The sequence below is a fragment of the Oncorhynchus nerka genome, linkage group LG15, assembly GCF_034236695.1.
Source record: "Oncorhynchus nerka isolate Pitt River linkage group LG15, Oner_Uvic_2.0, whole genome shotgun sequence".
Classification (NCBI taxonomy): domain Eukaryota; kingdom Metazoa; phylum Chordata; class Actinopteri; order Salmoniformes; family Salmonidae; genus Oncorhynchus; species Oncorhynchus nerka.
In genome coordinates, this window is record NC_088410.1 from 84500908 (window position 1) to 84645086 (window position 144179).

Here is a 144179-nt window from a genome sequence, read left to right on the forward strand (position 1 = left end):
ACTCAGATAAGAGTATCTGCACAGAGGATTCAAGTTACCCTACATGTCTGTAGCCCCCATTGTTAGTTGGAAAATATAGTTTTAAGAGTTAGTCTACCATATCTTGTGCTTGACCAGATTTAGGGAGTTTATGGAATGGAAAATGGCTAAATGTATGGTTGACCAGCTTTAGGGAGTTTATGGAATGGAAAATGGTTAAATGTATGGTTGACCCGCTTTAGGGAGTTTATGGAATGGAAAATGGTTAAATGTATGGTTGACCAGCTTTAGGGAGTTTATGGAATGGAAAATGGCTAAATGTATGGTTGACCAGCTTTAGGGAGTTTATGGAATGGAAAATGGTTAAATGTATGGTTGACCAGCTTTAGGGAGTTTATGGAATGGAAAATGGTTAAATGTATGGTTGACCAGCTTTAGGGAGTTTATGGAATGGAAAATGGTTAAATGTATGGTTGACCAGCTTTAGGGAGTTTATGGAATGGAAAATGGCTAAATGTATGGTTGACCCGCTTTAGGGAGTTTAAGTAATGGAAAATGGCTAAATGTATGGTTGACCCGCTTTAGTGAGTTTATGGAATGGAAAATGGCTAAATGTATGGTTGACCAGCTTTAGGGAGTTTATGGAATGGAAAATGGCTAAATGTATGGTTGACCAGCTTTAGGGAGTTTATGGAATGGAAAATGGTTAAATGTATGGTTGACCAGCTTTAGGGAGTTTATGGAATGGTGTTACGGATACAGTTATCCTGTGTGTGTGTGTGTATCCTGTGTGTGTGTTTCTTTTCTCTCCTTCTCCCCTCACAGGTGAAATCATCACTCCCCAATCAGTCAACAATCAATCATCAATCAGAAGACACACCTCCTCCTACTTCCTATCCTATCACAGTTCCTTCCCCATGGTTTAAAAACCCCATCATTTGTTTGCTCTCTAGCAATCTCTAGCTCAATCTCTCTGTAAATGCCATGTCTGTAGGTCTCTGTGGTTCACTCTCGCTTTTTGTCTTAACCTCTCTTTTGTTTAAGCACCTCCATAGCACTTTGTCATCACCTGTGAGTATTGTTTTTGGTTATGGTGTTTGTGTTTGTTTGCTGGTGGGAAAAGGGGAAACCAAGACAAGTCGCCCATGGGCATACACTACCCGTAGGTGAACTTTGTTAAATACACTAGTTAGAACTGGGCGGACCACCAACTGTATTTTTGGTTAGTTAGTTAGCTGTTGTTAAAGTAGGCTAGTCTAGCTTAGGGGTGTTTTTGAATACTTATTGTTTCTTTTCTTGGGTCCAGCTCAGCCCCTTTTCCTGCTCCCCCCATTACCGTGTGTTTATAAATAAACCTAGAGTTTGACGGTAGATTTCTGTTGTCGTGGTTATTTCGTGCACACTTTTACTTTGTCACAATAATAATTTGCATGAGTTATGTTACGGGTCTCATTACCATCCCCCCTAGCCTGTCGGGCCAAAAGGGATTCGTAACAAATGGAAAATGGCTAACTGTATGGTTGACCCGCTTTAGGGAGTTTATGGAATGGAAAATGGCTAAATGTATGGTTGACCCGCTTTAGGGAGTTTATGGAATGGAAAATGGCTAAATGTATGGTTGACCCGCTTTAGGGGGTTTATGGAATGGAAAATGGCTAAATGTATGGTTGACCCGCTTTAGGGAGTTTATGGAATGGAAAATGGCTAAATGTATGGTTGACCAGAAAGTGATTACAGCACAGAAACTAATAGTAATATCATGGTATAATTATTACTGTTTCAGGGTAAAACACCAAATAGGCTACTCTGTGCTATAGGGGTTACATGAACAGTATAACAGAGACCCCCATTTTCAACCCTTATCCGAAAAATCATTTAAATTTGAGAAGTAGCCTATTGATGAGAGATAAAAACACTACGTGAGCTTCAAGCAATGAGGATGTTTGCTACCTGAAACCTCCAATGACTGATTTGGTTTTCCAGTTACAAAGACAAATACGATATGCGAACCCGTGTGCCTTCAATGAACGGGACCTGTACAATTTACAATGTATACTGCGAGAATTCAGGGCATGATGGGCATTGTTTGTTGAGAATTGTTTAATTGTATCCATTAAATGCAGCTTCTTTCTTTCCACTCCTGATTACACGCTAAATCTGTGCCTTGAAATTATGGTACAGACAGTCCTGCCACACTTGTCAATAATGTCACTATAATTACGCATAATCTGCTGAACCACGTTTATATCGCGCAAGTATTCAAAATTAACATATCTATATTTGTACTTTTGTAGGCCTATTTCTGAAAATCTACTTAAAACGGACCGCTTCAGTGAAAGCAATTCCTAGCTTGCAGCACCCAGAAGTGAACAGATGGCGACCCGGAAGGTCTGAAGTAACTCCGACTGAAGACAAGCAAAAATAACCTTTTATCAAATATAATAAAATCTACAATCGAGGTGTCAGGTTTGTATACATTTGTTTCCCGATTATATTCTGCGTGGCATTCTAAAAACGTTCGGCTGCCTCAATGCTATTTTGAAAGCAGTTATTGCTACCATTTCGTCAAAAAGTTACCAAAATAAATCATACTAGTGTATTACCAATCCATTTTTGAATATGGCAACATTCTAGTTCTATTATGAATGTAGCAAAAATAATTCGCCAGATGAAATGCAGTTATGCTTGCTACTTCGGGAATAAATTGTGGATTTGGATAGCGAACAGTTACCGTAACGCATTGCATTTTGCAATGCATGCTTTGTTGTGGGAAGTGTCTTATTTTTTTTATTCCTCGAGCCGGGCTATTCAAACCTGTACATCTAAGTAAACAATCATTCGAACACTTAATACAAATAAACGGATGACAAATTTGCATGCATGGAGTCTCGTTTTTAATTGTGTGATCTGTAAATGTGGGATCTGCAGAATATGGCGTCCCGACTTTACAAAAATAAGACAGGCTGCCATTTTTGTTTTCCTTTTGTCTGAAATGTTTTAATAAAACTGTCTGAGAATGTGGGAGAGGCATTGGAGCGAGGCACAAGCTAGGGGGATTGGAGTTGCTCTGCAGTCAAAATGCACCTTATTGGATGTTTTTATGTGTTTGCATTTTAGGTTCTAAAGGTCTTTTTTATCTGGAAATAAACGCTGATTTACCGATAGAATAAAGGACCAGTTAAGTAACTTTTGTTTTAGTCTACAAGTCTGGACCATCCTCAAGTGATGTGTCATCCCTTGTTATATTCTAATAATAGATCACTTTGTTTTGAGAAAATAATTTATAGAGCAAATAATAGCCTATATTATATTACTGCAAATGTGATGTTGGGCTAATGTTACACGATTTATTTACTAATTTGCCGCTAATTGTCAGAAGATTGATAGCCTGCAGCCTATTCTTTTTAATGTCCTTAAAAACACGACCAGCCCTATACGTTTATATAGGCAACAGTGGTCGAATAGTTCTTAGTACATCTGACTGTCTTGACAGCAATAGACAAAATGTTGAGTGCGAAACAGGAGTATTTGCGGTTTTACTGCGTCACACAACGATACATTCAGATTGATTTAATCCGTGTTGCGGGTTTATTATAGACACGTTTATTTCAGACGGCGGTTCTCAATCTCACCAGATGTTTTCAGCATGCATCCATTTCTGCTATGACTCAAATAGCTTATAAACTGATCCACCGTGGCTATTTCACTAATGCAAAATATTGTAATATTTCAATTGAAGACATTGCTTCCTCAATACAATTGAAATGTTTCAACATTGCATACTGGAAAAAATGTTTTTTGAACAACGGTGTGTATGATTAGTTATGACCCTTCTAACAAAAGAAAAAGTAATATTGCTCTATTTGTATGGCAAATGAAGCACTACGTATACATAATATAAATCAAGTGATATTTGCATGTGAAAAGGTCATGGGATACATTTGCTCCACATTTTGTTGTTCCACACTTTGATGATAGGCATATCTTCAAGTGGCTCAGACAATAACAGGAGTGAAGTGTGTTTCATTTCCCAACATTGATCCTGGGTTCCCACAGTATGGGGCTCTGGATTTGACTCCAGCTGAGTATCAATTAGAAACAGTACATCAGATTGGCAACCTACCATCTGAAAAACACTCGTAATCACCTATCCTCTCTGCAGGTTTAGTTACCTGGAATAGTTAAGATAATCAATTGGATGAAGTCTTGCTAATGCCAATTGGTTTGAACTTTAGATTGCAAACACAGTAGGTCCACAGGACATTCTAGGGACTGACTACTTTTTATAGATCTTGCATCTGGATTAGATCCAGGGCTCGGTTCTCCACCATGTCCCTGTTATCCCTGAAATAACCTCAAAGTCAGTTTAGTGTCCAATGACGTGATCAACCATCATACTGTACATAAGAGGAACTGATCTAGACAAAGTCAAGTTACAAAATATGTTGGTAATACCATGATAACAGTATACAGTCTTCAAGGGGTAGCCATGGCAAAGAAATTTTTTTCTCCAGTCTGATCAGATAGTTGAATATAGCAGTTATGCCTGTTGTAGGCTGGATGTCCATTGAGCCAATGGTTTACAAAAGAATGGCAGAGAAGAATCCCCATACAGTCACCATCAGGCAGGATGCCCTACACTTTGTGTATTTGAAATGGACAAAGGTCTCTCTACTTTAATATAGTTTGACACTACTCTCTGTCGCCGGAAGAAGATGGCTGGTTGTCATCACCAACGTCAAACATGGCATATCAAAGACTGAGCTGTCATATGGTGGAGATAATCAACTCAGGTTTATATTCAGCTGAAGCCCAGGAGACTCAGAGTAACTCCAGGAAGTGAAACGGACACCCGTCGGCATCATTAGGGAAATATTTTCTTGGTTTAGGTTCATACGCTTGGACGTATTATTTTTGTTTCTTTTGGCTCATGCAAATGGACTGTGCTACGCTGCTAAGTCAGACATCAGAATGGTGGTCTGTGCCAAATCACGCAATATGTCATGAAACAATTATAAGGCTTGAAAAACGAAGCAATGGAAAGAAAGACCCCCACAGATCTCAGACAGCTATGAGTGAGCAGCAGGCTCTACCATGGGACAAAGAGAAGCAATGCTCTTTCCCCCAAATACTTCCAAATTGGACCTTTGCATTTAGAGATATTGGAATGAAAATCAATGACATACACTCTAAATGGAACATCAGGAAGCGGGGATGAGGGATATTTTGTCCCCTGTGAAAATATCAACATTCTCATAGACACTGTAGGCTACCGAAAGACCATATCTTTTTCAAACACCTCAACTATTTATGCAATTCTATCTTCAATCACAAGATGTTATAGGAAACTGCCAAAATGCCTCTATATAGTTTTTGGACTAGCTCATAAGACTGTATGAAAAACATATTATGCAACCTGTCTGACTCCATCTAGACTCGGGCCTGCCATCACATATGCTGGCTTTCATAAAGCAAACTAATTTCTTTGGCTGACCTGTCATCATTTGAGATATCATTTATGTGCTGTTCATGATGTATTTGGAGGAGAGAGACAAAGTGCTCATCCTGTTTCCCATGAGACTAGCTGATGACCCCATGGTTTGGTTGACATAGAGGAGGATGGGCAGTAGTTCAGCTCTGAGCTGCTTACTGTCTCTGTATTTTTATAAACATTTCTGCTTTCTCAGATAGCAGCTTTCAAGTGTTCATTAACAAGCTATAGCCGATCATGTTATGTGATTGTGTTTTCTTCGGGGAGATGTCCATCATTCAGTGTGGTGGTTCAAGACCCTGCTGACGAGCTGACAGAGGGAGAATAAAGGCCTCCTGGGTAATTCCTAGGAGACGATCCCTGTGACTCACAAGCTTTCTCTTCTTTGAATAATTTCTTGCTGAATTGAATCCTCTGCAAATTTTCAGCTGTCTGTGGGCAACTTTAGAAAGTTGTGACTCAGAACAGTGTGAGGAGGAAGTTTTATCCTTAGCTACAGTGCATGTGGAAACAAACTTTTGTCATGGATATGGTGAAGGAAGAGAATGGGAGGAAGTTAGAAAGTAATTCCATTTACTTTGAAATCGGGAGGCTAGAATACAACACATTTACAAACATAAGCTCAGTATTTGGCATGTGGCTAAATGGCAAGTATTAACTATATAAGTCTATTGGAACTTATGAACTCATAAATGCTGAAAACATTTGCGTTAATTGTATGATGCTGAATAAACTGTTGTAGAGCGGCAGGTAGCTTAGCGGCAGGTAGCCTAGCGGCTGGTATCCTAACTGCAAGCTAGTGGCAGGTAGTCTAGTGACAGGAAGCTTAGCGGCAGGTAGCCTAGCTGTTAGAGCGTTGGGCCAATAACCGAAAGGTCGCTGGTTTGAATACCCGAGCCGAAAAAGTGAAAAATCTGTCGGTGCCCTTGAGCAAGGCACTTTGCCCTAATTTTTCACTGCACAATAAAAACATTTCATTTTTTGTGCAGAATATAATTTTTTATTTGGTTTGTTTTTCATAGAATGGCTGAACCTCGTTTTAATAATCCCTACTTCTGGCCTCCACCCCCCACCATGCCTGGGCAGGTGAGTACTAACTGTAGACTTTACCCTCTAACATTCAACAACAGGATTGTTAGTGTACAAGAGGATGAAGAAGATGACAGTGGGCAGTATATTGGGAAGATTTTAAATTATTATTCTAGGCAGTGTAACATTGAGACCCATGAGCAATGAGAGGTATTTTGCCTGCTTGATTGTCATGCACATTTCCATGTAAAGTACACACTATTTTTACAGATCTTGTTCTTAGGTTACATTGTTCAAGTTATTTCCCTTCGAGTCCATTGGAGGGAGCCAAAGCAACACAATTGTAAGCCCAGTCAAAGATGTTAGAGGATCTGAAGCGAAAAATCAACTTCTCTGGTTGTGAACGGCCTATGTGGCCTTAGCAGTCATAAACATCAATTATAGTCCCCAAATTGACTGACAAGCATAAGTAGGGTAACTTTGGTCACAGTCAGTATTTTCCAAAATGAGAATGTCTGAGATTTAACTGACTGTTCTCTTGTCTCTGTGTTGTCTACCTGCTATCAGATGGATAATATTGTGTTGATCAACAAGATCAAGGAACAGCTGATGGCTGAGAAGATCAGACCACCCCACCTTCCGCCTTCCACAGTTCCCTCCCCTCAGCAACGACTGGGGAATCCTACACAGACAGGAGGTGGGCAGCAAGTCCAGATGTCAGTTCAGAAACTGCAGCAGATGCAACAAGGTCTCCATGTCCACAGCTCGTCCCAGCCAGACATTGCCCTGCACACCCGGACGGCCTCCAGCTCAGTCGCAGGTACGCTGACCGCACCCACCTCACCAGGCCAGACTCCATTGTCATTGACCACCATCCCTCACTCAGTTAGTGATGTGCAAGAAATTCACCCATTCTCAGAGGTGGTTCACATCAGAATGAATCTCTACTGAATGTCATGCGATCACTCTCCCTCCCATCTTCCTCAGTCTCATCAAATGATTGGCACACATCCCATCACTTTTTGTAAATTGTATCTTGTAATTACTGTAATACTTATTTTTTTATCCTTGATGGATGGATAGATAAGGAAAATTGTTATTGAGTCTTATGAGCCAAGGCTTTATATTTCCTGTAAAAGCATTTCTGGTCAATTATGTGCATTTTCTGCACATCTCTAACAGGACGTATTCTTGGTGATGTAAATTTGAATCTGGACGATAAGACGGCTATAAAAGCAAGAGGATTGTGGGAAGACTGGCATTTGCGTCAAATCATTGACCAACCCTCTAGAACGAATCACCTATCAGGTAATGACATTGTTTTGACATTTGTGCCTCCTGGCACATACATGGAAAGAGAGGCTGACTTCCACAGCCTTTTTCCAGAATCCTGTACTATTGGCCTGTAGACTAATCCAGGCTTCTCAAAATGTGACATGACTTTTGGCTTACCGGTGTGATTTCAAACTACTTCAGCCAAGGAGTATGCACAAAGAGTATTCCTACGTTGAGCGACTAACTAAAAGGGAACATGTCAAGAAATAATTTTCTCTGAAAAAGTCTGCGTAATTAAAAAAGTATGTGGACACCTGCTGGTCAAACGTTCTAGAATCATGGGCATTAATATGGAGTTGGTCCCGCTTTGCTGCTATAAAACAGCCTCCACTCCTCTGGGAAGGCTTTCCAAATGATGTTGGAACATTTCTGCGGGGACTTGTTTCCATTCAGCCAAAAGAGCATTAGTGAGGTTGGGCACTGATGTTGGGCGATTAGGCCTGGCTCGCAGTCAGTGTTCCAATTCATCCCAAAGGTGTTCGATGGGGTTGAGGTCGGGGCTCTGTGCAGGCCAGTCAGTTTCTTCCACACCGATCTCGACAAACCATTCCTGTATGTGTAACGGATGTGAAATAGCTAGCTAGTTAGCGGTGGTGCGCGCTAAATAGCGTTTCAATCGGTGACGTCACTTACTCTGAGACCTTGAAGTAGTGTTTCCCCTTGCGGCTTTTGTGGAGCGATGGGTAACGATGCTTCGTGGGTGACTGTTGTTGATGTGTGCAGAGGGTCCCTGGTTCGCGCCCGGGTATGGGCGAGGGGACGGTCTAAAGTTATACTGTTACATATGGACCGCACTTTGTGCACGGGGGCATTGCCATGCTGAAACAAGAAAGAGCCTTCCCCAAACTGTTGCCACAAAGTTGGAAGCACAGAATCATCTAGTATGTCATTGTTTTTTTCACCTTTATGTAACCAGGATGGCCAGTTGAGAACAAGTTCTCATTTACAACTGCAACCTGGACAGGATAAAGCAAAGCAGTGCAACAAAAAACAGAGTTACACATGGAATAAACAAAAGTACAGTCTATAACACAATATACAAATCTACATACAGTGTGTGCAAATGGAGTAAGGCGGTAAGGCAATAAATAGGCCATAGTAGTGAAGTAATTTCAATTTAGCAAATTAACACTGGAGTGATAGATGTGCAAGTAGAAATACTGGTGTGTAAAAAAACAATATGGGGATGAGGTAGGTAGATTGGATGGGCTATTTACAGATGGGCTGTGTACAGTTGCAGCGATCGGTAAGCTGCTCAGATAGCTGATGCTTAAAGTTAGTGAGGGAGATAGAAGTCTCCAACTTCAGCGATTTTTGCAATTCGTTCCAGCCATTGGCAGCAGAGAACTGGAAGGAAAGGCAGCCAAAGTGGGTGTTGGCTTTGGAGATGACCAGTGAGATATACCTGCTGGAGCGTGTGCTACGGGTGGGTGTTGCTATGGTGACCAGTGAGCTGAGATAAGGCAGAGCTTTACCTCGCAAAGACTTATAGATGACCTGGAGCCAGTGGGTTTGGCGAGGGCATACAGGTCGCAGTGGTGGCTGATATGGAGCTTTGGTGACAAAACGGATGGCACTGTGATAGACTGCATCCAGTTTGCTAGGTAGAGGGTTGGAGGCTATTTTGTAAATGACATCACCGAAGTCGAGGATTGGTAGGATAGTCAGTTTTACGAGGCTGTTTGGCAGCTTGATTGAAAGAGGCTTTGTTGCGAAATAGGAAGCCGATTCTAGATTTAATTTTGGATTGGAGATGCTTAATATGAGTTTGGAAGGAGAGTTTACAGTTTAGACATACACTTAGAATATGTGGACAACTACAAATACCTAAGTCAGAACCGTCCAGAGTAGTGATTCTAGTCGGGCAGGCGGGTGAGGGCAGCGATCGGTTGAAGAGCATGCATTTAGTTTTACTAGCATTTAAGAGCAGTTGGAGGCCACGGAAGGAGTGTTGTATGGCATTGAAGCTCGTTTGGAGGTTTGTTAACAGTGTCCAAAGAAGGGCCAGATGTATACAGAATGGTGTTTGTCTGCATAGAGGTGAATCAAGGAATCACCCGCAGCAAGAGCGACATCATTGATATATATACAGAGAAAAGAGTCGGCCCGAGAATTGAACCCTGTGGCACCCCCATAGAGACTGCCAGAAGTCCGGACAACAGGCCCTCCGATTTGACACACTGAACTCTATCTGAGAAGTAGTTGGTGAACCAGGCGAGGCATTCTTTTGAGAAACCAAGGCTGTTGAGTCTGCCGATAAGAATGCAGTGATTGACAGAGTCAAAAGCCTTGGCCAGGTCGAAGAAGACTGCTGCACAGTACTGTCTTTTATCGATGGCGGTTATGATATCGTTTAGTACCTTGAGCGTGGCTGAGGTGCACCCTTGACCAGCTCGGAAACCGGATTGCACAGCGGAGAAGGTACGGTGGGATTCGAAATGGTCTGTGATCTGTTTGTTAACTTGGCCATTGTAGGCTGTCGCGTTGTTTTCCCTTCACTGGAACTAAGGGGCCTAGCTCAAACCACAAAAACAGCCCCAGACCATTATTGCTCCTCCACCTAACTTTACAGTTGGCACTTTGCATTGGGGCAGGTAGCGTTCTCCTGGCATCCACCAAACCCAGATATGTCCATCTGACTGCCAGATGGTGAAGCGTGATTCGTCACTCCAGAGAATGCATTTTCACTGCTCAAGAGTCCAATGGCGGCAAGCTTTACACCACTCCAGCCGACACTTGGCATTGAGCATTGTTGATCTTAGGTTTGTGTGCGGCTGCTCTGCCATGGAAACCCATTACATGAAGCTCCCAGGCAGTTTGGAGTGTTGGAACCGAGGACAGACAATTGTTACGCGATATGCGCTTCAGCACTCGGCAGTTCCCTTCTGTGAGCTTGTGTAGCTTACCACTTCGCGGCTGAGCTGTTGTTGCTGTTAGACGTTTCCACTTCACAATAACAGCACTTACAGTTGACAGAGGCAGCTCTAGCAGGGCAGAAGTTTGACGAACTGACTTGTTGGAAAGGTGGCATCCTATGACGGTGCCCCATTGAAAGTCACTGAGCTCTTCAGTAAGGCCAACATACTGCCAATGTTTGTCCATGGAGATAGCATGGCTGTGTGCTCGATTTTTATACACCGGTCAGCAACTGGTGTGGCTGAAATAGCCGAATATACTAATTTGAAGGGGTGTCCACATACTTGTGTATATATAGTGTATATATTCAGTCTTGCATTACAGTTCTGTTAAATCTAGTTTGTAAGTTATTTTCACCTCTTGACTTGCCAGGTCTGGCACTTTCCTCTCGAACTGGCAACCATAACACCTCCATCACTCTGACCACACCCACCTCCAACAGCCAGAGCCAGCTAGGCGGAGCCCTCTCGCCTCATCATGTCCTCTCCAGCTTGGCCAGTGGCCCTGGGATGGAGCAAATCAAAAGTAACGGGGGCCTTGCTGGACTGCTGGGGCGAGGGCGTAAGAAGATAAAAGCAGAGAACAGTGGTGGCCCTCTGTTGGTGGTGCCTTACCCAATCCTCGCTTCAGGCAACGACCAATCCTGCCACAACATCATCCCCAAAGAGGGCAAATGCTACAGGCATGAGCACACATTACACTTTTATAGACTGCTACATGTTGATTTCACTCCAAATGTCTTACTGTCATATTGATTGCTTACGGTGTGTTTCGTGTGTGTGTTTGCACAGGTGTAAATTGTGCCCACTGACCTTCTTCTCCAAGTCAGACATGCAGATGCACTCCAAGTCCCACACAGAGGTCAAGCCGCACAAGTGTCCCTACTGCTCCAAATCTTTCACCAACGCATCCTACCTAGCCCAGCACCTCCGCATTCACCTGGGTGTCAAACCTTATCACTGTTCTTACTGCGAGAAATGCTTCCGCCAGCTCTCCCACCTGCAGCAGCACACAAGGTCAAATCTTATTTTATCACGTTTGATAGTGTTTTCATGTACCCTATAAAGATCTTTATAGGTGCTCTACCAAGAACACCAAAAAGGAAAATAAGTCATATAGTGTGGTGATGATGTATCTTTCCCAGAATCCTAACGCTTGAAGGGATAGATTCTATCTACCTGACACCTGCAGTTGTTTTGGCGGTGTCGGAACTGTGTTAGAGCTGTCATGCACTGAGTCGCATGAAGATAAATCCTATGCAGTCTTGATTATAAGCTGGCACAGGAATGTGAGTTGTAATCTACACCTCTAAGGCTGATAGAAACCATTCTTTTCTTTAATGATTTTCAATTGGAACGTCATTATTTCTATATTGCCTACACTTTCTCATTCTGAACAAACGTGAGTGGGACTCACCGATTTGACAGCTCCAACACAGTTACACCTCTGATACGCCACCTCATCAGCTACGGCCGGTTAATGGCTTGATCTGATTGAATCTAGGCCTACGTTTATTTACCCTAGTGTTATTTGCCTTTATAGATTATATCAAAAAGGAAGTGAAGTATCTTAGAGAGAGGGAGAGGGGGGGAGAGAGAGAAAATAAAATATCCGGCCTGCTGCCCTATGTCGACATGTGTGCCGGATGCTGCAGCCTCATTTACTATATATACACACTATATCTTTTACAGAATTCACACTGGGGATCGGCCCTATAAATGTGCCCATCCAGGTTGTGAAAAAGCCTTCACCCAGCTCTCCAATCTGCAGGTATTTTCAGTTAAACTCATGCTCAGGTTCTACTTTTGAAGCATTGATGCTGGGTTCTTTACCACTGTGGTTGGCATAAAATGTCTCCTAAAGTGTCACATTTGTCACAATTGGTTTTACAGTAGAGGAACACATAACATATCAAATCCACAGTCAAAGACAATGCTATTCATTCCTCATATTTCACACACATGCTATTATATCTGAAATTATTGCCAACTTTTGTAAATAATTGTATTTTTACTGTAGTATGTTTTAGATTTTGAACATTACATATTCAGCATGATTTTCCTCCATTTTGGTCAGTTAATGGCCTGGTTTGACAGGTGTTTTCCCACCCTGAATGTCTAGACAAATACAGTACCAGTCAAAAGTTTGGAGACCTACTCATTCCAGGGTTTTTCTTTATTTTTACTATTTTATACATTGTAGAATAATAATGAAGACATCAAAACTATGAAATAACACAAATGGAATCATGTAGTAACCAAAAAAGTGTTAAACAAATCCAAATCTATTTTATATTTATCATGGCTCAGGTTAAGACCCAGATGCAGACACAAGAGGCAGATAAGTTCTGAGACTAGAACTATCATAAACTCAGCAAACAAAGAAACATCCCTTTTTCAGGACCCTGTCTTTCAAAGGTAATTTGTAAAAATCCAAATAACTTCACAGATCTTCAATGTAAAGGGTTTAAACACAGTTTCCCATGTTTGTTCAATGAACAGTTAATGAACATGCACCTGTGGAACTGTCGTTAAGACACAAACAACTTACAGATTGTAGGCAATTAAGATCACAGTTATGAAAACTTAGGACACTAAAGAGGCCTTTCTACCGACTCAAAAAAAACACCATAAGAAAGATGCCCAAAGTCCCTGCTCATCTGCGTGAACGTGCGGACTGTGAGGACTGTAGATGTGGCCATGGAAATAAATTGCAATGTCCGTACTGTGAGACACATAAGACAGCGCTACAGGGAGAGACAGGATGGACAGCTGATCACCACATGTCGCAACACCTGCACAGGATCAGTACATCCGAACATCACACCTGCGGGACAGGTACAGGATGGCAACAACAACTCCCTGAGTTACACCAGGAACGAACAATCCCTCCATCAGTTCTCAGACTGTCAGCAATAGGCTGAGAGAGGCGGGATTGAGGGATTGTAGGCTTGTTGTAAGGCAGGTCCTCACCAGACATCACCGGCAACAATGTCGCCTATGGACACAAACCCACCATCGCTGGACCAGACAGAACTGGCAAAAAGTACTCTTCACTGACGAGTCACGGTTTTGTCTCACCAGGGGTGATGGTCGGATTCGCGTTTATCTTCGAAGGAATGAGCGTTACACCGAGGCCTGTACTCTGGAGCGGGATCTATTTGGAGGTGGAGGGTCCGTCATGGTCTGGGGAGGTGGGTCACAGCATCATCGGACTGAGCTTGTTGTCATTGCAGGCAATCTGAATGCTGTTCGTTACAGGGAAGACATCCTCCTCCTTCATTTGGTACCCTTCCTGCAGGCTCATCCTGACATGACCTTCCAGCATGACAATGCCACCAGCCATATTGCTCATCCTGTGCGTGATTTCCTGCAAGACAGGAATGTCAGTGTTCTGCCATGGTCAGCGAAGAGCCCGGATCTCAATCCCATTGAGCACATCTGGGACCTGTTGGATCGGAGAGTGAGGGCTAGGGCCATTCCCCCTAGAAATGTCCGGGAACTTGCAGGTGTCTTGGTGGAAGAGTGGAGTAACATCTCACAGCAAGAATTAGCTAATCTGGTGCAGGCCATGAGGAGACGCACTGCAGAACTTAATGCAGCTGGTGGCCACACCAGATACTGACATTTACTTTTGAATTGACCCCCCCTTTGTTCAGGGACACATTATTCCATTTCTGTTAGTCACATGTCTGTGGAACTTGTTCAGTTTATGACTCAGTTGTTGAATCTTGTTATGTTCATACAAATATTTACACATGTTAAGTTTGCTGAAAATAAACACAGTTGACAGTGAGAGGATGTTTCTTTGTTTGCTGAGTTTAGTGCATGCAAGGTGCATGCAAAAGGTAAGTCGAGGCAGGCAAAGGGTCGTAATCCAAATCAGAGTCAGGCAGGTACAAGACGGCGGGCAAGATCAGGGTCAGAACTAGGAAGACTAAGACAAACTGACGGGACAAGATGAATTGTCAACAGACAAAACAGAAAATGCAGGTATAAATACACGGGTGATAATCAGGGGAGATGCGAGACATCTGGTGCGGCGTGGAGACAAGCACAAAGACAGGTGAAACAGATCAGGGTGTGACAATATTTGAGAGAGCCATTATTTTCCTTGATGACAGCTTTCCACATTCTTGGCATTCTCTCAACCAGCTTAGTGAGGTAGTCACATGGAATGCATTTCAATGAACAGGTATGCCTTATTAAAAGTAAATTTGTGGAATTATTTCCTTAATGCGTTTGAGCCAATCAGTTGTGTTGTGACAAGGTAGGGGTGGTATGCAGAATATAGCCCTATTTGGTAAAAGACCCATGTCCATATTATGGCACTTTGAAGAAGCTAAAATCTAAAATATACTTTGATTTGTTCAACACTTTTTTGGTTACTACATGATTGCATGTGTTATTTCATAGTTTTGATGTCTTCACTATTATTCTACAGTAAAAAATAGTAAAAAGTAAAGAAAAACCCTTGAATGAGTCGCTGTGTCCAAACTTTTGACTGGTACTGTAGGTCTGTGAATAATTGTATTAGGTAATCTCTGTGTCCGTCTCTTTCCCTGCCCCAGTCTCACCAGAGACAGCACAACAAAGACAAGCCCTACAAGTGTCCAAACTGCTACCGTGCCTACTCGGACTCAGCCTCATTGCAGATTCACTTGTCTGTGCATGCCATCAAAAACGCCAAGGCCTACTGCTGCAGCATGTGTGGCAGAGCCTACACCTCAGTGAGTAGGCTATAGTGCAGCATGAGCTGATGTTTTCACAGGATGTGAGAAACCATGCAACGCTGTTTGCAATTGACCGTTCTTTGTTTCCTCATTCTCAGGCAATAAGAGTGAGCCAATGTTGTCAGATCATCACTCAACAATGTCGCTTTAGTGAAGCATGTATACCTCTTTGTCTACTGAGCCTCGGTGTTGACTGAAACCTTCTTTGTTTGTCTTCAGGAGACCTACCTTATGAAGCACATGTCTAAACACACGGTGGTAGAGCACCTGGTGAGCCATCACTCTCCACAGAGGACAGGGTCTCCTAATATCCCCATACGGATATCCCTCATCTGAGCAATTCACCTTGACACCCTACCCCTGACCCTCATGGAGGAACCCCCTGTAAGGTCACCCCTCCACTTTAGCGTAATCAATCCTAGATATGGGCTTTTATTTGTTTGTTTTCCCCTATGCTGGTTCCAAAAATGTGCCAGACTGTATTTGTACCTTTTCAAAAGATGCCAGACTCTTTTTATTTATTTTTTGTATTTTGTGGTTGGGGAATGTTTGGGACATCCAAAAATGATTTTACAGCACTTTCAGGCCTCATGGTAGAGTAAAAACCTTTTTGGCCTATGCTAAGACAATAAAAAGCATTGCTCCAGGCAGCTAAAAACATTCACTCTAGGTGTTATAAAGCATTAAATGACCACTTTTTTATATTGTTATTCTCCCTTTACTCTTTGCAAAAGTATATTTGCATTGGGAACTTTTGTCTTCCTTTTAGTTAGGCCAAGAAGATGAATAGCTTTTTGTACCAATCCTAATGTCAATGTTGCATCATTTTGTTACTTAAAAAGAAAATGTTCTCAAGTAAGCTTTATCACATTTAAGTATGTCTTTTAGACAACAATGCACACAAAATACTTTCCAATTGGAGGGTCAATACCTATGTGTTATTGTTGTAGTTGTATTTTTCATCTTGTTATTGTCCATGGTATTTAAAAGGAAACTGTTCAAGGCTATCCTGAAGAGCACTAAAATATATATTTTGAATCTGATGCTGATATTTGTAGAACCTTCAATGTTTTGGTTTGCTGAATTGATAAGCACTGCCATGTATTGAAGAAATGAAATGGTCCATTATGGAACTGACATACAGTGCATTCGGAAATGATTCAGACCCCTAACCCCTTTTCTACATTTTGTTATGTTACAGCCGTTTCTAAAATTGATTAAATAAAATCTACACGCAATACCCCATAATGACAAAGCGGAAAAAGGCTTTTAGAAATCTTAGCAACTGTATTACAAATAAAAATTATTCAGACTATCTGCAATGAGATTCGAAATTGAGCTCAGGTGCATCCTGTTTCTATTGATCATCCTTGATGTTTCTACAACTTGATTGGAGTACACCTGTGGTAAATTCAATTGATTGGACATGATTTGGAAAGGCAGACACCTGTCTATATAAGGTGCCACAGTTGACAGTGCATGTCAAAGCAAAAACAAAGCCATGAGGTTGAAGGAATTGTCCGTAGAGCTCTGAGACAGGATTGTGTCGAGGAACAGATCTGGAAAAGGTTACCAAAAAAAGTTATGCAGCATTGAAGGTCCAAGAACACAGTGGTCTCCATCATTGTTAAATGTAAGGAGTTTGGAACCACCAAGACTCTTCCTAGAGCTGTCTGCTGGCCAAACTGAGCAATCGGAGGACAAGGGCCTTGATCAGGGAGGTGACCAAGAACCCGGTGGTCACTGACAGAGCTCCAGAGTTCCTCTGTGGAGATGGGAGAACCTTCCAGAAGGACAACCATCTCTGCAGCACTCCACCAATCAGGCCTTTATGGTAGAGTTGTCAGACAGAAGCCACTCCTCAGTAAAAGGCACATGACAGCCCGCTAAGAGTTAGAATCAGACCATGAGAAACAAGATTCTCTGTTCTACTTAAATCTTGGTTTCATTATTTGGCCTGAATGCCAAGCGTCACGTCTGGAGGAAACCTGGCAACATCCCTACAGTGAAGCATGGTGGTGGCAGCATCATGCTGTGGGAATGTTTTTCCGCGGCATGGATTGGGAGACTAGTCAGGATCAAGGGAAAGATGAACGGAACAAAGTACAGAGAGATCCTTGATGAAAACCTGCTCAGGACCTCAGACTGGGGCGAAGGTTCACCTTCCAACAGGACAACGACCCTAAGCACACATTCAAGACAACGCAGGACTGGCTTCAGGACAAGTCTCTGAATGTCCTTCAGTGCCCGGACTTGAACCCGATTGATCTTTGGAGAGACCTGAAAATAGCTGTGCAGTGACGCTTCCATCCAACCTGACAGAGCTTGAGAGGCTCTGCAGAGAAGAATGGGAGAAACTCCCCATCCACCCTGACAGAGCTTGAGGCTCTGCAGAGAAGAATGGGAGAAACTCCCCAAGTACAGGTTTGCCAAGCTTGCAGCGTCATACACAAGAAGACATGAGGCTGTAATCGCTGCCAAAGGTGCTTCAACAAAGTACTGGATAAAGAGACTTGAGTTCTTATGTAAATGTCATATTTCAGTTTTTATTTTAGTACATTTGCACACATTTCTAAACGTTTTACTTTGTCAATATGTGGTATTGTGTGTAGATTGATGGAAAAAAACAATTTCATAAATTTTAGAACAAGGCTGAAATGTAACAAAATATGGGGGGGAAATCAAGGTCTCTAAATACTTTCCGAATGCTCTGAACATATTTGTTGGTTCAAGCCATTCCAGTAACTGAGAGACTTTTAACAATATTTTAAATGAAGCAGACAAACTCATTTTAAAAATGGAAATTTACGAAGTATCTTCTATCACACATTCCATTATATGCAACATTTCAACGTGACTTGCCGAAAGAACCGCTTCACCATTTGGAATGCTGTGGTAAAGTACATGCATGAGCTCTTCCTGTGTGCTACATAGATTTGTTTACTTACATTGATGAGGGAAGGGGTATCCTCATATTTCCTTCTATTTTACCTATGAAGTAGAGATGAAAAGGCCAAATCCAAGAATGCACAGGTTTGCAACCAAATAATTGTAATCCCTAACCGTTTGAATTAGAATATATTGTCCCTGTCTGCCAGTGATGCATATGGTGTGCTATCTGGTTGAACATGGCAGAGAAATAGCAAGGCACATTACAAAATGTGATACCTCCTGGCCTTTCATAGGTTTACAAATGTGAAACTCTGTCAAGAGCAACATGTGCTGCCTCCTCACCATCTACTGTGTTGTTGCACCTCAAAAATCGCACGAGAGGATTGACACCAACCATTTGAGATTGTTCTGAAACTGTTTCTGTAGATAATAACAGATAGGATTATCATTCCTGAAACATTATTGTATTTAAATATCATTTCATCTCTGAGAAATGTAGCTAATTGATTGTACTCCAACTGGAATTTGTGGGATTCAGATAATATTCAATAAATATAGTACCCAACATCCAATTTGGACCAAACATCTTCCTACCAATGAGTAAGACATGAGGAATCCCCCCCCCCCCAAAAAAAAATGGTAAAAAGCCACCCACAGATCCCCAACACCCCATGTCAATCCCACCCCAACAACCAGTAAACAGTATAATTTTTCTTTGTATGACAGTAGTATGAAGCTGTGGCTTGGAGTATTGCTTCTCCATACTATGTAATGTGTACCTTGTATATCTGGTTATGTTTTTCTCTACCTGCTCAGAGAGATGGGTAAATAATGCAACTTCAATTACACAAAAGTACTGTGAAAGTACCATGTTTTGACCAATAGATGCCGCTGTTCTTACTATACTGCCACACACATCCATTTTGCTGGTCTCTTGTGTTTATTAAATTGGTCACAACATTTCCTTTGCAACTTTGGGTTCTTAACCAATATATTTTATGAAAATAAATTCCTCCATGAAAGCAATTCAGTTTGTCCTTCTCTTAGCAACCTAATGCTTCAACCAAACTCTCCTTGAATAGTCCAACAAGTGTCTGCTCTATTCAGAGGTCTATCTTTATGCAATTCTTATATGAAGACTTTTCCGACAACCCTAATAATTTAATGAATTGCATGGCAGTCTTATGTTTTTCAATAACATTATCAGGAAACCGCTCTGTATGTATTGTGACATTTACCATTAAACTCAACACAACCAACACCAATTGCAAACCACTACACAGTTTGTGTTTGGGACTTTGAAGACCATAACATTGACACCATGAGAACTGCTGTAGCCTAATAATTTGATTGTTCACCAGAAATGGTCTAACAGTCACTCATCCATATATTTTTGAAGGTAATGAACAACACTCAAAGAAGCCGTTTCCTGGACACAGATTAAGAAGGACAAACTGATTTGTTTTCCTAGAGGACTGGCTTGAATTGTGAGGATGACCAAAATGTATTTTCATCAAAACAAATATATTGATTTTCTACCCAAAATTGTTAAGGAAATGTTGTGATCTATTTAATAGACACAAGAGACCAGCAACATTGATAAGAGTGTGGAGGTATAGCAGGAACAGCAGCCTCTAGTAGTCAAAACCTGTTATTTTCACACTACTTTATTGTAAATAATGCAAGCGACTTCCATCAATAATTTCTCTAACATTTCACTGACATTCACAGAATAAATGACATCGTCACAGCTTCATACTACTTGTCAAATAAAGAACTGATACTGGTTGTTGGGGTGGGATTGGCATGGGGTGTTTGTGGGCGACTTTACATTTTTTATTCCTCATGTCTTACTCAATGGTAGGAAGACTTTTGGTCCAAATTGGATGTTGGGTACTATATTTACTGAAATTAAAATAGCCAATTTGGATGCTATCAATTATCTTAACTTCTCTAACAAACTAATGCTTCAGGAATGCCAATCGTATCTGTTTAACTACAGAAACAATTTTTAAAAAAAATTCAAAACAAGTCTACTGAGTGATAATTTTGTACATTTATTTTGCAGTTATGTCCTGCAGCATATTATATGCCCTTTAATGTATACATAAAAAATGAGTAAATTCCTGTTTTGGGTGTCCACATGAAATATGTGTAGATATCTTTATGTACAGAAATACCTCCTTGTATCTTGTAATCCGTTTGTTCTCATGTCTAAATATTAATGATTAACATTGTTATTTTTAAAACGCATTTAAGCCTTAACTATATTGTAATTGTATCATCACATTGTATTTGTCCCATATTGATGCTTCTCTTATGCATTTTCATTTTATAGCATGGAATAATATACTGTAAACTATATTAACCGTTAACCCCTTTTCTATAGTAAATTCTTAAATAGGTCTGGCTATTATTACAACAATAAATTCCTTTGTCCTGCAATGACTTCCCGAGTTAAATAAAGGTGAAATAAATCATTTTAAAAATGGTGGTACCATATACAAGGTTACATTGGCTGAATTACACACAGTCAAGACTAAGAGAGAATGGACTGTAAGAATGAGCAAAAAGTATGAACATTTTCCAATAGTTTTGGATCATTTTTATTGGCCAATAGGTCCTTAGATAATAATGTATAAATCGCCATCACACTGCACACTGCCCTATCCCATCTGGACAAAAGGAATACCTATGTAAGAATGCTGTTCATTAACTAAAGCTCAGCATTCAACACCATAGTACCCTCCAAGTAGAGGCTCTTGTTATCAACTGTTGTTCCTTGGCAAACACACTTATTTCAAATAGGCATATGATGATACCGTACTTTTCAGTTACCTGTGGAAAGTATTAACTGCAGTAAGGTGTGGTCACCTCATACACCTGAATGAAAAAATTCCCAAATGCCTTTTCATGACCCAAACGGACTGGTATAAAACCATTATTTGACCTTTTGATGACAATAAGAATTTGAAATTGGTCTATGATACACACCTGGCGATATTCAGCACAGCGATTTGGTATTTTTATATCTCACAATCGGGTTTTGCATGTTTATTTTTCTTTTCTGCTCTATATATATAGCATCATAACCTCGAAAGGTAATCTCGCAAATCAACGTTTATTGTCACGAGTCTTGTCCTGGAGGCAGAACTGAGCGCTATCCACTTTTGATTGGCCAGCTACAAGGTCAAAGTTGGTAATAAATGTTAATGAAAACAAAATTGCTTTTAGGTTTTTAATTACGTATTAGGGTTAGCATTGTGGTTAAGTTTAAAATGTGATTTTATAACTTTGTGGCTGTGTCGGATGGTGACCACTCTGCAGAGCTGCCCCCAGAACAAGATTAATGACGAAAAACGCTAACAGGTAAAAGGACAAACCGACGCATGATCAGATGCTGGTGTTGGGTTGATTCTCTCCGTCCATGTTTTGGGTGTAAAAAATTACCCCCTCGCAATATACAGGAAACTACTTCTCTTGAGATTAAGTGTTTTATAGACGCATCAACCGGCTAGGTGTTCTAACAAGCAAAGCAGGTAGGCTACAACATTTCCATCTACACCTGATGACATTGTTGCTGTTTTTAATTTGTGTAAACGCTGTCTAATTTATATGTTCGTGATATTAGTGCCTTACAGACAGTTTGCAGTCCATTGCATTTGATTTAATATTACCCTACTGTATTTAGGCTACTTTAGAATCGCAGATGTATGATACATTTAGGCTATTCAATTAAGCACATTTTATTACCCTAAATTCATGGAAATAATTATCTGTATGATGAGCTGTACATCATTGTCAGAATAACATCCGTTTGGTATTCACCTTAACAATGTACATTTAATTTCCTCAGCATATTCATTTCACTCAGTTTCACCATCTGAAACAGACTTTGGAACAAAAGTTCCAGGCACGCAATGAGGTATGGGTTCTGTGCTGATGCAATGTCATCAATGTTAATAGACTAATTTTTAACATAAATGAAATGACCAGTTATTTATATTTTTACTTCATTTTGGGGTATTAAAAAAAACACCTTGACTGGAACCATGCTAATCCAAACTCGTATATTAGGCCTAAATGTTAACAAACATGTTTCATGATGTTTATTATATATATATATATATTTTAAATAATAAATAAAGTCCCTCTCATAATCCATTAACTAATGTCCTGGTCTTTTATGATGTGTTATCAGGTGAAAGTGGAACTATAGGCCTTAGTGTTTGCATTAACCTCCTATCACACCTTTTGACGTAACGTTTTTGTCTATTTTCCGTCAGAGTATTGTACAAGGCAAAGCGTGTATTAACATGTGCAGGATGTGCCTCTGTGCTACTCTTCATGGCCTACTTCACACCTACATCAATAAGGTGTGTATTTTCTTAATGAAAGCACCATGATTTAATGATTCAGAGGGGTGGGTTAAATGTGAGACACATTTCAGTTGAATCATTCAGTTGTGCAGCTGACTAAGTATTTCCCTTTCCTCTGCTGTTCCCCTACGCCAATTGTTTGCTTCTTGTTGTGCAGCATATGTTTAGGAAGAAGGACCGTAGGGCTGTTCTACACTGCTCAAAAGAATAAAGGGAACACTTAAACAACACAATGTAACTCCAAGTCAATCACACTTCTGTGAAATCAAACTGTCCACTTCGGAAGCAACACTGATTGACAAAAAAATTCACATGCTGTTGTGCAAATGGAATAGACAACAGGTGGAAATTATAGGCATTTAGCAAGACACCCCCAATAAAGGAGTGGTTCTGCAGGTGGGGACCACAGACCACTTCTCAGTTCCTATGCTTCCTGGCTGATGTTTTGGTCACTTTTGAATGCTGGTGGTGCTTTCACTCTAGTGGTAGCATGAGACAGAGTCTACAACCCACACAAGTGGCTCAGGTAGTGCAGCTCATCCAGGATGGCACATCAATGCTAGCTGTGGCAAGAAGGTTTGCTGTGTCTGTCAGCGTAGTGTCCAGAGCATGGAGGCGCTACCAGGAGACAGGCCGTAGGAGGGCAACAACCCAGCAGCAGGACCGCTACCTCCACCTTTGTGCAAGGAGGAGCAGGAGGAGCACTGCCAGAGCCCTGCAAAATGACCTCCAGCACAAATGTGCATGTGTCTGCTCAAACGGTCAGAAACAGACTCCATGAGGGCGGTATGAGGGCCCTACGTCCACAGGTGGGGGTTGTGCTTACAGCCCAACACCGTTCAGGACGTTTGGCATTTGCCAGAGAACACCAAGATTTGCAAATTTGCCACTGGCGCCCTGTGCTCTTCACAGATGAAAGCAGGTTCACACTGAGCACATGTGACAGACGTGACAGAGTCTGGAGACGCCGTGGAGAACGTTCTGCTGCCTGCAACATCCTCCAGCATGACCAGTTTGGAGGTGGGTCAGTCATGGTGTGGTGTGGCATTTCTTTGGGGGGCCGCACAGCCCTCCATGTGCTCGCCAGAGGTAGCCTGTCTGCCATTAGGTACCGAGATGAGATTATCAGACCCCTTGTGAGACCATATGCTGGTGCGGTTGGCCCTCGGTTCCTCCTAATGCAAGACAATGCTAGACCTCATGTGGCTGGAGTGTATCAGCAGTTCCTGCAAGAGGAAGGCATTGATTCTAAAAAGTATTTAATAAGAATATTTCATTCATTCAGATCTAGGATGTGTTATTTTAGTGTTCCCTCTTATTTTTTTGAGCAGTGTATATGAATTCAGTCACTTGACACTATCCATACCTTTTAACATAGAAACAGAAACAGTTGTTTAAGTTTTGACCCAGCATGTTGTTGTGTTGTAGGTACTTGGAGGGCTTAATCCCCATGAACCGATGTCATCTAGCCCCTGGAGAGAAGCTGAAGCTGGGGAATAGTGTAGATGCTTCCCTGGACCTTTGGTAGGACATTTTGTTTTTATATCAATCATGTTCAGAGCATGCCATTCCTTTTATTGTGTTCATTACTTTTATTTATATTGTGTTGGAGTCTGATGAAATGAAATCTAAAGATCGTTTTAATGGCTTTTTTTTATTGGTAAAAGTATGGGGCTAAGCTCACCTCAGTTCCTCACCACAAATACTCCCTTCTACGAGGTTCCATAGAGGTCTCTAGAGACCAAAATGCCATATTAGACTGGGCATTGACATTGAGGGCTTTCACCATTTTAATGTAGTCAACTGGGCAGGACTTCCAACTTCATTGGCTGATCCCTCTTGGTGACCTTGTTGGAGTCCTGTCCAACCGGGGCATCAGGGGGAATCAACCAATCGTTAAGAAAATTGACTAAATCAAAATGGAGGTTGCCTCAATGGCGCTGCCTACCTCTTTGCAGCCACCTTATCTCCAACTGGTTTGACATTGGGAATTTTCTCAAATTCTTCAGAAAATTATCATTAACAACATTGTTCTGTAGGAATTACAGGACTTCAGCATACATTTTCCTATAGGTTTCCATTTAAAGTCATGTTATCAAATTTTTCCGAGAACATTAAGAAAAGATCCCATAAACTATATTAACTGTCAGAGAATGTTCTAAGAATTTTATTTTAAACTTATACATTCCGTTCTCAGCGTCACCAAAACACACTCTATCCTCTATCTCCCTCAAACTCAACTCTGGACCTCAAAGCCAGTTCCTTTTTTTCATTAATCCCCTCCAACCAGGGACTGATTTAGACCTGGGACACCAGGTGTCAGCAAGCGCCAGACCTCATAGTGTAAGAGTTGAATAACCCTGCGCTATCGTTGTTAATTAAGTGTGTGTGTGTTGGCCGCTCCAACTAATTGGCCCCACCTGATGTTAATGGGTTCTTGGTTTCTTTTAAATGGTATCTGTTTTAATAGACTAAAATGAACAGCTTTATATGCATACTATTTGAATTGGTATGTTCATCTTGGTGGTGCAGTGGACTAATTCCATGGATAGAGAATGGAAGATTATAGGTTCAAATCTCACTGATGCTGTGTCACAAAAAAATACATGCATGGTTAATGTCTAAATAAATAAATTTCTCTGGCTGCGTTTACACAAGAAGCCCAACTATTTTTTGTTTGTTACTAATTGGTATTTTCACCAATCAGATCAGCTCTGAAAAAGATCTGATGTGATTGTCCAAACCCTCCCCTAACCCTGACAACGCTGGGCCAATTGTGCGCCACTCTATGGGACTCCCGATCACGTCTGGTTGAGACACAGCCTGTGATCAAACCCGGATTTGTAGTGACGCCTCAAGCACTGCGATGTAGTGCCTTAGACCGCTGCGCCACTCAGGAGGCCCTCAGTGAAAGTTAAGGACAAACTTCCAAATAGCATAATTTCCGTTCTCAGAGTATTAATAAAACCTCCCAGGAAAACTATCAAATCAAATGATATTTGTCACATGTTTAGCAGATGTTATTTCGGGTGTAGCGAAATGCTTGTGTTTCTGGATTCAACAGTGCAGTAATATATAAAAAATTCACAACAATACACAAAATATACACAACCTAAAAGTAAACTAATGGAATTAAGGAATATATAAATATTAGGATAAGCTGTTCGGAGTGTCATTGATTAAATATAGTAGAATAGAATACAGAATATACAGTTGAAGTCGGAAGTTTACATCAAATTTTATTTGTCACAAACACATGGTTAGCAGATGTTAATGCGAGTGTAGCGAAATGCTTATGCTTCTATTTCCGACCAGTAATATCTAACCTAACAATATCACAACAACTACCTTATACACACAAGTGTAAAGGAATGAATAAGAACATGTACATTAAAAATATATTAATGAGCGATGGCCGAACGGCATAGGCAAGATGCAGTAGATGGTATGGAGTACAGTATATACATATGAGATGAGTAATGTAGGGTATGTAAACATTATATAAAGTGGCATTGTTTAAAGTGGCTAGTGATACATTTATTACATACATTCTTTCATTATTAAAGTGGCTAGAGATGAGTCAGTATGTTGGCAGCAGCCACTCAATGTTAGTGATGGCTGTTTAGCAGTCTGATGGCCTCTGCGATAGAAGCTGTTTTTCAGTCACTATGTCCCAGCTTTGATGCACCTGTACTGACCTCGCCTTCTGGATGATAGCGGGGTGAACAGGCAATGGCTCGGGTGGTTCATGATCTTTTTGGCCTTCCTGTGACATCGGGTGCTGTAGGTGTCATGGAGGGCAGGTAGTTTGCCCCCGGTGGTACGTTATACAGACTGCATCACCCTCTTTAGAGTCTTGGGGTTGAGGGCGGTGCAGTTGCCATACTAGGCTGTGATACAGCCCGACAGGATGCTCTCAATTGTGCATCTGTAAACGTTTGTCAGGGTTTTGGGTGACAAGACAAATTTCTTCAGCCTCCTGAGGTTGAAGAGGCACTGTTGTGCCTTCTTCACCATACTGTCTGTGTGAATGGGCCATTTCAGTTTGTCCGTGATGTGTACGCCGAGGAACTTAAATTTCCAACTTCTCCACCACTGTCCCGTGGATGGGAGGGGGGTGCTCCCTCTGCTGTTTCCTGAAGTCCACGATCATCTCCTTTTATTTTGTTGACGTTGAGTGAGAGGTTGTTTTTCCTGACACCACACTCCGAGGGCCCTCACCTACTCCCTGTAGGCCGTCTCGTCATTGTTGATAATCAAACCCACTACTGTTGTGTCGTCTGCATATTTAGGTTGCAGAGAGGTTCTGACCATTTTACTGTGGTTCCCTGAAAGTTTACCTGGGAGGTTTTATTAACATTCTGTGAACTGAAATTATAGGTTATTTGAAGGTAACTAAATAACATTCTGAGAACATTCTCTAAAAAAAAATTCTGACTGCAATTTGAATGTTATTTGGAGGTTTGTGAAAATCTTCCTTTAAATACATATATACACGTTTTTACTGAGACATTAATTGGGCAAACATGATTTTTGTGGCATGGCGTCAGTGAGATTCAAACCTATGATCTTCTGTTCGATGGAATTAGTCCACTGTGCCACCTGGAAGGAGATGGTATGTGGCATGTTTTTTTTTTAAACTCTTACAAAGCTGTTAATTTTTGTCTATTCAAACATACCCCATTTCAACGGAAACAAGCACTCATTAAGATCAGGTGTGACCAATTAGTGGGCGTTGCCAAGACACCTTAACACATTTAACAAGATCGAGCATAGAGTTCTGTTGACACAGAACGGGATGTATATTTTTAACATTCTTAGAACACACTTTGAACTTTACTAATGTTTTGTTGTTTTTATGGAAAGTTCTCAATGTTCTGAGAACATGGCTTTAAATAGAACCCTGAGGAAACCTTCAGAAAACATTATGTTGAATACTAAAATGCCCACAGAAGAACGTTGTTTCTGAACGTTCTCAGAACAATATGAGAACATGACTTTAAATAGAACAATAAGTAAAACTGTAGGAAACGTTACGCTGAAGTATTGAAATTCTCACAGAATAACCTTGTTTCTTAACATTCTCTGAACTATTTGAGAACATTCCCAATGTATGCAAAATAACCATAGGTCAACCATGCTCTCACCAAGCTCTAAGAAACATTATGTGCTAGCTGGGCTCTCTGTTCCTACCAGGTCCAGAGGGGATGTTCAGACCTGCACTGACTGGGGAGCCCCTGTGATCTGGGATGGAATGTTTGACCCAGATCATTATGACCAGGAGCACAGGAGGAACCACTCCTCTGTCGCTCTCACTGTATTCGCTGTGGGCAGGTCGGTTTTCATCTTTGTGACCAATTTTTTTTCTAGCAACTTATTCATTCTTATGAAACACTTCTGTCACTTACTGTAAGCAGCATATTTGGAGATGCTATTCTTAAACGTGAGGTTTTACTCCTTCCCATCCCAAGGTATCTAGATGCCTACCTGGAGGCATTCCTTTTGTCTGCTGAGCGTCACTTTATGGTGGCTTTACCTGTGACATACTATGTGTTCACGGATGTTCCCGAGAGGGTACCAAACATCCAGCTTGGTCCTGGGCGGAGCCTGAAAGTTGTGAGGGTGCAGAGACACTCTCGCTGGCAGGACATCTCCATGATGCGTATGAGGGCCATTGCAGACGCCATTGAGTCACAGATTCGTCGATACAGCCGCTACATCTTCTGCTTTGACGTGGACCAGGTGTTTGTGGGTCGGTTCGGCTCAGAGGCTCTGGGAGACTCTGTTGCTCTGCTCCACGCCTACTACTACCACCGACCACAGAGCCTGTACACCTACGACCGCAACCCCAGGTCCAGGGCCTACATGGAGACTGGGGACTTCTACTATCATGCTGCCGTGTTTGGAGGCTCGTGGCAGAATGTGAAAAATATGACAGAGACCTGTTACCAGACCATCATGGAGGACAAGGAGAACCAGGTGGAGGCTCTGTGGCATGATGAGAGTCACCTCAACAAGTACCTGTGGCTCCATAAGCCCAGTAGAGTGCTGTCTCCTGAGTACTGCTGGAGCAGTGACATTGGTTACCGTGGTGACATGCATGTGACCCGCCTGCTCTGGGCAAAGAAAAAATATGACACACTCCGGATTACAGAGTGAGCAATCAGAACCTGTATGCAATAATCTAATGAGCAAAAGCCCCTGAAGCTTCAAACAGTTCACAGTGGATTATGAAGTAAAATGTATTTTATAAAGTTGTATTGGGAATTGTTTTTATATATAAATAAAAACTCCTGAATAAAGAACTTGATCCAACCATGGCAACCATACTCTAAGGACTAGAACCGAGCCGTACCGCGGAAGATCCACCTTAGCGTTATTTTCATTATTTAAAGGTAATTAGATTTGGCCGTCATATGCAGCATTTACTGTGAAAAAATGATCCGTTAACTCGGGAACATTGCATTTAAATTTCAATTGTGCTATAGTCTGGATCTTTGGTGCTACGGATTGAATCTAGGCCAAACTGTTTAAAAATGTTAACATGTCAGTTTGGGGACATTGCATGTCTCCAATGCCACCATACTACCATACTATTCTGCTCTTTTAACAAGTCATTGCTGGTTTGATAAGATTTCAGAGTTTCACAGAGGAATCCTGACCGGTTCCCCTCTCTCCACTGGGATTCTCTGCCTCTAACCCTATTACAGGGGCTGAGTCACTGGCTTACTGGTGCTCTTTCATGCCGTCCCTAGGAGGGGTACGTCACTTGAGTGGGTTGAGTCACTCACGTTATCTTCCTGTCTGGGTTGGCGCCCCCCATTGGGTTGTGCCGTGGCGGAGATATTTGTGGGCTATACTCGGCCTTGTCTCAGGATGGTAAGTTGGTCGTTGAAGATATCCCTCTACTGGTGTGGGGCTGTGCTTTGGCAAAGTGGGTGGGGTTATATCCTTCCTGTTTGGCCCTGTCTGGGGGTATCATCGGATGGGGCCACAGTGTCTCCTGACCCCTCCTGTCTCAGCCTCCAGTATTTATGCTGCAGTAGTTTGTGTCGGGGGGCTAGGGTCAGTTTGTTATATCTGGAGTACTTCTCCTGTCTTATCCGGTGTCCTGTGTGAATTTAAGTATGCTCTCTCTAATTTCTTTCTCTCTCTCGGAGGACCTGAGCCCTAGCACCATGCCTCAGGACTACCTGGCATGATGACTCCTTGCTGTCCCCAGTCCACCTGGCCGTGCTGCTGCTCCAGTTTCAACTGTTCTGCCTGCGGCTATGGAATCCTGACCTGTTCACCGGACGTGCTATCTGTCCCAGACCTGCTGTTTTCAACTCTCCAGAGACAGCAGGAGTGGTAGAGATACTCTTAATGATCGGCTATGAAAAGCCAACTGACATTTACTCCTGAGGTGCTGACTTGCTGCACCCTCGACAACTACTGTGATTATTATTATTTGGCCATACTGGTCATTTTTGAACATTTGAACATCTTGGCCATGTTCTGTTATAATCTCCACCCGGCACAGCCAGAAGAGAACTGGCCACCCCTCATAGCCTGGTTCCTCTCTAGGTTTCTTCCTAGGTTTTGCTAGGGAGTTTTTCCTAGCCACCGTGTTTCAACACCTGCATTGCTTGCTGTTTTGGGGTTTTAGGCTGGGTTTCTGTACAGCACTTTGAGATATCAGCTGATGTACGAGGAGCTATATAATTTGAAGCAACGCCCGCGCCAGTTATTTGGAATTACCAGATAACATCTACTGCCGCAAATCCACATAAACCCCTAGGGTGATCCCATACCATAGTTTAGAGCAAGATAGGTCACTCTAGTAATTAAATATGAGACATCCACTAAATGCCACCCATAGGGTGTGCTAAAATGTGTCCTGCGCTCTTCTTCTTCAGGGAGGTAGCCCGCATAAGATCTACAGTGCACTGTTACACCCACAGCCAAAGAGCCACAGTTACAGATACATGATGGCGGAACACGTTCTTCCTTCAGATTCTCTAAAATTGGTTCTGCCACAGTGGTCCCCAGGTTTTCACTCTAACCATGTGTACTCACCATTGGGTGAGTACACATAAGCCTTTTCCTAACTATCTTCCAATTATCGTCAAAACCCACACGTTACAGTCCCTATTCCATCCACAGCTTCTGGATTCCCATTTGTCAAACACCCTGCCCAGATCTCCCAGTCCCTTTCGATACGTTCTTATAACCCTGATCAATTATCTCATGTCCATAAAAGAGTCCTAGGGTACAATTTAGCTGGCTCTGCTTGTCTTTTGCCCTCCTCATAAAATACAACATTCCACAGGCCTGATCTGTCTCTGCCATTGGTCTACTCATTGAACCAAACAACTCTCCCGTGGATTTGGGTTTAGACAAAATTAACACCGCAGTCCCGTTTGGGGACACTTTTCTACCTAAGTCTTGAATCAAACTTTACCCACGTGTTGACAGGGCCGGCTTCACCCACACAAACAAGTAGTGTGGATGGAGCCAACACAGTCAACCACCAACGACCACATGCTGTCGTCTTTCCTCTCTTATACCCCCTAAGAGTTTGTTTATTTACAACATAACCTTGCTGATCATGTAAAACAGTTGGTTCTTCAGGGCTTTGGTCTTGCCCTTCATCTTTTTCAAGTCTTTGGTTTCGACTCACATCTGCTTCTGCCTCTTGTTTCAGGCTGTGTCTGGCTCCATCATCTCCTGTGGGCTGAACACCTTCTGGCAGTGGGACAGGTGGTGCCAGCCGGTCCTTTCCTGAACTCTGACCGCCGTTGGTGTTGCCATGGTTACCTTGAATGGCCCCAACCATCTTCGCTGGTTCCATTTTCTCTTGTGGACCTGGATTTTGACCCAGTCTCCAACCTCCACAGGCTGGTACCTCCTCCTGAGCTTTCCTAGTGTGAGAGTGGAGAGATCTGACAATAGTAGTTAGCTCTTTCATGTACTCCGTGTTCTACTTCAGCTAGAATGAGGTCTATTTGTCTGTCAGTCATGGGTCTGTGTGCGGGAACATTCATGGGTCTTCCTGTCAACATTTCATGTGGTGTACACCCCGTGCCTTTATTAACACTACTGCACATTTTCATTAAACCTCTTAAGGCTACCCCAGAATACTGCCCCTTCTGGAGGAATTCGGCACCCATATAAACCATGATAAATTTTTGTCGAAAGTTGCTAATATATGCAATTAAAAATTGTTATCGAATAGGAAACACTCTAAAGCATATAAAACCGTTTAAATTTTGTCTCTAGCTAAAGCAGAAGTCTCAGGGCATGCATTCTCCCAAAGTCTCTCTTGTAATGGGAAAAGTTGCCATCACTTTGACGTCACTCTATACACACTTCCCAAAGAGCTATAACCATGGAAACACGTTCTATGTCTTCAGCGTGAAGCCTGCTTTCGATGAGGCCTGTAACTGTGAGAATCACGTGCTCACGAGACGTTCAGCGTGACCAAACGTCCCGGTGACGCAAAAAAAAAGTTTCACCAATGGGAGATTGGAGATTTCTCTCTCTTTCTCCCAGGACAGACTGAACAACGTGTGCTAATCTGTTCGCCCTCACGATTGCTGTAGACCTTTATAACATGCTAAGGCTTAATTATAAACATAGTTTGACAAGTTTACTCGAAATATAATGTATACTTTCGACGTTTTGGTGCGCAGCCACTTGAAATTTGCATACATTTCGACCGAAAAGTGTCTAGTTTGAGAACGGAAAGACACAGACTTGCAAACTGAACGCTAACTTGGTGAGTATTAACCCTTCCACGTCTTCTGAAGCAAGAACAGCCATGGTAAGGGAATATTTACGTCTTCATTTTGGGTTTCTGCCGACTCCATGATAGAGGAGTCAGCATGCTAAATGAGAGCGCCGACTCTCTATTATAGCCTAGTAAACGCCAAATGTAACGTTAAAAATAATTGTAACATAGCAATTGCATTTAGAAGAAGTTTATCTTGCCATACATATGTAAAACATGCATATTTAGTCAAAGTTTATGATGTGTATTCCTTGTTAGCTGACGTTATCTGCCGGAGCTATTTATTTCTCCTGACATTGCAGTAGCATTTTTTGAACGATGCATAATTGTAAACAGAGATTTATGGATATATATTGCATATTATTGAAAAAAAAATGAATGTACTGTGTAACATGTTATATTACTGTCATCTGATGAAGATTTCAAAAGGTTAGTGAAATTATTTTTCTTTTAATCCTGCGTTTGTTGATTGCATATTTTTTCCTACTTGGCTAAGCTAATGAGGTATGTATGCAGTGGTGGTTGGACATAAATATGTGCTATGTTTTCGCCGTAAAACATTTTAGAAATCTGACTTGCTGGGTAGATAAATAACTTCTTTATCTTTCATTTGAGCCATTTTTCAAGCGATTCTGTGGAGGTTAAATATTTTTAGGATTATTTCTTGCGTTCCCTGCGCCACATTACAGCTCAGGGAGGGTGGGGTGAGTTCCCAAAGGGGAACTAGTAGCTCTAACAGGTTTTAACACCGGTGGTAAACAATTCCCCCAAGATTTCTTGGTGGAGTGGCATGCCTTAGCGAACCCTTGTTTAATGGATTGGTTAGCTCTCTCTAACCCCATTACTCTGAGGGTGGTAGATGTTCAAACTTCTGGTCCACTCCCATCATTATGGCTACTTGCTTCACTACATCACCAGTGAAGTGGGTACCATTGTCTGCAGATAAAACCTCAGGAACACCAAATCTAGGAATGCTCTCCCTCACTAGTAGCTTTGCTACTGTCTTAGCATCACAGTGTGTTGTGGGAAATGCCTCCACCCACCTGGTGAACTTGTCAATAAGGACTAAACAGTACCTTTTCCTTTCTTTTCTTTCTGCAAGATCTATAAAATCCATGGTAAGATGGACAAATGGTCCTCTTGACGTAGGGAAATGACCTGGTTTCAGAGGTGCTCCTTTGGCAATGTTAAATTGCATGCACATAGCACATCGAAACAGAAACTGTTTCACATGCTGAGTCAAATCTGGACAAATCCAAGGAAATTGCCTCTATCATATTTGTATTTATTTGTATTTTATTTCACCTTTATTTAACCAGGTAGTTAAGTTGAGAACAAGTTCTCATCTACAATTGCAACCTGGCCAAGATAAAGCAAAGCAGTTCGACACATACAACGACACAGAGTTACACATGGAGTAAAACAAACATACAGTCAATAATACAGTAAAAAGAAGTCTATATACAATGTGAGCAAATGAGGTGAGATAAGGGAGGTAAAGGCAAAACAAAGGCCATGGTGGCGAAGTAAATACAATATAGCAAGTAAAACACTGGAATGGTAGATTTGCAGTGGAAGAATGTGCAAGGTAGAGATAGAAATAAGGGCCTACATAAATAAATAGGGGGAGAGGTAGTTGTTTGGGTTAAATTATAGATGGGCTATGTACATGTGCAGTTATCTGTGAGCTGCTCTGACAGCGGGTGCTTAACGCTGGTGAGGGAGATAAGTGTTTCCAGTTTCAGAGATTTTTGTAGTTCGTTCCAGTCATTGGCAGCAGAGAACTGGAAGGAGTGGCGGCCAAAGGAAGAATTGGTGTTGGGGGTGACCAGAGAGATATACCTGCTGGAGTGCATGCTACAGGTGGGTGCTGCTATGGTGACCAGCGAGCTGAGATAAGGGGGGTGTCGTGTCTTTACTATCATTAACTGAAGACTGATAGTTTTTATCAAATATTCTCTGTAATTAGTTACTGCGCGATCAACTGATTAATCACGTAACTAATTAACTAGGAAGTCGGGGCACCAAGGAAAAATATTCAGATTACAAAGTCATTTCCTGAAATAACTTTTCAGATATTTTATCTGATCAATTAGTCTTCAAATGAATGAATTATTTACTTTTCCTCACGTTAGTCTCATTCCAAACGCCGTAAATTGTTGGTTATCTGCACGAAACCAGTCTTCACTATGAATCATCAATTGTCTTAAATAATTGATTTATTACTAACTAAGTAATTCACAGAAATGCATAAACAAACAAACAAGGTAAATGTAATGATAGGAAAATGTGCCCTAGTGGGCTAAACCGGCATTGCGGCTTGTTAGACAAAAAGGGGAAGTGGGGGTCGACTAAGAAGTCACTACAGAGTTAATAATTATAACAATTGAAATACTAATCCTTTACACATGAACGCTCACTCATTCGGGAACAATTGCAATCAATATATATATTTACGCTCAGTGTGTCGTCTTGATCGCTGGTGAAAAGTCTGTTTCTTTTGTTGAATTGTCCATCTTTCTCCCTCTCTCTCTCGGTTGTGGTTAGAGGGGATAGTTCAGAGTGACATTCGTTATAGAATGGATGTTTCAGCGGTGGTCCACAACCTTTGTCCCTCCTCATGGAGAAAACATGGTCTGCAACCTTTAGCCATCTCGTAATTGAGGTAAGCTCGGTCTGCTGATCGAAAACCCGAGTGGGGTTTTATTCGGACGAGGGCTGTCCCAGGATGTCTGACCCTAACTGGGCTCAGGGGCGGTCCTCTGATTTAGTTCAAATCAAAAGGGAATTGTATTTTTCTTCATTAAACAGTCCACAATCATATTACACAATTATACAAACAGTATCATACTCATTCATCAAATACAACAATTAGATGTAAACCTCATATCTGAGGCTATTATATAAACAGCGTTAAGGTAATGTGGCCACACCGTCTCCCATGAGCTTCCCAAGTTGTGACAAACAGACCAGTTCGTAGCTGGATTCTTCACCGATCTTTTAGACTTTCTCCGGTACATGAAATTTGTTCGTACCTCAAGTTCTGTGAGGTGGAAGGATTTAATTTGTCCTCTATGAAGGTTTACCCTCTAACTGTGTGTCCATGAGGTCTTCTCATGAATTTACAACATCTGACCACAGCAACCTAGTTGAAGGAAGAAAGGGGGAGGCAGGGAGAGGGGGATGGGCTTGCTATACCCAAAGAGGCCAACGTCATGACATACCCCCTGGTGGTTTGGATATTGTTTGTCCTGCAAGTTACAAATCAACATAAAATCATGAACACGTGATGTCCTGTTTGTAGATCATCGTTGCCGTCCCCTCTGGTGGTTGAACTTGGTAGGCTTCTCTGAAAGCGGAGCTGTCCACCACAAGGATGGCAGTTGATGTCCGGTTGGTGATCGCCGTTGCGGTCCCTTCTAGTGATGTACCTTGGTAGGTTCCTGGAAGCTGCAAAGAACCCCAGGGAGGGCCAGGGGATGTCCTGGTTGGTGATCGCTGTTGCGCCCCCCTCTCTGGTGGTTTACCTTGGTAGGCTCTCTGACAGCGGGGCATGCCGCCACAAGGATGGGTCGTGGGTGTCCGGATTTGGGGTCGCTGTTCCAGACCCGTCGTCTGGTCGTCGTCCAGACTGGAATGTCTGGGCAGCAACTTAGGCAGATGTTAACAACGTACACACACTCATGAAATATATATAATTACATTCATTCCCCAAAGAGCGATGTCGTGGCACTAAGTGATGGTTGTATGGGGACTTTGTTTATGGGTCTATCACTTCCTAAGTGTCAAAGGAACTGAACCGAAAAGGAATGGAAGTATATATAAAATATAGTTCTCACACAAAAATCATCTAATTGGGCTGTATTCTATATACGTCCAATGTTCTGGCAAAATGACTATCATGGCATTGTCTCTAATGCCATATCTCGGGTTTTCCTACTTGGTGTGTTGCTTAGGCACTATGATAAGTTTACAGCTGTAAGGCACTAGTTTTGGTCAGTCTACAGGGATGACCTATGGACTTCTGGGAAGAAAACTGGTGAGTGCTGTAGAGTCAAAGGCCTCGAAGTAAATGTTCAACTTTATTTACTAAGGCTGGTATTTTGCTTGGACCCTTAAGTGATCCTAGCATAAATCCTAATTGGATGTTCCATTGTGCATGTGCGTTTATGCTTACACAAGCGCACATGTCAAGGGAAGAAAACCAAGTATCCTGGCAGATTATAACTTGTTCAGAATGAGTCTGACGTAGTCAGGTAATTTAAGTCAATGCCTGGAGGTCAGTCAGAATTGGTGTCGGGAGTCTGTAGTAGTGTTTACTACAAGTCACTGTGTCTTCCACTATTGTAGTGGCGATATGTATGAAGCCTCTTTCATAGCTGTGTTATCCACGGAGGAGCTAACCTCAAGACGGAAGTACTCTTTAAGTATTGGACCAGTCGTACGTGGTGTGATCGTGGTTAATAATTTTCCTCCTGAACAGAGGATTCTATTTATTAGTGACATGTGTGTTAACCATTGGAAGAGTGCACTGAAGATTCCCTTCCACGTGTTGCACTCTGAGTGACTCCTATGTCGCTGTTGTCAAGGGTAATTTGATTGGTTAGGTCTCTAACCTTCTTACTGATTGTAGCTAGACTGACTGTCGCTGGTATTGGTACTGGTGCTCAAAGGGACCAGTTATCCTACCGATTTATTCTGAAATATTATACTACCGGAACACATGATTGGAGCATTTTACTAGTTGTATTGTAGTTGAACCTACACATGTCAAGGAATGATTATTGTTGCCATTTGTTTTGGAGGTGGACAAGTCCATTGGACTTCCTTTACGACCAGTGTGGTACACCTCAGTACTATCTTAGATGTGTTCTAAGATAATCCCCGTCTAGGGGCCTGTCTGCTCCTCACTGTTCTCATAGGGGAGTTTACAACAAGATTTGATTTATGCTCTGGCGGCCTCGTACAGTGTTGTCCGTGGTCTCGACCCCCCCCCGCCCCCCACCGGCCTCATCATGGGTCTGGGCTACTATTCCCCCCCTTTGTGTCTCCAGACCCCCCCACCAGCGGGTGGTGTTGGTGTCCGAGGCGCAAACGAAAAGGTCGGACCCTATGTATGAGTTGTCAGCGGCCGCGTTGTTATGAGAATGGCTGTAACCTTTCAACCAAATCTCCTGGTGTTTGTGCTTCAAAACGCTCAGTGGCTGTCGAGGCATGTCAGTCACTACCACGTCCGAGTGTGGCAACCTCTTCAGTACCTGCGAACTGAGACGAGGATATCGGTCTGTGATATCGCAAAGTGTTTCACCAGTGGGAGTCATTGGGTCAGTTGCTGGACTGACGCCATTAGTGTCATTGTAAGAGGTGACAGTCTCCAACAAAGCGGAAGGTGTATCATCGGAAGCAGAGTATACTCTGCGCATCAATGTTTTTTCTTGCTGAGACGGCCACAGTGCTTGCGGAAGTGTCCGAAGGGCAAGAGGAGTTCATCTCAACTACCGTATTGCATGACTGCAAGGAGGAGGGAAGTTGCTTATTCACAGAGACAGCTGGCTCGAAATCATGAAAAGAATGGTCAATCGGGTTGGCTCATGGAATGTGTCGAGATATCGTAATATCTCCTTGGGTCGGATTCTGCCCCAAGAGGTTTTTAAACATCTTTTTCACAAGTGGTGCTTTTGACAGATACCCCTTGTGAATGACTGCGTTGCAGCTAGCGCTAGGGGAAGACCGTATGGTCGATGGAGGAGGCACGGTGGCCTGTGACCATACCTGGTTGGTTTTCCAATCCATCAATGGGAGTAACCGATCCATCAAGTCTGCTCCAAGTAGCAGGGTTACAGTTTCGAGGCTGGTAACATACACAGGGTGAACGAGCGATACGTCCTTGAAGTGTAGTTTCAGCATGACTCTCAATGTGAGAGGCGAGGTAGTCTGAGTGACCCCTCGAAGTGTAGTGTCGCATCGTTCCACTTTTAACCAATGTTTAGTTGGCTTCAAAGCCCTTTTAAGATCATGTGTTGGGTGCAGGAACGTAGCGAACAGGTCGATTGTAGCCATAGTCATGTTGATGGCGACGTACTTTACAGTTGTTTCGACCGCGGAGGTTATTGGAATCATGGTTTCGTGGTAGAAACTGTTGTTGTGCGTCATCTCTCAACGCTCCAATACCTGATAATGCACCCTCTAACTGGAGTGAGTGCTCCTGGTCAAACTTCAAAACCGAGTGGTCAGGGCTCTTAGCATTGTGAACTTTTGATGCCTCAAAAGCTGTGCTTGCAAGCTCTCTGAATTGTAAGATGGGCAAGCCAACGTGGGCGGCAAGGCCCAAGTAGGTAATGAAGGTAGGATACATGTTCGACAGGAACATTTGTTTAAAAGGTAACAAGTCTTCCATGCCTATTTCAGTGAGAAGGCCAAAGTAAGCTGAACGAAGCCTATGATAGTAAGCTTGTGGGTGTTCGTTCTAAGCTTGTTTGACGGTGTTAGCCAGTAAGCTATCATTTTTGCGAGTCGCGGAACCACTGAATTCTCATTTCAAAGCTGTGGCAAGTTTAGCGTAGTCATTTAGCACGTGTTGCTGTTGTAGACGAATGAACCTTGTCACGTGTCTATTCAACGTTCGCTTCAACAGGTAAACCTTGTCAGAAACCGTAGCGTTTGGGTAGCCATCCAACCTGTCCTCTATGTCAGCTAGGAACGTCTCAGTATCGTTTGGCTGACCTGGAACGGGGTCAAAGGTGGGGAAATTCTTGATGAGTTTGTCAAGGTATTCCGCGCCAAGCGGGTTGGAGAGGGTTGGCTTCATCCTGGGGAGAGATTGGGGCCGAAAGAGCAAGAGGAGAAGCCAAGACTTGTTGTTGTTGGCCAAGAGGTGCAATATTACTTAGTGCCGAATGGCCAATAGGAGAAGACTGAGGGACACTTAATGGAGGCAAGGTCTAAAACCTATTGTCTTTACTCCTGTGAGTACAGGGCTCCGGTTGCTTGGATTGGTATTCACACTGTAGAGCGTGACCATTCTGGACTTCCTCTAGATGGTACCTAAGGGTGGTATTCTGCTGCATTGAGCGCCTAGAGTACTGATTTTGGACACGTGAGTGTCACACTTGCTCCTTTCGGTCTCAAACTTCTCTGTCATTGTTTTGAGGTCTTGAGTATGGAGCGAGAGATTCACTTATGAGATTTCCTCCGCTTGCTTAGAAATCAATATTTCCATCTTCATCACCTGAGTTCTCTCATTCATTTGGGCAGCGACTTCAATGAGTTCTGCTGATTTGTCATCCAACTTTGTCATTGTGTTCATTAACTGATCGTCTTTGGTCTGTAGCTTTTTGAATAGAACCGTGTGTGAGTAACGTTCAACAAAACTGCATGCATGTTATCAAGTTGAGCGCTCCTGTTTGTAGATAACTCTTCAAATCTATCTAGTTTGGCGTGGACATCATCGTATTTAGTTCTGTCTAAATCGTGTTGTTCCTGTAGCATATGATTTTGTTACTGTAGAAGACGATTTTGTTGAAGAGCTTGTGCTTGTTCATCGTCGTATGTTTTTGCAATTACATTTAATTGTTCAGTTTTCAAGCACAGTTCCATAGCTAGCAGAACCTTTTCTGCATTTGTCATTGGTTTCTCGGTTCTCTCCCTCTGTCCCTTTATGTCTCCCATTACCTGCTCGTGCTTCAGCTGTGCACTGCGGTATTGGACAGATGCCAATCTCGGGTGGCAAGACATCAGGGCTAGACTGGCGAGAACCTTTACGAGGCCTGCGCCCGATGGTTGATTTTGGAAAGCGTTGTTGTCTGCTTTTCCACTAATGGCATAATTAGGGTTGGTATCGCTGCTGAGGTCAGAGATCAATCCATTTGCGGGTGGAGGTTCAGTAATTAGCGGGCGAGTGGGGACTACCCCTCTGATAGCTTGCACATTATTAGAACATTTTGAAAGGAAAAAATGTTTTTCCTAATTTTCCAGTATTGGACAGTACTGTGGAAGTTGGACGTGAATGAATTTTCCAAAGCAAATTTAATTAATCAATGATAATGATTAATCATACTTGGATAGGCTATCTGGGAATTAAAGTTTTAAGGTGTCTCATTTAACTGGATGAACCTAGAAAGGTATGTTCGACAATTTAAATAAATTGAATGAGACCCAATAATACCAAAGCAATTGAGATTCCTGGATTATCATAATGATAATGTTAGGTACATTTACCACTATGGTACACTTTCCCCTCAAGCCAAAGCCATATGGGATTCCCGCTGGGGCGGACTGATTGATTGTGCTTTGCAGAAGCAGATTTTTACTGATTGATCAAATTGAATGAATAATCAACCTGTGTAGGCTATCTGGGAATTACACTTTAAATTCACCTAGGAAGTTGGTTCATCTAGGTTACTATTGCAAAGTTTAAGGTGTCTCATTTAACTGGAAGAACCTAGAAAGGTATGTTCGACAATTTAAATAAATGGAATGAGACGATAATACCCAAGCAATTGAGATTGCTGGATTATTTTAACGTGATCCACTTCTTTTAAGAGATGTACTTGCGATTCTTCACCACCAGTGATGCTGAATGCTGAAATCAAACGGCAGTACAAAGAGCGGGAGGCGCAAGGCGACGGAAGTTAGCTTAGCCTCTCGTGCCAGCTACATCACGTTCTAAGCACGAAATAGGGTCCTCTCACCATGGAAAGGGTGGGTTTACTCGTGACGTCTCACATTAAACCTTTCGGCATACTTTGCTAGCATTATGTTGACCGGAGCAACACGGTACATAATACGGATATGCCTGTAGTCTGTCCACACTGGTGTAGTGCGGTAGGCGGACAAAAATACTTTGGCTCGGTCACCGAACGAATATCTTATAATTTCTAAGCTTTATGGCTCTAGAAGTTAATATTGACTACCAGAAATAGTACCGTTTGGCCTAACGGACTAAATCTGGAATTTATCACTCATTGCTCTAACGCTAAAAATACTACCAGAGGCGAACTGTAGCCTCTTCAAAGGGGAACACACACACAACCAATTTGAATGTATACAAAGCAGTCTGTTTGCGGTGGAATTCTTTATATCAGTTGTACAAAGTCTAATTCTATATTAGATTCCTCGCAACGGGCGTCATAAATGTACAGTGCCTTGCGAAAGTATTCGACCCCCTTGAACTTTGCGACCTTTTGCCACATTTCAGGCTTCAAACATAAAGATATAAAACTGTATTTTTTGTGAAGAATCAACAACAAGTGGGACACAATCATGAAGTGGAACGACATTTATTGGATATTTCAAACTTTTTTAACAAATCAAAAACTGAAAAATTGGGCGTGCAAAATTATTCAGCCCCCTTAAGTTAATACTATGTAGCACCACCTTTTGCTGCGATTACAGCTGTAAGTCGCTTGGGGTATGTCTCTATCAGTTTTCCACATCGAGAGACTGACATTTTTTCCCATTCCTCCTTGCAAAACAGCTCGAGCTCAGTGAGGTTGGATGGAGAGCATTTGTGAACAGCAGTTTTCGGTTCTTTCCACAGATTCTCGATTGGATTCAGGTCTGGACTTTGACTTGGCCATTCTAACACCTGGATATGTTTATTTTTGAACCATTCCATTGTAGATTTTGCTTTATGTTTTGGATCATTGTCTTGTTGGAAGACAAATCTCCGTCCCAGTCTCAGGTCTTTTGCAGACTCCATCAGGTTTTCTTCCAGAATGGTCCTGTATTTGGCTCCATCCATCTTCCCATCAATTTTAACCATCTTCCCTGTCCCTGCTGAAGAAAAGCAGGCCCAAACCATGATGCTGCCACCACCATGTTTGACAGTGGGGATGGTGTGTTCAGGGTGATGAGCTGTGTTGCTTTTATGCCAAACATAACGTTTTGCATTGTTGCCAAAAAGTTCCATTTTGGTTTCATCTGACCAGAGCACCTTCTTCCACATGTTTGGTGTGTCTCCCAGGTGGCTTGTGGCAAACTTTAAACAACACTTTTTATGGATATCTTTAAGAAATGGCTTTCTTCTTGCCACTCTTCCATAAAGGCCAGATTTGTGCAATATACGACTGATTGTTGTCCTATGGACAGAGTCTCCCACCTCAGCTGTAGATCTCTGCAGTTCATCCAGAGTGATCATGGGCCTCTTGGCTGCATCTCTGATCAGTCTTCTCCTTGTATGAGCTGAAAGTTTAGAGGGACGGCCAGGTCTTGGTAGATTTGCAGTGGTCTGATACTCCTTCCATTTCAATATTATCGCTTGCACAGTGCTCCTTGGGATGTTTAAAGCTTGGGAAATCTTTTTGTATCCAAATCCGGCTTTAAACTTCTTCACAACAGTATCTCGGACCTGCCTGGTGTGTTCCTTGTTCTTCATGATGCTCTCTGCGCTTTTAACGGACCTCTGAGACTATCACAGTGCAGGTGCATTTATACGGAGACTTGATTACACACAGGTGGATTGTATTTATCATCATTAGTCATTTAGGTCAACATTGGATCATTCAGAGATCCTCACTGAACTTCTGGAGAGAGTTTGCTGCACTGAAAGTAAAGGGGCTGAATAATTTTGCACGCCCAATTTTTCAGTTTTTGTTTTGTTAAAGTTTGAAATATCCAATAAATGTTGTTCCACTTCATGATTGTGTCCCACTTGTTGTTGATTCTTCACAAAATACAGTTTTATATCTTTGTTTGAAGCCTGAAATGTGGCAAAAGGTCGCAAAGTTCAAGGCACTGTATATTATCAAAATGACCCAAAATGTGGCCTGGTTTTTGTCCTCACAAGGGGCGCCATAAATGTCGTGTCTTTACTATCATTAACTGAAGACTGATAGTTTTTATCAAAGATTCTCTGTAATTAGTTAGTGCGCGATCAACTGATTAATCACGTAACTAATTAACGAGGAAGTCGGGGCACCAAGGAAAAATATTCAGATTACAGTTATCATTTCCTAAAATAACTTTTCAGATATTTTATCTGATCAATTAGTCTTTGAATTAATGAATTATTTACTTTACCTCACGTTAGTCTCATTCCAAAAGTCGTAAATTGTTGGTTATCTGCACGAACCCAGTCTTCACTATGAGTCATCAATTGTCTTAAATAATTGATTTATTACTAACTAAGTAATTCACAGAAATGCATAAACAAACAAACAAGGTAAATGTAATGATAGGAAAATGTGCCCTAGTGGGCTAAACCGGCATTGCGGCTTGTTAGACAAAAAGGGGAAGTGGGGGTCGACTAAGAAGTCACTACAGAGTTAATAATTATAACAATTGAAATACTAATCCTTTACACATGAACGCTCACTCATTCGGGAACAATTGCAATCAATATATATATTTACGCTCAGTGTGTCGTCTTGATCGCTGGTGAAAAGTCTGTTTCTTTTGTTGAATTGTCCATCTTTCTCCCTCTCTCTCTCGGTTGTGGTTAGAGGGGATAGTTCAGAGTGACATTCGTTATAGAATGGATGTTTCAGCGGTGGTCCACAACCTTTGTCCCTCCTCATGGAGAAAACATGGTCTGCAACCTTTAGCCATCTCGTAATTGAGGTAAGCTCGGTCTGCTGATCGAAAACCCGAGTGGGGTTTTATTCGGACGAGGGCTGTCCCAGGATGTCTGACCCTAACTGGGCTCAGGGGCGGTCCTCTGATTTAGTTCAAATCAAAAGGGAATTGTATTTTTCTTCATTAAACAGTCCACAATCATATTACACAATTATACAAACAGTATCATACTCATTCATCAAATACAACAATTAGATGTAAACCTCATATCTGAGGCTATTATATAAACAGCGTTAAGGTAATGTGGCCACACCGTCTCCCATGAGCTTCCCAAGTTGTGACAAACAGACCAGTTCGTAGCTGGATTCTTCACCGATCTTTTAGACTTTCTCCGGTACATGAAATTTGTTCGTACCTCAAGTTCTGTGAGGTGGAAGGATTTAATTTGTCCTCTATGAAGGTTTACCCTCTAACTGTGTGTCCATGAGGTCTTCTCATGAATTTACAACATCTGACCACAGCAACCTAGTTGAAGGAAGAAAGGGGAGGCAGGGAGAGGGGATGGGCTTGCTATACCCAAAGAGGCCAACGTCATGACATACCCCCCCCTGGTGGTTTGGATATTGTTTGTCCTGCAAGTTACAAATCAACATAAAATCATGAACACGTGATGTCCTGTTTGTAGATCATCGTTGCCGTCCCCTCTGGTGGTTGAACTTGGTAGGCTTCTCTGAAAGCGGAGCTGTCCACCACAAGGATGGCAGTTGATGTCCGGTTGGTGATCGCCGTTGCGGTCCCTTCTAGTGATGTACCTTGGTAGGTTCCCTGGAAGCTGCAAAGAACCCCAGGGAGGGCCAGGGGATGTCCTGGTTGGTGATCGCTGTTGCGCCCCCCCCCCCTCTCTGGTGGTTTACCTTGGTAGGCTCTCTGACAGCGGGGCATGCCGCCACAAGGATGGGTCGTGGGTGTCCGGATTTGGGGTCGCTGTTCCGGACCCGTCGTCTGGTCGTCGTCCAGACTGGAATGTCTGGGCAGCAACTTAGGCAGATGTTAACAACGTACACACACTCATGAAATATATATAATTACATTCATTCCCCAAAGAGCGATGTCGTGGCACTAAGTGATGGTTGTATGGGGACTTTGTTTATGGGTCTATCACTTCCTAAGTGTCAAAGGAACTGAACCGAAAAGGAATGGAAGTATATATAAAATATAGTTCTCACACAAAAATCATCTAATTGGGCTGTATTCTATATACGTCAATGTTCTGGCAAAATGACTATCATGGCATTGTCTCTAATGCCATATCTCGGGTTTTCCTACTTGGTGTGTTGCTTAGGCACTATGATAAGTTTACAGCTGTAAGGCACTAGTTTTGGTCAGTCTACAGGGATGACCTATGGACTTCTGGGAAGAAAACTGGTGAGTGCTGTAGAGTCAAAGGCCTCGAAGTAAATGTTCAACTTTATTTACTAAGGCTGGTATTTTGCTTGGACCCTTAAGTGATCCTAGCATAAATCCTAATTGGATGTTCCATTGTGCATGTGCGTTTATGCTTACACAAGCGCACATGTCAAGGGAAGAAAACCAAGTATCCTGGCAGATTATAACTTGTTCAGAATGAGTCTGACGTAGTCAGGTAATTTAAGTCAATGCCTGGAGGTCAGTCAGAATTGGTGTCGGGAGTCTGTAGTAGTGTTTACTACAAGTCACTGTGTCTTCCACTATTGTAGTGGCGATATGTATGAAGCCTCTTTCATAGCTGTGTTATCCACGGAGGAGCTAACCTCAAGACGGAAGTACTCTTTAAGTATTGGACCAGTCGTACGTGGTGTGATCGTGGTTAATAATTTTCCTCCTGAACAGAGGATTCTATTTATTAGTGACATGTGTGTTAACCATTGGAAGAGTGCACTGAAGATTCCCTTCCACGTGTTGCACTCTGAGTGACTCCTATGTCGCTGTTGTCAAGGGTAATTTGATTGGTTAGGTCTCTAACCTTCTTACTGATTGTAGCTAGACTGACTGTCGCTGGTATTGGTACTGGTGCTCAAAGGGACCAGTTATCCTACCGATTTATTCTGAAATATTATACTACCGGAACACATGATTGGAGCATTTTACTAGTTGTATTGTAGTTGAACCTACACATGTCAAGGAATGATTATTGTTGCCATTTGTTTTGGAGGTGGACAAGTCCATTGGACTTCCTTTACGACCAGTGTGGTACACCTCAGTACTATCTTAGATGTGTTCTAAGATAATCCCCGTCTAGGGGCCTGTCTGCTCCTCACTGTTCTCATAGGGGAGTTTACAACAAGATTTGATTTATGCTCTGGCGGCCTCGTACAGTGTTGTCCGTGGTCTCGACCCCCCCCCCCCCACCGGCCTCATCATGGGTCTGGGCTACTATTCCCCCCTTTGTGTCTCCAGACCCCCCCACCAGCGGGTGGTGTTGGTGTCCGAGGCGCAAACGAAAAGGTCGGACCCTATGTATGAGTTGTCAGCGGCCGCGTTGTTATGAGAATGGCTGTAACCTTTCAACCAAATCTCCTGGTGTTTGTGCTTCAAAACGCTCAGTGGCTGTCGAGGCATGTCAGTCACTACCACGTCCGAGTGTGGCAACCTCTTCAGTACCTGCGAACTGAGACGAGGATATCGGTCTGTGATATCGCAAAGTGTTTCACCAGTGGGAGTCATTGGGTCAGTTGCTGGACTGACGCCATTAGTGTCATTGTAAGAGGTGACAGTCTCCAACAAAGCGGAAGGTGTATCATCGGAAGCAGAGTATACTCTGCGCATCAATGTTTTTCTTGCTGAGACGGCCACAGTGCTTGCGGAAGTGTCCGAAGGGCAAGAGGAGTTCATCTCAACTACCGTATTGCATGACTGCAAGGAGGAGGGAAGTTGCTTATTCACAGAGACAGCTGGCTCGAAATCATGAAAAGAATGGTCAATCGGGTTGGCTCATGGAATGTGTCGAGATATCGTAATATCTCCTTGGGTCGGATTCTGCCCCAAGAGGTTTTTAAACATCTTTTTCACAAGTGGTGCTTTTGACAGATACCCCTTGTGAATGACTGCGTTGCAGCTAGCGCTAGGGAAGACCGTATGGTCGATGGAGGAGGCACGGTGGCCTGTGACCATACCTGGTTGGTTTTCCAATCCATCAATGGGAGTAACCGATCCATCAAGTCTGCTCCAAGTAGCAGGGTTACAGTTTCGAGGCTGGTAACATACACAGGGTGAACGAGCGATACGTCCTTGAAGTGTAGTTTCAGCATGACTCTCAATGTGAGAGGCGAGGTAGTCTGAGTGACCCCTCGAAGTGTAGTGTCGCATCGTTCCACTTTTAACCAATGTTTAGTTGGCTTCAAAGCCCTTTTAAGATCATGTGTTGGGTGCAGGAACGTAGCGAACAGGTCGATTGTAGCCATAGTCATGTTGATGGCGACGTACTTTACAGTTGTTTCGACCGCGGAGGTTATTGGAATCATGGTTTCGTGGTAGAAACTGTTGTTGTGCGTCATCTCTCAACGCTCCAATACCTGATAATGCACCCTCTAACTGGAGTGAGTGCTCCTGGTCAAACTTCAAAACCGAGTGGTCAGGGCTCTTAGCATTGTGAACTTTTGATGCCTCAAAAGCTGTGCTTGCAAGCTCTCTGAATTGTAAGATGGGCAAGCCAACGTGGGCGGCAAGGCCCAAGTAGGTAATGAAGGTAGGATACATGTTCGACAGGAACATTTGTTTAAAAGGTAACAAGTCTTCCATGCCTATTTCAGTGAGAAGGCCAAAGTAAGCTGAACGAAGCCTATGATAGTAAGCTTGTGGGTGTTCGTTCTAAGCTTGTTTGACGGTGTTAGCCAGTAAGCTATCATTTTTGCGAGTCGCGGAACCACTGAATTCTCATTTCAAAGCTGTGGCAAGTTTAGCGTAGTCATTTAGCACGTGTTGCTGTTGTAGACGAATGAACCTTGTCACGTGTCTATTCAACGTTCGCTTCAACAGGTAAACCTTGTCAGAAACCGTAGCGTTTGGGTAGCCATCCAACCTGTCCTCTATGTCAGCTAGGAACGTCTCAGTATCGTTTGGCTGACCTGGAACGGGGTCAAAGGTGGGGAAATTCTTGATGAGTTTGTCAAGGTATTCCGCGCCAAGCGGGTTGGAGAGGGTTGGCTTCATCCTGGGGAGAGATTGGGGCCGAAAGAGCAAGAGGAGAAGCCAAGACTTGTTGTTGTTGGCCAAGAGGTGCAATATTACTTAGTGCCGAATGGCCAATAGGAGAAGACTGAGGGACACTTAATGGAGGCAAGGTCTAAAACCTATTGTCTTTACTCCTGTGAGTACAGGGCTCCGGTTGCTTGGATTGGTATTCACACTGTAGAGCGTGACCATTCTGGACTTCCTCTAGATGGTACCTAAGGGTGGTATTCTGCTGCATTGAGCGCCTAGAGTACTGATTTTGGACACGTGAGTGTCACACTTGCTCCTTTCGGTCTCAAACTTCTCTGTCATTGTTTTGAGGTCTTGAGTATGGAGCGAGAGATTCACTTATGAGATTTCCTCCGCTTGCTTAGAAATCAATATTTCCATCTTCATCACCTGAGTTCTCTCATTCATTTGGGCAGCGACTTCAATGAGTTCTGCTGATTTGTCATCCAACTTTGTCATTGTGTTCATTAACTGATCGTCTTTGGTCTGTAGCTTTTTGAATAGAACCGTGTGTGAGTAACGTTCAACAAAACTGCATGCATGTTATCAAGTTGAGCGCTCCTGTTTGTAGATAACTCTTCAAATCTATCTAGTTTGGCGTGGACATCATCGTATTTAGTTCTGTCTAAATCGTGTTGTTCCTGTAGCATATGATTTTGTTACTGTAGAAGACGATTTTGTTGAAGAGCTTGTGCTTGTTCATCGTCGTATGTTTTTGCAATTACATTTAATTGTTCAGTTTTCAAGCACAGTTCCATAGCTAGCAGAACCTTTTCTGCATTTGTCATTGGTTTCTCGGTTCTCTCCCTCTGTCCCTTTATGTCTCCCATTACCTGCTCGTGCTTCAGCTGTGCACTGCGGTATTGGACAGATGCCAATCTCGGGTGGCAAGACATCAGGGCTAGACTGGCGAGAACCTTTACGAGGCCTGCGCCCGATGGTTGATTTTGGAAAGCGTTGTTGTCTGCTTTTCCACTAATGGCATAATTAGGGTTGGTATCGCTGCTGAGGTCAGAGATCAATCCATTTGCGGGTGGAGGTTCAGTAATTAGCGGGCGAGTGGGGACTACCCCTCTGATAGCTTGCACATTATTAGAACATTTTGAAAGGAAAAAATGTTTTTCCTAATTTTCCAGTATTGGACAGTACTGTGGAAGTTGGACGTGAATGAATTTTCCAAAGCAAATTTAATTAATCAATGATAATGATTAATCATACTTGGATAGGCTATCTGGGAATTAAAGTTTTAAGGTGTCTCATTTAACTGGATGAACCTAGAAAGGTATGTTCGACAATTTAAATAAATTGAATGAGACCCAATAATACCAAAGCAATTGAGATTCCTGGATTATCATAATGATAATGTTAGGTACATTTACCACTATGGTACACTTTCCCCTCAAGCCAAAGCCATATGGGATTCCCGCTGGAGGCGGACTGATTGATTGTGCTTTGCAGAAGCAGATTTTTACTGATTGATCAAATTGAATGAATAATCAACCTGTGTAGGCTATCTGGGAATTACACTTTAAATTCACCTAGGAAGTTGGTTCATCTAGGTTACTATTGCAAAGTTTAAGGTGTCTCATTTAACTGGAAGAACCTAGAAAGGTATGTTCGACAATTTAAATAAATGGAATGAGACGATAATACCCAAGCAATTGAGATTGCTGGATTATTTTAACGTGATCCACTTCTTTTAAGAGATGTACTTGCGATTCTTCACCACCAGTGATGCTGAATGCTGAAATCAAACGGCAGTACAAAGAGCGGGAGGCGCAAGGCGACGGAAGTTAGCTTAGCCTCTCGTGCCAGCTACATCACGTTCTAAGCACGAAATAGGGTCCTCTCACCATGGAAAGGGTGGGTTTACTCGTGACGTCTCACATTAAACCTTTCGGCATACTTTGCTAGCATTATGTTGACCGGAGCAACACGGTACATAATACGGATATGCCTGTAGTCTGTCCACACTGGTGTAGTGCGGTAGGCGGACAAAAATACTTTGGCTCGGTCACCGAACGAATATCTTATAATTTCTAAGCTTTATGGCTCTAGAAGTTAATATTGACTACCAGAAATAGTACCGTTTGGCCTAACGGACTAAATCTGGAATTTATCACTCATTGCTCTAACGCTAAAAATACTACCAGAGGCGAACTGTAGCCTCTTCAAAGGGGAACACACACACAACCAATTTGAATGTATACAAAGCAGTCTGTTTGCGGTGGAATTCTTTATATCAGTTGTACAAAGTCTAATTCTATATTAGATTCCTCGCAACGGGCGTCATAAATGTACAGTGCCTTGCGAAAGTATTCGACCCCTTGAACTTTGCGACCTTTTGCCACATTTCAGGCTTCAAACATAAAGATATAAAACTGTATTTTTTGTGAAGAATCAACAACAAGTGGGACACAATCATGAAGTGGAACGACATTTATTGGATATTTCAAACTTTTTTAACAAATCAAAAACTGAAAAATTGGGCGTGCAAAATTATTCAGCCCCCTTAAGTTAATACTATGTAGCACCACCTTTTGCTGCGATTACAGCTGTAAGTCGCTTGGGGTATGTCTCTATCAGTTTTCCACATCGAGAGACTGACATTTTTCCCATTCCTCCTTGCAAAACAGCTCGAGCTCAGTGAGGTTGGATGGAGAGCATTTGTGAACAGCAGTTTTCGGTTCTTTCCACAGATTCTCGATTGGATTCAGGTCTGGACTTTGACTTGGCCATTCTAACACCTGGATATGTTTATTTTTGAACCATTCCATTGTAGATTTTGCTTTATGTTTTGGATCATTGTCTTGTTGGAAGACAAATCTCCGTCCCAGTCTCAGGTCTTTTGCAGACTCCATCAGGTTTTCTTCCAGAATGGTCCTGTATTTGGCTCCATCCATCTTCCCATCAATTTTAACCATCTTCCCTGTCCCTGCTGAAGAAAAGCAGGCCCAAACCATGATGCTGCCACCACCATGTTTGACAGTGGGGATGGTGTGTTCAGGGTGATGAGCTGTGTTGCTTTTATGCCAAACATAACGTTTTGCATTGTTGCCAAAAAGTTCCATTTTGGTTTCATCTGACCAGAGCACCTTCTTCCACATGTTTGGTGTGTCTCCCAGGTGGCTTGTGGCAAACTTTAAACAACACTTTTTATGGATATCTTTAAGAAATGGCTTTCTTCTTGCCACTCTTCCATAAAGGCCAGATTTGTGCAATATACGACTGATTGTTGTCCTATGGACAGAGTCTCCCACCTCAGCTGTAGATCTCTGCAGTTCATCCAGAGTGATCATGGGCCTCTTGGCTGCATCTCTGATCAGTCTTCTCCTTGTATGAGCTGAAAGTTTAGAGGGACGGCCAGGTCTTGGTAGATTTGCAGTGGTCTGATACTCCTTCCATTTCAATATTATCGCTTGCACAGTGCTCCTTGGGATGTTTAAAGCTTGGGAAATCTTTTTGTATCCAAATCCGGCTTTAAACTTCTTCACAACAGTATCTCGGACCTGCCTGGTGTGTTCCTTGTTCTTCATGATGCTCTCTGCGCTTTTAACGGACCTCTGAGACTATCACAGTGCAGGTGCATTTATACGGAGACTTGATTACACACAGGTGGATTGTATTTATCATCATTAGTCATTTAGGTCAACATTGGATCATTCAGAGATCCTCACTGAACTTCTGGAGAGAGTTTGCTGCACTGAAAGTAAAGGGGCTGAATAATTTTGCACGCCCAATTTTTCAGTTTTTGTTTTGTTAAAGTTTGAAATATCCAATAAATGTTGTTCCACTTCATGATTGTGTCCCACTTGTTGTTGATTCTTCACAAAATACAGTTTTATATCTTTGTTTGAAGCCTGAAATGTGGCAAAAGGTCGCAAAGTTCAAGGCACTGTATATTATCAAAATGACCCAAAATGTGGCCTGGTTTTTGTCCTCACAAGGGGCGCCATAAATGTCGTGTCTTTACTATCATTAACTGAAGACTGATAGTTTTTATCAAAGATTCTCTGTAATTAGTTAGTGCGCGATCAACTGATTAATCACGTAACTAATTAACGAGGAAGTCGGGGCACCAAGGAAAAATATTCAGATTACAGTTATCATTTCCTAAAATAACTTTTCAGATATTTTATCTGATCAATTAGTCTTTGAATTAATGAATTATTTACTTTACCTCACGTTAGTCTCATTCCAAAAGTCGTAAATTGTTGGTTATCTGCACGAACCCAGTCTTCACTATGAGTCATCAATTGTCTTAAATAATTGATTTATTACTAACTAAGTAATTCACAGAAATGCATAAACAAACAAACAAGGTAAATGTAATGATAGGAAAATGTGCCTAGTGGGCTAAACCGGCATTGCGGCTTGTTAGACAAAAAGGGGAAGTGGGGGTCGACTAAGAAGTCACTACAGAGTTAATAATTATAACAATTGAAATACTAATCCTTTACACATGAACGCTCACTCATTCGGGAACAATTGCAATCAATATATATATTTACGCTCAGTGTGTCGTCTTGATCGCTGGTGAAAAGTCTGTTTCTTTTGTTGAATTGTCCATCTTTCTCCCTCTCTCTCTCGGTTGTGGTTAGAGGGGATAGTTCAGAGTGACATTCGTTATAGAATGGATGTTTCAGCGGTGGTCCACAACCTTTGTCCCTCCTCATGGAGAAAACATGGTCTGCAACCTTTAGCCATCTCGTAATTGAGGTAAGCTCGGTCTGCTGATCGAAAACCCGAGTGGGGTTTTATTCGGACGAGGGCTGTCCCAGGATGTCTGACCCTAACTGGGCTCAGGGGCGGTCCTCTGATTTAGTTCAAATCAAAAGGGAATTGTATTTTTCTTCATTAAACAGTCCACAATCATATTACACAATTATACAAACAGTATCATACTCATTCATCAAATACAACAATTAGATGTAAACCTCATATCTGAGGCTATTATATAAACAGCGTTAAGGTAATGTGGCCACACCGTCTCCCATGAGCTTCCCAAGTTGTGACAAACAGACCAGTTCGTAGCTGGATTCTTCACCGATCTTTTAGACTTTCTCCGGTACATGAAATTTGTTCGTACCTCAAGTTCTGTGAGGTGGAAGGATTTAATTTGTCCTCTATGAAGGTTTACCCTCTAACTGTGTGTCCATGAGGTCTTCTCATGAATTTACAACATCTGACCACAGCAACCTAGTTGAAGGAAGAAAGGGGGAGGCAGGGAGAGGGGGATGGGCTTGCTATACCCAAAGAGGCCAACGTCATGACATACCCCCCCCTGGTGGTTTGGATATTGTTTGTCCTGCAAGTTACAAATCAACATAAAATCATGAACACGTGATGTCCTGTTTGTAGATCATCGTTGCCGTCCCCTCTGGTGGTTGAACTTGGTAGGCTTCTCTGAAAGCGGAGCTGTCCACCACAAGGATGGCAGTTGATGTCCGGTTGGTGATCGCCGTTGCGGTCCCTTCTAGTGATGTACCTTGGTAGGTTCCCTGGAAGCTGCAAAGAACCCCAGGGAGGGCCAGGGGATGTCCTGGTTGGTGATCGCTGTTGCGCCCCCCCCCCCTCTCTGGTGGTTTACCTTGGTAGGCTCTCTGACAGCGGGGCATGCCGCCACAAGGATGGGTCGTGGGTGTCCGGATTTGGGGTCGCTGTTCCGGACCCGTCGTCTGGTCGTCGTCCAGACTGGAATGTCTGGGCAGCAACTTAGGCAGATGTTAACAACGTACACACACTCATGAAATATATATAATTACATTCATTCCCCAAAGAGCGATGTCGTGGCACTAAGTGATGGTTGTATGGGGACTTTGTTTATGGGTCTATCACTTCCTAAGTGTCAAAGGAACTGAACCGAAAAGGAATGGAAGTATATATAAAATATAGTTCTCACACAAAAATCATCTAATTGGGCTGTATTCTATATACGTCCAATGTTCTGGCAAAATGACTATCATGGCATTGTCTCTAATGCCATATCTCGGGTTTTCCTACTTGGTGTGTTGCTTAGGCACTATGATAAGTTTACAGCTGTAAGGCACTAGTTTTGGTCAGTCTACAGGGATGACCTATGGACTTCTGGGAAGAAAACTGGTGAGTGCTGTAGAGTCAAAGGCCTCGAAGTAAATGTTCAACTTTATTTACTAAGGCTGGTATTTTGCTTGGACCCTTAAGTGATCCTAGCATAAATCCTAATTGGATGTTCCATTGTGCATGTGCGTTTATGCTTACACAAGCGCACATGTCAAGGGAAGAAAACCAAGTATCCTGGCAGATTATAACTTGTTCAGAATGAGTCTGACGTAGTCAGGTAATTTAAGTCAATGCCTGGAGGTCAGTCAGAATTGGTGTCGGGAGTCTGTAGTAGTGTTTACTACAAGTCACTGTGTCTTCCACTATTGTAGTGGCGATATGTATGAAGCCTCTTTCATAGCTGTGTTATCCACGGAGGAGCTAACCTCAAGACGGAAGTACTCTTTAAGTATTGGACCAGTCGTACGTGGTGTGATCGTGGTTAATAATTTTCCTCCTGAACAGAGGATTCTATTTATTAGTGACATGTGTGTTAACCATTGGAAGAGTGCACTGAAGATTCCCTTCCACGTGTTGCACTCTGAGTGACTCCTATGTCGCTGTTGTCAAGGGTAATTTGATTGGTTAGGTCTCTAACCTTCTTACTGATTGTAGCTAGACTGACTGTCGCTGGTATTGGTACTGGTGCTCAAAGGGACCAGTTATCCTACCGATTTATTCTGAAATATTATACTACCGGAACACATGATTGGAGCATTTTACTAGTTGTATTGTAGTTGAACCTACACATGTCAAGGAATGATTATTGTTGCCATTTGTTTTGGAGGTGGACAAGTCCATTGGACTTCCTTTACGACCAGTGTGGTACACCTCAGTACTATCTTAGATGTGTTCTAAGATAATCCCCGTCTAGGGGCCTGTCTGCTCCTCACTGTTCTCATAGGGAGTTTACAACAAGATTTGATTTATGCTCTGGCGGCCTCGTACAGTGTTGTCCGTGGTCTCGACCCCCCCGCCCCCACCGGCCTCATCATGGGTCTGGGCTACTATTCCCCCCCTTTGTGTCTCCAGACCCCCCCACCAGCGGGTGGTGTTGGTGTCCGAGGCGCAAACGAAAAGGTCGGACCCTATGTATGAGTTGTCAGCGGCCGCGTTGTTATGAGAATGGCTGTAACCTTTCAACCAAATCTCCTGGTGTTTGTGCTTCAAAACGCTCAGTGGCTGTCGAGGCATGTCAGTCACTACCACGTCCGAGTGTGGCAACCTCTTCAGTACCTGCGAACTGAGATGAGGATATCGGTCTGTGATATCGCAAAGTGTTTCACCAGTGGGAGTCATTGGGTCAGTTGCTGGACTGACGCCATTAGTGTCATTGTAAGAGGTGACAGTCTCCAACAAAGCGGAAGGTGTATCATCGGAAGCAGAGTATACTCTGCGCATCAATGTTTTTCTTGCTGAGACGGCCACAGTGCTTGCGGAAGTGTCCGAAGGGCAAGAGGAGTTCATCTCAACTACCGTATTGCATGACTGCAAGGAGGAGGGAAGTTGCTTATTCACAGAGACAGCTGGCTCGAAATCATGAAAAGAATGGTCAATCGGGTTGGCTCATGGAATGTGTCGAGATATCGTAATATCTCCTTGGGTCGGATTCTGCCCCAAGAGGTTTTTAAACATCTTTTTCACAAGTGGTGCTTTTGACAGATACCCCTTGTGAATGACTGCGTTGCAGCTAGCGCTAGGGGAAGACCGTATGGTCGATGGAGGAGGCACGGTGGCCTGTGACCATACCTGGTTGGTTTTCCAATCCATCAATGGGAGTAACCGATCCATCAAGTCTGCTCCAAGTAGCAGGGTTACAGTTTCGAGGCTGGTAACATACACAGGGTGAACGAGCGATACGTCCTTGAAGTGTAGTTTCAGCATGACTCTCAATGTGAGAGGCGAGGTAGTCTGAGTGACCCCTCGAAGTGTAGTGTCGCATCGTTCCACTTTTAACCAATGTTTAGTTGGCTTCAAAGCCCTTTTAAGATCATGTGTTGGGTGCAGGAACGTAGCGAACAGGTCGATTGTAGCCATAGTCATGTTGATGGCGACGTACTTTACAGTTGTTTCGACCGCGGAGGTTATTGGAATCATGGTTTCGTGGTAGAAACTGTTGTTGTGCGTCATCTCTCAACGCTCCAATACCTGATAATGCACCCTCTAACTGGAGTGAGTGCTCCTGGTCAAACTTCAAAACCGAGTGGTCAGGGCTCTTAGCATTGTGAACTTTTGATGCCTCAAAAGCTGTGCTTGCAAGCTCTCTGAATTGTAAGATGGGCAAGCCAACGTGGGCGGCAAGGCCCAAGTAGGTAATGAAGGTAGGATACATGTTCGACAGGAACATTTGTTTAAAAGGTAACAAGTCTTCCATGCCTATTTCAGTGAGAAGGCCAAAGTAAGCTGAACGAAGCCTATGATAGTAAGCTTGTGGGTGTTCGTTCTAAGCTTGTTTGACGGTGTTAGCCAGTAAGCTATCATTTTTGCGAGTCGCGGAACCACTGAATTCTCATTTCAAAGCTGTGGCAAGTTTAGCGTAGTCATTTAGCACGTGTTGCTGTTGTAGACGAATGAACCTTGTCACGTGTCTATTCAACGTTCGCTTCAACAGGTAAACCTTGTCAGAAACCGTAGCGTTTGGGTAGCCATCCAACCTGTCCTCTATGTCAGCTAGGAACGTCTCAGTATCGTTTGGCTGACCTGGAACGGGGTCAAAGGTGGGGAAATTCTTGATGAGTTTGTCAAGGTATTCCGCGCCAAGCGGGTTGGAGAGGGTTGGCTTCATCCTGGGGAGAGATTGGGGCCGAAAGAGCAAGAGGAGAAGCCAAGACTTGTTGTTGTTGGCCAAGAGGTGCAATATTACTTAGTGCCGAATGGCCAATAGGAGAAGACTGAGGGACACTTAATGGAGGCAAGGTCTAAAACCTATTGTCTTTACTCCTGTGAGTACAGGGCTCCGGTTGCTTGGATTGGTATTCACACTGTAGAGCGTGACCATTCTGGACTTCCTCTAGATGGTACCTAAGGGTGGTATTCTGCTGCATTGAGCGCCTAGAGTACTGATTTTGGACACGTGAGTGTCACACTTGCTCCTTTCGGTCTCAAACTTCTCTGTCATTGTTTTGAGGTCTTGAGTATGGAGCGAGAGATTCACTTATGAGATTTCCTCCGCTTGCTTAGAAATCAATATTTCCATCTTCATCACCTGAGTTCTCTCATTCATTTGGGCAGCGACTTCAATGAGTTCTGCTGATTTGTCATCCAACTTTGTCATTGTGTTCATTAACTGATCGTCTTTGGTCTGTAGCTTTTTGAATAGAACCGTGTGTGAGTAACGTTCAACAAAACTGCATGCATGTTATCAAGTTGAGCGCTCCTGTTTGTAGATAACTCTTCAAATCTATCTAGTTTGGCGTGGACATCATCGTATTTAGTTCTGTCTAAATCGTGTTGTTCCTGTAGCATATGATTTTGTTACTGTAGAAGACGATTTTGTTGAAGAGCTTGTGCTTGTTCATCGTCGTATGTTTTTGCAATTACATTTAATTGTTCAGTTTTCAAGCACAGTTCCATAGCTAGCAGAACCTTTTCTGCATTTGTCATTGGTTTCTCGGTTCTCTCCCTCTGTCCCTTTATGTCTCCCATTACCTGCTCGTGCTTCAGCTGTGCACTGCGGTATTGGACAGATGCCAATCTCGGGTGGCAAGACATCAGGGCTAGACTGGCGAGAACCTTTACGAGGCCTGCGCCCGATGGTTGATTTTGGAAAGCGTTGTTGTCTGCTTTTCCACTAATGGCATAATTAGGGTTGGTATCGCTGCTGAGGTCAGAGATCAATCCATTTGCGGGTGGAGGTTCAGTAATTAGCGGGCGAGTGGGGACTACCCCCTCTGATAGCTTGCACATTATTAGAACATTTTGAAAGGAAAAAATGTTTTTCCTAATTTTCCAGTATTGGACAGTACTGTGGAAGTTGGACGTGAATGAATTTTCCAAAGCAAATTTAATTAATCAATGATAATGATTAATCATACTTGGATAGGCTATCTGGGAATTAAAGTTTTAAGGTGTCTCATTTAACTGGATGAACCTAGAAAGGTATGTTCGACAATTTAAATAAATTGAATGAGACCCAATAATACCAAAGCAATTGAGATTCCTGGATTATCATAATGATAATGTTAGGTACATTTACCACTATGGTACACTTTCCCCTCAAGCCAAAGCCATATGGGATTCCCGCTGGAGGCGGGACTGATTGATTGTGCTTTGCAGAAGCAGATTTTTACTGATTGATCAAATTGAATGAATAATCAACCTGTGTAGGCTATCTGGGAATTACACTTTAAATTCACCTAGGAAGTTGGTTCATCTAGGTTACTATTGCAAAGTTTAAGGTGTCTCATTTAACTGGAAGAACCTAGAAAGGTATGTTCGACAATTTAAATAAATGGAATGAGACGATAATACCCAAGCAATTGAGATTGCTGGATTATTTTAACGTGATCCACTTCTTTTAAGAGATGTACTTGCGATTCTTCACCACCAGTGATGCTGAATGCTGAAATCAAACGGCAGTACAAAGAGCGGGAGGCGCAAGGCGACGGAAGTTAGCTTAGCCTCTCGTGCCAGCTACATCACGTTCTAAGCACGAAATAGGGTCCTCTCACCATGGAAAGGGTGGGTTTACTCGTGACGTCTCACATTAAACCTTTCGGCATACTTTGCTAGCATTATGTTGACCGGAGCAACACGGTACATAATACGGATATGCCTGTAGTCTGTCCACACTGGTGTAGTGCGGTAGGCGGACAAAAATACTTTGGCTCGGTCACCGAACGAATATCTTATAATTTCTAAGCTTTATGGCTCTAGAAGTTAATATTGACTACCAGAAATAGTACCGTTTGGCCTAACGGACTAAATCTGGAATTTATCACTCATTGCTCTAACGCTAAAAATACTACCAGAGGCGAACTGTAGCCTCTTCAAAGGGGAACACACACACAACCAATTTGAATGTATACAAAGCAGTCTGTTTGCGGTGGAATTCTTTATATCAGTTGTACAAAGTCTAATTCTATATTAGATTCCTCGCAACGGGGCGTCATAAATGTACAGTGCCTTGCGAAAGTATTCGACCCCCTTGAACTTTGCGACCTTTTGCCACATTTCAGGCTTCAAACATAAAGATATAAAACTGTATTTTTTGTGAAGAATCAACAACAAGTGGGACACAATCATGAAGTGGAACGACATTTATTGGATATTTCAAACTTTTTTAACAAATCAAAAACTGAAAAATTGGGCGTGCAAAATTATTCAGCCCCCTTAAGTTAATACTATGTAGCACCACCTTTTGCTGCGATTACAGCTGTAAGTCGCTTGGGGTATGTCTCTATCAGTTTTCCACATCGAGAGACTGACATTTTTTCCCATTCCTCCTTGCAAAACAGCTCGAGCTCAGTGAGGTTGGATGGAGAGCATTTGTGAACAGCAGTTTTCGGTTCTTTCCACAGATTCTCGATTGGATTCAGGTCTGGACTTTGACTTGGCCATTCTAACACCTGGATATGTTTATTTTTGAACCATTCCATTGTAGATTTTGCTTTATGTTTTGGATCATTGTCTTGTTGGAAGACAAATCTCCGTCCCAGTCTCAGGTCTTTTGCAGACTCCATCAGGTTTTCTTCCAGAATGGTCCTGTATTTGGCTCCATCCATCTTCCCATCAATTTTAACCATCTTCCCTGTCCCTGCTGAAGAAAAGCAGGCCCAAACCATGATGCTGCCACCACCATGTTTGACAGTGGGGATGGTGTGTTCAGGGTGATGAGCTGTGTTGCTTTTATGCCAAACATAACGTTTTGCATTGTTGCCAAAAAGTTCCATTTTGGTTTCATCTGACCAGAGCACCTTCTTCCACATGTTTGGTGTGTCTCCCAGGTGGCTTGTGGCAAACTTTAAACAACACTTTTTATGGATATCTTTAAGAAATGGCTTTCTTCTTGCCACTCTTCCATAAAGGCCAGATTTGTGCAATATACGACTGATTGTTGTCCTATGGACAGAGTCTCCCACCTCAGCTGTAGATCTCTGCAGTTCATCCAGAGTGATCATGGGCCTCTTGGCTGCATCTCTGATCAGTCTTCTCCTTGTATGAGCTGAAAGTTTAGAGGGACGGCCAGGTCTTGGTAGATTTGCAGTGGTCTGATACTCCTTCCATTTCAATATTATCGCTTGCACAGTGCTCCTTGGGATGTTTAAAGCTTGGGAAATCTTTTTGTATCCAAATCCGGCTTTAAACTTCTTCACAACAGTATCTCGGACCTGCCTGGTGTGTTCCTTGTTCTTCATGATGCTCTCTGCGCTTTTAACGGACCTCTGAGACTATCACAGTGCAGGTGCATTTATACGGAGACTTGATTACACACAGGTGGATTGTATTTATCATCATTAGTCATTTAGGTCAACATTGGATCATTCAGAGATCCTCACTGAACTTCTGGAGAGAGTTTGCTGCACTGAAAGTAAAGGGGCTGAATAATTTTGCACGCCCAATTTTTCAGTTTTTGTTTTGTTAAAGTTTGAAATATCCAATAAATGTTGTTCCACTTCATGATTGTGTCCCACTTGTTGTTGATTCTTCACAAAATACAGTTTTATATCTTTGTTTGAAGCCTGAAATGTGGCAAAAGGTCGCAAAGTTCAAGGCACTGTATATTATCAAAATGACCCAAAATGTGGCCTGGTTTTTGTCCTCACAAGGGGGCGCCATAAATGTCGTGTCTTTACTATCATTAACTGAAGACTGATAGTTTTTATCAAAGATTCTCTGTAATTAGTTAGTGCGCGATCAACTGATTAATCACGTAACTAATTAACGAGGAAGTCGGGGCACCAAGGAAAAATATTCAGATTACAGTTATCATTTCCTAAAATAACTTTTCAGATATTTTATCTGATCAATTAGTCTTTGAATTAATGAATTATTTACTTTACCTCACGTTAGTCTCATTCCAAAAGTCGTAAATTGTTGGTTATCTGCACGAACCCAGTCTTCACTATGAGTCATCAATTGTCTTAAATAATTGATTTATTACTAACTAAGTAATTCACAGAAATGCATAAACAAACAAACAAGGTAAATGTAATGATAGGAAAATGTGCCCTAGTGGGCTAAACCGGCATTGCGGCTTGTTAGACAAAAAGGGGAAGTGGGGGTCGACTAAGAAGTCACTACAGAGTTAATAATTATAACAATTGAAATACTAATCCTTTACACATGAACGCTCACTCATTCGGGAACAATTGCAATCAATATATATATTTACGCTCAGTGTGTCGTCTTGATCGCTGGTGAAAAGTCTGTTTCTTTTGTTGAATTGTCCATCTTTCTCCCTCTCTCTCTCGGTTGTGGTTAGAGGGGATAGTTCAGAGTGACATTCGTTATAGAATGGATGTTTCAGCGGTGGTCCACAACCTTTGTCCCTCCTCATGGAGAAAACATGGTCTGCAACCTTTAGCCATCTCGTAATTGAGGTAAGCTCGGTCTGCTGATCGAAAACCCGAGTGGGGTTTTATTCGGACGAGGGCTGTCCCAGGATGTCTGACCCTAACTGGGCTCAGGGGCGGTCCTCTGATTTAGTTCAAATCAAAAGGGAATTGTATTTTTCTTCATTAAACAGTCCACAATCATATTACACAATTATACAAACAGTATCATACTCATTCATCAAATACAACAATTAGATGTAAACCTCATATCTGAGGCTATTATATAAACAGCGTTAAGGTAATGTGGCCACACCGTTTCCCATGAGCTTCCCAAGTTGTGACAAACAGACCAGTTCGTAGCTGGATTCTTCACCGATCTTTTAGACTTTCTCCGGTACATGAAATTTGTTCGTACCTCAAGTTCTGTGAGGTGGAAGGATTTAATTTGTCCTCTATGAAGGTTTACCCTCTAACTGTGTGTCCATGAGGTCTTCTCATGAATTTACAACATCTGACCACAGCAACCTAGTTGAAGGAAGAAAGGGGGAGGCAGGGAGAGGGGGATGGGCTTGCAATACCCAAAGAGGCCAATGTCATAACAGAGGACTTTACCTAGCAGGGTCTTGTAGATTACCTGGAGCCAGTGGGTTTGGCGACGAGTATGAAGCGAGGACCAGCCAACGAGAGCATACAGGTCGCACTGGTGGGTAGTATATGGGGCTTTGATGACAAAACGGATGGCACTGTGATAGCCTGCATCCAATTTATTGAGTAGGGTATTGGAGGCTATTTTGTAAATGACATCGCCAAAGTCGAGGATCGGTAGGATGGTCAGTTTTACAAGGGTATGTTTGACAGCATGAGTGAAGGATGCTTTGTTGCGAAATAGGAAGCCAATTCTAGATTTAACTTTGGATTGGAGATGTTTGATGTGAGTCTGGAAGGAGAGTTTACAGTCTAACCTGACCCCTAGGTATTTGTAGTTGTCCACACATTCTAAGTCAGAACCGTCCAGAGTAGTGATGTTGGTCGGGCGGGCAGGTGCAGGCAGCGATCTGTTGAAGAGCATGCATTTAGTTTTACTTGTATTTAAGAGCAATTGGAGGCCACGGAAGGAGAGTTGTATGGCATTGAAGCTTGTCTGGAGGGTTGTTAACAGTGTCCAAAGAAGAGCCAGAAGTATACAGAATGGTGTCGTCTGCGTAGAGGTGGATCAGAGACTCACCAGCAGCAAGAGCGACATCATTGATGTATACAGATAAGAGAGTCGGCCCAAGAATTGAACCCTGAGGCACCTCCATAGAAACTGCCAGAGGCCCGGATAACAGACACACTGAACTCTATCAGAGAAGTAGTTGGTGAACCAGGCGAGGCAATCATTTGAGAAACCAAGGCTATCGAGTCTGCTGATGAGGATGTGGTGATTGACTGAGCCTTGGCCAGATCAATAAATACGGCTGCACAGTATTGTTTCTTATCGATGGCGGTTAAGATAACGTTTAGGACCTTGAGCGTGGCTGAGGTGCACCCGTGACCAGCTCTGAATGCATAGCAGAGAAGATATGGTGGGATTCAAAATGGTCGGTAATCTGTTTGTTGACTTGGCTTTTGAAGACCTTAGAGAGGCAGGGTAGGATAGATATTTGGGTCAAGTGTCCCCCCTTTGAAGAGGGGATGACCGCAGCTGCTTTCCAATCTTTGGGAATCTCAGACGACACGAGAGGTTGAACAGGCTAGTAATATGGGTTGCAACAATTTCAATAGGGGTTGCAACAATTTCTTTTTTTTCAATTTAAAGTTTTATTAAGTTTTCTTGTTTTTCAATAAACCAACAACACATTCCACATTCACAGATGTGACAGGCTTAAAAAATAAGATAAAATGTATAATAATTAATACATTAAAAAAAATACAATTAAAAATAAAAGATTAAGAAAAATAATATATATATATATATATTTTGTTTGTTTATATATTGTGCGTGTATATAGAGATATATCTATCTGTACTGTACTTACATACACATACATACAGACCCATACACACACACACACACACACACACACACACACACACACACACACACACATCCTACATACCTACACGTACTCACAAAGAATTAAAAAAACATATATAAAACTTGCAGCAGAACTATCAAGGTTCTTATTAGCTATTTCTAGCCTTCGCTGAGATGACGAGCCCATAATTAGTTTTTAGATTTTATAGCACCTTACCTAAAACAGGGAATTGTGAAAAACTGAGTTTAAATGTATATGGCTAAGGTGTATGTAAAATTCTGACTTCAACTGTTCATATGAGATGAGTAAAGCAAAAATATTTAAATATTATTAAAGTGACTAGTGTTCCATTATTGAAGTGGCCAGTGATTTCAAGTCTATGTATATGGGATAGCAGTCTCTAAGGTGCAGGATTACATAACCTACTGATGGCTATTTAACAGTCTGTTGGCCTTGAGATAGAAGCTGTTTTTCAGTCCCTCGGTCCCAGCTTTGATGCACCTGTACTGACCTCGCCTTCTTGATGATCATGGGGTGAATAGGCAGTGGCTCTGGTGGTTGTTGTCCTTGATTTTCTTTTTGGCCTTCCTGTGATATCGGGTGCTGCAGGCGTCCTGGAACGTAGGTAGTTTTCTGCTCTTTCTGCTCTTTCCTGAAGTCCACGATCAGCTCCTTTGTTTTGTCAACATTGACTGAGAGGTACCACACTCCAGGGCCCTCACCTCCCCTCTGTAGGCTGTCTCGTCATTGTTGGTTATCAGGCCTACTACTGTTGTGTCGTCTGCAAACTTGATGATTGAGTTGGAGTCATGCGTGGACACGCAGTCATGGGGGAACAGGGAGTACATTGGGGGCTGAGCACAGATCACAAAGTGTAGGTGTTGTTTCCTACTTTCGCCAGCTAGAGGCAGCCCGTCAGGAAGTTCAGGACCCAGTTGCACAGGGTGGGATTCAGACCCAGGGCCCTGAGCTTAATGATGAGCTTGGAGGGTACTATGGTGTTGAATGCTGAGCTACAGTCAATGAACAGCATTCTTACATAGGTATTCCTCTTGTCCAGATGGGATAGGGCAGCGTGAAGGCGATTGCATCGTCTGTGCCTATTGGTTTGGTAAGCAAATTGAAGTGGGTATAGGGTGTCGGGTAAGGTAGGTGTGATCCTTAACTAGCCTCTCAAAGCACTTCATGATGACAGAAGTGAAGCAGCCTTGCGAGGGTTAACAAACTTAATTGTCTTTTTTGAATTGAATCCCACAGTCCTTGGTAGCGGGCTGGCACTGTTTTTGTCCTCAAAGCGGGCGATAAAGGTGTTTAGCTTCTCCAGAAGTAGGACGTCGGTGTCCGCGACGTGGCTGGTTTTCCCTTTGTAGTCCGTTATTGTCTGTAGACCCTGCCACATACGTCTCGTGAATTGTGACTCCACTTTTTTTATCTATACTGACGTTTTGCCTTTTGATTGCCTTACGGAGGGAATAACTACACGGTTTGTTATATTCCCAGGCACCTTGCCATGGTTAAATATGGAGTTTCGCGCTTTCAGTTTTGCGTGATAGCTGCCATCTATCCACGGTTTCTGGTTAGGGTAGGTTTTAATAGTCAAAGTGGGTACAACATCTCCTGTACATTTCCTGATGAACTCAGTCACCGTATCCGTGTATTTGTCATTGTTATTCTTAGAGGCTACCTGGAACATAACCCAGTCCCCATAATCAAAACAATCTTGAAGCGAGGATTCCGATTGGTCAGACCAGCGTTGAATAGTCCTTAGCGCAGGTACTTCCTGTTTGAGTTTCTGCCTATAGGAAGGGAGGAGCAAAATGGAGTCATGATCAGAAAAGGGTGGGGGTGGGCCTTGTAGGTATTTCGAAAAGCTTGAGTAGCAGTGGTCTGTTTTGTCAGAGCGAGTGCTAGTCAATGTGTTGGTAGAATTTCGTTTAGCATTTCCTAAAATTAGCTTTGGTGAAATCTCCAGCTACAATAAATGCGTCCCCAGGATATGTTTTCAGTTTGCAAAAAGTCCATTGAAGTTCTTTGAGGGCCATCGTGGTATCAGCTTGAGGGGGAAGATACACAGCTGTGACTATAACCGAAGAGAATTCTCTTGGGAGCTAATAGGGTCGGCATTTGATTGTGAGGTATTTTAGGTCGGGTGAACAAAAGGACTTGAATTTCTGTATGTTATCACAATCACACCATGAGGGGTTAATCATGAAAACATACACCCCCGCCTTTTTTCTTCCCAGAGAGTTCTTTATTCATGTCTGTGCAATATACTGAGAAGTCAGCTGGTTGTATGGACAAAAACAGTATGTACCTAGAGACACATGTTTCCGTGAAACATAGTATGTTACAATCCCTGATGTCTCCCTGGAAGGAGATTCTCGCCCTGCCCTCGTCTACCTGATAATCCAGGGACTGAACATTAGCAAGTAATCTACTCGGAAGCGGTGGATGGTGTGCGCGCCTCCTGAGTCGGACTAGAAGCCCACTCCAAATACCTCATCTCTGCCGGCGGTGTCTTGGATCAGCCTCTGGAGTCAGTTCAATTACCCTGGGAGGTACGAACAAAGGATCCAATTCGGGGAAAGTCGAATTCCCGGTTGATAACCAAAAGTTGTTTCCGGGATTGAATGTAATGACACAAAAAATGTCCTTGGCTAATAATGTAAGAAATAACACACACAAAAAAGTATACTGCAAAGTTGCTTAGGTGCTAGAAGCAGAGCTGCCCTATCTGTCGGCGCCATCTTGACAAGGAACCAGAGTGAAACGTTCTCAGAACCTCCTTGAAACCTAAAAATGTTCTCAGAACATAATTTTTTTTGTGTTTTACCTGTCAGGAAACATATGGCTTCGTTCCCACAAACAATTGGGAAATAAAAACTTACAGTACTAGTCAAAAGTTTGGACTACTCATTCAAGGGTTTTTCTTAGTACATTTATTTATTTTCTACTTTGTCGATTATAGTGAAGACATCAAAACTATGAAATGAAACATGGAATCATGTAGTAACCAAAAAAGGGTTATTAAACAAATCCAAATATATTTTAGGCATTAGATTATTCAAAGTAGCAACCCTTAGCCTTGATGACAGCTTTGCACACACTTGGCAAACCAGTTTCACCTGGAATGCTTTTCCAACAGTCTTGAAGGAGTTCCCACACACATGTCGAGCACTTGTTGGCTGCTTTTCCTTCACTCTGCGGACCAACTCATCCCAAACCATCTTGAGGGGGGGCTCTCGAGTGGTGCAGCGGTCTATGGCCCGGTTTCGAATTCAGGCTGCATCACATCCGGCCATGATTGGGAGCCCCATAGGGAAAAATCAAATGATAGTCCCACTAAGCGCAAACCAGATGGGTTGGCATATTGCTGCAGAATGCTGTGGTAGCCATACTGGTTAAGTGAGCCTTGAATTTTAAATAAATCATTGACAATGTCACCAGCAAAACACAATCACACCCCCTCCTCCATGCTTCACAGTGGGAACCACACATGCAGAGATCCTCCGTTCACCTACTCTGCGTCTCACAAAGACACGACAGTTGATTCACACAGTCTCTGAACAGTTGATGTTGAGATGTCCGTTACTTGAACTCTGTGAAGCAATTATTTGGGTTGCAATTTCTGAGGCTGTTACTCTAATGAACTTATCCTCTGCAGCAGAGGTAATTTTGGGTCTTCCTTTCCTGTGGCGGTCCTCATGAGAGCCAGTTACATCATAGCGGTTGATAGTTTTTGCGACCTGTAGTTGAAGAAACTACTAGTTCTTGAAATTTTCCAGATTGACTGACCTTCATGTCTTAAAGTAATGATGGTGTGTCATTTCTCTTTGCTTATTTGAGCTGTTTTTGCCATAATGTAGACTTGGTCTTTTACCGAATAGGGCTATCTTCTGTATACCACCCCTGCCATGTCACAACACAACTGATTGTCTGAAACGCATTAAGAAGGATAGAAATTCCACAAATGAACTTTTAACAAGGCACACCTATTAATTGAAATGCATTCCAGGTGACTACCTCATGAAGCTGGTTGAGAGAATACCAAGCGTTTGCAAAGCTGTCATCAAGGCAAAGGCTACTTTGAAGAATCTCATAAAATATACTTTGAATTATTTAATACTTTTTTTGGTTGCTACATGATTCCATATGTGTTATTTCATAGATTTGATGGATTCAGTATTATTCTACAATTTAGATCATTTTTTTAAATAAAGAAAAACCCTGGAATGAGTAGGTGTCCAAACTTTTGACTCGTACTGTACATTCCAACCACTTCCAAGGAACCAAATGTGCTAGCTGTGATGTATGTTTTCCAGACCTGAGACTGCAAAACTAAGGACACCTGCTCTTTCCATGACATAGACTGACCAGGTGTATCCAGGTGAAAGCTGTGATCCCTTATTGATGTCACTTGCTAAATTCACTTCAATTAGTGAAGATGAAGGGGATGAGACAGGTTAAAGAAGGATTTTTAAGCCTTGAAACATGAGACATGGATTGTGTATGTGTGCCATTCAAAGGGTGAATGGGCAAGACAAAATATTTAAGTACCTTTTGAATGGGGTATGGTAGTAGGTGCCAGGCACGCCAATTTGTGTCAAAAACTGCAGCGCTGCTGGGTTTTTCACACTCAACAGTTTCCCGTGTGTCTCAAGAATGGTCTTTTATCCAATGACATCCAGCCAACTTGACGCAACTGTGGGAAGGATTTGGGTCAACATTGGCCAGCATCCCTGTGCTTGACACCTTGTCGAGTTCATGCCCCGACAAATTGAGGCTGTTTTGAGGGCACAAGGGGGTGCAACTCAATATTAGGAAGATGTTCCTAATGTCTGGTATACTCAGTGTATGTACAGTGCATTTGGGAAAGTATTCAGACCCCTTGACGTTTTCCACATTTTGTTACGTTAGTCTTATTCTAAAATTTATTAAATATTTTTCTTCAATCTACACGCAACATCCCATAATGACAGCAGAAACCGTTTTTTAAATTTATTTTTAATTGTAGCAAATTTAAAATAAAACAAATAGAATAAAGGGGTCTGAATACTTTCTGAATGCACTGTATGTAGCTCAAAGGGAGAATTAGCCAGTCAGCCAGCAGTCAAATCATTTGGTCATGCTTTGTGTATACAAGTCCAGCATTATTCAAATGCACTAAAAAGGGCCTTGAGCATTGACAGCATGTTAACCCTGCTTCATCTCTTCCACTGTCTGTAGAAAAAGGGGTTAATTACCCTATTTATTCTTATACCACCCTTTTTGTCTCCCTGAACTCTCTGATTTCATATACTACACACTTGTTTGTTCATAAACCCAGAGCTCTCCCAGCTAGCACATTTTGTTTCTTAGGTTTCCACAACTTCTAACTGGTAACACTTGTGAATGTTCTGAGAACAGAGGTGAACATCAAATTTAATTTGTCACATACACATGGTTAGCAGATGTTAATGCGAGTGTAGCAAAATGCTAGTTCCGACAGCACAGTAATATCTAACAACCACCTAATACACACAAATCTAAAGAGGTGAATGAGAATATGTACATGTAAGTATATGGATGAGTGATGGCCGAGCAGCATAGGCAAGGTGCAATAGATGGTATAACATACAATGTACATGTGATATGAGTAATGTAAGATATTTAAACATGATTAAAGTGGCATTATTTAGAGTGCATTGTATAAAGTGACTAGTGATCCATTTATTAAAGTGGCCAGTGATTGAGTCTCAATGTAGGCAGCAGCCTCTGAGTTAGTGATTGCTATTCAGCAGTCTGATGGCCTCTGCGATAGAAGCTGTTTTTCAGTCACTCTGTCTCAGCATTGATGCACCTGTACTGACCTCGCCTTCTGGATGATAGCGGTGAACAGGCAATGGCTTGGGTGGTTCATGTCCTTGATGATCTTTTTGGCCTTCCTGTGACATCGGGTGCTGTAGGTGTCATGGAGGGCAGGTTGTTTGCCCCGGTGGTACGTTATACAGACTGCATCACCCTCTTTAGAGTCTTTGGGTTGAGGGCGGTGCAGTTGCCGTACTAGGCTGGGATACAGCCCGACAGGATGCTCTCGATTGTGCATCTGTAAACGTTTGTCAGGGTTTTGGGTGACAAGACACCTTTCTTCAGCCTCCTGAGGTTGAAGAGGCACTGTTGGGTTGGCACCCCCTCTTGGGTTGTGCCGTGGCGGAGATATTTGTGGGCTATACTCGGCCTTGTCTCAGGATGGACGTGCTATCTGTCCCAGACCTGCTGTTTTCAACTCTCCAGAGACAGCAGGAGTGGTAGAGATACTCTTAATGATCGGCTATGAAAAGCCAACTGACATTTACTCCTGAGGTGCTGACTTGCTGCACCCTCGACAACTACTGTGATTATTATTATTTGGCCAAACTGGTCATTTTTGAACATTTGAACATCTTGGCCATGTTCTGTTATAATCTCCACCTGGCACAGCCAGAAGAGAACTGGCCACCCCTCATAGCCTGGTTCCTCTCTAGGTTTCTTCCTAGGTTTTGGCCTTTCTAGGGAGTTTTTCCTAGCCACCATGCTTCAACACCTGAATTGCTTGCTGTTTGGGGTTTTAGGCTGGGTTTCTGAACAGCACTTTGAGATATCAGCTGATGTACGAAGAGCTATATAAATACATTTGATTTGATTTGAAGCAACGCCCGCGCCAGTTATTTGGAATTACCAGAACATCTACTGCCGCAAATCCACATAAACCCCTAGGGTGATCCCATACCATAGTTTAGAGCAAGATGGGTCACTCTAGTAATTAAATATGAGACATCCACTAAATGCCACCCATAGGGTGTGCTAAAATGTGTCCTGCGCTGCTCTTCTTCAGGGAGGTAGCCTGCATAAGATCTACAATGCACTGTTACACCCACAGCCAAAGAGCCATTGTTACAGATACATGATGGCGGAACACGTTCTTCCTTCAGATTCTGGATTCCCATTTGTCAAACACCCTCCCCAGATCTTGTATCCCCCAGTCCCTTTCGATACGTTCTTATTACCCTGATCAATTATCTCATGTCCATAAAAGAGTCTTAGAATGGCCACAACCATCTTCGCTGGTTCCATTTTCTCTTGTGGACCCGGATTTTGACCCAATCTCCAACCTCCACAGGCTGGTACCTCCTCCTGAGCTTTCCTAGTGTGAGAGTGGAGAGATCTGACAATAGTAGTTAGCTCTTTCATGTACTCCGTGTTTTACTTCAGCTAGAATGAGGTCTATTTGTCTGTCAGTCATGGGTCTGTGTGCGGGAACATTCATGGGTCTTCCTGTCAACATTTCATGTGGTGTACTAGTGCCTTTATTAACACTACTGCACATTTTCATTAACACCGGTGGTAAACAATTCCCCCAAGATTTTTCTTTCTGCAAGATCTATAAAATCCATGGTAAGATGGACAAATGGTCCTCTTGACGTAGGGAAATGACCTGGTTTCAGAGGTGCTCCTTTGGCAATGTTAAATTGCATGCACATAGCACATCGAAACAGAAACTGTTTCACATGCTGAGTCAAATCTGGACAAATCCAAGGAAATTGCCTCTATCATATTTGTATTTATTTGTATTTTATTTCACCTTTATTTAACCAGGTAGTTAAGTTGAGAACAAGTTCTCGTTTACAATTACGACCTGGCCAAGATAAAGCAAAGCAGTTCGACACATACAACGACACAGAGTTACACATGGAGTAAAACAAACATACAGTCAATAATACAGTAGAAAAAAAGTCTATATACAATGTGAGCAAATGAGGTGAGATAAGGGAGGTAAAGGCAAAACAAAGGCCATGGTGGCGAAGTAAATACAATATAGCAAGTAAAACACTGGAATGGTAGATTTGCAGTGGAAGAATGTGCAAGGTAGAGATAGAAATAATGGGGTGCAAAGGAGCTAAATAAATTAATACATTTACAGGTGTAGTCATCTGTGAGCTGCTCTGACAGCTGGTGCTTAAAGCTAGTGAGGGAGATATGAGTCTCCAGCTTCAGAGATATTTGTAGTTCGTTCCAGTCATTGGCAGCAGAGAACTGGAAGGAGTGGCGGCCAAAGGAAGAATTGGTGTTGGGGGTGACGAGAGATATATACCTGCTGGAGCGCATGCTACAGGTGGGTTATGCTATGGTGACCAGCGAGCTGAGATAAGGGGGACTTTACCTTGCAGGGTCTTGTAGATGACCTGGAGCCAGTGGGTTTGGCGACGAGTATGAAGCGAGGGCCAGCCAACGAGAGCATACAGGTCGCAATGGTGGGTAGTATATGGGGCTTTGGTGACAAAATGGATGGCACTGTGATAGACTGCATCCAATTTGTTGAGTAGGGTGTTGGAGGCTATTTTGTAAATGACATCGCCAAAGTCGAGGATTGGTAGGATGGTCAGTTTTACAAGGGTATGTTTGACAGCATGAGTGAAGGATGCTTTTTTGCGAAATAGGAAGCCAATTCTAGATTTAACATTGGATTGGAGATGTTTGATGTGAGTCTGGAAGGATAGTTTACAGTCTAACCAGACCCCTAGGTATTTGTAGTTGTCCACATATTCTAAGTCAGAACCGTCCAGAGTAGTGATGTTGGACGGGCGGGCAGGTGCAGGCAGCGATCGGTTGAAGAGCATGCATTTAGTTTTACTTTTATTTAAGAGCAATTAGAGGCCACAGAAGGAGAGTTGTATGGCACTGAAGCTCGTCTGGAGGGTTGTTAACTTGTTATGGCTACAATCCCAATACCGGGATCGATATGACAACTACCAGTGAAAATAGAGGGCGCCAAATTCAAACCACAAATCTAATAATTACAATTCCTAAAACATACATGTGTCTCATCATTTTAAAGGTAATCTTGTTGTTAATCCCACCAAAGTGTCCGATTTCAAATAGGCTTTTCAGCGAAAGCACTACAAACGATTATGTTAGGTCTCCACCAAACCACAATAAGCACACCCATTTTCCAGCGAAATATAGCATTCACAAAAAGCAGAAATAAAGATAAAATGAATCACTAACCTTGAATTATCTTCATCAGATGACACTCATGGGACTTCATGTTACACAATACATGCATGTTTTGTTTGATAAAGTTCATATTTATATAAAAAAATCTGAGTTTACATTGGCTATTTAGATTCACTAGTTCCAAAAACATCAAGTGATTTTGCATAGCCGCATCATTTCAACAGAAATACTCATCATAAATGTAGATGATAATACAAGTTATTAACATGGAATTATAGATATACCTCTCCTTAATGTAACCGCTGTGTCAGATTTCAAAAAAAGTTTACGGAAAAAGCAACACATGCAATAATCTGAGACGGCGCTCAGAACAGAAGCCAAATTAGCCGCTATGTTGTAGTCAACAGAAACCAGAAAATACAATAAATGTTTCCTTATCTTTGATGAACTTCATCAGAATGCAGTCCTAGGAATCCCAGGTCCACAATAAATGCTTGGTTTGTTCGAAAATGTCTGTTATTTATGTCCAATTAGCTGCTTTGGTTAGCGCATTTGGTAAACAATTCCAAAGTCACAAAGCGCGTCCACTATAACGTGATGAAATGTCCAAAAGTTCCGTAACAGTCAGTAGAAACATGTCAAACAATGTACTGAATCAATCTTTAGAATGTTATTTACAGATATCTTGAATAACGTTCCAACCGGAGAATTAGAATGACTTCAAATGAGCGGTGGAACGCAGGTGCTTCCCCTGTGAATGCGCATTGTGAATGCATGGTCAACTCGTGGCAGTGGTGACCATTTCCTGTGTCATTCGATCCCCCCTTCACATTAGTCATCAGACAAAGTTCTATTGACTGTTGACATCTAGTGGAAGGCGTAGGAAGTGAAAACTCATCCATATCTCGTTGTAATTTCAATGAAAGCTTGGTTGAAGATCTGCCACCCCCAGAAAAAAAATCAGGAAGTGGAATTTCTCAGTTATTTTATACTCACAGACATAATTCAAACAGTTTTAGAAACTTCAGTGTTTTCTATACAATACTAATAATAATATGCATATATTAGCAACTGAGACTGAGGAGCTGGCCGTTTACAATGGGCACCTTTTCATCCAAGCTACTCAATACTGCCCCTGCAGCCATAAAAAGTTAACACAGTGTCCAAAGAAGGGCCAGAAGAGAGTCGGTCCAAGAATTTAACCCTGAGGCACCCCCATAGAAACTGCCAGAGGCCCGGACAACAGGCCCTCCGATTTGACACACTGAACTCTATCAGAGAAGTTGTTGGTGAACCAGGCGAGGCAATCATTTGAGAAACCAAGGCTATCGATTCTGCCGATGAGGATGTGGTGATTGACAGAGTCGAAAGCATTGGCCAGATCAATAAATACGGCTGCACAGTATTGTTTCTTATCGAAGGCGGTTAAGATATCGTTTAGGACCTTGAGCGTGGCTGAGGTGCACCCGTGACCAGCTCTGAATGCATAGCGGAGAAGGTATGGTGAGATTCAAAATGGTCGGTAATCTGTTTGTTGACTTGGCTTTCGAAGACCTTAGAAAGGCAGGGTAGGATAGATATAGGTCTGTAGCAGTCAAGAGTGCCCCCCCCCCTTTGAAGAGGGGGATGACCGCAGCTGCTTTCCAATCTTTGGGAATCTCAGACGACACGAGAGGTTGAACAGGCTAGTAATAGGGGTTGCAACAATTTCAATAGGGGTTGCAACAATTTCAATAATTTTTAGAAAGACAGGGTCCAGATTGTCTAGCCCCCCTTGACAAATGGGCCATACCATGGGCCACTTTGGCCACTTGGCCCATGGTATGGCCCAAATCATCAGTGTCTTTCCCAACAGTAGCCGAGAAGAACATGGAGTGGCTGTGACACTTGGAGGTATCCAATTTAGCAGCCTCATCTGCCATGGCGTTACCCATACTCACAACATCTTTCCCCCCCAGTGTGAGCAGCAACCTTCACAATAGCCAAAGCAGAGGGCAGCATCATAGCCTCCAAGAGATCTAAAACCATAGTTCTATTATGAATAGGACTTCCACAAGCATTGTTAAAACCCCTACTCCTCCAGACACCACACCAGGAGAGACAAACCCCTACTCCTCCAGACACCACACCAGGAGAGACAAACCCCTACTCCTCCAGACACCACACCAGGAGAGACAAACCCCTACTCCTCCAGACACCACACCAGGAGAGACAACCCCCTACTCCTCCAGACACCACACCAGGAGAGACAACCCCCTACTCCTCCAGACACCACACCAGGAGAGACCAACCCCTACTCCTCCAGACACCACACCAGGAGAGACCAACCCCTACTCCTCCAGACACCACACCAGGAGAGACCAACCCCTACTCCTCCAGACACCACACCAGGAGAGACCAACCCCTACTCCTCCTGACACCACACCAGGAGAGACAAACCCCTACTCCTCCAGACACCACACTAGGAGAGACCAACCCCTACTCCTCCAGACACCACACCAGGAGAGACCAACCCCTACTCCTCCAGACACCACACCAGGAGAGACAAACCCCTACTCCTCCAGACACCACACCAGGAGAGACAAACCCCTACTCCTCCAGACACCACACCAGGAGAGACAAACCCCTACTCCTCCAGACACCACACCAGGAGAGACAAACCCCTACTCCTCCAGACACCACACCAGGAGAGACAAACCCCTACTCCTCCAGACACCACACCAGGAGAGACAAACCCCTACTCCTCCAGACACCACACCAGGAGAGACCAACCCCTACTCCTCCAGACACCACACCAGGAGAGACCAACCTCTATTGCATAAGCAGAATCAGAGAAAATTGTAACCATTTTCCCTTCTCCCATTTTCCAGGCAGTGGTTAGTGCCAAAAGTTCAGCCTGTTGAGCTGAGAAAGTCTCTGGGAAGGGTTGTTGGATGTGAGCGGTTCTATCAATTGTCACAATACCAAACCCTGCATATTTCTTCCCTGTAGTTTGATCTAAATAAAAAACGAAAAGCTCCAAGTCAGCATCAGTCAGGGCAGTGTCAGAGAGGGCAGGCCTAGCCTTAGAGTCATTGGTGTGGGACCCACTGTCTCTGCACTGCCTTTAGTTGAATCTGTCATGGTGCCCCGTGATTTTGTTTTGATCAGGTTCTATGTAATGTAGACTGAGTGACTTATCTGTATGGTACTGTAGAAACCCCCAGTTCTATCGCCGTATATGGGTAGTAGAACCTAACATAGGAGGATATACCTTACGGAGTTAGTTTTTCTCTAACCCCTCTTCTTTAGTATCACTATATTTATTCACTAACCACACTACTGTAAATGGTTTCACATATGTGTGGTAAATAACCACAATTGATTTCAATTGTATTTGAACTTTAATACGGGGGTCTCCCTGTCTCCTCTCTTGTTGATGTAATGGAAGAGTAAACTCACATGTCTTTCCCAATCCGCAAATGTATCCGTTCTTGTACTCATACAACAATTATCTTACACCAAATCTATAATCCCACCAATTACACATATATCAAAACAAAACCAGTGTCTTCCCTCAGGTAAGAACAACATACATAAAACCAGTGTCTTCCCTCAGGTAAGAACAACATACATAAAACCAGTGTCTTCCCTCAGGTAAGAACAACATACATAAAACCAGTGTCTTCCCTCAGGTAAGAACAACATACATAAAACCAGTGTCTTCCCTCAGGTAAGAACAACATACATAAAACCAGTGTCTTCCCTCAGGTAAGAACAACATACATAAAACCAGTGTCTTCCTCAGGTAAGAACAACATACATAAAACCAGTGTCTTCCCTCAGGTAAGAACAACATACATAAAACCAGTGTCTTCTCTCAGGTAAGAACAACATACATAAAACCAGTGTCTTCCCTCAGGTAAGAACAACATACATAAAACCAGTGTCTTTCCTCAGGTAAGAACAACATACATAAAACCAGTGTCTTCCCTCAGGTAAGAACAACATACATAAAACCAGTGTCTTCCCTCAGGTAAGAACAACATACATAAAACCAGTGTCTTCCCTCAGGTAAGAACAACATACATAAAACCAGTGTCTTCTCTCAGGTAAGAACAACATACATAAAACCAGTGTCTTCTCTCAGAGAGCTTCAAATTGCTTGGTGTCAACATCAACAACAAATTAGAATGGTCCAAACACACCAAGACAGTCGTGAAGAGGGCACGACAAAGCCTATTCCCCCCCCAGGAAACTAAAATGATTTGGCATGGGTCCTGAGCGGCAATTGCTCGGCCTTTGCCCGCAAGGCACTTCAGAGGGTAGTGCGTACGGCCCAGAAAATCACTGGGGCAAAGCTGCCTGCCATCCAGGACCTCTACAACAGGCGGTGTCAGAGGAAGGCACTAAAAATGATTAAAGACCCCAGTCATAGAGTGTTCTCTCTGCTACCGCATGGCAAGCAGTACCGGAATACCAAGTCTAGGACAAAAAGGCTTCTCAACAGTTTTTACCCCCAAGCAATAAGACTCCTGAACAGGTAACCAATGGTTACCCAGATTATTTGCATTGTGTTTATCTCTCTGTTTATCATATATGTATAGTCACTTTAACTATACATTCATGTACATACTACCTCAATTGGCCCGACCAACCAGTGCTCCCGCACATTGGCTAACCGGGCTGTCTACATTGTGTCCCACAACCCGCCAACCCCTCTTTTTACGCTACTGCTACTCTCTGTTCATCACATATGCATAGTCACTTTAACAATACCTACATGTACATACTACCTCAATAAGCCTGACTAACAGGTGTCTGTATATAGCCTTGCTACTCTTTTTCAAATGTCTTTTTACTGTTGTTTTATTTCTTTACTTACCTACACACACACATACTTTTTTCTCCGCACTATTGGTCAGAGCCTGTAAGTAAGCATTTCACTAAGGTCTACACCTGTTGTATTCGGTGCACATGACAAATAAACTTTGATTTGATTTGAGGTTAGAAGACCATATATAAATCCAGTGTCTTCTCTCAGGTAAGGTCACCATACATAAAACCAGTGTCTTCTCTCAGGTAAGGTCACCATACATAAAACCAGTGTCTTCTCTCAGGTAAGGTCACCATACATAAAACCAGTGTCTTCTCTCAGGTAAGGTCACCATACATAAAACCAGTGTCTTCTCTCAGGTAAGGTCACCATACATAAAACCAGTGTCTTCTCTCAGGTAAGGTCACCATACATAAAACCAGTGTCTTCTCTCAGGTAAGGTCACCATACATAAAACCAGTGTCTTCTCTCAGGTAAGGTCACCATACATAAAACCATTGTCTTCTCTCAGGTAAGGTCACCATACATAAAACCAGTGTCTTCTCTCAGGTAAGGACACCATGCACATATAACACTTTCAATCACTTGTCACCCAGTACCTTAGTACTGACTTGGTTCATCCTAATCTATAACCAAGTTCCTCACACAAGGTTCCATTAGATCCTCAGGAATGTCTAACTATTACACCTGGGGTTCTGGGTCATTTGTCACACATACATCATATACGGGCTTGTATGTACATTTCGCTATTGACTGTTCCTGTAATTATCAACCCCATGAGTGAGGTGCCACTTACATACTGGAATGAGTCATCAACCACACAGTGTTTTTTTCTCATTTCAAACTTTGATGCGCTGCACAGTGGGACGTAGATCATCCAGACACAGCGGTCCCACCTGGCAAGCTCGACAAATGTTTCCTTTAACAATCAGTCTTCCAGATAGATGACACAGGAACCTTGGTATAAAACTCTTTAGTAATAAAATGCAATTGCAGACCGAGATTCATACAGAATACCTCCGTAATCTATAGTAAAGATCTGTGTGGCGAAACTGGAGACAACATTCTTTACACTAGTTGGTGTGGACAACCTACATCAAATGCATAAGTCAATCATACCTTAACATTTTTTATTTTATTTTACCTTTATTTAACTAGGCAAGTCAGTTAAGAACAAATGCTTATTTTCAATGACTGCCTAGGAACAGGTAACTGCCTGTTCGGGTGCAGAACAACAGATTTTTACCTTGTCATCTTGGGGATTTGAATTTGCAACCTTTTCAGTTACGAGTCCAACGCTCTAACCACTAGGCTACCCTGCCACCCCATTGTTGCATTGGATGAGATACAAAGCATCAAAGATGAGAAAAACATGTCTAGACAAGCCATCAACCACACCTGTGTGGTCTCAGGCGCTTTGCTACTTTCAGAACATCTTGGCATTGAAGCTGTGTGACTCAGCAGGTGCAGGCAGTTCTCAGCCTGAGAACTAAAGCAGTACATCTCCAGAGACAGACAGAGAGACAGACAGACACAGAGAAACAGACAGACACAGAGAGACAGACAGACAGACCGAGACAGACAGACACAGAGACTCAGACTAGTTAGTTAGTACCAGATAAGACAGACTGACCCTAGCCCCTGACACAAACTACTGCAGCATAAATACAGGAGGGGTCGGGAGACACTACCACATGTCTACAGTACTAAATCCATGTGTTTGTGTTGCTTCACAGTCCCCGCTGTTCCATATGGTGTTTTTATTAAATTATCTGTTTTTAAATCAAATTTTACTGCTTGTGTTAGTTACATGATGTGGAATAGAGTTCCATGTAGTCATGGCTCTATGTAGTACTGTGTGCCTCCCATAGTCTGATCTGAACTCTGGGACTGTGAAGAGACCTCTGGTGGCATGTCTTGTGGGGTATGCATGGGTGTCCGAGCTGTGTGCCAGTAGTTCAGACAGACAGCTCGGTGCATTCAACATTTCAACACCTCTCATAAATAAAAGTAGGGATGAAGTCAATCTCTCTTCCACTTTCAGCCAGGAGAGATTGACATGCATATTATTAATATTAGCTCTCTGTGTATATCCAAGGGCCAGCTGTGCTGCCCTGTTCTGAGCCAATTGCAATTTTCCTAAGTCCTTTTTTGTGGCACCTGACAACACGACTGAACAGTAGTCAAGGTGAGACAAAACTAGGGCCTGTAGGACCTGCCTTGTTGATAGTGTTGTTAAGGCAGAGCATCGCTTTATTATAGACAGACTTCTCCCCATCCTAACTACCACTGCATCAATGTGTTTTGACCATGACAGTTTACAATCTAGGGTTACTCCAAGCAGTTTAGTAATCTCATCTTGCTCAATTTCTACATTATTTATTACAAGATGTAGTTGAGTTTTAGGGTTTAGTGAGTGTTTTGTTCCAAATACAATGCTTTTAGTAAAAAAAATATTTAGAGCTAACTTATTCCTTGCCACCCACTCTGAAACTAACTGTAGTAGCTGACGTGTATAGTGTTGAGTCATCCGCATACATAGACACTTTGGCTTTACTCAAAGTCTGTGGCATGTTGTTAGTAAAAATTGAAAAAAGCAAGGGGCCTAAACAGCTAACCTGGGGAATTCCTGATTCTAACTGTATTATATTTGACATGCTTCCATTAAAGAAAACCCTCTGTGTTCTGTTAGACAACTCTTTATCCAGTTACGAGTCCAACGCTCTAACCACTAGGCTACCCTGCCACCCCATTGTTGCATTGGATGAGATACAAAGCATCAAATATGAGAAAACATGTCTAGACTGTGTTTTCTCACTCTGCTACAAGCCATCAACCACACCTGTGTGGTCTCAGGCGCTTTGCTACTTTCGGAACATCTTGGCCTTGAAGCTGTGTGACTATCAGCAGCAGCAGGGGGTGTAAAGCCATAACACATTAGTTTTTCCAGCAGCAGACTGATCAATAATGTAAAAGCTGCACTGAAGTCTTACAAGACAGCCCCCACAATCATTTTATCATCAATTTCTCTCAGCCAATCATCAGCCATTTGTGTAAGTGCTGTGCTTGTTGAGTGTCCTTCCCTATAAGCATGCTGCAATTCTGTTGTCAATTTGTTTACTGTAAAATAGCATTGTATCTGGTCAAACACCATTTTTTCCAGAATTTACTAAGGGTTGGTAACAGGCTGACTGGTCGGTTATTTTAGTCAGTAAAGGGGGCTTTACTATTCTTGGGTGGCGGAATGACTTCAGCTTCCCTCCAGGTCTGAGGGCACACACTCTCTAGTAGGCTTAAATTGAAGATGTGGCAATATGATCTGCTATTATCCTCTGTAATTTTCCATCCAGATTGTCAGACCCCGGTGGCTTGTCATTGTTGCTAGACAACAATAATTTTTTTACCTCTTCCACACTGACTTTATGGAATTCAAAAGTACAATTCTTGTCTTTCATAATTTGGTCCGATATACTTGGATGTGTAGTGTCAGTGTTTGTTGTTGGCATGTCATCCCTAAGTTTGCTTATCTTGCCAATGAAAAAGTCATTAATAAAGTAGTTTGCAATATCAGTGGGCTTTGTATCGGCCTCACGGCCTTCGTCAGAGCTTTTGTGAGTAAAAAAAAAAAACTAGCACCCTTATGTAGACCTAGTCCCACCCACATATGTTCCACGCATCGAAAGGGGTTGGAGGCAAAGGGAAAAACAAATAATTTCTACCAAATATAACAATATGCATTTCATAAATATATTTGAATAAAGTGTGTAAATAAGATGTATTAAACACGTCTGTAAAACCACAATGAGGACATAGATCTACCGAGCAAGTTTCCATTGGGTACATCGTATGAAAAAAATCAGAGTAATCTTAAATAGGGGCATAATTCATGTTCAAATTCACAACATAACATACATAAGCATTTCATCATTAAGACCTTTAGGAAATAATGTCTGGAGGTTGAAAATCCTAAAACATTATCTTTTACTCAGAGTATTATTGATATCACCTCCCCTGTCTGATATCTTAACTTTCTCTATGCCACAAAATCTAAAGGTAGAAATGTCATGCTTCAGGTCATTAAAATGTACTGCGACTGGATAATCCCTGTAATTTCTCCTGATTGAACTTTTATGTTCACTAATTCTCTGTTTGAGAGAGCGGGTGGTTTTACAGACATAACAGAGTCCACATGGACATTTAATAATGTAAATAACATGGGTGGTGGAACAAGTAATAATGTAATTTATTTGGAACCGTTTTCCTGTGTGGGTGGCAGAAATATTCTCACTTTATCATATTGTTGCACTGTGCGCATCCTCTGCATTTATAGCTACCATTTGGAAGACGGCGTAAAAGAGCCAGGCTGATTTTCTTTTGTGGCTGGCACTTGGCATGAAACAATTTATCGCGTAAATTGCGACTCCTCCTATACACAATAAGTGGTGGATTTTTAAATTCAGCCACGGGATCCGATGATAAAATATGCCAGTCTTTCTTGACCGCATCTCCAACTTTTTTGTAGTTGTGAACATTACGGAGTGTTCTTTAGCTTTAGTATATGTAGTTGTGAACATTACGGAGTGTTCTTTAGCTTTAGTATATGTAGTTGTGAACATTACGGAGTGTTCTTTAGCTTTAGTATATGTAGTTGTGAACATTACGGAGTGTTCTTTAGCTTTAGTATATGTAGTTGTGAACATTACGGAGTGTTCTTTAGCTTTAGTATATGTAGTTGTGAACATTACGGAGTGTTCTTTAGCTTTAGTATATGTAGTTGTGAACATTACGGAGTGTTCTTTAGCTTTAGTATATGTAGTTGTGAACATTACGGAGTGTTCTTTAGCTTTAGTATATGTAGTTGTGAACATTACGGAGTGTTCTTTAGCTTTAGTATATGTAGTTGTGAACATTACGGAGTGTTCTTTAGCTTTAGCAGGTCTTTTTTTGTGGCAGTTCATCTTGTGTTTTTCACAATGCCAAATGAAGAGCTCCGTCCACACATTGTGGCTAATAGCCTCTTAGAAACCTAGTGCACATCTCCACTGCTTTTTCTAGATAATCCTCTGTGGAGTGGGATATACGTCTGAAAAACTGTCTTATTGGAAGTCCTATTTTAAATGGTTCAGGGTGGAAGCTGTCCCCTTGTACTAGAGTATTTCTGTCTGTTTATTTTCAATACAGAATTGTAAACAGTGTTCCATTTGATTTCTCAATCCACATTTCGATGTAATGAACACTGAGTATCACAATCGATAGTGAATTTGAGATTGGGGTCAATGTCATTGAGTAGTGCCATGAAGTCTGACAGCTCTTTTTCTGTTCCTTCCCATATGCAAAAAAATGTCATCACTATATCGATACCACTTCAGGACTTTTATTCAAAATTGGATTTTCATTTTCATTATTAACAAAACGTTCTTCAAAAAGAGCCACATATAGGTTAGCATGGCTCGGAGCAAATGTGGAGCCCATCGATGTTCCATTCGTTTGGAGGTAGCATTCATCATCTGAAATAGTTATACAGTGCCTTGCGAAAGTATTCGGCCCCCTTGAACTTTGCGACCTTTTGCCACATTTCAGGCTTCAAACATAAAGACATAAAACTGTATTTTTTTGTGAAGAATCAACAACAAGTGGGACACAATCATGAAGTGGAACGACATTTATTGGATATTTCAAATCAAAAACTGAAAAATTGGGTGTGCAAAATTATTCAGCCCCCTTAAGTTAATACTTTGTAGCGCCACCTTTTGCTGCGATTACAGCTGTAAGTTGCTTGGGGTATGTCTCTATCAGTTTTCCACAAGAAAAGAGACTGACATTTTTTCCCATTCCTCCTTGCAAAACAGCTCGAGCTCAGTGAGGTTGGATGGAGAGCATTTGTGAACAGCAGTTTTCAGTTCTTTCCACAGATTCTCGATTGGATTCAGGTCTGGACTTTGATTTGGCCATTCTAACACCTGGATATGTTTATTTTTGAACCATTCCATTGTAGATTTTGCTTTATGTTTTGGATCATTGTCTTGTTGGAAGACAAATCTCCGTCCCAGTCTCAGGTCTTTTGCAGACTCCATCAGGTTTTCTTCCAGAATGGTCCTGTATTTGGCTCCATCCATCTTCCCATCAATTTTAACCATCTTCCCTGTCCCTGCTGAAGAAAAGCAGGCCCAAACCATGATGCTGCCACCACCATGTTTGACAGTGGGGATGGTGTGTTCAGGGTGTTGCTTTTACGCCAAACATAACGTTTTGCATTGTTGCCTCTTGGCTGCATCTCTGATCAGCCTTCTCCTTGTATGAGCTGAAAGTTTAGAGGGACGGCCAGGTCTTGGTAGATTTGCAGTGGTCTGATACTCCTTCCATTTGAATATTATCGCTTGCACAGTGCTCCTTGGGATGTTTAAAGCTTGGGAAATCTTTTTGTATCCAAATCCGGCTTTAAACTTCTTCACAACAATATCTCGGACCTGCCTGGTGTGTTCCTTGTTCTTCATGATGCTCTCTGCGCTTTTAACGGACCTCTGAGACTATCACAGTGCAGGTGCATTTATACGGAGAGTTGATTACACACAGGTGGATTGTATTTATCATCATTAGTCATTTAGGTCAACATTGGATCATTCAGAGATCCTCACTGAACTTCTGGAGAGAGTTTGCTGCACTGAAAGTAAAGGGGCTGAATAATTTTGCACGCCCAATTTTTCAGTTTTTGATTTGTTAAAAAAGTTTGAAATATCCAATAAATGTCGTTCCACGTCAGGATTGTGTCCCACTTGTTGTTGATTCTTCACAAAAAAATACAGTTTTATGTCTTTATGTTTGAAGCCTGAAATGTGGCAAAAGGTCGCAGAGTTCAAGGGGGCCGAATACTTTCGCAAGGCACTGTACATCAAAACATATTCAGCCAGCTTTAGAATAAAGTTTGTTGGTGGATATTCATTAGTGTCTCTGTCTCCCAAATAGTAAGCTAGGGCTGCCAATCCCTAAAGGTCTTAATGATGAAATGCCTATGTATGTTGTGAATTTGAACATGAATTATGCTGATGTTCTTCGCACAATGTACCCAATGATTAATGAAAACTTGCTCAGTAGGTCTATGTCCTCATTGTGGTTTTACAGACATTATGATGAGTCAAAAATACCCCTTGCAACCTCATTCAATGGCATGCACTTTAAACCACATCCTGCACCCCGAGCGAACATTTTCCATTCACAATCAATTATTCTCTCTCTTTCTCTCTATGTGCTTTGTTTCAGGTCTTAGATTAAATCATACAACAAATTCCATTTACCAAGAATGCATGCAGGATAAGTCTGGGCTCTAAGGATACTATTTGCGGAAATGTGAAAATGTGGAAAACATGACTGGAGCTGTTTCTTGACTACCTTACCCAGTTTTCAAATTGCTAGCGACTCCTTTTCAGGCTGTCAGAAGGTTTTAATAGCATTAAGCGACTTTTTGCAAATGAGTGTGAGAAGCTGCTTGCACAACAAAAGTCACAGAAGAGGTCACACACAGGCAGAGAAATGAAAGTGGTGAGTGATGGAAGAGGAGACTGAAACCACAGTGATATGTAGACTTTTTCTGAAGAACAGAATAGCATACTCTGAGTTGTCCTTATGTTAGGTCCTGACCTGGTTATGCCAAATTGCTGTGGGCTACACTAGTTCATTTAGCAGACAAGATTAGCTTAGAATTCCGTGGCATTATTTTAAAGTATGAAGAATACAATTGAACAAAGCTGAATGAAATAGAAAGGATACTTTCTCCAAATTATTTGAGTGACAGCGCACATGCGGTTATTCTGTGTTGAGAGGATAACAAAGAAATATGTACTCCTATATGCTTAATTTAGAGTTATCAATGTAACTTTAGTTGTACAAATGTTGGGCTATATGTTTAGATTTTTTATACATTGTAAGGCTGCATGATGCGACTTTAATGATGATTTGAAAAAGGTCGCTTGAAAGGCATGAGCTCTGCTTAGTTTTTTTTGTGCAGGCTGTACACACTTTGTCGGTCACTCATTCACAATTTGAGAAGCACTTGATAATGCCTCGAATTTCCCAGTGGTATCCCCTTTGTGTGGCCATAATGCACCCTAAACAATCTGCCATCTGCAACCCTTCTCCCTAAATGCTGCCCACTCCAAAACACCTCATCTCATTCATAGTGCTCTCCATCACGTGATTGGGTCTTTCTTACAGCCTACAAGTGAAGACGGACACATCAGGGACACAACTGCGTTCGTCCTTATCCAATTCCAAGGTCATAGTGAAGATATTGGAAGAACTGTCCACATTTACTTTTCGTCAGTCAACAAGATGAGTAGGCCTAACGAACAGCAAAAGCACTAGTCTATGTCAATCTACTATCCCCCATAGTACACAAGCTGACCTATTCTGAGCGAGAAATAAATATTCAAACATAGTCTGGGACAGTGTGGTATGCGATAGATCCCAAATTAGTATAACCACTAGCATCAAAACTACTTTTTTAAGCAATAAGGCTGAAGCAACAGATCCGAACATTTAACTTAAAATGTTGATAAACTAATAGGCTATTTCTTCACATTATACAAACATATAGGCCTATGGGCTAGGCTACATGAGGAGTGCAACTATGAATAAAAAAAGGCATTGTTTATTATGCTGGCCATCATTCACAAGTGATAATATATAAATCCCAAGTGATAGGCTAATTATTGTCACCCATCAGACTATTCTTGATTTAATCTTGTCTTTACATACGCTACCGTTCAAATGTTTGGGGACACTTATAAATGTCCTTGTTTTCCATGAAAACTTCCATGAAATTAGTTGCAAAATTAATAGGAAATATAGTCAAGACGTTGACAAGGTTATATATATATATATATATATATATAATGATTTTAAAAAATTTAAATAATAATTGTGTCCTTCAAACTTTGCTTTCGTCAAAGAATCCTCCATTTGCAGCAATTACAGCCTTGCAGACCTTTGGCATTCTAGTTGTCAATTTGTTGAGGTAATCTGAAGAGATTTCACCCCATGCTTCCTGAAGCACCTCCCACATGTTAGATTGGCTTGATGGGCACTTCTTACGTACCATACGGTCAAGCTGCTCCCACAACAGCTCAATAGGGTTGAGATCCGGTGACTGTGCTGGCCACTCCATTATAGACAGAATACCAGCTGACTGCTTCTTCCCTAAATAGTTATTGAGTAGTTTGGAGCTGTGCTTTGGGTCATTGTCCTGTTGTAGGAGGAAATTGGCTCCCAATAAGCTCTGTCCACAGGGTATGGCATGGTGTTGCAAAATGGAGTGATAGCCTTCCTTCTTCTAGATCCCTTTTACCCTGTACAAATCTCCCACGTCACCACCACCAAAGCACCCACAGACCATCACATTGCCTCCATCATGCTTGACAGATTGCGTCAAGCATTCCTCCAGCATATTTTCATTTTCTTTTGTGAGCCGAACACCTCAAACTTAGATTCGTCTGTCCGTTTTTTCCAATCGTCCTCTCTCCAGTGTCTGTGTTCTTTTGCCCATCTTCATTTTGTAAATTTTATTGGCCAGTCTGAGATATGGCTTTTTCTTTGAAACTCATCCCAGAGTCGCCTCTTCACTGTTGACATTTAGACTGGTGTTTTGCGAGTACTATTTAATGAAGCTGCCAGTTGAGGACTTGTGAGGCATATATTTCTCATACCAGACCCTCTAAGAATAGACTCATGAGTTTCAGAAGAAAGTTCTTTGTTTCTTCCCATTTTGAGCCTGTAATCAAACCCACATTTGCTGATGCTCCAAATACTCAACTTGTCTAAAGAAGGCTAGTTTTATTGCTTCTTTTAATTAACGAGCACAACCATTTTCAGCTGTGCTAACATAATTGCACAAGGGTTTTCTAATGATCAATTAGCCTTTTAAAATTATAAACTTGGATTAGCTAACATAACGTGCCATTGGGACACAGGAGTGATGGTTGCTGATAATGGGCCTCTGTATGCCTATGTAGAAATTCCATTAAAAATCAGCCGTTTCCAGCTACAATGGTCATTTACAACATTAACCATGTCTACACTGTATTTCTGATCAATTTCATGTTATTTTAATGTGACCACAAACTTTTGAACGGTAGTGTATACTAAATAATATGTGTGAAATTTGCTTTAATTCAGAAAGGACCATTATCATACACCTGTGTCAAAACAGGGGCAGCAGGAAAAATACATGTCATCCATGCACTTAAATAGCAAATGGAGGACACTTTTCCCCGTGGTTTATTTTCATGCCTGCCAGGTAGGGTATACTCCTGTTGGAAAAATAAATATCGTAGGCCTAGCCTATAGGAAGCTGATTCTCCTCTGAGGCCATCACTATGTTTTTTCACGCAATTGCAAAGCCTATTGAAATGTTGCGCATCTACCTAATGCCATGGAAATGGCTGAGTACATGTTCCAACAGGTGTTTTGCCTGTATGGGATCCCGGAAGACATTGTTTCGGATCGGGGACCCCAGACTGGAGGTCTCCATCAGTCTATCCTCCGGATACCATCCCCAAACCAAAGGGCAGACAGAACACCTGAATCAGGAAATAGGGAAGTACCTTGCCAACACTGCACCCACCAACCACACGAGTGGAGTCGCTATCTAGCCTGGGCAAAATACGCACAGAACTCCCTGGTGCATTCGTCACTCCAGCTCACTCCTTTTCAGTGTGTCCTTGGATACCACGGTGTTCCCATGGGAGACAGAACCCAGAACTGTGCCTGCCATCGATGAATGGTTTCGACAGAGCAAGCAGGTTTGGGAGACCCCACATCGGCACCTCCAAGCTTCTCTCTCCCAGAAACGGTTTGAAACCGTGATTCTCTGCTGAACTCAGAGCTGAACTCAGAGCTCTGCGCTCAGCCAAAGAGGTGGCACATAGGAGCATCAACAAAGGGGCTTATAGAACTGCTAAACAGCTGCTCAACAAGGGGATTGAAGTGGCTAAAAATGGTAAAAGGAGCGGCTAGAACAGCAATTCACCACCTACTGCTTTTCTGTCTGGAAGGGTCTCCAGCATATCACAAACTACAAAGACTCCCCAAGGCACCAGACGACTCACTACTGCTGAACGAGTTCTACTGTCGTTTTGAATCACAAAGAGACCTCATCCATCATCCTTGTTCCGAAGAAACAAAAGGTGACTGGCCTGAACAACTACATTCCTGTAGCTTTTACCTGTAGCTTTTACCTTGGTCATCATGAAAACCTTTGATCACCGTGTCCAACTCAAAACCACCACCAACGCCCTCCTCGACCCCATGTAGAGCCAATAGGTCTGTACCCGACGGCGTCAACATGGGCCTTCACTACATCCTCCAACACCTCGACAACTCAAGGACATACAGTACCAGTCAAAAGTTGGAACACACCTACTCATTCAAGGATTTTTCTTTATTTCTTTCTTTTATTTCTCCCCCCCCCCCCCCCCCCCAAAATAATAATAATCCATTTTAATTCCAGGTTGTAAGGCAACAAAATGCCAAAATGCCAAATGCCAAGGGGGTGAATACTATCGTAAGCCACTGTATAGAGCATTCAGAAAGTATTCATACCCCTTCCCTTTTTTCACATTTTGTTACGTTACAGCCTTATTCTAAAATGGATTTTATACCCCATAATGACAAAGCAAAAACAGGGTTGTCGAAATTTGATATGAGACTCGAAATTGAGCTCAGGTGCATTCTGTTTTTTGCTACCTACCAACTTTATGGTTTTCTTTTTTAATCAACATTTATTTTTTCCCTCAATCAACTTTTTTCACCCCGGACACTTTATCTGGCCGTGGTTCGTCAGGACCTCCACCAGCCGAAGCTAAGTAGCAACATTAACATGATGCCTTCTAATTGCAGTCGCTGTACTCATAATATACAGCAGAACGATCACCTTATGGCGAGGATAGCTGTGCTTTAAGCCCAGCTTCAGACAATATCATTAGGCAAGGGTAATTTACAGTGGGGCAAAAAAGTATTTAGTCAGCCACCAATTGTGCAAGTTCTCCCACTTAAAAAGATGAGAGAGGCCTGTAATTTTCATCATAGGTACACTTCAACTATGACAGACGAAATGAGAAAAAATCCAGAAAATCACATTGTATGATTTTTAATGAATTTATTTGCAAATTATGGTGGAAAATAAGTCCCTAGAATTTCTAAGCAAACAGCTGGAGGCAGGGCTTTCTCCTATAGAGCTTCATTTTTATGGAATGGTCTGCCTATCCTGTGAGAGATGCAGACTCGGTCTCAACCTTTAAGTCTTTATTGAAGACTCATCTCTTCAGTAGGTTCTATGATTGAGTGTAGTCTGGCCCAGGTGTGTGAAGGTGAATGGAAAGGCACTGGAGCAACAAACCGCCCTTGCTGTCTCTGCCTGGCTGGTTCTCCACTGGGAATCTCTGCCTCTAGCCCTATTACAGGGTCTGAGTCACTGGCTTACTGGTGCTCTTCCATGCCTTCCCTAGGAGGGGTGTGTCACTTGAGTGGTTGAGTCACTGACGTGATCTTCCTGTCCTTGGGTTGTGCTCTGGCGGAGATCTTTGTGGGCTATACTCGGCCTTGTCTCAGGATGGTAAGTTGGTGGTTGAAAATATCCTGCTAGTGGTGTGGGGGCTATGCTTTGGCAAAGTGGGTGGGGTTATATACTGCCTGTTTGGCCCTCCCGGGGGTATCATTGGATGGGGCCACAGTGTCTCCCGACCCCTCCTGTCTCAGCCGCCAGTATTTATGCTGCAGTAGTTTGTGTCGGGGGGCTAGTGTCAGTCTGTTATATCTGGAGTATTATTATATCTTATTCGGTGTCCTGTGTGAATATAAGTATGCTCTTTCTAATTCTCTCTTTCTCTCTTTCTTTCTTTCTCTCTCTCAGAGGACCTGAGCCCTAGGACCATGCCTCAAGACTACCTGGCCTGACGACTCCTTGCTGTCCCCAGCCCACCTGGTCGTGCTGCTGCTCCAGTTTCAACTGTTCTGCCTGCGGCTATGGAACCCTGACCTGTTCACCAGACGTGCTACCTGTCCCAGACCTGTTGTTTTCAACTCTCTAGAGACAGCAGAAGTGGTAGAGATACTCTGAACGATCGGCTATGAAAAGCCAACTGACATTTTACTACTGAGGTGCTGACCTGTTGCACCCTTGACATCCACTATATTATTGTTATTGTTTGACCCCGCTGGTCTTCTATGGACATTTGAACATCTTGGCCATGTTCTGTTATAATCTCCACCCGGCATAGGCAGAAGAGAACTGGCCACCCCTCATAGCCTGGTTCTTCTCTAGGTTTCTTCCTAGATTCTGGCCTTTCTAGGGAGTTTTTCCTAGCCACTGTGCTCCTACACCTGCATTGCTAGCTGTTTGGGGTTTTAGGCTGGGTTTCTGTACAGCACTTTGTGACATCAGCTGAAGAAATTGTCCATAGAGCTCCGAGACAGGATTGTGTCAGCACACATCTGGGGAAGGGTACCAAACAATTTATGCAGCATTGAAGGTCCCCAAGAGCACAGTGGCCTCCATCATTCTTAAATGGAAGAAGTTTGGAACCTCCAAGACTCTTCTTAGTGGTGGCTACCTGGCCAAACTGGGGGAGAAGGGCCTGTGGCGGAGACATCAGAATGAGTTAAATAACATAGATCATTAAGATGTCTTATCTGCATAATATTCTTATATGATATGCTTGTTATTAGAATGTATCCCTTCGGACTCTGGTGTTGGCAGTTCCACTTCCTCCCTCAGCTGGGACTCAGTCACCTGGGCCCAGAGAGGGGAGAGGTCAGGCTTGTCTTTCACATGTCTCTGGTGTTAAGCAGAATATCAGAAAGAGAAGAGGAAAGGAGGGAAACATTGTCTTCATATGTGAATGGGTCTTTACCTATTCTAAACCATGTGAGGTTATGGTGTGATTAATGGGAAACCACTTGTCTCCACAATGTCTGAGCCAGTCACTCCCCCTTGGGGAGATGAGGTCTGAGAAAATATGTGCTGTATTATCTGGAACCATTGTATGTCATCTCTGTTGCACCTATCCTGAGGTAGTGTATGACCTAGAGGGTCACTCCCCTCAGTGAGCTTGTCAAGAAGGGGTTTAACTTGAGATGCGAGTATCTCGAGTTGACAATTGATTTATGCCATAGAATGAATTGGTGTTTCTGTGCTATGAAGTACCAGGAACGAGATCGGAGCCTCGTCTTAGGAACTGGGAGACTAGTCAGGCTCAAGGGAAAGATGAACGGAGCAAAGTACAGGGAGATCCTTGATGAAAACCTGCTCCAGAGCGCTTGAGATCTCCAGACTGGGGCGAAGGTTCACCTTCCAACAGGACAACAACCCTAAGCACACAGCCAAGACAAAGCAGGAGTGGCATCGAGACAAGTCTCTGAATGTCCTTGAGTGGGCCAGCCAGAGCCCGGACTTGAACCCAATCGAACAACTCTGGAGAGACTTGAAAATAGCTGTGCAGTGACACTCCCCATCCAACCTGACAGAGCTTGAGAGGATCTGCAGAGAAGAATGTGAGAATCTACCCAAATACAGGTGTGTCAAGTTTGTAGCGTCATACCCAAGAAGACTCGAGGCTGTAATCACTGCCAAAGGTGCTTCAATAAAGTACTGAGTAAAGGGTCTGACTAATTATGTAAATGTGATTTCAGTTTTTGCTTTGTCATTATTGGGTGTAGATTGATGAGAAGAAAAGGGGTCTGAATACTTTCCGAATGCACTGTATCATCATCAGCATTCCTATTAGCCACGTGCAGAATGTCATTCAACTTCAATGAACCGCGAGTCTCAACTAGCCGCCTGTCCCTTTTAATAGCCAGGCAACAGCACACATTTCAGAAAATAAACGCCTGTTTCAAATAAAAGCCAGGTCTAAATGAATTGTTTAAGGTAACCATGAATTGTTTAATATTTGTTATGTTATGGAAGCTCCTGTTGTGTTCAGTGATTTAAGCAAATAAACGCCTGGGCTTTTAATTGAAGTTTTACGATATTTACCTTATTAAATCAATGTCAGTTGCCCAGCAAAGGGCCACCTCCATTTGGGATATTACAACAAGTGTTTTTTCCCCCCTCGGACATCATTGCGTGCACGATAGATTACCAGAATATGTTAGGCAAATCTTTTTGCACACGCTGACGGACACTCCTCTCCTCTGCTTCAACAACAACAACTAAAACAATAACAAAGGCAATGGGGGTGAACAGTGCCACTGTGTTATTCTAGTTATTCTAGTGCAGAACCTGTAGTCTTGTGATAACACCCCAGGCATAGACACATATACACTGAGTATACAAAACAATGAGCATACAAAACAATGAGCACACCTGCTCTTTCCATGACATAGACTGAGCAGGTGAAGCTATGATCCCTTATTGATGTCACTTATTAAATCTGCTTCAATCCGTGTAAAGGTGGAGGAGACAAGTTAGAGGGATTTTTTTTAAAGCCTTGAGACAATTGAGACATTGATTCTGTATGTGTGCCATTCTGAGGGGTGAATGAGCAAGACAAAATATTGAAGTGCCTTTTGAACAGGGTATGGTAGTAGGTGCCAGGTGCACCGGTTTGTTCCTAATGTTTGGTATACTCTGTGTACACTCCTCTACCCACAGGAGACCAGGGTTTAACTACCCACTCCAACCCTTCAAACCTTAATCCCACAAACCTGTCTTCCCCTCTGTCATTTTCATAACTGTCTCAATAAAGTGTAAAAATGCCCCCAGAATATATTTAAAAAACAGGTTGTTTTCTAATCAAAGCATGGATTAACTGTGTATTTCCCTATTTAGACAGTATCTATTTAGCCTGGGTACCAGTCTGTTTTTGCTATCATTCCACTCCTTGATTTTGGCATAACAAAGGTTTACCCCGCTGGCACATAACGTTCTGAAAACAGGTTTCTTAGAGCTTTGTAACAGCGTGGTTGTCCTTTGGTTATTTTACAACCTTACCACAACTTTCTGGGAATGGTGCAGGATAGTTGCTTGGCTTTGGAATATTCTCAGTACATTTATTAAGGAACTTGACAACATTTTCATTTTCTTGGTATTTCATTACTTTAACAGAACATTTCCTAAAAGTTCAAACATGGTTATGTTTAATTTCAATTTTACTAATGTTCTAGGAATGTTCTCCAACTGGTTTGACATTGGGAGAGTTCTCAAATCGTTCAGAGAACATTAAGAAACAACGTTCTTCTGTGGGAATTAACATCTGCTAACCATGTGTATGTGACAAATAAAATTTGATTTGATTTGAATTAAGCATAATGTTTCCTCACGGTTCTATTGAAAGTCATGATTTTTTTTGTAAACTTTTTTTTTTTAAACACAACTTTAGTAACGTTCAGAGAGTGTTCTCAGAATGTTATTTAAAATGATATACATTCCGTTCTTTATCCTCGATCTTAGGGCTAAGGTCCTTTTTTCAGAATTTCCGCCTGACTGACGTGCCCAAAGTAAACTGCCTGTTACTCAGGCTCAGAAGCCAGGATATGCATATAATTGGTATCTTTGGATGGAAAACACTGACGTTTGTAGAAATTTTAAAATAATGTGTGAGACTATAACACAATTGATATGGTAGCCGAAAAACCAACCGGAATTTTAAAACAAATTGACATCCCCATGCTCTTTCAAAATCAAATCAAATGTTATTGGTCACTTACACATGGTTAGCAGATGTTAATGCGAGTGTAGCGAAATGCTTGTGCTTCTAGTCCCGACCACGCAGTCATATCTAACAAGTAATCTAACAATTCCACAACAACTACCTTTACACACAAGTGTAAAGTAATGAATAAGAATATGTACATATAAATATATGGATGAGTGATGGCCGAATGGCATAGGCAAGATGCAGTAGATGGTATAGAGTACAATATATACATATGAGATGAGTAATATAGGGTATGTAAACATTATATCAAGTGGCATTGTTTAAAGTGATTAGTTATACATTTATTACATCCCATTTTTAATTATTAAAGTGGCTAGAGATTTGAATCAGTATGTTGGCAGCAGCCACTCAATGCTAGTGATGGCTGTTGAACAGTCTTGAGAATATGTTTTTCAGTCTCTCGGTCCCAGCTTTGATGCACCTGTACTGACCTCGCTTTCTGGATGATAGCGGGGTGAACAAGCAGTGGCTCGGGTGGTTCATATACTTGATGATCTTTTTGGACTTCCTGTGACATCGGGTGGTGTAGGTGTCCTGGAGGGCAGGTAGTTTGCCCCCGGTGACCTCACTACCCTCTGGAGAGCCTTGCTGTTGTGGGCGGAGCAGTTGCGTACCAGGCGGTGATACAGCCCGACAGGATGCTCTCGATTGTGCATCTGTAAAGGTTTGTGAGTGTTTTTGGTGACAAGCCAAATTTCTTCAGCCTCCTGAGGTTGAAGAGGCACTGTTGCGCCTTCACTGTCTGTGTGGGTGGACCATTCCAGTTTGTCCGTGATGTGTACGCCGATGAACTTAAAACTTTCCACCTTCTCCACTACTGTCCCCTCGATGTGGATAGGGGGATGTTCCCTCTGCTGTTTCCTGAAGTCCACGATCATCTCCTTTGTTTTGTTGACTTTGAGTGTGAGGTTATTTTCCTGACACCACACTCCAAGGGCCCTCACCTCCTCCCTGTAGGCCGTCTCGTCGTTGTTGGTAATCAAGCCTACCACTGTAGTGTTGTCTGCAAACTTGATGATTGAGTTGGTGTGCATGCAGTCATGGGTGAACAGGGAGTACAGGAGAGGGCTGAGAATGCACCCTTGTGGGGCCCCAGTGTTGAGGATCAGCGGGGTGGAGCGGTTGTTTCCTACCCTCACCACCTGGGGGAGGCCCATCAAAGTCCAGGACCCAGTTGCACAGGGCAGGGTCGATACCCAGGGTCTCGAGCGGAGATCATCGCTTCATCTATACTGCGTTTCACAAAGACATGGCGGTTGGAACTCGTGTTTCTTTGCCCAAACAAGCCTCTTATTATTATTGGTGTCCTTTAGTAGGGGTTTCTTTTCTGCAATTTCTGAGGCTGATGAACTTATCTTCTGCAGTAAATAAACACTGTATAGCCTCAAAACATGGTTAAAACAATAATTTTGATATCATGGATTGTCAGTCCTTGCAGAGGTCAGTCCTCTGTCTATTAATCTGAGAGTGGTTACATTTCTCCAGGCCCGTACCTCAGCTTTTTACCAAAACAGAGGCGGGGCGACCGTTTTGTTACTGTTTCATCTGTGGATTTGCCCTTTAAACAGCTCCATATTATCAAGATATCAAAGTGTCACCAACTAAAAGGTAAACAACAGGCCTGTAGCAAATGCAGCATATGGCATTCATGTAAATAGCACTTTTCAGTAGTGCTCAAAGCATGCCATTTATTTTTCAATTCGAATCAATGAGCCCAATCAGTCCACAATGACAACAGAGTAGTGCTGGCTAATAAGTCCTTACTTTTGGGGTTATGCTCAGGTAAAACAATTTGGCTAATCTATACTTCCATATTTCCAAGTCCTATTCTTGAAGATCAAGGGGTATAACATGTATTGGAATGATGAATTCTGATAGACTTTGGTTTTTAATGTAAAGATATAATTTACTCCTATTGTTATATGTAGTAGAAAGTGATGGGTTAGAAGAAACCTACATAACCAACCCATAAAGTAAATTTAACATCCATATACGGCCAGCTATGTAAACTTTAACATTGATTTATCCTGCAAAAGATGTTAAATTGGTAAAATACATTTTTGTCTTCGTCTAATGCCTCTTAAGGGGAGAGTAATCTAAAAGTAACTGAATGTAATCAGATTACGTTACTGAGTTTAGGTAATCCAAAAGTTATGTTACTGATTACAACTTTGGACAGGTAACTAGTAACTTTAATGGATTACATTTAAAAAGTAACCTACCCAACCCTGCCTAGAACACATGATGTCCATTGACCATCAAAACTTGCCTGACGACAAACTGAATTCTTCCGCTGGTCTATGTTCGCTACATACAGTCTGAGACTGCCATCGTTGAAGTTGTTTGCAGTGACGTCAGATGAGAGGTGTTGTACAAAACAAATAATCAGCAATTGGATGATCTTTAACCAATCAGAGTATCAAAAATAACATTTTCAAAACAATGCTTTACCCACGTGTGTTTTGGCCTAACCCATCGGTTTCTGGAACCAATCAGTACTGTTAGAATTAGTCTGCATTCTAGAAATGGTCTGGGAGGTAATCAGATCCAGACTCATTGCGGAGAAGAAACTAACGTCTGTGGGTGTGGCGGAACGTTTGGCCGAAGCAAGGAGTTTGGGTAGACAGGCAACATCAACACATCAACAGCAGGCCTGTGCCTACAGCAACATAATGCTCATCAACACTGTCTGTAGCACACATTGTGGCTGACACTAAGTAGAGGCAGTACAACCCAGCTGCTGTGTAAAATAAACACCCGCTGAAGGCATGAAAAACACAGCACAAGCCATTAACATCAGCTGCTTTCAATAAGTCATTGTGTGGGATGTACACAGTACAAATAGAACTGCGTCACTCCAGCAGCTCTTAGGAAATGTAGTCAGAAAAGAGGATTATCAAATCAAATGTATTTATATAGCCCTTCGTACATCAGCTGATATCTCAAAGCGCTGTACAGAAACCCAGCCTAAAACCTCAAACAGCAAGCAATGCAGGTGTAGAAGCACGGTGGCTAGGAAAAACTCCCTAGAAAGGCCAAAACCTAGGAAGAAACCATTTTAAGGTGATTTTTCAAATTAATTGTAAGGTGGGTTTTAAGCAATTTGTTGTGAGATCAGTCTATATTATGTTACTATTCTATCAAACTTGAATGTTCCTTCCATTAACAAGTAAGAGGAATATTGGGATTGACAGTAGACCAGGTCCTAACCCATTCACACTAATTCTGTAGCCCCTCCTAGTGGCTACAGTCTAATACTACATCATGAGACTGATTGCAGTCATCCTCATCCTAAAGAGCAATTCTTCAACGGGTTGGTCAAACATGCATTGTGATTGGTTGAGACACGTTCTAAGCCATACTAAAACACCTGTTTATCACGGGTACGCCTATGATGCAAAGATGGGCATCTTGTTCCATCTGAGAAATCTCCGCGCATCCAGTCAATAATTCTCCAGCCAGCCAATTCATTAACTTGATCTTCACTGTAAAAGACATCTACCGGTAGACATTATTTCCCCTTGCTTCTAGCCTAACATTTGGTTTGCAAAAACGGGGGTTTGTGCCAACATTGATGTCTGTCTCTCAACATTTCCAAACTAAATGTAATGCAGTTACTTTGCTGTTATTGTAGCTGAACAGTTTGACATGACTGTGCTAGACGTAGTTGGCTAGCTAGCAAGCAATGATAAGAACGTTGCCAGCCAGTACGGAACATTTAGAATGAACGACTGGTTCGCGTCCATAGATAGAGAAAAAAAAGACTTAACGACTGGGTCGCGTAACCATAGACGTGTTGGGACTAGGCCTATATTTTCTTTTTGGGATGAAATAGTAACCTATGAATACATTAATCAAAATCAAGTTTTTTTATTTAATTAGTAACCCGTTGTAGAAAAGCAATTGTACCCTTGAGGTTATGCAAAATGACTTTCTTAGCACGGCTGTGCTGATCAGTTATATAGACCAAAGTTAATAGACCTTTATTGGATCTTGTCTTGGTCCAGAATCTGTAGGTCTGTCTGTAGTGAGACAGTGTGCATCTGAGGGGCAGCGATCCCGTCTCCCTGATACACACAACCCAGGGCAGGTAGTTAGGAAAGGTGCTGTGAAGGCAATGCTTGAAAGACAAAAACTACTGCATTACCACTTCAATTATTTCTTTAAAGGTGGTGATTTCCATAGCTGATTTGTTGTAATTTGATAGTTATGCTGCAGTGCTTCTGGGTGGATCTTAGCTGCATTCGCCTCCTTCATTTTCTCCACCGTAGGAACAGCCATAACCATGGGAAGTAGGGGTGCTGAGGGTGCTGCAGTACCCCCTGGAAAAATCAAATAACATATTTTTGCATTATTACTTTTTATTTTTTGCATTTATTAATTTTTTCTTCACAAAAATAGTGCACCGGGCCTTTACTAGTCCTTTATTAGAGGACCAATATAGCCTTATGTAGCACGGGCAAAACATGATAATTTGCACCCACATCAGTTACATGCGTTCCCCGTCCACCTGAGGAGCTGTCTTTTTTCCCCGTGTTTGAGGGGTGCAAAATCCACTTGTCACTTCAATCTTTCCGGATTGATTGCTTTCATTTTACTCCTGAGACTCTTTCATAATCTTGCTTGTGCCTGTCGTTTTTTTCCAAATAACGTTACGACCTTGGAAATGTTTGTAATGACCTGTCAAACACACGTATTCAAGACTGACATTGGAGAAATACATAACACACAACAGATACACACAGACCAATGACAACTGAGGCACCCAAAAGCAGAGGAAAGAGAAAGGTCTGTGTGAAATCTGGCCTCACCGTAGACACACTGGGTCATGTGACCTGACTCCAGCCGTCGGTCAAATGGCGGATCTCTCTGTTGTCCATGGCCAGGCAGCGAGGCACCTCTTCCAGGTCTCTCTCTAGATGGGCCCACTCCCGCTCCTCCTGGAGCCCTGACCCCCGCCTCAGCTCAACCTGGGGAGAGGAGGAGATCACACCACACCACTGAACATGGAGAGGAATCGATCATTTATGTCTACAGGAGTAGACATTTTGACTAATAATTCTCTGATTTGAGTCATTTGAAAGATCACTGTTGTGAGCCATGAACTTTTCCCCAAGATGAGAAAGGTGAAAGTTAAAGGGTGTTAAAACAGAGTAAACAGACACCTGGGTACATTACATTTTTAAAAATGGTCAGGAATCACACGTGCAACACATGCATTTGGTTCAGACAGGAGAACAGGATGAAAGAAGAGGATGCAGCAGTCACAGAAATTAGAGGGCAACCGCAGGGGCCCACACATACAGAAGCATACAGAAGCAACCGCAGGGGCCCACACATACAGAAGCATACAGAAGCAACCGCAGGGGCCCACACATACAGAAGCATACAGAAGCAACCGCAGGGGCCCACACATACAGAAGCATACAGAAGCAACCGCAGGGGCCCACACATACAGAAGCAACCGCAGGGGCCCACACATACAGAAGCAACCGCAGGGGCCCACACATACAGAAGCAACCGCAGGGGCCCACACATACAGAAGCAACCGCAGGGGCCCACACATACAGAAGCAACCGCAGGGGCCCACACATACAGAAGCATACAGAAGCAACCGCAGGGGCCCACACATACAGAAGCATACAGAAGCAACCGCAGGGGCCCACACATACAGAAGCATACAGAAGCAACCGCAGGGGCCCACACATACAGAAGCAACCGCAGGGGCCCACACATACAGAAGCAACCGCAGGGGCCCACACATACAGAAGCATACAGAAGAAACCGCAGGGGCCCACACATACAGAAGCATACAGAAGCAACCGCAGGGGCCCACACATACAGAAGCATACAGAAGCAACCGCAGGGGCCCACACATACAGAAGCATACAGAAGCAACCGCAGGGGCCCACACATACAGAAGCATACAGAAGCAACCGCAGGGGCCCACACATACAGAAGCATACAGAAGCAACCGCAGGGCCCACACATACAGAAGCAACCGCAGGGGCCCACACATACAGAAGCAACCGCAGGGGCCCACACATACAGAAGCATACAGAAGCAACCGCAGGGGCCCACACATACAGAAGCATACAGAAGCAACCGCAGGGGCCCACACATACAGAAGCATACAGAAGCAACCGCAGGGGCCCACATACAGAAGCAACCGCAGGGGCCCACACATACAGAAGCAACCGCAGGGGCCCACACATACAGAAGCATACAGAAGCAACCGCAGGGGCCCACACATACAGAAGCATACAGAAGCAACCGCAGGGGCCCACACATACAGAAGCATACAGAAGCAACCGCAGGGGCCCACACATACAGAAGCATACAGAAGCAACCGCAGGGGCCCACACATACAGAAGCATACAGAAGCAACCGCAGGGGCCCACACATACAGAAGCATACAGAAGCAACCGCAGGGGCCCACACATACAGAAGCAACCGCAGGGGCCCACACATACAGAAGCAACCGCAGGGGCCCACACATACAGAAGCATACAGAAGAAACCGCAGGGGCCCACACATACAGAAGCATACAGAAGCAACCGCAGGGGCCCACACATACAGAAGCATACAGAAGCAACCGCAGGGCCCACACATACAGAAGCATACAGAAGCAACCGCAGGGGCCCACACATACAGAAGCATACAGAAGCAACCGCAGGGGCCCACACATACAGAAGCATACAGAAGCAACCGCAGGGGCCCACACATACAGAAGCAACCGCAGGGGCCCACACATACAGAAGCAACCGCAGGGGCCCACACATACAGAAGCATACAGAAGCAACCGCAGGGGCCCACACATACAGAAGCATACAGAAGCAACCGCAGGGGCCCACACATACAGAAGCATACAGAAGCAACCGCAGGGGCCCACACATACAGAAGCAACCGCAGGGCCCACACATACAGAAGCAACCGCAGGGGCCCACACATACAGAAGCATACAGAAGCAACCGCAGGGGCCCACACATACAGAAGCATACAGAAGCAACCGCAGGGGCCCACACATACAGAAGCATACAGAAGCAACCGCAGGGGCCCACACATACAGAAGCATACAGAAGCAACCGCAGGGGCCCACACATACAGAAGCATACAGAAGCAACCGCAGGGGCCCACACATACAGAAGCATACAGAAGCAACCGCAGGGGCCCACACATACAGAAGCATACAGAAGCAACCGCAGGGGCCCACACATACAGAAGCATACAGAAGCAAAAGTCAACGCTTATTAGCTCTGAGCTGCCTTGCAGAGTCCAAAGAGCCTCTTCCATGGGTTCTGGCCACGCGAGAGTGGCAGGTAGCCTAGTGGTTAAGAGCGTTGGAACAGTAACTGAGCCAGCAAATTATAAATTTCTGCCGTTCTGCCCTTGAGCAGGGCAGTTAACCCCCAATAACAACTGCTCCCTTGACACCAATGACATGTATATCGTTCAATGCAGCCCCCCGCACCTTTCTTATTCAGAGGGGTTAAATGTGGAAAACACATTTTGGTTGAATATATTCAGTTGTGCAACTGACTAGGTATCCCCTTTCCTTTCCCCTTGCAGAGAGATAGTGGAATGAATTAACAATTTAGTGACAGACAGGCAAACTGGTGGTCCTGAATGTCTTATTTCTCCTACCAGTGTCTATGACACCCTGATTTAGCAAATTCACTATAACAACATGGACCAACTATAGGTGATATCCATGTAACATTTGTGACCACTAGAATGGAATGAAGAAGAAAGACATTTTTCTGAAAGAAACAGTGACATCATCTTCCTTGATGGGCGGAACAATTCAAAACTACTGGAAGTTTACTGTTTAGGTGTTTAGTCCCAAATCTTAGAAGTGATTTACTTCCTCAGAAATTTCTGGAACAAACTTGATTTTTAATTAAATAGGAAAGTCAGTTAAGAACAAATTCTTATTTACAATGACTGCCTAGGTGCAGTTGGGTTAACTGCCTTGTTCAGGGGCAGAACTACAGATTTTTACCTTGTTCAGCTCCGGGATTTGATCTAGCAATCTTTCGGTTACTGGCCCAACGCTCTAAGCACTAGGCTACCTGCCGCCCCAAATATTATTGTTCCTCGACGCAACAATATTGCATTCAATTCATTGCATTCCAGAGCCACTCATCACGTTGAGCAGTCCATGGGTTTTTAGTTCAAACATGACTGAATGCAAAAGGTGTTGGCAGACCTCAGCCTACTGTAGGAACCATCACTCTACGAGGCAGGGGATGACGACTCCCAAGACAGTCCAACATTTTTTAAAAGGACGTTTTTTATAAGCCATTCGCTGACTCCTTTCTCCTTAAAACTTATTTGAAAACATTATACATTTCTCTATTCTATTTTATTGTTCATTTGAAGTGTTACATAATTGCAGTTATTTGTCCGTTGTCTGTTTTGGTATGCCACAGATCAGTGCACAGATGGTCTCATTCACTTTCAATCATAGAAATTGCAACACAATTCATGTCATGTGGTAAATATGTTGAACATGCAACATCAGTTCCACATCACATTTTCTTCATATTTTTGATGTTGACATTTTAGCATATTCTCACTGTTTAATCAACATCTATTTCCTCCTATATTCAATATACTGTATATTGGGTGGTTGAAATGATGTTCAATTTCATATTTGATTAGACATTTTATTTGACCTTGTTTCAATGTTGATAGTAAAACGGTATGTTTGAATCAACCTCATTGTGTCAACGTCATGACATCAACTTAAATAAACAGATACCTATATTGAAATCAAATCTGAAGCCACAGTCCAACAATACCAGCTTAAACAGTGACTCCTGTTATATGAGGGGTAATGCACTTCAGTGAGAACGAGTCCAACATTCAGATGCCTACCTCTATGTACCCTGCTTAGTTTTAGAAACAAGCTGTGTTTGTTTCTGCTGAGCTATCATGTCAACACATATGGATACTGTTCAGCATCCTTACTCATTTGTACTAGTTATGCCCTACTTTATAACATTGAGTAGTTGTAACTAACTCCAAGCTATGTGAAAATACATTTGGAGTGAGGTTGAGTTTATCTAGGCTATATTCAATGAATTGTATACTATCATTCATTCATGATTGATTGATTCCTTCATGATTGAGTGTCACTCCCTGACCTTAGTTATCTATGTTTTATGTTTTATTTTGGTCAGATCAGGTTGTGACGAGGGTGGTATGTGTGTTTTGACCTGTCTAGGGTTTTTGCATATCTTTCGGGTTTTGGTATGTCTAGGTATATGTAGGTCTATGGTGGCCTGAATTGGTTCCCAATCAGAGGCAGCTGTTTATCGTTGTCTCTGATTGGGGATCCTATTTAGGTTGCCATTTTCCATTTGTGGGTTATTGTCTATGTGTAGTTGCATGTCAGCACTCGTTTTGATATAGCGGTTTGTTTGTTTAGTGGTCTTTATTAAAAGAAGAATGTATTCATATCACGCTGCGTCTTGGTCTCCTCTATACGACGAACGTGACATTGAGTTTAGAACTAGTTACCATTAGCCCTATAAATAAGATGCCAAATTCATGATATTAATAATACTTTTTCACTTTTACCTTTGGATAGTGTTTTATAAATATGTTATACATAGTATATATGGATAAATAAGACAATATCCAAATGTCAAGGTTTTTACATTCATTTCATGAATTTGATGTTTTATTTATAGGGCTAGGTTGCCAAATGATGTTTTGTAATTTACATTGCAAGAAGTGTTGCCAAAAAGGTATCTTGTCAACCCGTTCGAGACGTCGTCTAACAGCTTCACCAGATTGATTGCCTTATTAGTATGGGTAGCTTACGATAATTAACACGGAGCACAACCAATGTCAAGTTTATCAAGCCCTGTGGACGATATCTGAAGAGGTAGTAAGACACAATCATTTTGTCACCTATGAATGCTAATGGGACTTAGTTTGATTGTTTGTTGGACTACTGCAATTTAGCTATGGCTTATCATAAACTGTGGCGTAAATTCCATGTGGATGTTTTAACTCTGGCAGAGTCTAGCGAACATCTGACATTTCTATTCTACTGCCCTAACCCATCTGGACAAGAGGAACACCTATGTGAGAATGCTGTTCATCGACTACAGCTCGGCATTCAACACCATAGTACCCTCCAAGCTCGTCATCAAGCTCGAGACCCTGGGTCTCGACCCCGCCCTGTGCAACTGGGTACTGGACTTCCTGACGGGCCGCCCCCAGGTGGTGAGGGTAGGCAACAACATCTACTCCCCGCTGATCCTCAACACAGGGGCCCCACAAGGGTGCGTTCTGAGCCCTCTCCTGTACTCCCTGTTCACCCACGACTGCGTGGCCACGCACGCCTCCAACTCAATCATCAAGTTTGCGGACGACACAACAGTGGTAGGCTTGATTACCAACAACGACGAGACGGCCTACAGGGAGGAGGTGAGGGCCCTCGGAGTGTGGTGTCAGGAAAATAACCTCACACTCAACGTCAACAAAACTAAGGAGATGATTGTGGACTTCAGGAAACAGCAGAGGGAACACCCCCCTATCCACATCGATGGAACAGTAGTGGAGAGGGTTGCAAGTTTTAAGTTCCTCGGCATACACATCACAGACGAACTGAATTGGTCCACTCACACAGACAGCGTCGTGAAGAAGGCGCAGCAGCGCCTCTTCAACCTCAGGAGGCTGAAGAAATTCGGCTTGTCACCAAAAGCACTCACAAACTTCTACAGATGCACAATCGAGAGCATCCTGGCGGGCTGTATCACCGCCTGGTACGGCAACTGCTCCGCCCTCAACCGTAAGGCTCTCCAGAGGGTAGTGAGGTCTGCACAACGCATCACCGGGGGCAAACTACCTGCCCTCCAGGACACCTACACCACCCGATGTTACAGGAAGGCCATAAAGATCATCAAGGACATCAACCACCCGAGCCACTGCCTGTTCACCCCGCTATCATCCAGAAGGCGAGGTCAGTACAGGTGCATCAAAGCTGGGACCGAGAGACTGAAAAACAGCTTCTATCTCAAGGCCATCAGACTGTTAAACAGCCACCACTAACATTGAGTGGCTGCTGCCAACACACTGACATTGACGCTGACCCAACTCCAGCCACTTTAATAATGGGAATTGATGGGAAATTATGTAAATATATCACTAGCCACTTTAAACAATGCTACCTTATATAATGTTACTTACCCTACATTATTCATCTCATATGCATACGTATATACTGTACTCTATATCATCGACTGCATCCTTATGTAATACATGTATCACTAGTCACTTTAACTATGCCACTTTGTTTACTTTGTCTACATACTCATCTCATATGTATATACTGTACTCGATACCATCTACTGTATGCTGCCCTGTACCATCACTCATTCATATATCCTTATGTACATATTCTTTATCCCCTTACACTGTGTATAAGACAGTAGTTTTGGAATTGTTAGTTAGATTACTTGTTGGTTATTACTGCATTGTCGGAACTAGAAGCACAAGCATTTCGCTACACTCGCACTAACATCTGCTAACCATGTGTATGTGACAAATCAAATTTGATTTGATTTGATATTAGCCAATCAGTAGTCTCTATTCCAGAGAGTTCAGGATTTGTGTAGGACCCCTAGCATGGCAAGGCAGAAGTCTGATAACATTGCTTTCCATCCTGATGAGCACCACCTGTTTAACTCCTGCTACCTTTTTCCCCTTGTAGACAATATCCTTGCTGACTGACATTTGTATTGTTTGCGCATATAAGATGTAACTGCCTAAAGATCTTAAGAGCTAACATATGGAATTGTTTGAAGATTGTCATACCGTTTGGCCTTTACTACCATAACCCATAGAAACATACTGAATAACACATTCATAAATGGCCAAAAAGACAGTCATAAATCATAAGGAAAGGTTTTTGAAGTGTGTGCTATATCGAAGATATAACAAATATTTTTGGATTTTTGGACACATATTTAACGCCTATTTTTGTTGGCACAAAACTACCTCCATACTTCCATTAGTTTGTATACGTTACCTTCAGACGAGTCCCGGGACATGTGGGGGTTGTAGAGCACTTGTGGGGGTTGTAGAGCAAACCTTAGAGTGGTCACAATAGTTTGTAGACCAAACCGTTTGGACGCTACAGACGTTTTCATGAGAAGACTGATTTTCGGGATGTTTCATGGTCTGATAAACATTGCTGTAGCTCTGCCACCTTCCACCGCAGATTTCTATCCAGGTCGCAGTTGTAAATGAGAACTTGTTCTCAACTAGCCTACCTGGTTAAATAAAGGTGAAATAAATCAATAAATAAAAAAGATGGGAAGGATGCCATAGGAGGATATCGGGGGATTGAGACGCAGCCCATGATATGTATAGCTTAAACTGACGGATTTTGATGGGGATATTTTTGTTATGCTACTTAGATTGAAGCATGGCTGCGTCAGTAGACTCTTAAGGATTAAAACCCTCTAAACTGGAAATACTGCCTCCTCGTTGCTCAGGACGGACAATGCTGTAGTGGTACTACCGGCCTTAAAACCACCTGAGTTGTCTATCTATTTTAATAGTCCTTTGATTTTGTAACCAACCCATATTTTTCATGGTCCTTACGAGCCGGATACAATAAATGTTAAAGCCCAAGGATGCCAATCTCCAGAGAAGATCCTCCTCAAGTTGTGGTTCATCCACTCCGTTAGACTCGCCCCCCACATCGTCGAGTCGACTATGACGTGAGCTAAAAGTCAAGGCAGAGAACACCACACAACAACACTCTGAGGGACCATGAGCAGAGGGAACTGTGGGAGGAATTACTTCCTCTCAGAACCAGACCAGCAGCAGTTACCCTTCTGCAAAAGATGAGAGAAGCATCCGGTCTTCTTACAGAACACTCGCAATGTGCCAGAAGCTAATTGGAGAGGAAAGATGAGACATGAGATAATGGAGCTAACTTCCTCCGCTTCAATGAGTATCCAGCAGTTCAAGTCACCACCCAGGCTGACCTGAAGCCTCACATCATTGGTTGCCAACTCACCAGTCCCTCACAGCAGACGCACCCAAACTAAAGATCATCAAGATCAACATCAGTCTGAGCGGGCACAGCTGGTGACAACCAGTGGTAAATTCAATTGATTGGATATGATTTGAAAAGGCAGTCTCTGTCTATATAAGGTCCAACTGTTGACAGTGTATGTCAGAGCAAAAACCAAGCCATGAGGTTGAAGGAATTGTCCGTAGAGCTCAGAGACAGGATTGTGTTAAAGAACAGATCTGGAGAAGGGTACCAAAAAATGTCTGCAGCATTGAAGATCCCCACGAACACAGTGTCCTCCATCATCCTTAAATGGAAGATGTTTGGAACCACCAATACTCTTCCTATAGCGGGACCCCGGGCCAAACTGAGCAATCGGGGGAGAAGGGCCTTGGTCAGGGAGGTGACCAAGCACCCAATGGTCACTCTGACAGAGCACTACAGTTCCTCTCTGGAGATGGGAGAACCTTCCAGAAGGACAATCATCTCTTCAACACTCCACCAATCATGCCTTTGTGGTAGAATGACCAGACGGAAGCCACTCCTCAGTAAAAGGCACATGACAGCCCGGTTGGAGTTTGCCAAAATGGCACTTAAAGACTTTCAGACCATGAGAAACATGATTCTTTGGTCTGATGAAACCAAGATTGAATTTTTTGGCCTGAATGGCAAGCGCCATGTCTTGAGGAAACCTGGCACCATCCCTACAATGAAGCATGGTGGTGGCAGCATCATGCTGTGGGGATGTTTTTCAGAGGCAGGGACTGGGAGACTAGTCAGGATCGAGGTAAAGATGAACGGAGCAAAGTACAGAGAGATCCTTGATGAAAATCTGCTCCAGAGCGCTCAGGACCTGACTGGGACAAAGGTTCACCTTCCAACAGGACCTCGACCCTAAGCACACAGCCAAGACAACATAGGAGTGCCTTCCGGACAAGTTTCTGAATGTCCTTGAGTTGCCCAGCCAGAGCCCGGACCAAATCCATCATCTCTGGAGAGACCTGAAAATAGCTGTGAAGCAACATTCCCCATCCAACCTGACAGAGCTTGAGAGGATCTGCAGAGAAGAATGGGAGAAACTCCCCAAATACAGGTGCTCTAAGCTTGTAGTGTCATACATAAGAAGACTCAAGGTTTGTGCTACAATGGAGTGAGGCATATGTAATGAAAAGGGACAGAAATGACAAACAAAAAATACATAAAATAATGTCAAAAATATTAAAATGGTTCTGTAAATTGTTTGTCCTCTTGTGCTGTGATGGCGCAGCGCATAGCCTGACAGAGTTTTGTCTTTGTATTTTTTTTTCAAGACAAATGAAGAATGGACAGGCTGAATGGTTCTGTATCTGTGAATAGTTTGTTTGTCATTGTATTTTCTGTCAAACATGCGTAGCCGGCAGAAAGATGAAATATTATTAGCAAATTTTGATTGTACAATGTTGTGGCATAAGTGTCAGGAGAAGAACATTTTTACTCCTTTTGTAAGTGAAACAATATCTGGGGAAATTGAAGACCTTTCTGTGTTTGGAATAAATGCAGGCTGCAGTAGGCATTATTATTTAGCTTATTTCGTTGATAATTGAATAGGATTCAATCATCTGCATTGTGATTTGTTTCTTACCTTTGAACAATGTGTTAATGAGTGTAAGAACATACCACCCTAATATCTACCGTCAAATAAATCTGATCTCAAATCCAAAATGCTGGAGTATATTTCTTACACATTGTAATATATGCCTACATTGTTTTATCTTTTCTTTTTTTAAAGATTGTAGTGGTTGCTCATCAATCCCTCTGCTTCCCAAGTCAGTCAGTGGTGTGAGTGAATGGCTGTCCCCTCCAAGCCCGGCCTCTTTCCATTCCTACAAAAACAAAGGTCAACATGAGCACATTGTGGGTCAGTGACCTCCATGTACAGTTGAAGTCAGAAGTTTACATACACCTTAGCCAAATACATTTACATATAGTTTTTCACAATTCCTGACATTTAATCCTAGTAAAAATTCCCTGTTCTTAGGTCAGTTAGGATCACCACTTTATTTTAAGAATGTGAAATGTCAAAATAATAGTGGAGAGAATGATTATGATTTATCACATTCCCAGTGGGTCAGAAGTCTACATACACTCAATTAGTATTTGGTAGCATTGCCTTTTAATTGTTTAACTTGGGTCAAACATTTCAGGTAGCCTTCCACAAGTTTTCCACAATAAGTTGGGTGAATTTTGGCCCATTCCTCCTGACAGAGCTGGTGTAACTGAGTCAGGTTTGTAGGCCTCCTTGCTCTCACACACTTTTCAGTTCTGCCCACAAATGTTCTATTGGATTGAGGTCAGGGCTTTGTGATGGCTACTCCAATACCTTGACTTTATTGTCCTTGAGCCATTTTGCCACAACTTTGGAAGTATGCTTGGGGTCATTGTCCATTTGGAAGACCCATTTGCGACCAAGCTTTAACTTCCTGACTGATGTCTTGAGATGTTGCTTCAATATATCCACATAATCTTTCTTCCTCGTGAAGCCATCTATTTTTTGAAGTGCACCAGTCCTCCTGCAGCAAAGCACCACCACAACATGATGCTGCCACCCCTATGCTTCACGGTTGGGATGGTGTTCTTCAGCTTGCAAGCCTCCCCCTTTTTCCTCCAAACATAACAATGGTCATTATGGAAAAACAGTTGTATTTTTGTTTCATCAGACCAGAGGACATTTCTCCAAAAAGTACAGTTGCGAACCGTAGTCTGGCTTTTAAATGGCGGTTTTGGAGCAGTGGCTTCTTCCTTGCTGTTCGGCCATCCAGATTATGTCGATATAGGACTCATTTTACTGTGGATATAGATACTTTTGTACCGGTTTCCTCCAGCATCTTCACAAGGTCCTTTGCTGTTGTTCTGGGATTGATTTGCACTTTTCGCATCAACGTACATTAATCTCTAGGAGACAGAAGGCGTCTCCTTCCTGAGCAGTATGACGGCTGCGTGGTCCCATAGTGTTTATACTTGCATACTATTGTTTGTACAGATGAACGTGGTACTTTAAGGCATTTGGAAATTGCTCCCAAGGATGAACCAGACTTGTGGAGGTCTTTTTGAGGTCTTCTTTTGATTTTCCCATGACGTCAATCAAGCAAAGAGGCACTGAGATTGAAGGTAGGCCTTCAAATACATCCACAGGTACACATCCAATTGACTCAAATGATGTCAATTAGCCTATCAGAAGCTTCTAAAGCCATGACATTTTCTGGAATTGTCCAAGCTGTTTAAAGGCATAGTGAACTTAGTGTATGTAAACTTCTGACCCACTGGAATTGTGATGCAGTGAATTATAAGTGAAATAATCTCTCTGTAAACAATTGTTGGAAAAATTACTTCTGCCATGCACAAAGTAGATGTCCTAACCGACTTGCCAAAACTATAGTTTGTTAACAAGAAATTTGTAGAGTGGTTGCAAAACAAGTTTTAATGACTCCAACCTAAGTGTATGTAAACTTCCAACTTCAACTGTACCTCGACAGAAGATGCCCTCCAGCCTCAAGCAGGCCATTGCCCAAGGAAGTAGGGTTGCGGTGGCAGATAGGCGGCAGATGGTGATGGAGACTGGTGACGCCATGCGTGAGAACTGCCCCAATACCAACAAGGCTGTATGCAGTGAAATTGCAAAAATCAATTGTAACGCGGTACCCAAAGACTTTTGGAGACCTGACAGGGGAAGCCAAACTACTTGGCAGTGGGTACCACTCCCTGATCACTAAGATTAAGACCAGAGTGGAGCATAAAAATCATAACAGCACTTTAGATAGAATCTGAAATCCCAAAAGGAGCAATGAAGAGGAAAGTAACCTCAGCGGCAATGGACAGGCAACAACGTCAAGAACCAAAGTTGACAGTTACAGCTGCTCAAATCAAGATTTATTTGTCACATGCGCCGAATACAACCTTACCGTGAAATGCTTACAAGCCCTTAACCAACAATGCAGTTTCAAGAAAAATAAGAGTTAAGGAAAATATTTACTAAATAGTGCTTGAGGCATCACTATAGACCTGGGTTCAATCTCAGGCTGTGTCAAAGCCGGCCGTGACCGGGAGACCCATGTGGCGGTGCACAATCGCTCTAGCAACTCCTTGTGGCGGGTCGGGTGCCTGCAAGCTGACCTCCGGTCACCAGCTGGACGGTGTTTCCTCCGACACATTGGTGCGGCTGGCTTCCGGGTTAAGCAAGCAGTGCGGCTTGGCAGGGTCATGTTTCGGAGGATGCATGCCTCTCGACCTTCACCTCTCCTGAGTCCGTAGGGGAGTTGTAGCGAGGCGGCAAGACTGTAACTGACAACTGGGGAGAAAAAGGAATAAATAAATAAAAAACAATAAAATAACAATTACGAGGCTATATGCAGGGGGTACCAGTACTGAGTCAATGTACAGTGGTAAAGGTTAGTTGAGGTAACTGAGGGAATATGTACATGTAATGTATATAATAGATAATAAACAGTGAGTAGCAGCGGTGTAAAGAAAGGTGGGTGGGGGGGGTCAATGCAATTATTCCGGTAACCATCTGATTAGCTGTCTTATGGCTTGGTGGTAGAAGCTGTTAAGAAGCATTTTGGACCTAGTCTTGCGCCCCGGTACCGCTTGTTGTGCAGTAGCAGAAAGAACAGTCTATGACTAGGGTGGCTGGAGTCTTTGGCAATTTTTAGGGCCTTCCTCTGACAACGCCTGGTATAGAAGTCCTGGATGTCAGGAAGCTTGGCCCCAGTGATGTACTGGACCGTACGCACTACCCTCTGTAGAGCCTTGCGGCTGAGCAGTTGCCATACCAGGCGGTGATGCTACCAGTCAGGATGCTTTCGATGGTGCAGCCAAATCTTTTCAGTCTCCTGAGGGGGAATAGGGGTTGTCATGCCATCTTCACGACTGTCTTGGTGTGTTTGGACCATGATAGTTTGTTGATGATGTGGACACCAAGGAACTTGAAGCTCTCAACCTGCTCCACTGTAGCCCCGTTGATGAGAATGGGGGCATGAAAGACCCTCCTTTTCCTGTACTCCATGATCCTCTCCTTTGTCTTGATCACTTTGAGGGACAGGTTGTTGTCCTGGCACCACACATTCAGGTCTCTGACCTCCTCCCTACAGGTTGTCTCATTGTTGTCGGTGATCAGGCCTACCACCGTTGTGGACAGGCAAACTTAATTATGGTGTTGGAGTAATGCTTGGCTATGCAGTCCTGGGTTAACAGGGAGTACAGAAGGGCAATAAGCACGGGGCCCCGTGTTGAGGATCAGCATGGCAGACGTGATGTTGCCTACTCATACCACCTGGGGGCGGCCTGTCAGGAATCAATCAATCAAATGTATTTATAAAGCCCTTTTTACATCAGCCGATGTACATCAGCCGATGAGGAAGTCCAGTATCCAGTTGCAGAGGGGGGTGTTTAGTCCCAGGGTCCTTAGCTTAGTGATGAGATTTGAGGGCACTACGGTGTTGAACACTGTAGTCAATGAACAGCATTCTGACGTAGGTGTTCCTTTTGTCCAGGTGGGAAAGGACAGTGTTGAGTGTAATTGAGATTGCGTCATCTGTGGATCTGTTGGGGCGCTATGTGAATTGGAGTGGGTCTAGGGTGTCCAGGAGGATGCTGTTGATGTGAGCCATGACCAGCCTTTCAAAGCACTTCATGGCTACCGACGTGAGTGCTATGGGCGGTAATCATTTAGGCAGGTTACCTTCGCTTCCTTGGGTACAGGGACTATGGTGGTCTGCTTGAAACATGTAGGTGTTATAGACTCGGTCAGGGAGGGGTTGAACATGTCAGTGAAGACACTTGACAGTTGGTCCGCACATGCTTTGAGTACACGTCCTGGTAATCCGTCTGAACCAACGGCTTTGTGAATGTTAACCTGTTTAAAGGTTTTGTTCACATCGGCCACCGAGAGCGCGATCACACAGTTATCCAGAACAGCTGGATAACATGCTTCAGTGTTGCTTGCCTCAAAGCGATCATGCAAGGCATTTAGCTCGTCTGATAGGCTTATGTCACTTGGCAGCTCGTGTCTGGGCTTCCCTTTGTAGTCCGTAATAGCGTCTGAGCCGGTGTAGTACGATTCAATCTTAGTCCTGTATTTAGGCTTTGCCAGTTTGATGGTTCGTCTGAAGGCATAGCGGGATTTCTTATAAGCGTCCGGGTTAGAGTCCCGCTCCTTGAAAGCGGCAGCTCTACCCTTTTAGCTCAGTGAGGATGTTGCCTGTAATCCATGGCTTCTGGTTGGGGTTGGTGCTGCCTCTGGATGAGCATATTCTTGTTTGCTTATGGCTTTATACAGCTCGTTGAGTGCGGTCTTAGTGCCAGCATCGGTTTGTGACAGCTACGAAAAATATAGATGAAAACTGTCTTGGTAAATAGTGTGGTCTACAGCTTATCATGAGATACTCTACCTCAGGCGAACAAAACCTTGAGACTTCCTTAATATTTGATTTTATGCACCAGCTGTTGTTGACAAAGAGACACAGACCGCCCCCCCTTGTCTTACCGGAGGCAGCTGTTCTATCTTGCCGATGCACAGAAAACCCAGCCAGCTGTATGTTACCCATGTCGTCGTTCAGCCAGAACTCTGTGAAACATAAGATATTACAGTTTTTAAAGTCCCGGTAGGATTGTCTTGAACGGAGCTCATCCAATTTATTCTCCAATGATTGCATGTTTTCCAACAGGATGGATGGTAGAGGCGGGTTACCCACTCGCCTACGAATTCTCACAAGGCACCCCGACCTGCGTCCCCTGTATCGGCGTCTTCTCTTCCTGTGAATGATGTGGATTTGGGCCTGGTCATGTATCTCAAGTAAATCATTTGCGTTCGACTCGTTAAAGAAAAAATCTTCCTTCAGTTTGAGGTGAGTAATCAATGTTCTGATTTCCAGAAGCTCTTTTCAGTCATAAGAGACGGTGGTAGAAACATTATGTACAAAATAAGTTACAAACACCGCAAAAAAACACACAAAATAGCACAATTGGTTAGGAGCCTGTAAAACGGCAGCCAACTCCTCTGGCGCCATTCTCCAGCGCCATTCTGCACCAACTGGCAACCACAGGCCCTTTCAGAGAGAAACACCAGACTCCCTGGAAAACAAGAGACAGGGGATGGAGAATATGTTCAGCTATGTGTGCCCCAGAGGTGCAGACAAGAGGTAAGTGGATGACCTAATGAAGTTGACAGACTTATCAACTCCACATTATCAACACTGGTCCTCCTCCAAGCATCCATGACCTCCAGTCAATACACTGGGCTTTCCTTTTCACCAAGTTATGACTCTGCGACCACTTCAATACCCTCACTGGAATCAAGATTGGCAGTCACCTGACTCAAGCTCTCCTGAACAAAGGTGAGAGAATTACCAAAAGACCAAGTGGAGAAGAGAGATCCATTGCCTGCTGAATGAAATCGACGGTAACATCAGAGGCAATGATGATCTAACAGATATTTTTTTGTTGAGGACCTACTTCAAAGAGAAGGAGGAATATCTGTTCCTCTTGGCAGATGTAAGGAATAGCTTTCTTATACTTATAAAGTGTATATATGATTCATTATGTTAATACTGTACTATTACACATTATTTGAATCTATTTTTTGTTGTGTATGTGTTTTGTGATTTTAGGTCACTGCCACTCGGGATGATGTCGAGGCGCAAATCTTTTTGCCGGACACCCCAAGGCTGATCATGCTTGTTAATACAATTATTTCATTTAAGGTGGAACAGAATTATATAGTATTGTGGTACTTACTTAGTGATATCTAGTGAGTATGGAAAAACACCCGTTTGTGTATTTCTGGAAATACCATATTGGGTTCCTCAAAGTGGATGGTGTCGATTGAGGGGAGAGAGGTCTGCGCTTTGGACAGTGATTCCAACCTTGCTGCTGCCCTCTCTGTGCTCTTCAGCACTTGCTTTTAACAGAGAATACCAGGAGTCGGCCTCTGCAACCTTGGAGCTGATACAGAGGTAAGCGTTGAACATTCATTGACCCAACAATTACATTAGCATGTGTTACAGTTACTTTGCAATTATATTTCTTATTGTTATTTGTTCAACTGTTATTGTTATTGTTATTTGTTCAACTGATTTAATAGATTTTATGTTAGGTAATGTTGGTTCCTGGTTTCGAATAATGTCCGAAGGGACAAAGTGTACAGCAAAAGCAAGAGTGAGCCGCAAGACCGGAAAGTTCGCTCAGAGGAAGCCAACACCAATTAACCCCCATTTTACCCGCTTCCTCGCAGACCTGAAGTAGTTTGAGTGGGAAAACTCGAATATGTAAGTACCCACACCTGATGAACACATAAGCTTGATTTGACTGTTTTCATCTGTCTCTCTCTCTCTTTCTATTTCCATGTTTTGCCTAGGTGAGGTATCAGAGCTGAGGACTGGAGTTTTAAAGATCGGTGTGATAATCTGTATGCCACCGAGACTTGTCTGCACCTCCTTGTTCGCATCGCTCATTCTCGCAGAAATCCTGCCATGTGGGTCGGGGCAGAAATATGCTTGGCTAGCGCCATCCTGGAGCCTGTGTGGAATCCTAATGGAGTTGGTGTGTCTCTGTGGCGTCTCTCTCTCTCTCTCTCTCTCTCTCTCTCTCTCTCTCTCTCTAGCAGCTATTTTTTTTTTCTCCCTGTTCGACTGTTATTTTTTTCCCCCCATTTTTCATTGATCTGTTTTGATTGTTTTTCTTACATAATCCAGTATTTTCTAGAATGGTTTGTGTATGGTAAAGTACAAATATCCTAGCCTTTTTCTACACACATTTGTCACGTGTACATTTTTTTATTTGAAGTGGAAGAACACTTAAAGGTCAACCTAAATACATTACCAAACTTTGAACTAGGGGTGTGAACATTTAGGGATGCTGTCATGTTTTACAGTAAGGAAAATAGTACTGTAAAATATATTACAGCATTTCTGCTGTAAAGCAAAATTACAGTATTAAGCTGGCAACTCAGATGCCAGCATAATGCTGTAAATATACCTTTTTACAGTGTAGCTAGCTTAACTAGCTTCTGTTGGTTTGATGCAGTCAAGACAGGTACTATGTAATCAGATGAGATGCTCAATAACTATCAATAAGTTAGTCTACCAGCGCGGGTCAACTTGAATGCTATCCCTCCTCCCTGCTCTCCTCGTCACTCACATCTGAGCTGCTGCTCTGTTTCGAGCCTCTCGCACTCCGTTGTGCATTACAACTCTTCTTAATAAAGTAGATACAATATTTGTTTCCCTCCTACTAACGTTACAGCATTGTTGTGTTATTTAAAAATAGATATGAGTATGATCGGGATCTGTTAGTGGAAGTTTGGTGATAACTGCAGTGTCATGTACAGTAGTAACCAAAAAAGTGCTAAAAATCAACAAATATATATATATATATTTGAGATTATTCAAAGTAGCCACCCTTTGCCTTGATGACAGCTTTGCATCAAGCGAGACCCTAGGCAAGACCCAGATGGTTGGAGTCTTACATTATTTATTAATCCAAAGGAGTAGGCAAGAGAATGGTCGTGGACAGGCAAAAAGGTCAAAACCAGATCAGAGTCTAGGAGGTACAGAGAGGCAGACAGGCTAGTGGTCAAGGCAGGCAGAATGGTCAGACAGGCGGGTACAAAGTCCAGAAACAGGCAAGGGTCAAAACCAGGAGGACTAGAAAAAGGAGAATGCAAAAAGCAGGAGAATGGGAAAACCGCTGGTTAACTTGGAAACATACAAGACAAACTGGCACAGAGAGACAGGAAACACAGGGATAAATACACTGGTACAGAGAGACAGGAAACACAGGGATAAATACACTGGTACAGAGAGACAGGAAACACCGGGATAAATACACTGGCACAGAGAGACAGGAAACACAGGGATAAATACACTGACACAGAGAGACAGGAAACACAGGGATAAATACACTGGCACAGAGAGACAGGAAACACAGGGATAAATACACTGGGGAAACAAGCGACACCTGGAGGGGGTGGAGACAATAAAGAGGACAGGTGAAACTGATCAGGGTGTGACAGGGCCTTCTTAAAAGTTCATTTGTGGAATTTCTTTCCTTCTTAAAGCGTTGTGTTGTGTCAAGGTAGGGGTGGTATACAGAAGATAGCCCTATTTGGTAAAAGACCAAAGAGAAATGACAGTCCATTATTACTTTAAGACATGAAGTTCAATCAATCCAGAAAATATCAAGAACTTTGAAAGTTTCTTCAAGTGCAGTGGCAAAAACCATCAAGCGCTATGATAAAACTGGCTCTCATGAGGACCACCACAGGAAAGGAAGATGCAGAGTTAAGTTCTTTAGAGTTACCAGGCTCAGAAATTTCAGCCCAAATAAATGCTTCACAGAGTTCAAGTAACAGACACATTTCAACATCAACTGTTCAGAGGAGACTTTGTGAATCAGGCCTTCATGGTCAAATTGCTACAAAGAAACCACTACTAAAGGACACCAATAAGAAGAGACTTGCTTGGGCCAAGAAACACAAGTTCCAACCGCCATGTCTTTGTGAGATGCAGGCTAGGTGAACAGATGATCTCTGCATGTGTGGTTCCCACAGTGAAGCATGGAGGAGGAGGTGTGAGGGTGTGGGGGTGCTTTGCTGGTGACACTGTCTGTGATTTATTTAGAATTCAAGGCACACTTAACCAGCATGGTTACCTGATAGAGGAATTCTAAATTCCTTTATGCTTTAATTGCCAAAACCAATTCGCACTCATTTCTAATTCATTAATGAATTGTAAGTTCATTAATTATGCATGAAGTAGAATGAGACCAGTCTTAAAAGCCAAAAGTAACAGCGTTTATTACAAGAGAGTACTGAAGCATACACATTTTTCCACAGGTTATAAACTGAACATGACATCATCAGTTTATCCCCCCTCTCTCCGATTCTCACAAGAGCCCATTGTTCATTAGGCCTGGAACGTCTCCCAGACATTTCTTATCTGTCTGACAAGCCATAGCCTCGCTCCTCCGTTAACTTCCCAAGAGGCCCAGACAATTAATTCGTTCTGCTTACATTTTCAGTAACAGCTTAACCAATAACTTTTACTTTTCATACCATAACATAATAGTATTAGAATAAATGGTTCTAATCAATAATGTATACATAATTAATCATCTCTAAACTATAATTTCCTCTAACATTACCACAGCATTCTGCAGCGATACACCATCCCATCTGGTTTACGCTTAGTGGCTTAGGGTTAGGGTTTGTTTTTCAAACAGGACAATGACCCAACACACCTCCAGGCTGTGTAAAGGCTGTTTGACCAAGAATGAGAGTGATGGAGTGCTGCATCAGATGACCTGGCCTCCACAATCACCCGACCTCAACCTAATTGAGATGGTTTGGGATTAGTTGGACCACAGAGTGAAGTGAGAGCAGCTAACAAGTGCTCAGCATATGTGGGGACTCCTTCAAGACTGTTGGAAAAGCATTCCAGATGAAGCTGGTTGAGAGAATGCCAAGAGTGTGCAAAGCTGTCATCAAGGCAAAGGCTGGCTACTTGAAAGAATCTCAAATATAAAATAAATATATAATTTTCTCTATATTTAGTTGTTTAACACTTTTTTGGTTACTACATCATTCCATATGTGTTATTTCATAGTTTTGATTCCTTCACTTTTAATCTGCAATGTAGAAAATAGTAAAAATAAAGAAAAACCCTTGAATGAGTAGGTGTGTCTCTCACGTTTTAATGTATTACCCAGGTGCAGACAGTGTTGAAGAAACAAACGTTTATTCTTTAAACAGGGGCAGGCAAATGACAGGTCAAGGCAAGCACGGGTCAATAATCCAGAGAGGGTGTAAAGCACCGGAACAGCAGGCAGGCTCAGGGTCAGGTCAGGCAGAGGTCAGTAATCCAGAGTAGAGGCAAAGGTACATGACGGCAGGCAGGCTCAGGGTCAGGTCAGGCAGAGGTCGGTAATCCAGAGTAGAGGCAAAGGTGCAGGACGGCTGGCAGGCTCAGGGTCAGGTCAGGCAGAGGTCAGTAATCCAGAGTAGAGGCAAAGGTGCAGGACGGCTGGCAGGCTCAGGGTCAGGTCAGGCAGAGGTCAGTAATCCAGAGTAGAGGCAAAGGTACAGGATGGCTGGCAGGCTCAGGGTCAGGTCAGGCAGAGGTCAGTAATCCAGAGTAGAGGCAAAGGTGCAGGACGGCTGGCACACTCAGGGTCAGGTCAGGCAGAGGTTGGTAATCCAGAGTAGAGGCAAAGGTACAGGATGGCTGGCACACTCAGGGTCAGGTCAGGCAGAGGTTGGTAATCCAGAGTAGAGGCAAAGGTGCAGGACGGCTGGCACACTCAGGGTCAGGTCAGGCAGAGGTCAGTAATCCAGAGTAGAGGCAAAGGTACAGGATGGCTGGCACGCTCAGGGTCAGGTCAGGCAGAGGTTGGTAATCCAGAGTAGAGGCAAAGGTACAGGATGGCTGGCACACTCAGGGTCAGGTCAGGCAGAGGTTGGTAATCCAGAGTAGAGGCAAAGGTACATGACGGCAGGCAGGCTCAGGGTCAGGTCAGGCAGAGGTTGGTAATCCAGAGTAGAGGCAAAGGTACAGGGCGGCTGGCAGGCTCAGGGTCAGGTCAGGCAGAGGTCAGTAATCCAGAGTAGAGGCAAAGGTGCAGGACGGCTGGCAGGCTCAGGGTCAGGTCAGGCAGAGGTTGGTAATCCAGAGTAGAGGCAAAGGTACAGGATGGCTGGCACGCTCAGGGTCAGGTCAGGCAGAGGTTGGTAATCCAGAGTAGAGGCAAAGGTACAGGACGGCTGGCACGCTCAGGGTCAGGTCAGACAGAGGTCAGTAATCCAGAGTAGAGGCAAAGGTACAGGTGGCAGCTCACAGAGACAGTCAGTAATCCAGAGTAGAGGCAAAGGTACAGGGCGGCAGGCAGGCTCAGGGTCAGGTCAGGCAGAGGTTGGTAATCCAGAGTAGAGGCAAAGGTACAGGGCGGCAGGCAGGCTCAGGGTCAGGTCAGGCAGAGGTTGGTAATCCAGAGTAGAGGCAAAGGTACAGGACGGCTGGCACACTCAGGGTCAGGTCAGGCAGGAAAGGTCAAAACCAGGAAACTAGAAAACAGAGACTATAGCAAAGACAAACTGGCACAGACAGACCGAAAACACAGGTATAAGTACCCAGGGGATAATGGGGAAGATGGGTGACACTTGGAAGGGGGTGGAGACAAGCACAAGGACAGGTGAATCAGATCAGGGCGTGACAGTGTCCAAACTTTTGACTGGTACTATATATAAACATCAATTGTCAGTTTAATGGAATTGAATTACACTGAATTCTGTCAAGGCAGCACTGTTAAAGTTTAAGTGCACTTTATGGAAAAATATACATTTGGTTTACTTTAAGATTATTTTTATTGTTATTTGTCATACTGTCTTAGGCTTTACATTAAAATAAAACACATTTTGTTTTGTGGAAATATTATGGTTTGTGTTATTTTATTAACTTTTAGCCTACTTGTTGAGGTTTCTTGGGTGGTCTAAGTTTTCTCACTCACTAGACATCAAAAGTGGTCTCTAATGAGAAGTAATTTCCTCCCATTGACGGAATATACATCCTGGCAACAGTAGCCTACTGTACTGTACTAGAGACTGATCAGACCAATGACTGTGTGTCAGACTGACACAATGAGTTGTACAGTACATCTTCCACATTCCCACACAGGCGCCCCTAGATCAAAGTCATGGATCACTTTAAACCGCTGCTCTACCACTCGACTATAGTGTGACTTTGGATTCAACTCTACAAAACAAATGTGTGGTAATTTTCTGTTGACCAATGGAATACTAATGTATGTTGATCTGACAGTTTTTCAATGTAATGAATGGAAAGTGAATGTTAAGACCATGCTCAGTCTCTGAGAGGGAGTGTTGGTTTTGAGCTCAAAATGCACAATCCACATATATTCTGAACCAAAATTTGCAACAATTTCAAAGATTTGACTGAGTTACAGTTCATATAAGGAAATCAATCAATTGAAATACAATCATTAGGCCCTAATCTATAGATTTCACATGATTGGGAATACAGTTATGCATCTGCTGGTCACAGATACCTTCAAAAAATTGGTTGGGGCGTGGATCAGGGAACCAGTCAGTATCTGGTGTGACCACCATCTGCCTCATGCAGCGCGACACATCTCCTTCGCATTGAATTGATCAGGTTGTTGATTGTGGCCTGTGGAATGTTGTCCCACTCCTCTTAGATCGCTGTGTGAAGTTGCTGGATATTGGCAGGAACTGGAACACGCTGATCCAGAGCATCCCAAACATGCTTAATGGGTGACATGTCTGGTGAGTATGCAGGTCATGGGATTTTTTCAGCTTCCAAGAATTATGTACAGATCCATACGACATAGGGCTGTATATGATCATGCTGAAATATGAGGTGATGGCGGCAGATGAATGGCAGGACAATTGGCGCTAGGATCTTGTCACGGTATCTCTGTGCATTAATATTGCCATCGATAAAATGCAATTGTTTTCGTTGACCTTAGCTTATGCCTGCCCATACCATAACTCCATCACCACCATGGGGCACTTTGTTCACAACGTTGACATCAGCAAACCGCTCTACCACACAACGCCATACACATGGTCTGCGGTCAGATGTACTGTATATATATCATGCAGATTTCAAGTGTAATGTTTACAACATGTCCTTTTTCATGTGGTTGACTCTGTTTGTGACTTTGGGTGGGTCCAGTCCAGTGAGTAGTCAGTAGTAATTTTTTGTCTGTTGTCCGGACTGTAGACTGGGTAGAGGAAATAGATGTTGAGAACTCCCCCTATATCCCACTCTGCATTCCAACCCCTGTCTTTATCTCAGCTTTGGAGATAGTGTGGGAGTAGAGGAAGAGTAAAGGGGAGGAGTGGCGTCTGTGAGAAAAGCAGGGGCGGCAGAGGAGAGAGGGGTACTGAGGGTTACAGAACCAGTCATAGTTCCCCAGGAACTGACATTTAAGGTAAGTCACAATATAAAAGACGTGAAAAGTACTTGGAACTTTTGATTAAGCTTTGGTTACAATGTTATCTAGAGGATCGAAATATTTGTTATGGTTTGGAATGAACAGTGTGTATGGAATTCAATACAAATATGCCATACTGTATACCAACATTATTATGTGTGTATTGAAATAGATTATTTGAGAATCAGTGAAAGTAACTAATGAAATATACATGTTTTGTTATTCTCAATCTAGAGTGTTGTTAGAGTCAATATATTTTGTTGTCACTCTCCCTCATACTATGCTCAGTCCTCATGTTTGCTCCTTTTAGTACCAGGTACCACAAACAGTACAGTTTTCTAATCTGTGAAAAAGCCTAATGCAAACCAGATGAAGAATGTGACGAGACACATACCTTTTTAGAATACTCATTATCCTTCTAATGGATTCAAATCTCACTCTTGTTGTTTCACACAAGGAAAATGGAGTTGCTTAGATTTAGACAGGAGAAGAACAGTGCAGTCTGCCCTATTCTGGAACTGAATATAACATAATAATAAATGCCATTTAGCAGATGCTTTTAGCCAAAGTGACTTACAGTCGTGTGTGCAAACATGTTCCATGTGGGTGGCCACAGTGGATATCAAACCCACAATACTGGTGTTGAAAGTTTCCACTGTCTCAAAAGTCTGTCTGTGTCCAGGACACCTGAGTGTGGCCTCAGTGGAAGCTCCCAGCCATCATGGTTCTTCTGCTCATGTCTGTGACTGTGCTTCATCTTTTCACTCTGGCCATGCTGTTCATCGCCACCATGGAGAAGGTGAGACACTCTCCACTGTTAGCCAATCTGTCTCTGTGGCACTCCCTTTCCTGACTTATTTTAATTTTATTTAACCTTCATTTAACTATGCAAGTCAGTTAAGGACAAATTCTTATTTACAATGACGGCCTTTACAATGACGTATCAAAGTCTGAGAAGAGAAACCACAACCATGTTGAATATCAACATACTGATAACACTATGGTGCTTTAAGAAAACCCCAGCGTGACCTTATAAAATATGCAGGAATTAGATTTATGGATATTTTATTACTTCGAAAGCTCTGGTGGAATCCCACAGTGGGGACCCAGTTTTATGGTTTGGTCAGAACGTAACCTGTCTCTCTCTAGTTCTGGTGGGTTTGGTCAGATTGCCATGCACACAGAACCTGCCAGCTGAATGTAACCTGTCTCTCTCTAGTTCTGGTGGGTTTGGTCAGATTGCCATGCACACAGAACCTGCCAGCTGAATGTAACCTGTCTCTCTCTAGTTCTGGTGGGTTTGGTCAGATTGCCATGCACACAGAACCTGCCAGCTGAATGTAACCTGTCTCTCTCTAGTTCTGGTGGGTTTGGTCAGATTGCCATGCACACAGAACCTGCCAGCTGAATGTAACCTGTCTCTCTCTAGTTCTGGTGGGTTTGGTCAGATTACCATGCACACAGAACCTGCCAGCTGAATGTAACCTGTCTCTCTCTAGTTCTGGTGGATTTGGTCCGATGCTGAAATCACAGACCTCTGGTCTAACTGCATTCACGACAACGCAACGGGAAACTGGCTGTGTGCTGCCTCTAATGAAAATGGTAAATCCAGTGGAAAATTATGTTTTTTTTTAATGATACGTATCTAGTCTACTTAGATTGAGGATCTCTCTTTTTATAACCTTGGATTATTCTGTCTGTTTATGCCTATACAGTGGGAAAAAAGTATTTAGTCAGCCACCAATTGTGCAAGTTCTCCCACTTAAAAAGATGAGAGAGGCCTGTAATTTTCATCATAGGTACACTTCAACTATGACAGACACAATGAGAAAAAAAAATCGAGAAAATCACATTGTAGGATTTTTAATGAATTTATTTGCAAATTATGGTGGAAAATAAGTATTTGGTCATCTACAAACAAGCAAGATTTCTGGCTCTCACAGACCTGTAACTTCTTATTTAAGAGGCTCCTCTGTCCTCCACTCGTTACCTGTATTAATGGCACCTGTTTGAACTTGTTATCAGTATAAAAGACACCTGTCCACAACCTCAAACAGTCACACTCCAAACTCCACTATGGCCAAGACCAAAGAGCTGTCAAAGGACACCAGAAACAAAATTGCAGACCTGCACCAGGCTGGGAAGACTGAATCTGCAATAGGTAAGCAGCTTGGTTTGAAGAAATCAACTGTGGGAGCATTTATTAGGAAATGGAAGACATACAAGATCACTGATAATCTCCCTCGATCTGGGGCTCCAGATCCCCTTCCCGTGGGGTCAAAATGATCCCAAGAACGGTGAGCAAAAATCCCAGAACCACACCACGGGGGGACCTAGTGAATGACCTGCAGAGAGCTGGGACCAAAGTAACAAAGCCTACCATCAGTAACACACTACGCCGCCAGGGACTCAAATCCTGCAGTGCCAGATGTGTCCCCCTGCTTAAGCCAGTACATGTCCAGGCCCGTCTGAAGTTTGCTAGAGAGCATTTGGATGATCCAGAAGAAGATTGGGAGAATGTCATATGGTCAGATGAAACCAAAATATAACTTTTTGGTAATAACTCAACTCGTCGTGTTTGGAGGACAAAGAATGCTGAGTTGCATCCAAAGAACACCATACCCACTGTGAAGCATGGGGGTGGAAACATCATGCTTTGGGGCTGTTTTTCTGCAAAGGGACCAGGACGACTGATCCGTGTAAAGGAAAGAATGAATGGGGCCATGTATCGTGAGATTTTGAGTGAAAACCTCAACCTCAACCTTCCATCAGCAAGGGCATTGAAGATGAAACGTGGCTGGGTCTTTCAGCATGACAATGATCCCAAACACACCACCCGGGCAACGAAGGAGTGGCTTCGTAAGAAGCATTTCAAGGTCCTGGAGTGGCCTAGCCAGTCTCCAGATCTCAACACCATAGAAAATCTTTGGAGGGAGTTGAAAGTCCGTGTTGCTCAGCAACAGCCCCAAAACATCACTGCGCTAGAGGAGATCTGCATGGAGGAATGGGCCAAAATACCAGCAACAGTGTGTGAAAACCTTGTGAAGACTTACAGAAAACATTTGACCTCTGTCATTGCCAACAAAGGGTATATAACAAAGTATTGAGATAAACTTTTGTTATTGACCAAATGCTTATTTTCCACCATAATTTGCAAATAAATTCATTAAAAATCATACAATGTCATTTTCTGGATTTTTTTTCTCATTTTGTCTGTCATAGTTGAAGTGTACCTATGATGAAAATTACAGGCCTCTCTCATCTTTTTAAGTGGCAGAACTTGCACAATTGGTGGCTGACTAAATACTTTTTTGCCCCACTGTATATGGTCATGTGGTTTTATTTTCAATAAATCAAATCAAATGTTATTAGTCACATGCACATGCTTACTTACGAGCCCCTAACCAACAATACAGTTAAAAAAAATATGGATAAGAATAAGAAATAAAAGTAACAAGTAATTAAAGAGCAGCAGTAAAATAACAATAGTGAGACTATATACAGGGTGGTACTGGTCTATGTGCGCGGGCAGCGGTTAGTTGAGGTAATATGTACATGGAGGTAGAGTTATTAAAGTGACTATGCATAGATGGTGACAACGGAGAGTAGCAGCAGTGTAAAAGAGGGGGGAGGCAATGCAAATAGTCTGGGTAGCCATTTGATTAGCTGTTCAGGAGTCTTATGGCTTGGGGGTAGAAGCTGTTTAGAAGCCTCTTGGACCTTGACTTGGCGCTTTGGTACCGCTTGTCGTGCGGTAGCAGAGAAAACAGTCTATGACTAGGGTGGCTGGAGTCTTTGACAATTTTTTGGGCCATCCTCTGACACCGCCTGGTATAGAGGTCTGAGGATCCCTCCCAAATCTTTTCAGTCTCCTGGGGGGGAATAGGTTTTGTCGTGCCCTCTTCACAACTGTCTTGGTGTGCTTGGACCATGTTAGTTTGTTGGTGATGTGGACACCAAGGAACTTGAAGCTCTCAACCTGCTCCACTGCAGCCCCGTTGATGAGAATGGGGGCGTGCTCGGTCCTCTTTTTCCTGTAGTCCATAATCATCTCCTTTGTCTTGATCACGTTGAGAGGTTTCAGGTTTCTGACCTCCTCCCTATAGGCTGTATAGTCCTATTCAATGTGTCTGTGTGTTGATCCCAATGACATGGAGTCTCATTGTTCCTCTCTTGTTTCTCCAGACTGGCTGCAGGCAGTCCAGTCCCTGACTGTCCTCTCAGTGGTCTTTTCCTCTATCTCCTTCCTGGTCTTCCTGGGTCAGCTCTTCACCATGTCTAAAGGAGGGCTCTTCTATTTCACAGGCCTCTGTCAGGTTTTTGCAGGTACTGTACTGGACAAGAATTGACCAGTTTATGACACCCAGTTCTTTCATGTGTGTACTTACTGTATACTATTTGCGAGGTTTTATCTTTAACCTAGAGAAGTTCTCTGTTCATTTTTGTTATTGACACACGTTTATTCTCTAAAGAGCATTTACCCTCCCTGTCCCCTTTCTGCTCTGCTCCACCAGGTTTCACATCATTTGCCGCCTGTCTGATCTTCACATTCCACCGCAAGAAGATCCTGGACGACACCAGAGACCTGAGCATTGGCCACTTTGGCTACTGTTTCATTCTGGCCTGGTCCTGTGTACCGCTCTTGCTCTTCAGTGGAGTCCTGTATGTTCACCTGCGCAAGAGGCAGTGAACTAAGACATACATGAACAGCATTATTCAGTATTACTCTGTATTGTTAGTCTATTATCACTTGACTGTACACTCTTAGAAACAGGGTTCCAAAAGGAATCTTCAGCTGTCTCCATAGGATAACCATTTTTGGTTCCACTTAGAACCCTCTGTGGAATACATTCTACATGGAACCCAAAAGGGTTCTACCTGGAACCAAAAATAGTTATTCAAAGGGTTCTACTATGGGGCCAGCTGAAGGACCCTTTTAGGTTCTAGATAGCACTCTTTGTCTAAAGTGTAGTGAACAACAGAGACACAATGTACGATGTCTTTATTTTATCTGTGTTAAATGTATATATGTATTGTGTACAAACAGTACTATTACTGTATCTGTGAAATACTTTAAATTGAGTCTTCATTTTATAGACTATTCTTTACTGTATGCAATATTGCTTCAGTTTGGGTTAATTCGGTCATTTCTGTGATGAAGTATTTGTTTGCATAAAATCTTCCTCGTGATCAGCAAGACATGCCTCAAGATATGCCTCAAGACATGCCTCAAGACATGCCTCAAGACATGCCTCAAGACATGGAATTAACTGGAGAGTGGCTGTCGTGCGTTCAATTCCCCTGTGAAATATTGTTCATCTGAATATGTAATACTCCACACCACATGCCCATTGTGGAGCTCCAGTATGCCACACTATAATAAGCCCAGTAGGCTGTGCCAGAAATATGTTCTTTACATTTCAGAGACACTCCTGTGAAGGGGCAGTCATAGTTGGCCACCACATTATATTATCTTACTGTATAGATCATGTCAAATAGCATCAATCTCTAAATAAAAGTTACCCTCAGTAACAATCCACATCTCATAACATCATTTTTAGGATGGATGTTGGAACTTGGATGAGAGTCAAAAGCAGGTTTCAGGGGAGACAGAGGTCTGCCCCCCAGGAAGGCTTTACTAGGACAAGAAGTGTACACCAGTCAGTCGGTGGGAGTCTGACTCCAGTCCTGTTCCTGCGGCTTACAGACCTGGTTGCCTGGTTGGACCGGTCGGAGGACAGTCTCAGAAGACAGCTATGAATGAAAAGGTTATCTTTCATCACCACATAATAGATACAGTAGGGACCGGAAATATTACATACACTCTCTTAGGGAGACGCCCAAAAAGCCTTTATTGTGGAATAATATAGCCACACAGAATCTACAAGTTGGAACACAAGTTGACATGGGGATTTGAAAGTTGTCAGCTGTGCACTTCAGGGCAAACGGTGTAGATTATCTCGAGGAGAAAAGGCTTGGGGGGGGGGGGGGGGGGGGGGGTGTACAAGAAGGGGAAAATAAGATCATCTGTAACTAGTTGGAGGTAACCAGGCATGCTTGAGGATATGAAGCATGAGTTGTGTCTCTCTTCTATCATAGCTGTCATTATTTCCATATGCTGTATATTTTCATAGTTTTTAGTGGCTAAATCTATTTAGTGATTATACAGTGCATTCGGAAAGTATTCAGACCCCTTGACTTTTTCCACATCTTGTTACGTTACAGCCTTATTCTAAAATATATTAACGTTTTTTTTCTCATCAATTTAGACACAATACCCCAAAATGTTTACTAATTTATTAAAAAAATTAAAAAAATTAAATGGAAATATATAATTTAGATAAGAATTCAGACCCTTTACTCAAATTGTATTTGTCACACTCGACGAATACAACAGGTAGACCTTACACTGAAATGCTTACAAGCTCTTAACCAACAATGCAGTTAAGAAAACTGTTAAGAAAGTATTTACTAAAAACATCTCAAGGATGATCAATGGAAACAGGATGCACCTGAGCTCAATTTTGAGTCTCATAGCGAAGGGTCTAAATGCTTATGTAAATAAGGTATTTCTTATGGTCTGTCATTTCTCTGCTTATTTGAGCTGTTCTTGCCATAATATTGACTTGGTATTTTACCAAATAGGGCTATCTTCTGTATACCACCCATACCTTGTCACAACACAACTCATTGGCTCAAAGCATTAAGACGGAAAGAAATTTTACAAATGAACATTTAACAAGGCACACTTGTTAATTGAAATACATTACAGGTGAATGAAGCTGGTTGAGTGAATGCCAAGAGTGTGCAAAGCTGTCATCAAGGCAAAGGGTGGATACTTTGAAGAATCTCAAATATATTTGGATATGTTTGACACTTTTGGTTACTACATGATTCCATATGTGTTATTTCATAGTGTTGATGTCTTCACTATTATTCTATAATGTAGAAAATAGTAAAAATAAAGAAAAACCCTTGAATGAGTAGCTGTGTCCAAACTATTAACTGGTATGATCATATATTTAAAACCCATAAATGTGACAGACATTTTAAAATATATGATTATATATTTTAATAACGTATATAAATCCCCCACCCATACAAAAAGTAATATTGTGGAAATGTATTTTCATCATGCAAAACGCACTTAGAACATGAGTTTTTTTGTTCAATGCATTTATTGATTTGAAAAGTATTCCAGAATGGCGTATATTTAAAAACAATACACACGTAGAGATTCATTATCTTCTAATTGTATTTGGTGTTAGGAAACATAATCATTTTTTAAATGTAATATATTGTTATTTATATTTTATTGCAAGTGCAAAATTGTCCTCTGTATTGGTCATTGGGTCGTACATATAAAAAAAAAGTACATTACAGTCAGTGAGTTGGTGAAAAACGGCATCCAGGTGCCCACGACAGAAGACACATAGTTGCGGCATCCAGGTGCCCACGACAGAAGACACATAGTTGCGGCATCCAGGTGCCCACGACAGAAGACACATAGTTGCGGCATCCAGGTGCCCACGACAGAAGACATTTCTTGACAAGCTCTTATTTAAAAAAAAAAATTGCATTACTATAGCATTTTTGTATGTTCTCTATAGTTATGTACTTGAAAATGTATAAATTAACCAATTCGGCACATTTGGGCAAAGTCCTGGCAGACTCCCATAGGGCAGCGCACAATTGGCCCAGCGTCCTCTGGGTTTGGCCGGGGCAGGCCATCATTGTAAATAACAATTTGTTCTTATCTGACTTGCCTAGCTAAATAAAGGTTAAATAAAAAAATCTATAAAAAAACTTGTTACAAAATATTGCGATGTAATTATTCCCCGTGTCAGTCTGAAACTGTGCAGACACATTGCTGCCATCTTGTGGACAAAATCTAACTCAATATATGGCCTTTCTCTTTTTTTTTGCATTTCAAAGATGTTGGAACAAAAACATTAAATGGAAAACACATTTTTTTGGTTTGTATTATATTTTAACTGATCTAATGTGTTATATTCTCCTACATTAATTTCACATTTCCACAAACTTCAAAGTGTTTCCTATCAAATGGTATCGAGAACATGCCTGTCCTTACTTCAGGTCCTTACTTCCGGTCCAGGTGTATTGATATATTATGCGTGTATTCACGTTTGGAACGGCACATTTCAAACCAATTTAAAAGGTTCTACTTAACATGGTTCGAGCACTAAGGTACGTTAGCTAGATTTAATTGTATGAACAGTTAACTTTAGCTCAAGGTCGATATAGTAGCTAAACGTTTTACCTTTGAATTGCCACAGGAAATGGCAGGATTGTAGCTCTAGTTTAGATCAATTTATTCTCAGTTGTGCCTTGCAAGTGCTTTGCCAACTGATCTATTTTGTCCGCTACACTCGCATTAATATCTGCTAATCATGTGTATGTGACCAATACAATTTCATTTGTATTAATGTGGATATAAGCATTTCGCTACACCCGTAATAACGTCTGCTCTATGTGTGTGCGACCAATACAATTTGATTAGAATAAAATGTGATTTGATTCGGAGTGGATTAAACTCGGATGGAAGGATTGCATTGTTTGACCTGGCTAAAATGTGACGATTTTTGCTCTTGCTCCGCTCAGAACAGTATGACAAATATGACCCTGAAGCGTACGGAGACATGTCTGTCCTAGATAAGATACAATATGTTATCTGTAGATGTAATGGAGATGCCTGTGTGAACAGAATTATGATTACATTCATATCATAGCCATCAACATCTGCACAAAGTTGATTGTCAACAATGATTATATGGAGTGGAGTGTGTCCTTTACTTGACCGATAGGTGTCATTGTTGCTTTAGACCAGTGGTCACCAACCGGTCCGTCGCAATCAACTGGTCGATCTTCAAGGCTTTCCTAGTCGATCACCAAACATTTCTGTAGAAAAGCCAAAGGCGTATTTGTATGCTATTCGTGTTGCGCTGTTGGTTTCTGCACTTGATTCAGAAGCCCTGCACACCGGGTATGGCAAAGTGTTCCCATTTTAAACCATTTAATTTGTCTGAGAATACTAATTCTGCCTGCAGGCGGGCGGAGAGCTCTGTGGCTAAATCGAGTTCGCCTACTGTGCTAGCCAATCGGATAGCTCAAGTCACCGTTCCTACAGTTTCCAATACATCCGCCACAGAAAAGTTTGATACTAGACCAGGTGAGATTTCACAACTTTTAAAACCATGACCAGAGAGACTGTCAAAGAATACAGCCAAGAGCTGCTGTTTTTACGAGTGAGTTCATTTCTTAAGTTTTTATTCTACACTGTTAACTGTTTTTATTGAACACTTACAAAACACAAAATGCCCTATTAGATAGTCCTTCGTTTTTATTATTATTAGAATCTCATCCTGTGTGGCTCAGTTGGTAGAGTATGGCGCTTGCAACGACCGGGTTCGATTTCCACAGGGGACCAATATGAGAAACTGTATGAACTCACTACTGTAAGTCGATTAATATATAAGTGTCTGCTAAATGAATAAAATGAATGTCTAAATTTGATATTGAGGAATATTTCACTATCTTAGGTCATAAGAACAACATGAATTTGTGCAGTGCAACTCAAGTTTTGGCATCAGTGTCACTGGATGAAAGGAATGATAGAGCAGGGACAGTGAGAGATGGACCCTCTACTGCTCTCTCCGTTCAGACTTTCGACTTCAGTGCGTTCAAGGCAACTGGGAACTCTGGGGAAGAAAACCAGATCCAACCAAGAAATTGTTTTAAATGGTTATCCAACACGGAATTCGAAGGTGGAAACTCTGGCCTCTTTCTAGAGCTCAGACTTTCAGACTTAAAAAATTACTGACATCATGATTTGGCAGCATTTATTTAACTGGGATTCCCAGTTGTCTTGAAAACACCATGACCATCAGATGCATCAGTCCAGTAAAATAAAAAAGCAACTTATTTCAATTTATGCTCAGCTGTGCCTTGCAATTGCTCCACCAACTGATCTATTTTGCTGGAGTCAAAGCTCGAGTTTTGAAATCTAATATGGTCTGAGAACAATATTGGCGTTATAGGCATATAGCCAATATGCTGTGGAAATGTAGGCTATTAGGCCTACTGCACAAACCTTATTTCTACAACTGTTTTATTCATTTCATCTATTTAAAAAAAAAAATGTGAACAGCAGATCTCAGCTTGCTTTTTGACTGCGAAAGGGATCTTGACTCAAAAAAGGTTGGTGACCACTGCTTTAGACCAATTTCAAGTTTCCATTCAATCTCCTCTCAATTTACAATCTTTTCAAGAGGTCCTCACAGTATATGAAGGACAAGTTTGAGTCCCATGATGCCAAAATCTCGGTGAGTCTATTTGCATAGTTAAACTTCTTTGCTGAAATCTTTGAGCCCTACTCAGTGAGTGTTATTGTTGTTTCTCTTTGCCACTATAGAAACTCATGGCATGTGGTGTTCAGATGGACAGTGACCAGGACGATGGTGTTGAAGAGGTGAGTCAACTGCAAGTAAAGAGTATGAGTCATTAGCAGCAAAACGGCACAATACGGTGCAGAGCGTTGGATTTGGCTGCCAGGGGGCAAGGAGTCCCCCAGCTCTGCTAAAACCATTGAGAACTACGTCCCGTTTTCAAGGGATTGTTAAATAAATGTAAACTATTTTGTTTTTATATCACCACATCTTGAAGAGCATAGTTAGAACTACACATTTCTGATTATTCCCCATTTAGCGCTATCATCATAGTTATACAACAAGTAATTGCATGCTTTTCATGATCAGTAAACATCAATTGATCATTTATTTTCATATACAGTGGGGCAAAAAAGTATTTAGTCAGCCACCAATTGTGCAAGTTCTCCCACTTAAAAAGATGAGAGGCCTGTAATTTCCATCATAGGTTCACTTCAACTATGACAGACAAATTGAGAAAAAAAAATCCAGAAAATTCCATTGTAGGATTTTTAATGAATTTATTTGCAAATTATGGTGGAAAATAAACTTTTGTTATTGACTAAATACTTATTTTCCACCATAATTTGCAAATAAATTCATTAAAAATCCTACAATGGAATTTTCTGGAATTTTTTTTCTCAATTTGTCTGTCATAGTTGAAGTGAACCTATGATGGAAATTACAGGCCTCATCTTTTTAAGTGGGAGAACTTGCACAATGGGTGGCTGACTAAATACTTTTTTGCCCCACTGTACGTGAGGGTAGCCTATATATTTGTCACCTGTCATTAAATTAAGCATGCTTCATCAGAGATTAAGCTTTAATCTCAAGTCTTCGTCATGGTAAAGTTGTCAGTTGGACTACTGTTATCACCACTAGATGGCAAGTAAATCAAATACATAGCCATCTAGTTCATCCCCTGGAAGATTGATTGTTAACTAGCCATTGATGTGATCTGTTATTAGCTAGCTAGCCAATTTGACGTGGTCCATCAATCATAATTGATATAGTGATGACATCAACATTTATGAAATAACACAAGGCATGTTAAACAAATCAAAATATATTTTAGATTATTTAAAGTAGCCACCCTTTGCCTTGATGACAGCTTTGCACACTCTTGTCATTCTCTCAACCAGCTTCACCAGGAATGCTTTTTCAACAGTCTTGAATGAGTTCCCACATATGCTGAGAACTTGTTGGCTGCTTTTCCTTCACTCTGCGGTCCAACTCATCCCAAACCATCTCAATTGGGTTGAGGTCGGGTGATTGTGGAGGCCATGTCATCTGATGCAGCACTCTCCTTCTTACACAGCCTGGAGGTGTGTTGGGTCAGTCCCACTAAGCGCAAGCCAGATGGGATGGCGTATCGCTGCAGAATGCTGTGGTAGCCATGCTGGTTAAGTGTGCATTCAAATCTAAATAAACCACAAACATTGTCACCAGCAAAGCAGCCCCACACCATCACACCTCTTCATGCTTCAAGGTGGGAACCACATCATCCATTCACCTACTCTGCGTCTCACAAAGACACAGCGGTTGGAACCAAAAATCAGACCAAATGACAGATTTCCCCCGGCTAATGTCCATTGCTTGACATCTTAAATGTGGTGTCTTCTCTCCAATGACATGGCATGGGGAAACAGGAAGAAGATGTTTTCTGATTATGTGGGAAGTGAGTATTTTCCATTTAGTCAATTCATACTACTGAGACCATTACCTGTATTCTACTATGATTCCCAGTGAGTTGAATTTTGAACCTGTCTGGAGAATAGAGGTCATAGTCTGGTATAGAGGTCATAGACGAAGGCTGTTTCTTTGAAACTACTTTGTTGTTGCAGAGGGAAAATCTCAGCAAGAAGTGGAGGCAGAGGATGAAGAAGCTAAGAATATTCAGAGACAATTGGCTGTCTATCTTAGTGAGGAGGACTATGATCTAAACCTTCTTCAGGTATACATTATCAGCAATTAAGTATACAGTTGAAGTCTGAAGTTTACATACACCTTAACCAATACATTTAAACTCAGTTTTTCACAATTCCTGACATTTAATCCTAGTAAAAATTCTCTGTTTTAGGTCAGTTAAGATCACCACTTTATTTTAACAAAGTGAAATGTCAGAATAATAGTGGAGTGATTTTATTTCAGCTTTTATTTCTTTCATCACATTTCCAGTGGGTCAGAAGTTTACATACACTCAATTAGTATTTGGTATTATTGCCTTTAAATTGTTTAACTTGGGTAAAACATGTCGGGTTGCCTTCCACAAGCTTCCCATAATAATTTGGGTGTATTTTGGCCCATTCCTTCTGACAGAGCTGGTGTAACTGAGTCAGGTTAGGGCTTTGTGATTGCCACTACAGTTACCTTGACTTTGTTGTCCTTGAGCCATTTTGCCACAACCTTGGAAGTATGCTTGGGGTCAATGTCCATTTGGAAGACCCATTTGCGACCAAGCTTTAACTTTAACTGATGTCTTGAGATATGCTTCAATATATCCACATAATTTTTCTTCATGATGCCGTCTATTTTGTGAAGTGCACCATTCCCTCTTGCAGCAAAGCACCCACACAACATGATGCTGCCACCCCCTTCCCTCAAGGTTGGGATGGTGTTCTTCGGCTTGCAAGCCTCCCCCTTTTTCCTCTAAACATAACGATGGTCATTATGGCAAAACAGTTGTATTTTTGTCTCATCAGACCAGAGGACATTTCTCCAAAAAGTACGATCTTTGTCCCCATGTGCAGTTGCAAACCGTAGTCTGGCTTTTTAAAATGGCGGTTTTGGAGCAGTGGCTTCTTCCTTCCTGAGCAGCCTTTCAGGTTATGTCGATATAGGACTCATTTTACTGTGGATATAACTACTTTTGTACCTGTTTCCTCCAGCATCTTCACAGGGTTCTTTGCTGTTGTTCTGGGATTGATTCAAATTTTTCGCATCAAAGTACGTTCATCTCTAGGAGACAGAATTCGTCTCCTTCCTGAGCGGTATGACGGCTGCGTGGTCCCGTGTTTATACTTGCGTACTATTGTTTGTACAGATGAACGTGGTACCTTCAGGTGTTTGGAAATTGCTCCCAAGGATGAACTAGACTTATTTTTCGGAGGTCTTGGCTGATTTCTTTTGATGTTCCCATGATGTCAAGCAAATAGGCACTGAGTTTGAAGGTAGGCCTTGAAATACATCCACAGGTATACCTCCAATTGACTCTGGCTAATTGACATCATTTATCAGAAGCTTGTAAAGCCATGACATTTTCTGGAATTTTCCAAGCTGTTTAAAGGTACAGTCAACTTAGTGTATGTAAACTTCTGACCCACTGGAATTGTGATACAGTGAAATAATCTGTCTGTAAACAATTGTTGGAAAAATGACTTGGGTCATGCACAAAGTAGATGTCCTAACCGACATGCCTAACCTATAGTTTGTTAACAAGAAATTTGTGGAGTGGTTGAAAAACAAGGTTTAATGACTCCAACCTAAGTCTATGTAAACCTCCGACTTCAATTGTACATACTTGAGCCTCTAGCTCTATCAAAGCAAGAAACAGCATTTCACTGTTGTCCTCAGTGTCTGTCTATCTCTGTCTGTCTGTCTAAGACTTTGCTGTGGAGAATGGTGTGGAGAGGGAGAGGATTGTTAAGGACCTGAAGCAGATGTCCCAGAAGGAGAGAATTAGCTGCTGGGGAAGGAATCACCAGAGCTATCGGAGCTCATTCAGGACTTGAAGTCCAAGGTATGATAAACACAACATCACTACTACTGTATTTTCGGCAGAAAAAGAAACACAGTGTAAACCACAATGTTGTTGAACCTGTAACAAGAGTTACAGTATGTTGATGTTACAGTTACTAATGGTGTTGTGGTAATGTCGTACTGTTTGCCGATGGTGTTTTGTGCACTTGGCAGAGCTGAACGACGAGCTACAGGCCCTTTTGGAAATGGTCAAAGATGGACGCATCCCACCGGGAAAGGGTGCCAACTACCTCAAGACCAAACAGCAGCTTTATCTAAATTAAGTATATATTTGATTTGTAACATAAATTGCATAAACAATGCCATTGAGAATGGACTCACTTATTGTTGTTTCTCTCCTGAGTTACTGCACAAACATCAGTTTCTACCTCATCCTGAAAGCAAAGCATATTCCCGCACACAACAACCCAGTGATTGAAAGACTGCTTATTTATAGGAATGTGAGTAGATGCATTGTCATTTTGCTTATGATTGATAAAATGTTCAGGCCTATATCTATGTTTCTTGGTCGCATACACAGATTTGCAGGTGCAGTGTTTCTAGCTCCAACAGTACAGGAATACCTAGCAATAAAAAAAACTATACACATAATCCAGATTCGTATTATATCAGAACAAGCAATGCAATAGACTGAAATATAAATACTGTGGCCAGTTTATTAGATACACCCATCTAGTACTGGGTCGGACCAAGCGGTGCCTCCAGAACAGCCTGAATTCTCAGGGGCATGGAAACATGTTCAATTGGTATCAAGGGACCTAACGTGTGCCAGGAAAATATTTCCCACACTCCCGCCACCAGCCTGTACGATTCTTGCCATTCTCCTTCGACCTCTCATCAGCGAGCTGTTTTCGCACACACGACTGCCACTGGCCGGATGTTTTTGTGTTTGCTGCACCATTCTCTGTAAACCCTAGACACTGTTGTGTGTGAAAATCCCCCGAAGGCTGGCCGTTTCTGAGATACAGACGATCATACCACTTTCAAAGTTGCTTCTGTCACTCGTTTTGCCCATTTTAACGTTCATTCGAACAGTAACTGAATGCTTCGATGCCTGTCTGCCTGCTTTGTAAAGCAATCCACGGCCAGCAGTCTTTCAACTGTCTGGAGGAGCGAATCATTTTTGTGAACAGGGTGGTGTACCTAATAAACTGGCAGTTGAGTGTATATACATGGAATGTAGTCAACATATACAGTGCTTGTCGTATAGTTAGTATGAGTCAGATTGTGTCCTATAATAATTGGGTCCTCTGACTGTCCCTGCAGCTGATAAATGACATGGGTGAGGTAGATGCTTTGCTTGCCCCACAGCTGCGCCAGTTGCTCTCTGCAGGCCAGAATGAGATGGCTGCTATGAAGCCAGGGAGTAGCAAGCAGATCACCAACCACAAGGTGAGAAATGAGTATGATGTTGATCCATTGGGTGATGTTGGCATACTTCAGGATTTTGGCAATGAGGCCCTTTATCTGCTTCAGTCAGATGAACTCATGTTTACCATTTGTGTCTGAGTGCAGTTTGAGTGAAGTTGCTAACTAGTGTTCGCACAATGACTGGAAGTCTGAGTATCTGTTAGTGTGCTAGTAGATACCCATGGACTTCATTGTGCTTATGCTTGTTAGCAGTGGCTCATGGAACCACCTAACTTCCTTCATACTGTACACTGAGACATACAAATGCTATCTATGATTTAATTTGACTCTGGGGAAGTAGATAAATGGTCTCATTGCCAAAATCCCAAAGTATCCCTTTAAAGGTATACTCAGCAATATGATGAAGATGCACAAAGTAAGCATTGAAGCGTGCGGCTAAACTTCTCAGCTGTTTTGGTCCTATTGCTACCACGCAGACCCATGCGCTGATACTGTGTGAGAGGGATATCACACTCATCGCAATATCTGAAGTGCTGCTCGTGGCAATGTAAGTTTGCTGAGTCTACATATAAGCTGGATTGGTCCCTATGTTGTCAGATGTCTGAAGAGGCTGGGGCTGAACCATCATACTCTGACTTGGATGAAGAGGCTGCCCTGCACTTCTACAGAGGAATGGAAAGGCTGAAACTGAATAGGACCTACAGGCTGAGGTGAAGGGTGAGTGTTACCAGGTACATTTACTCAAGTTCAGAGTAGGAATGAGATGGGCAGGGCTTGATGGGAGGTCTATTTCTTTGTTGCAGATGAAGTGGAGTTGGATCCAGATAGCAAGAGATGCATTACCCACCAGGTAGTGTCTCACCCTCTTGAGTATTGTCCTTTAAACATTTAGAAATTAGTTACACACACAAGTATACAGCAGTAATTATTTATTGTACAGCTTAGCCTTCATGTACAATATTTACTTGTTACCATGTCTCTTGTTTCCATACTCATTGTACAAAGCACAATATTAAAACATTTTCACCCAGTACTTCAAATCATGACCTTCATCAGATTATTCTAGTACTTTATATGTTAGAGTATTCCCTTCCCGGTTTAAACCTTTTGTCTAATTTGTACATGCTGCTCGATCCTTTCCGCTAATGGCCAAGAACCAAGGGTTTACACCGAAGAGGAAGAAGACTGACCGCAATCCCAGAGTCAAACAGAGAATTTCAGACGAGCCAAGATCCGCATAAAGGGACCAGTTTGTAGACTACATTTGAAACTTGAAGTTGCAGTGTATAAAATGTATACAAATCCAATGTATGAGAAGTGTTTTGCAGGCATTACTTACACCTCCTGCAGGCACATCTTTCAGGACCTCTGAGGGGTATACTACAAAGCAGAACCAATGAGTTAGCCAGCTTACTCTGATTAACAACCAGAAATAACTGTTGATTTTCTGAATCATTTAGAAAAATAAACTTAGGTTGAGTTAATTAGACCATAGCCCATTTCAAGCTTAGTTATTTATTAGTTCAGAATATTGAGGCAAGTTATCTGGCTAACTCCTTGATCCTGCTTTGTAGTGTGTATGCTGATATAATATACAGTATTTGATAGCAAAATTGACAACTTGTGTAATTTAACTAGTGTCAATTATGGATCAAATTGAATTCAAGTGTATTTTTGAAAAAACCTACATTCAAATCTTGAATGTATTCCAGGTTTGTGAAGTCTGTTGTGAGGAGACCAGATACAGTGGAGAGCTGTCTGGTATTCGTGCTGGACTTAGTGTCAAACTCAAATAACCAACCAAACCGTTTCCACACATTTGCAAGTAAATGACACAATCACTGATAGCTAGCTGTATGGGGTGTCATGCCTACAAGGAAGACTGTTGCCAGTTTCCTCTGGAGTAGATTTGTGATTTGTCCAGCACATAAAATACCAACATACACTTAAGGTTTAATGTTCCGAGTCTGTTACTTTACTGATGTACTCTGTCTGTGATATTACTCTGACAAACTGCTATGAGGTTAAGTCAATTCATTGGTTGGCATTATCATTCCACAACCAATATGTTGTAATCTGCCTTGTGACATAAGATGGTATGATAGTTAAGGTGATCAAGGATTGTTTTTCTGTGACTATGTAAATATTTGATTTTAAAGGCAGAGTGTGTACTGAAACCTACATATGCATGCACATGAATGTCAGATCTAGGACAGTGAAAGCCCTGCAAGATAAAATAAAGATCCAAACTAGACAAGCATGAATGAAGATTTCAGAAGAAAGTAGAGCTAGTGCCCTGCCCCGGGGACTTGTACGTCACGTTAGTGTTTCATCGGACCACCAAAGCCAGCCCTCCCAGTAAGCAGCACAGTTTACTGGAGTGTATTCATTAGTCAGATTCTGTGAGAAGCGATCTTACTATAGGAAGCAAACATATCAAACGGGGAGGGACGTCCATGAATTTGTCCAGTTGTAACTTGTTTTTGTTGCATAACGTTTTCTGTTTGGAGTGAAGTTTCCATTGCAACTAATGAAAACACCTCTGGGGTCTCAGTCTTGTTGGGTTATGATTTGGCCGTGAGCTCTGGTCAGGTTACTGACAATACTGTCCTCGATCTCCACATCTCTGCTTGCTTCCTCATCCGTAAGTACTAGCTTGGCCTGAGTGTAAGGGGTCACCACCACTACATAACCTCGTCTGGTGTCCAGTACGCTGGCCACCACAGCCTGTTGTCCAGTGCCCGCCGAGCTCTGTCCAGCAGGATGGACGGGTCCATCTCCAGCTTGAAGGAAATCCCAAATGCCTGTGGAGCCCAGTCCACCAGCGGCGACCATCTTCATACTGATCTATAGGACAGAAGAGGCTTGGCTTACAGTGGATCAATGATAATGAGCATGTGCTTTTGTATTTGATGGCTTTCTTTACTCACCTGAAGTGGTCCATTGGAGGACTGGATTTTGTGCTCTGCCATTTCTGATGCTGGAATGTAAAAATCTGACACTGCTGCAGCCAAATAAAACATGGCCCTGGACCCTGAGAGGGGAGTGAACATCGAGTGCATGTTTAATATACCAGCACATGCATGTACTGTACACCCCGATAAGCCCTGCTACTACTTCTAGTTGAGTGTCAGTACCTACCTATGGGTCTGAGTGCCTGTGCTGCAGCTTTGAGGTGGTGCAGGAACTCCACAGGCAGAAGAAGCCGTGCCTCTTTTACCGCCTGGTAATGCATCAGGACTTTGCCAATGTTGGGAAGTGCCTGCTGGTTGACCATGATTTGGCCACAGCCAGAACCCTCCTCTCTATTGTCCAGCAGCAGGCTGTCCGGCAGATTAATCCCAGAGTGAAGGGATATAAGGAGCGGTGTCTGTGCAGGAAGATCACAGCGGACTCTAGTAAGTACTCTGCCGAAGAGGCTCCGTGCTGGCCATGGCTGAAGTTTTTTTATTTAACTAGGCAAGTCAGTTATGAACAAATTCTTATTTTCAATGACGGCCTAGGAACAGTGGGTTCACTGCCTGTTCAGGGGCAGAACGACAGATTTGTACATTGTCAGCTCGGGGGTTTGAACTTGCAACCTTGCGGTTACTAGTCCAACGCTCTAACCACTAGGCTACCCTATCCAGGAAGCGAATGGTGCAAGACTCCAGGGGGACCTGAGGTGATCAGCACCAAAGCTGCCATCTACCTTTTGACTTCCTCTACATGGAAGGGAAACCTCGTCAGACAGCTTCCCATCTACAGTGAGGGTCCAGGGTTCTGCAATGCCTGGTCAAGCCAGGGAGACAAATCTACAAAACAAAAATGACATGGAAAAGTATGTCAAACTTACGCATAGTGTGTAATTTGTGGGACAAATGTCGGAGTAAGGTGTGGGAGGAGCGGAGACATTGTTTTCAGGGTTACTTTTAAACGTTCTGGTAGGAATAGGATAATTGTGACCCTTAAACTTTTGACTCACTTTTGTCTACTAGCTACAACTTCAAACTACACTTTACAGCTGCTAACGTTAGCCATGCAAATTGTGCACTGGAATGCGGTTCACATTCGTTGTTACTAGGATGTTCATTGGCATGGGGAACGCACTTAAGATCATTCGGCTCGTGTTGCAGTTGTCAGTGAATTAGCTTAATATTTCAATGAATCTTCTTCATAGAAATATTACTTACTTTTAAAGACACCGAGAGAAAGTCACTGATGATTGAGAAGTAGTGGTCGACTTCCTGATGTTGTCTGGCGTGACGTCTTCTATTATCTATTCCATTGCAATTTAAACAACTCAGAACTATGTCGCCACCTATCGTCGTGGAAGTTGAATTGTCAGAAGACTTTTCCTTAGAAATCAATGTTGTTGCTAGCCTATACATTGTGTGTCAGTTATCACACTTAAACAATTTTGGCAGATATAATAATAACCTATGCAGTGATTGAGCTATCTTTGTCTAGATACTGTACCGACAGGGCAAGCAAACGTCCCCCTGTGCCATTAAGGTCCAGACCTTTTGGCACAGGCCATAGTAAGCCTCAGTAGAAGACAACACCAGTAAGGCAAACATCAGACAAAAGCCTGAGAGACTGCAGAATCACCCCACCACTGCCAGAAATGAAGTGATTGAGGGGGAACTGCTGGAGCTAGGCTTCAACCAGCGACAGGACAAGTGCACTTCCTACAAGTCCACATCTCTTGGCAGAGACTGTACTTCTCTTTCATATAGCACACACAAACCCAGGTGAGAACAGGGGCACAGTTCAATCAAAGGCCTGAGAGAATGTAGTGATTGGCATGGGCCCTCAGAAGGTTCAAACAGCTGCACCATTGAGAGCTTCTTGACGGGCTACATCACTGTTTGGTATGGCAACTTCTTGGCATCGTAAGGCGATACAGAGGGTAGTGCGTACAGCCCAGTACATCACTGGGGCCGAGCTCCCTGCCATCCAAGACCTCTATACCAGGCCGTGTCAGAGGAAGGCCCTAAAAATGGTCAAAGTTTCCAACCACACGTCCTTTGTCTCTGCTACCGCACAGCGAGCGGTACCGGAGCGCCATGTCTAGGACCAAAAGGCACTTGAACAGCGTTTACTCCCAAGCCATAAGACTGCTGAACAGTTAAGCAAATGGCTACCCAGACTATTTGCATTGACCCCTTTTTATTTGGACTGAGTCTCTTGCACCGGCTTTATGCACACTCACTGGACTCTACCCACACACTCACACATACAACACTGACATTCCAACACACACACACACACACACACACACACCCTCTTCACAAACGCTGCCGATACTCTGCTTATGATCTATCCTGATTTTCTAGTCACTTTTGCCCCTAGCTACATGTACACTACTGTTCAAAAGTTTGTGGTCACTTAGACATTTCTTTTTTTTCTTTTCTTTTTTCCCCATTTAAAATAACATCAAATTGATCATAAATACAGTGTAGATATTGTTAATGTTGTAAATTACTATTGTAGCTGGAAATGGCACATTTTTTTATGGAATATCTACATAGGCCCATTATTAGCAACTATCACTCCTGTGTTCCAATGGAGTGTTAACTAATCCAAGTTTATCATTTTAAAGGCTAATTTAAATTGTTTCATTAAATAGTACCCACAAAACAGTTGTCTCAACTTCAACAGTGAAGAGGCGACTCTGGGATGCTGGCCTTCTAGGCAGAGTTGCAAAGACAAATCCATATCTCAGACTGGCCAATAAAAATAAAATATTAAGATGGGTGAAAGAACACAGACACTGGACAGAGGAACTCTGCCTAGAAGGCCAGCATCCCGGAGTCACCTCTTCACTGTTGACATTGAGACTGGTGTTTTGCGGGTACTATTTCATGAAGCTGCCAGTTGAGGACTTGTGAGGTGTCTGTTTCTCAAACTAGACACTCAATGTACTTGTCCTCTTGCTCAGTTGTGCACCGGGGCCTCCCACTCCTCTTTCTATTCTTGTTAGAGCCAGTTTGCACTGTTCTGTGACGGGAGTAGTACACAGCTTTGTACACGATATTCAGTTTCGTGGCAATGTCTCTCATGGAATAGCCTTCATTTCTCAGAACAAGAATAGACTGATGAGTTTCAGAAGATAGTTATTTGTTTGTTTCTGGCCATTTTGAGCTTGTACTCAAATCCACAAATGCTGATGCTCCATATACTCAACTAGTCTAAAGAAGGACAGTTTTATTGCTTCTTTAATCAGA

General features: G+C 42.6%; 4 protein-coding genes, 1 long non-coding RNA gene and 1 pseudogene across 20 annotated transcripts; 5 read left to right on the plus strand and 1 right to left on the minus strand.

Annotated features, from left to right (window-relative positions):
- Positions 1 to 2112: 2112 nt before the first annotated feature.
- Positions 2113 to 19400, plus strand: LOC115143427 (zinc finger protein 362-like). Its single transcript, XM_029683851.2, has 9 exons — positions 2113 to 2445; positions 6493 to 6556; positions 7067 to 7319; positions 7682 to 7807; positions 11123 to 11432; positions 11542 to 11766; positions 12442 to 12520; positions 15321 to 15479; positions 15702 to 19400. The coding sequence occupies exons 2-9, from the start codon at positions 6494 to 6496 to the stop codon at positions 15816 to 15818; spliced, it is 1332 nt and encodes a 443-aa protein (XP_029539711.1). The 5' UTR covers positions 2113 to 2445; position 6493; the 3' UTR covers positions 15819 to 19400.
- Positions 19401 to 20905: 1505 nt separating this feature from the next.
- Positions 20906 to 29114, plus strand: LOC115143428 (alpha-1,3-galactosyltransferase 2-like). Of its 2 annotated transcripts, none has more exons than XM_029683853.2 (6): positions 20906 to 21743; positions 22231 to 22299; positions 22661 to 22750; positions 24182 to 24277; positions 27950 to 28087; positions 28225 to 29114. In XM_029683853.2, exons 2-6 carry the CDS (start codon positions 22295 to 22297, stop codon positions 28910 to 28912), a joined length of 1017 nt encoding a protein of 338 aa, XP_029539713.1. In that variant the 5' UTR covers positions 20906 to 21743; positions 22231 to 22294; the 3' UTR covers positions 28913 to 29114. The 2 variants fall into 2 exon arrangements, with proteins under 2 accessions (XP_029539713.1, XP_029539712.1); XM_029683852.2 differs by lacking the exon at positions 20906 to 21743 and adding an exon at positions 21750 to 21913.
- A 3545-nt stretch (positions 29115 to 32659) lies between these two features.
- Positions 32660 to 93931, plus strand: LOC135560251 (uncharacterized). The gene is made up of 2 exons (XR_010458852.1): positions 32660 to 34388; positions 90543 to 93931. It is a non-coding gene; the product is annotated as an uncharacterized LOC135560251 (long non-coding RNA).
- Positions 93932 to 122297: 28366 nt separating this feature from the next.
- LOC115143769 (epithelial membrane protein 3-like) lies at positions 122298 to 127930 on the plus strand. 2 transcript variants are annotated; one of them, XM_029684246.1, is made up of 5 exons: positions 122298 to 122392; positions 123078 to 123194; positions 123895 to 123997; positions 126581 to 126721; positions 126910 to 127930. In XM_029684246.1, exons 2-5 carry the CDS (start codon positions 123117 to 123119, stop codon positions 127083 to 127085), a joined length of 498 nt encoding a protein of 165 aa, XP_029540106.1. In that variant the 5' UTR covers positions 122298 to 122392; positions 123078 to 123116; the 3' UTR covers positions 127086 to 127930. The 2 variants fall into 2 exon arrangements, with proteins under 2 accessions (XP_029540106.1, XP_029540107.1); XM_029684247.2 differs by having other exon boundaries at positions 122308 to 122392; positions 123063 to 123194.
- A 2546-nt stretch (positions 127931 to 130476) lies between these two features.
- On the plus strand, positions 130477 to 139920 carry LOC135560252 (something about silencing protein 10-like). Of its 14 annotated transcripts, none has more exons than XM_065001962.1 (13): positions 130477 to 130603; positions 131464 to 131585; positions 131770 to 131871; positions 132685 to 132738; positions 132828 to 132884; positions 133983 to 134518; positions 134685 to 134794; positions 136444 to 136579; positions 136753 to 137039; positions 137866 to 137991; positions 138568 to 138687; positions 138774 to 138820; positions 139125 to 139920. In XM_065001962.1, the coding sequence occupies exons 9-11, from the start codon at positions 136899 to 136901 to the stop codon at positions 138682 to 138684; spliced, it is 384 nt and encodes a 127-aa protein (XP_064858034.1). In that variant the 5' UTR covers positions 130477 to 130603; positions 131464 to 131585; positions 131770 to 131871; positions 132685 to 132738; positions 132828 to 132884; positions 133983 to 134518; positions 134685 to 134794; positions 136444 to 136579; positions 136753 to 136898; the 3' UTR covers positions 138685 to 138687; positions 138774 to 138820; positions 139125 to 139920. The 14 variants fall into 14 exon arrangements, with proteins under 14 accessions (XP_064858034.1, XP_064858035.1, XP_064858039.1 ...); XM_065001963.1 differs by lacking the exon at positions 131770 to 131871 and having other exon boundaries at positions 133983 to 134329; positions 134490 to 134518; XM_065001967.1 differs by lacking the exon at positions 132685 to 132738.
- LOC115142354 (phosphopantothenate--cysteine ligase-like) lies at positions 138885 to 141414 on the minus strand (annotated as a pseudogene).
- Positions 141415 to 144179: the final 2765 nt, after the last annotated feature.

Bases quoted from the DNA above. Each gene is read 5' to 3' on its own strand.
- LOC115143427 (XM_029683851.2), top strand. From the start codon at position 6,494: ATGGCTGAACCTCGTTTTAATAATCCCTACTTCTGGCCTCCACCCCCC. The intron at 11,433-11,541 runs GCATGAGCACAC...GTGTTTGCACAG, and splicing joins AAAGAGGGCAAATGCTACAG to GTGTAAATTGTGCCCACTGA. The intron at 15,480-15,701 runs GTGAGTAGGCTA...GTTTGTCTTCAG, and splicing joins GTGGCAGAGCCTACACCTCA to GAGACCTACCTTATGAAGCA.
- LOC115143769 (XM_029684246.1), top strand. From the start codon at position 123,117: ATGGTTCTTCTGCTCATGTCTGTGACTGTGCTTCATCTTTTCACTCTG. The intron at 123,195-123,894 runs GTGAGACACTCT...GTCTCTCTCTAG, and splicing joins TCATCGCCACCATGGAGAAG to TTCTGGTGGATTTGGTCCGA. The intron at 126,722-126,909 runs GTACTGTACTGG...CTGCTCCACCAG, and splicing joins CCTCTGTCAGGTTTTTGCAG to GTTTCACATCATTTGCCGCC.
- LOC115143428 (XM_029683853.2), top strand. The intron at 24,278-27,949 runs GTAGGACATTTT...TGTTCCTACCAG, and splicing joins GATGCTTCCCTGGACCTTTG to GTCCAGAGGGGATGTTCAGA. The intron at 28,088-28,224 runs GTCGGTTTTCAT...TCCCATCCCAAG, and splicing joins ACTGTATTCGCTGTGGGCAG to GTATCTAGATGCCTACCTGG.
- LOC135560252 (XM_065001962.1), top strand. From the start codon at position 136,899: ATGCCATTGAGAATGGACTCACTTATTGTTGTTTCTCTCCTGAGTTAC. The intron at 137,040-137,865 runs GTGAGTAGATGC...CTGTCCCTGCAG, and splicing joins GACTGCTTATTTATAGGAAT to CTGATAAATGACATGGGTGA. The intron at 137,992-138,567 runs GTGAGAAATGAG...CTATGTTGTCAG, and splicing joins AGCAGATCACCAACCACAAG to ATGTCTGAAGAGGCTGGGGC.